We start from the raw sequence: 143,865 nt of genomic DNA, 5'->3' as shown, positions 1-143,865 counted from the left end.
CCTCTTACTGTAATAGTAAAACATACATTATACACAGAAACAGTGGTTCACCTGCTCAGCGATCTCCTGCCGCTTCATCTCCAGCATCTTCTGCTGCTCGTTGGTGTGATCGATGATGTTCTTCCCACCAACCAGCAGCTTGCTCTCCATCGCCTGAAACAATATTAACAACATTTGGGTTAATAATCATGAGAAACACTGTAATGCATTCTGGTAACAGCTACAGTGTTCGCCAAAAGCTGAAGACACAACACAGTCACTCATCATCAGTCACTTTGGCAAAGACGGCACATCAAAAACCTCAAGCTATTAAATTACAAAAGTATTAAAGCACAACTGTCCTTTGCATATTAAAAATATACAATATTTTGATAGAATAGTTTAAGAAATAAGTTGTAATTTTACAAGAAGTTGTAATTTTTCAGAAAAAGTCGTACTATTACAAGAAAAAGTTGCTTAATTCAGCAATTAAAATTTAATAAAACATAAACAAAACCTAAAAGATAAACAACATAAAATTATATAAATATATAAACATAAAATTTCAGCAGCCCTGATGTAGGATGAAGTGTGTGTGTGTGTGTGTGTGTGTAGATACTCTATTGAATTCAATTGGTTTTAAATCATTCTATTCAGTGTTGAAGTAGATAAACTGAATTTTTCTGCTGATTTCTGACATTGTTGATCATTTACATGGTGGCATATGATTCAACTGGACAATAAGAAGACTGCTCAGTCATCAGCCTTTGTATTGATTATTAATTGCTATCTTTGCATTGATCCCTCTCGGAGCAGATCAGACTGGGGCTCAATGGTCTTTAATTGTTATAAACTTCCTAAATTCAGCAAGGATAAGGATTGAGTGTCTTTCCTCTTAACAGTTAAGTCTTTGTGTGTGTGTGTTCTGGGGCTGCAGACTTTGTGCTGATGAGGCAGATGGAGCTGGAAGTGGGCAGCTTAGCAGCGACATGATGACACCGTGCAACAACCAGCTGAGCTCTGCTGAAACTTTGCCGGGTGTCAGACCTCAGACATGAATCACTCTGGAAACTCCGCTGGTTCCATCAGTGCCGGCTGCATTTCCACAAGACAAAAACTTATCAGTGTGAATGTCTCACAAAGCCTGAGACTGAGTCCTAAATACCCCAACACAACTGTACTCCTCCTAAGAAATGCTTGACCTGACACCAGTGATTATGTTACTGGTGAAGAATCCCTTAATCCCTTAAATCCTTTAATTCTATTTTAATTTGATTTAATTAATGAGCCTTAAAACATCAGAGTAAGCCTTTAAGAAACACAGTGTGTAACTTTAAAACACAGACTCTTCCTGAGGTCCTTGAATTTGATGCTAATTTAATAAACTTCATAGAAATTTACAGAAACAATGAAGTCAAATCCTCCTGAGCCCTGTGATTATCTGAGTGCTGTAGTTTACCTCTGATTACCTAAAGCAATGATTAATGGTTTTTAGCTTTGTGAAATCATGTAATATCTGACAAGCTAATTTTTTTAATGTATTATCAGGACGACCAGTCACAACTATCTGCCACAGTCTCTTCTGGATGGTTATCTATCCTGAATTAGTGATGCTGACTTTTATCCAAAAAGGGCTGAATCAAGGACAATTGGACCCCACAGAGGTGAAATACCTGGGTCTCCCCCCCAGTCAGTCAGAACTGAAGAAGCCTCTTGGATGAAATGTCCTCAAATATCTACAACCAAGTCCAGTTGCCTTCGATTCAGCCCTTCTTGGACTGAGATGACTGAGAATCTTCACAATAAAAAAAAAAAATCTAACTTAAATAAACAATGGTTTTAAACTCCAACACATGAAATACAGACACACAGTGCTGCCCATGAACATAAGCGGGATGCAAGAAGCCATCTTGCCAGATGCTGTTCACATGTGGTTAAATTACATTGGTTGGGACCAATCACATCCTGTGAGGGAGGAACTATTGGAGGCTACAGAGAAGAGACTGTTCTGGTATTTCTGCCTCTCATGCACAAAGTTTCCTTCCACAGATGCCAGGAATCATCTACTGACATGCAAACTAGCTTTCAAAGCTCTTAACGCTGTGCGCTGTGTTTCCTCTTCAGCGCTCTCCCATTACGTCAAATGACAGACAGATGGTTCGTCCAATCACCTGCCAAGTATTCTCTGAAAGCACCTGTCTTTTCCCAAACACTCTTCCCAAAGGAGCCTTTTCTGGGTGTTTTGTGCAGCAGATGAAATACAGGCTGTCAGTTTTCCCCACCTGCTTCCCACCTCTGTAAATAACAACAATCAAACAGCAGAGCATGACCACCCACACTGTCCCTCTTTCTCCTCCTGACGAAACACCTCTCTTCTCTCAGCTGTTCTGACCGACCCTGAGCTCTGGATGTCAGAGGGGCTTTACCAGTTTTGACAGACTTTAGCAGGACATGATCACATCCTGCTGCAGTGGGTCATAGTTTCACAGTAGTGTTTAGTGTTTCAGAGAAATGATAAAGCGGACGGACCCATGCACCTTGAATATATGATACAGTAGAAAGAGAAAACAAAACAAATCATGATTTTGGTTAAATTACCTTGTTAACGCAATATATTAGGAACTTCTAAAGGGAATCCCCTTAATTTTGGCACAAATGTCCATTTGGACTCAAGGATGAACTGATTTGATTTTGTTGGTCAAAGGTCAAAGGTCATTGTGAACTCACAAAACACGTTTTCGGCCATAACTCATGAATTCATACGCTAATTATGACACGATTTAAACATGGTGCGTCTGAAGTCACTGTATCGAAAGTTCTGCTGTGAGCATTTAAACATAACGATAACTAGAGTTTTTTGTTTTTAAAGATATTTTTTGGGCATTTTTGCCTTTATTCGACAGGACAGTAGAGAGTGACAGGAAAGGGACAGAGAGAGGGGGAATGACACGCAGGAAAGAGTCGGGCCAGTCGGGAAGTCGAACCGGCGCTCGCCTGCTAAGAGCATCAGCTCATGTGGTACGCGCCCTAACCACTCCGCTATTGGGCCGCCCCCCATAACTATAATTGTACGCCTTCAACAACTCGCCAAGTTGCAGGAAATATGGTCACGATCTCCCCTTCCTGCGTTCAAGCATTAAATAATCTAAGAAGTAAGAGGTAAAAAGCATTTGTCACAGTGAAGTTGACCTTTGACCATTTGGATGTAAAATCAATTTATCATTTTATCCTAATAGATATTTGTGTTAAATTGTGTCATAATGAGCACATGAATTCATGAGTTATTGCCAAAAACCTGTTTTGTGAGGTCACAGTGACCTTTGACCACCAAAACCTAATAAGTTCATCCTTTAGTCCAAGTAAACGTTTGTGCCACATTTGAAGAAATTTCCTCAGGGTGTTACTGAGATATGATACAGAGAGACGGACGACCTGAAAACATAATGTCTCCAGCTCTGGTATAAAAAACAAAATCACAGTATGAAGCATTGTGCAGCCTTTGTGCAGAGTTTCTAGTTATTATTCTACCCTTTAAAATGATTTCATTACACAAGTGTTGACTCTGATGAAGAATCATTATAATTTCATGCCTCTGGTTACAGCATCTCTTGTTACCGTGGAGATTAAAAGCCTCAGGTTGAAGTGATGCAATCTGTCTACTCTGCCTTTATCTGACAACGGATGATCTCTGCCCCGAGGGCAGAAATCTGAAATGACTGTAGAAACACGAGAAGAATGAGAGATGAGAAACAGGAACAGGAGAGAGGTGAAAATGTAAAAAGAAGGAGGAAAAACAGAGAAAAAAGAGGCCTGAGGAGGGCAAGCTGGGGCCACGGCCTTTTTATACTGGCTACATTCCAGGCTCAGGACTTTATACAAAAAGACTGTGTGTGTGTGTGTGTGTGCAGCCTATACATGCACATACCACACTGTCCACTTGATTATATGAACCAACACACACACACACACACTCATGCAGAGAGTACAGTGGAGTCCTTCAGAGAGGATGCATCTGCAGCAGGTCTTTACAGAAAGCCTCTTTGTTTTGAGCTGTCTTTGTGTCCTCTGTGTGTGTGTGTGTGTGTGTGTGTGTGTGTGTGTGTGTGTGTGTGTGTGTGTGTGTGTGTGTGTGTGTGTGTGACTGCCTGGTTTGCTGCCCTTTGTGTTTTGTCATATTCTTTCAGCTTCATTAAAGGGCTGATTCATGTCAGGGTTTTTCTCTCTCATGCAGCCCATGCCTCTTGCCCCTGATAGGCTGGTTGGAGACAGTGGCCAAAAACAGTATGAAAACCTGTGGAATTACCTGATCTTCATCTAAGTCACAAGTATTGATTAACGCAATGTGCTTTAGCTAATAACACACAAACAGATCTAATCTTTCATGTTTTTATCGATCACACCCGTTAAGCGTTCACAGTCTTGGATGAAGAAGTAAGAGGACCCTTGGATTTAATAACTGGTTGAACCTCTCTGTGGTAGATTTAGGGTCATTTTCCTGCTGCATCACTGAACTTCTACTGAGCTTCAGCAGGCGGACAGCCACCCTCACATTATCCTGCAATACACTGTGATAAACTTGATGGCGGCGCAGCCTCAGGTCATGACGTCAAGACACCATGCTCCATGATTTGCACATGGAAGACTAAAGATCAGAGATGTTAACCAGCTCCAATGATTCCTTTAAGCCTTGTGTTGTTACTCTGGGTTTCTTCTTGATTATTCTGATTTGTGCTTTTGGAGTCGTCTCAGCAGGACGCCCACTTCTAGAGAGATTATCCGAAGAACTAAACCGTCTCCACTTGTAGATAATTTGTGCCACTGTGGACTGATGAATATCTAAACTCAGCTTTATGCAAATCAACAATTTTTGATCGTCGGTTTTCTGAGCTCTCTGGTTCACATCAGCTGATCCTTCTTGTGAATAGCAAACTCAAAATGTTTGAGGGTTATTTTATATTTTTCATTCAGTTTGGGCAAGAATAATACAATAATATATGTGTTATTACTTACTATAGATAGTGTTTATTCATTATGGTAACTTTGATGAAGATCTGATCATATTTTAATATATATTTTAATTACTTTTTCTTGCCAACTGTAGATACAAATCCCTTACATACAGACTTTGACTGGTCTGTGACTCACTGGGCTCATGAAACTGTGTCAAAACCTCAATTGCATCAATTCACAAACCGTCTAATTAAAAATGAATAGCAGTTTGTTATATTGAACATGTCCCCTGGTTAGCCTAACAAACAGCTTGCAGGCACTGAGTTCATAAGAAGAAATTAGTGTATTTCTCTTGCATTAAATTTCAGTTTTGCTCCCTGCCTCATACAAAGAACTGCTATGTTTTATTTCCCCCCTGAAACAAGTTCAAGCCAAAGATAAGCTTCAGGCTTAAAGACATGAACTAAGTGGCTGTAAACTTCTTTTGATGAGCATAGCATAGCCTGGCTCTGTCCGAGGCTAACTGCTAAAAACACACCCACCGACACCTCTACATCTCACTGTGTCTTGTTTCTGTGCTCAAACTGAAATATAAAAAAACATCTTATGGTTTTTAGAGGCACTATGTTTTGTGTAACTATTGGCTGTGGTCTTAATGCTAGGCTAGGCTAATTATCTCCTGGCTCAAACTTCGAGTTTAGCCTCAGAGAGGAGTGTGCTATCAATCTTCTCATGTAACTCCCACAAAGAAAATCATGTTTCCCATAGAGCCGAACTTTAAGGAAACTTCAATAATGTAAAACTCATGCTTAACAAAACTAGCTTGACATTTTTAATATATAAATATAACATTATTAACAAAACATACAGTTGTGTGAGTTATACAGTATAATCTGTTTATAATGTAATAATAAAAAACTTTATATTCCTACTCATACATCTGTACCTGTCTATAGCCTATATGTATGTGCACGTACATGTGTGAAGGCAATAAATGAACAAACAATGTTAAAAAATACGGTTAAAAGGGATCTTGCTGCATAGACTACAAACTGAAGTCTCCATTTTAATGTGATGTTTGAGTTGATTATTTAATCTAACGTTGAATTTGCTGCGATCACTGGGTCAGGAGTCTTTGAATCAGGTCTTGGATAATTTAAGAGATAAAAAAGCTTAGGAGAAAAACCAGACTCATATTTTATGTTCAAAAAAATATCCAAAAACTATGAAAGCAGTGAAGATACAAAGCAGGCAAGAGAGGAGGAAGAGGAGGAAGAGGAGGAGGAGGAGGAGGGAGAACGATGACTCAGTGAAGGGTCCAAATGACCTTCAATCACATGAGACACGACTCACTTGTTATTCAAGTCATTAGACACACACACACACACACACACACACACACACACACACACACACACACACACACACACACACACACACAGATAATGTCTGATGCTCTCTAAAGGTCACAGCAAAGTTTAATTTCATTATAAACCGTCCTGTAACCGCAGCTCATTAACTCACAGGCCTGGATCTCTCGCTGTTTTTACTGTAGCTGTAAAGCAGCTTTCATATGTGACTCATTCTGATTGTGAACTACTTTTCACTGACTGACGACACTCATATCTAATCCACAAGAAGAAGAGAAAGACATTTCACTTTTTAGTTTCATTTTAAGAGCTTGACGGGCTACAACAGATTTCTTTATTCTGCTGCAGAACAGTGGAAGTTGTATTTCTGTTGCGCAGGGAGCTCGGACAAAGGACGGAGGCAGAAGTTAGGGGCTCTTCAACCAAAAAGCTACAGCAACAAATAAATAAAACCATGTGACCGTAAATTCCTGCTTTTATATCTATGGATATCAATCACACCTGCAGCGATTAAGCTTTTCAAGAGGTTTATGATAATTAATCTCTGCTGGCTGTTAGATCTTTGTTACTGTTATTGCCTTGTATTCTGTCAACCACATTATCCGGTGTCATCTCACAGACTGTTTATAGCTGTGTAATTTTCACAATTTTCTTATCATATGTGTTGGCATGTGGTGACTACTGGAGTTTTCCACTGCCTTAACTAATGAGCAAAACCAAAATAATTATAGCGGAGTAAAAATGACAATATTTCCCTCTGAACTGTAGAGGGATGGAAATGTAAAGTGGCATGGAAAGGAAACAGTCAAGTGAAGTACAAATACCTTAGATAAATATATTTAGTTACTTTCCACTGGTGCAGCTGTGTGTGTGTGAATAGCTGCTCTTACATATTTATATCATTACACGTGGATAATCATTATAATCTCCTATATGTAATATTATCACTCGTCTAACGACATGCTGTATGTTTTGGTTTTTATATTTTCTGAGCTGTAGAGTCCTGGGGACAACAACTAAAAGGAGAAGAAGAAAACACTGAAGCGTTCATAATTACATTACACTTCTCCTGGAGCTTGTGAGTGCGTGTGTGTGCATGAGTGCCAGCCTGCATATTTGTGCGTGGATGTATAATCTGCGCATAAGTGTGCGCTCAAATTCTTCCGGCTGTGACTGATTCATTTCCTGACGGGAAAGTGGAGAGAATGGGAAGCGCTGCATATTGAGCTGGCTCGTCCGCATCAGCCGGCCAATCACGGTGGGGGCCGGGGCCTGCTGGGAGCGAGCGGGCTATAAATACAATGTGACGACAACAGGTCTCATGTGTGCGGCAGAGAGGCAGAGAGACTGGCTGGGGAAGAGGCTGAAACGCAGCAGAAGAGAGGGAGAAGTAAAGAAGGAAAAGACGAGAGAGACAGAATGAAGGGGAAGAGAGAGCAAAGGTCACGTTATAGCCGAGAATCTGTTTCGCATCAGTCCTGGTCGATGCAGGAGCCACTTAAGGAGCAAAAACCTAAAGGCTAAAATCTCATTACCGTTCACTCACTGTCAGTCATCTCCACACACGAGGGAGATCCAGCGAGTGACGTGCAATCAGCAGATCCCAACCCACAGATAAACCTGGGAAACATCCTTTTATCAGAAACCTAATACGCACAGGACTTTTCTTCCTGTTCATGTATTCAAATGAGCTCATACGTCACAGCAAGTGTCTGAGTGCTGTTTTCCTTCAGCTATAACATCAAACCACATTTTCGTTTGTTATTCTCGGCAATTAATTTACTGAATTAATCAAATGTATTGATAAAGGTTTTATCATCCACTGTTTATTATATGTATGTTGATAGGGACATTTCTGAGATTTATTTGTTGACAGAAAGAACAAACCTCACACAGTCGACTGAGCTGTGAAATGATCTTTTTACAAGACAAGAGGGTAATGATCGTGCTCTGACTGAGGCAATTCAGAGTGATTTACGTAATGCATAAATAATTAATGCATGAAGAAGAGTGTGTGTAACAGGTCTATACTAATAATTAAATCTTGGTACATTCCTCTATTTCTTTTTTCATTTGAGTCAGTAAAGGTCTGAATACAGTAAATTCAATATTTCAACATATTGTGTTTTTGGCATTTTTTCAAGTAATTTACTCCATAAAAAAGAAACGACATAAGATTCAGATTAAAATACAGTTTTTGTGAAGCAAATGTTGTTTATCAGCAGAACAGTGCCACAAGTTTAAAGCACTAGTTCAACACTTTGGGGAAATAAATATGTTCAGTCTATTTGGAGAGAGAGAGATGAGAATATTAACAGCATTAATACTGGTAAATATGAAGCTACAGGCAGCAGCCGGTTAGCTTAGCTTAGCATAAAGACTGGAAATAGGGGGAAACAGCTTATGTTAAATCACAACATGTAGGTTTACACTTGTGTTTTTTCAGATAAAACATGTTAACAGGAGAGCTTTAGAGGTGCGGGTGTCGGGTTTTCAGCATTAATGCTAAGCTAAGCTAACTACTTATCTTAACTCATATTGAATAGACAGAAGAAATATAAATATAAAATATAAAATATCAAACTCCTCCTTTAAGATGAAAAGAAGGATGTTTTGGATGTTTGTTTTTAACTAATTTGATGCACTGAAGTCTTTACACAGCTTGTCTAAAAATAGTTGAATTAATTATTCATGTGTTTTGATAATTGCTTTGTATATTTTATGAGCTACAGTGGTTACATTTGCCAAATATTAAATCTCGTCTGCATCCAAAATATCCAAAACTGCCTCCCGTGCCTTGAAAGATAATCAGAAATTTAACATTTTATGTTTATGTGCAGATGTTTCTTTGACTCTGTTTGTTTGTCTCCTTGTACGGGAGACAGAGGAGTGTGTGTATCGTTTAAGAAATGGCTCTGGCTTCTCCACCGATCCCATGACTTAAAGTACACACACACACACACACACACACACACACACACAGACCTCACGTATACACACAAACACACATTGACACACACACACACACACACACACACACAGAGCTGATTCATCAATATTTCAGTGACGCAGCCCTCGATGATGGAGTGCAGTGAGGAGCTCTTTTCTGTTTATCAGCGTCCTGCGCACACACACACACACACACACACACACACACACACCTAAGAAGGCACAACAGTGGCTTTACATACTAAGGACAGTCGGTAAAGTCAACCTGCTGACGCTGCTCCACTGAGAGATGACACACAGGATCCTAGTTTGGTACGACAACAGCTCAGGGGCTGACAAAACGGCTTAGCAGACAGTCAGAAGATCACACACACACACACACACACACACACACATCTGTCTGCCCCGGAGAACATCTACAGCTCCTGTTGCCTGCCCGGAAGGCGTCCTGCATCTTCAAAGACCCGTCTCACCCCACCCATCACTTGTTTGTGCCTCTACCCTCAGGAAGGTGTTACAGGTCCATCAAAGCACACACCACAAGACTGACGGACAGTTTCTACCAAGGCCATCACCACAGTGAACTCTGCACTGAAGCAACAACCGCCAAAGACAACATATCGTATTTTCTTTAATTATTCTCAGTTTCCTTCGCACATGTAGGTGCATGTCTGTGTATGTGTGTATGTGTGTCTTCTCGGATAGTTCTTTTGCTCTATACACCAGTACAATGACAATAAAGAAATCCTATTCTATTCTATTCTATTCTATTCTATTCTATTCTATTCTACACACAGGCCCTCTCTCTGTCCAGGCTCTTTTCCCCTCTAATTAGACAGGAAAGCAGCTATATAAACAGGAAACAGACATTCTATCCATACAGGCCTGCATGTATGTGTGCATCTATGTGTGTGTGTGTGTGTGTGTGTGTGCTATGCTAGCAATTTTTCCTATGAGGCAGTGGGCATTGTTGTTGACCGTGCACTCTGATTGGCTGAACTTCAGCTGGCAGGATGTAGGAAAAGCCTTAATGCACGGTCAATGTCGATTTCCTCTGATAACAAAAGACAGCGAGGATTAGATCATGCATTAATGGGTCTAGAAACTGTAAGCACACACTGTCTTTCCAATGTTGTTTTTCATCGGAAAGGTTCAACCATCATTCTGCCTCGGGCCCACTGGTCCTCCTCTGTTTGCTGTCGGGGCTGACAATGCAACATCTATTTAAGGCTCCTTACAAAAGAAATCAGAAGATCAAAAGCATCAGAGAGAAAACAGCCCAGTGTTTCCCAACACAGACTTTATCTGGGCAGCTTGCCACAGAGGAGTTTTTTATTCTTAGACTCAGTTTATTGAATTCACACACTTGAGATCTGGTTGGCTCTAATATTATTTTCCTACTCCTATTTATTAACCTTCTTCACTTTGCGAGTATTTGTAGCAACATTTCCAAACACTAACGTTTAATTGAAGATGCATGATGTTGACCTATTTACCAGGGCGCAACTAAAATAGTTATTCTGGGAAATACAGAAAATTCCTAAATTAAGTAGTAGACGAGGCACTGTGGGGTAGGATAACAGAAAATGTTCATAAGGTCCATTTAGTAGCTATTCTGGAGCTTTCAGCCCATGGAGTGATCACAAGGTCAAAAATGATCTCTGAACAACAGCTTTTAGGCCAATATGGATGAGAAGCCCTTGAAGTGCTCACAAACTGGAAATCTGAAATCATGTGATGTGACTGAAAGAGCTACAGAAGATCTACAACATGGACGTTGCAGTGAGGTTTTCCCAAAAGAAGATACAACCTTGATGTGAGTATCAGAGTTAACTCTTATTAAAATAAAATCATGATTTAGCTTTTTAAGTCGTCTTTAAAGACACAGAATAAAATAAATGACACGAACAGAAAGGAAAAAGACATCTCTAATGTGAGAGACAGTAAGAAGAAGGAAGGCAGAACAGTTCTGACCCAGAAAAAAGGATCTAAGAATAGTCCACAGGGTCGGACACAGCAGCCTCCTTATGAGAAGCTGCTGCTCAGCATGAAACTCTCAACAGCACTGATACCTGTTTCATAACAGCACAAAGACTGTAAAAAGATGATAAAGTCAGCAGAACAAGAACTGCAGTGTAAAGGGTAATAACAGACAGAAGCTGCTGCTGAAATGTACTGAAGAAGAAGAATTTTTCCTTATCCGGCTCAGCATTGTGATGATCCCGACCATGTGTCTGCCAATCAGAAACGACAACAGGCACGACAGACTGAGACTGGCACAAATACGCCACATCTGTGCAGCCGAGTTGAACAGCTGCTGTCGGCACATCAGAGCCACCACTTCCTGCAGTTTAACAATGTGTTGTACAAAGTGGAGTGTGTCAGCGTGGATAAGTGTTGACAGGACGAGACACTGACTGACTAAAATATACAGCGGAACGTATTCACACAACATGCTGACTTTATCAAAACATTTTTTAAAAAAGCATGAATTATTCCATCCGACAGTTTTTAGGAATAGTTCTGTTAAACATCTGAGTTGCTGAACACAGTGCACGAAGTTTTTCAGCATTTCAAATATTTCTGCAGCTGAGCTCACTGACAACTGTTTCCTTGGTTGGAAAATCACCCACCATTCAGAGCTGCGAGGCAGGATTAAGAACGGAGACTTCATCGTCCTGTGCCAGAGCCAGCAGAATAGATGCCCCCATTAAAAGTAGCTTTTACGAGTAGTTTTACAACAAGTGCAGAATTCATTTCTCACAGATGTCCTGGTGTCTGTACTCAAGATAACACCGCTGTGCAACCACAAGTGGACTGAGAGTTTCTGTAGTTCCAAAAACACAGACAGAGTGAGACATCTTCTCAGCAGCGGTTTGTGTCACATCAATTTCATGTGTCATCATCAATAATTTAAACTTTAAAGCTTTGAATCACGACCTTCAGTATCTGATAGATCATCACACTGGATTTGGTGTCAGCAGATGTTTTATTAAAGGACTCAGATTGGGAAACTTGATTTGGACACACTTACTCAGAGTATAAATTTAAATTAAATGTACATTCAAATAAAACTTCCCTCAGCCCAGATCCACAAACGCCCAATACATCCTCACTGTGTGAATCCATCCCAACTTTTTCACACATCACAGCGAAAGAGAAATGGTGAAGACAAGAACGTGAGAGGCACACGAGGCCAACACGGCGTCTGACATCATATTTTCCCCTGTAAATTGAAGCTGGTGGCACCTGCAGAGGCTAAATAACAGTTGCACCGACATGGCAGCACAGTCCACAGATGGAGCGCTGCACGTTGGAGGCCACTTATCTACCAGCACCCTGCAGAAACACCAGCTGACCCAACACAGCTCCACAAGGCTGGTTCCTGGTTCCTGGTTCCTGACCTACTTACATTTGTTGTGTGCGTTTGTGTGTGTGGCAGAGAAGAGACAGAGGGAAGAGGAGCAGAGACTCAACTGCTTTTCACTCTGATATTATCTATAATTGGTGATTTTTTTGGAGTGAATTTTTTCTCTCTCTCTCTCTCTCTAATTCTGACTTTGGGCCTGGCAACCTGTCTCTCATTGGTCAGGAGAGCAGAGAGAAAAGTGAAAAAACCTTCAGGCAACATTCTGTGATAGGTGGGTTAATATCAGTGTCAGCCAATCAGAGGAAGGCTAGGCTGGGGTCTCCTAAACTGGAAAGGCTGTTTTAGCCAATCTGTAATTTGTTTTAATCATCAAACACCCTAGCTGTTTATTATTTTTGTCCACATTTAAATTACTGTCATCACCTATTAAACTTTATTCATTTATTTTGCTCATTTTTCTTATATCTTTTTTTAGTTTGTTGTGAATCACTAATTTGATGTAAATGCTCATAATATAATATTTTACAAGCCTCAATAAATGAGAACACATTGCATTTTAGACAACAATGGAGCTCTATGGCCCAGAGGAATAAGCTCTATCAGACAGTATTTAGGATCAAATCATTGATGGTTTTGGGATTTTCATGGAATTTGTTGACAATAAGAAAGATATGGAAAATCAACAGATGCATCCTTTAAATTTTAGGATCTTGGACCAAACAATTTAATCTGTTCCTTGCATGACAAATATCGCTTTAAGGTTACTCAGGTTTCCTTTTAAACCACCAGCGGCAAAGCGATGCATCAAAGGCAGGAAATACTTCATCTCCTTAATCATCGTCCTCCTCGAGGGGGAGGACGAGGAGAAGCAGTTCTGCTGATTCTCTGCAGCGACATCACTCAGCAGCCACCTCAGTCGGCATCAAACACCCAGACCCTCTGAGGGTCTCTGTGGTGTGCGATCACAGGAGATTTCATTCGCTCCAGCACAAAACAGCGTCAGCCCCACGGTGCTCTGGAGGACAACGTGACGGGGAGAAATATGAGGAGCCTCCCCCAGAAATGTACATGAAAGCACTCGGTCTGAAGGGCACGGGATCAGGATGTACATCAGCACGGTCTCATGTGACCTCCCCAGACCTCACACCTTCGCTCACAAAGGAAAAGTACCACAACCTATGAAGCAAAAATGAATGTGCGCTGGCATCGCTCCTAAAACGAGGAGGTGGGCGGCACAAGTGCAGCACAAGCGCTCTGTCTTTTTTGCAAACCTGAGAGATTTTAGACCTTTTGTTCCGAGTGTGTGCTGATGAATGCATTTACTAAAAATATAATAAATATGCCACTCTGAAATGTCTCTTTTGCTGAGGCAAATTAATCCATAAATATGTGTGAGAAATAAGCACTGTTGGCCACATAACCTGCAAGTATAAACTAATTTTGTTATGTATTGGTTAGTAATAAAAATCAAGAAAAAGACACCAAATACAAAAACAGAGATGGACATCTAATCCACAAAAAAAGATTTCACATCCAAATGTATTACACTTCTCTTTTTATTCATTTTTTGGTCAAGTTAAGCACATTTTCCTCTTTTTCTGTTATCAATTTGAAATCTTCTGTTTATTTTTGGAGCATTTAGCTTTAAAACTCTTTTTTAACCTGTTTCCAAGTGTTACTCAATCCATCACAATGATTTGGTTGTATTTTGTTGTCTTAGAAAATTTCATTTCACTTCAATTCAAATGTGATTTTGCAGGTATTTGCTATTTTGTCAGTATCAGAAAAAATAATTCTATTTATATCATGATATTGATCTGGACCGTTTTGCCACTGTAGAAAAACAGATCAATTTGTCCACTTTCCATTCAGCCATAAAACATATTGTGCTTTGAGACATGGGGATAACTGTAATATTTTCCAAACTGTAAAAACTGCGTGTTTTATTACACTATTCCTGCTGCTATCGCTCCCTCCACCTACACAGCTGACTGCATCAACTTCACACCTCTGCTCTGGGAGCTGTAAAAGACACTTGAGGTAGGTCGAGGGAAAAGTGAATAAAACCAAAATTTTACAGCATTTTATTGCTCCGAAAATACACAGAACATCACAAATTAATAACAGAAAGCGAGGATGTTTCCTTTAGGTCTAAACCCTTTACTTGCCATTCTACTGTTCCTATAGAAGTTACACTGAAAGTATTTTTTCCCTCCTCACGTTAGTGCCTCGGGCTGCCTGCTGCAGCTCAGTAAGCTGATCCAGTAGCGTCTCGTGTTGGATGGTCCAGGCAGTATTATAGACTGCAGTCATTCTGCACGGGTGACTTATTGACTAGATATGCCCATGAATCAGAGCAAGTAATTGATGCAGGACTGACTCAGTCTTTGATTGCTGGCTGTGGCTGTTGGTATGTTTGGGAAGGGCAAAAGGGGGGAACTGACATTTTAAGCTACAATGACCACAGTTCCTGTCTGGAAATATGAGACACCCACACAGACTGTGGATTGGACAACAGGCACTGGAACCAGTGGCACCACTGGATCAACACAGTGGAGTTGCACAGAGATCAGTTCACTCTCTAAAAGATAAGAAAATAACCCTGATGAATCACTGTGGTATTCAGGGTTACCTCATGTTGGGTGTGGAGGCTTCACGTGGTGACGGTGGAGAGCTGACTGGAGTGAGAGGAAAGCCAGACTCCAGCTGTGGAGCTTGCAGTGCATGTTTAGCACTTTAAACCCTGCAGGCTTCGTATTTTGAACGGAGAGCCTGTGTTACGAACTCAGGTTGTGGAGTTTCTGACAGACTTGAATGGACACTGACTGTCAGCTGACTAATCGATGAACCCACAGGGGTCTAACCTCTTATTTTGTCAAAAGTGTATTTACAGTTCTTTGGTGACATTCATGTGCATTAAAATCTACTTTTAGAGCTTTTCCCGATTTTACCTAATTTTATTGACTACTTTTGCTTTTATTGACAACTTTTTTTGGTGGTGTTATTGAATTTTACTGATCGCCCTCTTGCTGGTTACACTGCCTTTGGTCTTTCTGCACTGATTCTTAAATACTTTAAGACACTTTAATGTTAATTGTATTTCTGATTGCTTCTCGTAGTTGTTGCCTTATATCACCTGTATGTTTTATTTTGCAGTCTTGTGTAAAGTGGTTTAGAAATTTTCAGTATCGGTTGGGCTTTAACACACACACACACACACACACACACACACACACACACACACACACACACACACACACACACACACACTGAGGTGTAATTAGACATGAAGCTCCCAGGGTTACTTTTCATAATGTCACTTAATAACGGATCATCAGATTATCACACATGATAATCCCATGGACCACATGTCCTTAATCTGACTCCTTCAACTGAGGGTTGTGTGTGTGTGTGTGTGTGTGTGAGAGAGAGAGAGAGAGAGAGAGAGAGAGAGAGAGAGCTTGTAGTGTTGTGCAGATTATTAGATGATATGTTGGTAGATTCAAAGAAAGATCTGACATTATATAAGGTACATCATTTTTTCAGCGGCTTCAATATGTGCAAGGTTCTGCACCTTGCGAGTTGAGGTTAACTGATACCTCAAAATTGTTACGTGCACAAGCTCGTACCTTTGACTTTTTATCAAAGAAGCTGATATTTTCTGCCTCAGCTGTTCATCTTTTGTACTGATGATTAAACTGGGAGAGTTTGATGCTGATCCAAGTCACCTACAGTAGAGTTTTACTCCCAACATGCAACTCTGTTACCCAGGTTATTGTTTTTACTCTTGGTTACGACTGTTTGATGTCGTACTCTCTGAATGATCACTCATTCATATTTTGTCCTTTGTGTATTTTTGTGTAGAATGAATTGAAGAGGAAAGAAAGAAAGAAAGAAAGAAAGAAAGAAAGAAGCTGGGCTCAGGTTTAACCTCTCACCTTGTACTTGGCGGTCAGCTGCTCGGTGGCTTCCTGCTCCTTCCTCAGGTCGCCCATCATCCTCTCCTTCTCTCCCAGCAGCCTCTGCTTCTCCTCAGCCAACAGGAATCGATCTTCTCTGATGGCCTCCTTCTCCCTCTCCAACCGCTGCTCCTCCAGCTTCACGTACTCCTCTGCCTCCTTCTCCACCTCCACCTCCTCCTCGCCCTCCGTCTCTTCATCCCCGTCTCTCTCCCAGCCCTCGCCCTCCACCTGCTCCTTCTTCTGTTTGCTCCTCCACTTCCTGTGGCTGAGCTGGGCCCTGAGGCGAGCGATCTCCCTCTGGAACTCCCGTAGTAGAGCGTCCTTGGGATCCTCGTTGACTTTTGGCTGGTTCTGGATGTTCTTGGCTCGGCTAGCGTACCGGAGGGTGGTGAGGGTCTCTTCGTAGTGCTGGGGAGCTGGGCCTAAGGTGGCCACCATGACTGTCTTTGCATTCCCGCCCAAAGAGTCCTGCAACAGCCGGGTCAGCTTGGAGTCCCGGTACGGCACGTGGCCGCTGCGCCCATCTGCAAGTGCTGAGATCACGTTCCCCAGCGCTGACAGGGAAAGGTTGATCTTGGCGGCTTCTTTGAGGCGCTCTCCCTGGACGCCAGTCTTGGCTTGGCGTTCGCTGCCAGCCAAATCCACCAGGTTGAGGCGTCCAACTCGAATGTGTTTCCTCCCATCTGGTCCCGGCTGGCTGCACTCCACCGTGATCAAGAACAAAGCATGGGACCTGGAAGAGTGTTCATTCATGTCCGTCGCCCCAACCGCCCTCGCCTGGTTGCCCACGTTCATCACCTCCTCGATCTCCTTGATGCTCTTGCAAACACATGATGTCAGATCTCGGACGTACACTCCGGTGTCTGGACTCTCTCTGAGCTCCAAGGCTCTGGCATTGGCGTGGTTGGGATCGAGAAGATCCCGAATCTCCTCCCGATAGATCTCGAGGTAGGACGCCCGCACCAGGTACTGCTTATCAGACTGCGAGCGGGAGATGTGAGTGAAGATGTGGTCAAAAGCGTTGGGAATCACACCCCGTTTCTCTGGGTCCATCCATGCGCCCTGCATGGTGTAAGTCTTTCCGGTTCCGGTTTGACCATAAGCAAATATGGTGCCATTGAACCCAGCCAACACTGAGTCTATCAGAGGCCGCACACTCTCGTCGTACAGGTCTCGCTGTTTGGAGTTTGCATCATAAACTGCATCAAATGTGAATGTTTTCTGGGGCTCGCTGGCTGGTGCCCGGGGGTTTCTGAGGATCACCTGTCCAAGCCTCAGATCCATCTGCACAATGCACCCTGCAGGCCCATTGGACTCCTCTTTCCGGTTCAAAGGGCGGCATCGAACTACCACCTTCACTGACTCACTGCTCTTGTTTTTTGACATGACTGCCCTCTGAGTGTTTTAACAAAATGAATTTATATCACTTTCATCGAAACAGGCTGGAAACCTTAATGAAGCCTTTAATCAGCCTGAATATCCTCCCGTCTGCCTGTGGCCAGTGATTTTCAAATCATTAACATCAAATTCAGTATGGCTTCTCGATCATATCGTAAAGGCAAACAGCTACAGTGCCTAACAACAGAGAATCACATGAGCACCGGTACAAATGCTGAGATGCCACTGTTTCTAAAGGCTTGCTGTCTGTAATATTGGCCTGCGAACAGACGGTCAGCAGATCTTACGCGCTGGATCGACGCTCCATTGCAGTCCCGCTACACGTCCAGAGCCACTCGGTGAAAGAAAACCCCACAAAGCCGGTAATGAAAACATTAATTTATGATAATCAGACACTATACTCATGTCGTCTTGATTTTTAACACCCGGTAGATCCGCTACAGACCGACGCCTGCCCGCATCTCCCCGACCCCCGCACACAGATGCTCCGGACTGGATCTGCGGCTCTCGGTCTGTGCGGAGAGACACAGCTCTCCTCCTGTAGGCAACACACACACACACACACACACACACACACACACAGATATACACACATACATGCACACACAGTCATTCAACCACCACACCCCACATCACTGCGGAGTGGAACAAAGGATCATGGGAAATGGAGTTTTTTTTTCTCCCCGAAGAGTTGATTCTTGTCCAAGGCTGCCTTTCATCACAACATTACTGTCATTATAACATCATTATAACTGTCGATGCTCACACAGTGAATTCATTCATATTAACATATCATTTAAAGTCCCTCTTTTCCACTGAAGTAGCTTCAGGTTTGGAAAGAACTGCAGTTCTTGCTTTCATGGTTGCATCATTCAACCTGAATAAAATACTCAAGATGTTTTGTGTATTTTTTTTTCATGCTGACATATTTGCTATCTATATGTTTGCTATATATATTTATGAAAAGATTTTATTTCAATGTCAAAAACTTCCTACTAAAAATGCAGTTAAAGTGGTTTAATGATTCACTAGATTCCTGAGTGCTATTGTTAATTAATATTTGCACAATGTCTGTCATGGCTTCCACCTATAGGAGGAGAGTTATTGAATCTATCGGACACTGCAATCCACATTTGAGACAGATGAATGGTATCCCTCTTCAGCATCAGTGATAAAGTCTGGCTGGTTTCCCATCACTTCTTTAAGAAGTGTTCTCCCAAAGTGGCACAAATTGAGGACGAGGGGTCCAGTGCAAAATTGATGGTTACAAGACTTATTTAACCATCACACTCAGTCAAATGTGGCACAACAGCACCACCTGGTGAAATAACTGTTGAACATATTGTGACCTGCAGCTGTTCAGTGTCACCACAGGAGGTCAGTTGTGTGCCCTGTGGGAGGTGACACTGTGGGTGGTTCTGAGTGATTCCCTATAAAACCACCAAAATTTCCCTATCACTTCTTTCTGTTTTAAATATGTGACATCCTCAGTGTTGTTTAGTGGATTACTGCTGATGGCCAAAAAGGGGAAAGGCTCAGCCACACGGGGAATTCAACACAACACATCATTCTTCTTATGTGGAACAACTGGTGCACACAAACAGCTTCATAACCTTTAATGTGCCACTTCAACAGTGACTAACTAAATGACATTGTGGGCTTGTGCAGTGCTTGTTGAAGTTACATCTAGCAGAAGTGGAAAATTACCCACATGTGTACTGAAAATCCCCGCAGCTCAAAATGTTGTCACCGTTTTACGGTGCAAAGTTTAGTGTGTGGTATCGTACGGTTTCAAAACAGGATGCCAGGAATGTTTACCTATCAAACCAAAAACATCATTGTGAATGATTGGTCTAAAATAAAAAGCTGAGAAGCTGATGAAAAAAGTTATCTGATCTAGAATATCAAGCATTTAACCATATCTCCCATGTTTTCTACAGTTTTCTCCTCCACCATGATCACTTCGCCAAGTTGTTTTTATTTTATTCTATTTTATTTTTTAATTATTAAGGAGTTATTTATTCATATTAGACCTGTGGTGCTTTCTGTTATACACAACAGGTTATAGTTTTACCTGGAAATGGCCACAAATGTCAAATGTATAAAAAGCTAAAGTATAAGCCTAATATATATATATATATATATATATATATATAAACATTTTTCAAATACCTGAGTTTGGGTAAATAACAGTAATATATAATATAACACTGTATGCTGGGTCAGCGTGATGGTTTGACGGGTGGCCCAGTGTTTCTTTACCTTGGGTCTTAAGTAAACTTAGTCCAGTATTGTATAATGCTACTGTCACCCAATCAATGGGGAATTAACTATCAATTAATCAGCAGCTTGTTTTCTTAATTAATCAATTCTTTGTTTGTGCTATAAAATGCCAGAAAATAGTAAGAAAGGGCCTGTAACTATTTTAAAGGTCACAGGTTGTGATCAAATTCCTTTTATTTTGTAGCCACCGACAGTTCAGAACCTCCAGATATTTTGAGAAGGACAGTTCAAGTTAAACTTGTAAACAGTGGTTCACTTTTCAGAGCATTTTAAGGGCTTCAAATCCATCGTGTCTCAACTAAAAGATAGTAGTTTTTATTTATTGATTAATTTGTTTTTAACATGGACCATATAAACTGAAGCTAATGTGAGTCAAGGACAGAGAAATCAGAAAATCCTCCCAGCTGAGAGGCTGGGGGCAGCTTTGCTTGAAAAAGTACCGAAACAACTAACTGATTGATTGACTTCTTGTTTCATCTCTAGAATAGAATGAAATGTGTTTTAACCGTTGAGGACAGCAGCAGTTTTTCCAGGCTGAACACAAGGTTGGGGCTAGGTTGGTGGCCTAGTGATCAACATGCATACCATATACTGTTGTTCAGCTATCCCCCCTCCCTCTCTCCCCTCATTTCCTGTCACCTCTTAACCATCCACTGTTCTTTAAAACATACCACAACAAAATACCTAAAAACAGCCCGATAAAGTCAACTGGTTTGATTGTCAGAGAGATACACATGAAGGCAGACTTATTCCTTTCAATGTGGATAACTATCACTGCCAGAACAGTGTGGAAATTTGAGTGGTAGTTGCAGGCTGTTTGTGAGAGTGGGACGAACCCTGGGGCCCCATGCAGCAAAATTCAGGAATGCACACTGATCTTGGGAAGATTTCAGTGTAAAGACATGATTTATTAGCGTAACAAAGATGCTTCACTGAGGAGGAGGAGGAGGAGGAGGAGGAGGGATATGATTAGATTATTTGCTAAAATAAAAATTATTAATCACACTTCACTTAGCCAATGGCACCTTAAAGTACCATCCAAAGAAAATCTGTGAACTCCATAAACCTGTTGCCCTGTATCATCCTTTTAACCTCTGTACCATCTGTTTTAGGCTATGCATGGGCTGGTTTGTGTTTAGATGTCTGAATCAGACTTTTTTCTCTTTTTGGTCATGCTACTGGAATGGCTATACGAGTGCTGGTCTGTTGTTTGTTGATCCGGGCCATTGCTTTAACCCTGACTGAAATATAACGGACATTCATAGCCCCCGGAGAACGAATGAGTTCTGTCTGCTGTCCCCTGGGATCTGTATGCACACATGTAATGAGAAACAATCTTTATATGGCCTATTTCTGGTATTCCACTCCGTCTATTCATTTGAACAGTTTTCATATATTTAACAAGACATTTAAATATGTTAACTTGGGGTTCAACTTATGTACACGGTAATCAGCTGATCATTCAAGAAAATAACTGTCAGACCTAAGTCTTAAAACTAGATTTTGACAGAGTTCCCAAAACAGACGAGTCTAGAAGGTGGGGGCATGGAGGACCTGACGTAGCTGATATCGACCTTCAAGCTGGTGCAAATTTTTGACATGTTTGTGATTAATCAGATTATGTAGATCCAAATAATATGGAGTAAATCTGGGACTGTTTCAGCCCCTGGAGGTCTAGACTCCTTGGACAGTTGCCCGGTTGGTAATCCAACCTGCACCAAGGTCAAAAATGTTAGTTTTTGTAATACTTTGGTTTATTTATTTTCCTTTACAATGACCAATACAGCACAGAGCTGCCAAGGGTGGCTGCAGACTCCCAAATCTAAGTCTTCATTCTTTTCCTTGTCTCTGGCTCTTTTCTCTCTCTTGTTCTTTATATCTTTCTTTCTTAGTTTGTTTCAAGTCTGTACTTGGCAGCAGAAAGCAGGGCATACTCAGCATTCCTGAGGAGTGTCTAAGAGTTAAACTGCTCTGACAGGCGGAAGAAGGAAAGAGTAACACACACACACACACACACACACACACACACATACACAAAGCCCAAAGCCAGGTCTACAGTAATGATGTGTACATGCATTTACTCTCTCAGTCATGAAGAAACTGTAGAGGATTCATGTCCCCACAGCTCTCAAAGCAGAGGATGTGGGAAACGCCCGTAACAAGCACAGAAGTACTTATATATGACATCACTTTGCCTGACTCACAGCTGGGATAGTCAACGCGTCAAATGCCAGCTTGCCATGAAAAAGCGAAACACACCCCGGCTATATAAGATCCGCATGAAACTGGCCGCCATATTGGCTCGATGGATACATTTCTTACATTGAAGCATATGGAGATTTGAGCCTTAATGTCTGCGCGACATACGCAGTAGCATTTGCCCTTTCTGTCACTCTAAGACACGCCCACTTACCCCTGGATGTTCGCGAACATAACCAATGACATCCGGGCGCCTCTTGGACTGAAAGCAGCATCGACCAATCAGAGCGGTGAGAGTTGACAGAAGGGGCGGAGGAAGGGGCGTGGTCGTGGGCCCAGGGTGTCGCCGTGGTGGCTCCCATTCGAAGGCGACGGCGGTCGTCTGTATTTCGGTCCTAATCTCTCCAGAGAAAAAGGCGAAATAACTCCGGCACAGACAGCGAATTTGTCACACTTTGACGTTGAGGTTTTTCTTCCAGATTTCTCTCGGTCGAGCTTGTGGCGGAGCTCTGGAATGACGGGTTGTGCCGAGAATTTGAATTAGCTCGCCGTTAGTTTGAAGAAAGAGTGAGTCGGGGTAAAGAGAGAGAGAGAGAGAGAGAGAGAGGAGCCATTTTGTCCCGACTGTGTGGGAGAAAAGAAAGAGTGGAAAAGAGGAATCACACGGGAGGAGATCCTATTTTTGCTTTCTGTCCTCATGCTGTAGGGGGGAAAACAGTCGGGCTCGGGAAATATAACTTCTCGGACACGTCTACGGACACGTTATTTGGGTGGTATTTAGCCAACTAGCTCGCCAAGCTAATCAACAAATCCCAGATTGTTAACTGTTAACAGTCAAGAGGAGCGGGGCGGTTTGTCGGTTTGGCGAAGGAGCTGGCTGTAGACTTCACAAAGGCGTGATAGGTTATTCGTTTTTTGTTTTTGTTTTTTTTTTAATCTATCTATCTGGGTAAACACAAGCTATTTTTCAATGGCGAAGAAGACGTACGACTTGCTGTTCAAGCTGCTTCTGATCGGAGACTCGGGCGTGGGGAAGACCTGTGTGCTGTTCCGCTTCTCCGACGACGCCTTCAACACAACCTTCATCTCCACCATAGGTAAGAGGCTGCGGGAGTTTCTGATTTTGACTGCTTTGACAGCTGGGAGACTGGCTTGACTCTACCCTGCAGCTGGAAATGGTAGGCAGGACATGTTTGGTTAGCCAATGTGCTATCAGCATGCATCGGCTCTCCAGGCCTGCACAGGTTAGCTGGAAAGCTAGTTGTGCAGCTTTACGAGCTCTTGGCTGAACCCTAGTTACCCCTTTTTTTCAAATGACTGGGGCTAATAACAAAACGGGAACCAATAATAAAACAGGAGTGATATTTTCGTTTAGCTTGCCAGCAATGGCACGTATAACTGGTTTAGGAACTAGAGGAATTGCTGTCATGTCAGTTGACCCAGTGTCTGATAAGCTAACTAGGCTAGCAGCAATAGAGGGCCGTGCTGGGGTTAAACCAGCACTGAACTGTCATTTACATGCTAATGTCATCCTATATAACAATATTCATTCGTGCTTTTCTTGTTAGCTTAAAGGTAACAAATCTCTGGATCATGGACATAATGGAAATAAAACTATTACTTATGGATATCTCTCCATATATCTATAACTCCAAATATACACACACATATTATATATATTTGTTACTGCAATATATCAACTGCTAGATTGAGATATATATATATATATATATATATATATATATATATATATATATATATATATATATATATATACACACAGCATCTTCATGTTGTAGCTGAGTCTTATCTAGACCACTGCGTTATATCTTTTTATGGAGGTAATGTTTTGTAGAGCTGTAACACTTAGTTGATTAATGGATTTGTTGTTTGAAAGTAAAATAGTCAGCAACTATTCTGATAACAGTTCTATTGTTGCAGCAACTTCAGAAGCAAAAATGTTGAACGTTTCCTGTTGCCTGTTTCTCAGATGTGATGATTTGCTGCCTTTCTTCATCATAAGTGAAAGTTCAAGAAATATCTTTGAATTTTGAACTGGACAGACAACTTAAACAAATCTTTGATGTCACCTTTACCGTGGGAAGATTGAATAGGTGTTTTTCACTATTATTTATGTCTATTTCATAGACTAAATGGATAGTTGATTAATCCAGAAAGTTACCATTACTTATCGTCTTAATGTGGTGTATCTAAAGTCTGACTATGTGATGTAACTAGTATTAGTAATTAGTTATAGCTGTCAAATGATTGTAGTGGAGTAAGTGCTACAAGATTTTCCCCTGAAATTTAGTGGGATATAAGTATACAGTAACAGAAATCTAACCCGAAAATGCTGAAGTACAAGTGCCTCTGATTTATACTGAAGTGCGCAAGTAATATACTTTCCATGTCTGTTCAGAGGAGAACCATAAACAATTCATCATGGTGGTATCATCGGCTTTTTTTTCCTCTCTGTTTTCTACGCATGCGTTCAACATCATGCTCACATGAGTCAAGTGTCAAGCTATGTCAAACCCCTGCATGGCCCAAGTGAAGGCTCCATTTACTGCTGTTGCTTAAGATCAGTGCTGAGTAATAATGTAACATTAGATGTGTTTTGCTGAACCACATGAAGCTGACTGTTTGCAGTGCGCTGGTATTATAACCTTGATCTCTTGATTGAGCATTACTTTCAAGCCCTGTTTTTTGAAACCTGAGTGTTGACAACTCCTCCTGACTCAATGCCGAAGAACACACAACCATAATGGGCAACAGTGTTCCCAGTGGCATCCAGGCTAGATTAGATTTGTTGAGGTACAGCCATGAACTGTTGATGTGCTGCAAATCTTGCTGTCACATGTATGTATTTATGGATTTGTTTATGGATTTGTCAATGTTTAGGCTTTGCTTTGTCTTGCAATCAGCCTGCGATTTGTGTAATATTACACTCAAGTCGTGTTTCTCAAAATGGACTCGTAGTGTGCGCTGGCAAATAGGAACAAAATCATGGTGATTATATGATTTGTTTGAGGTAAAGCCCCAATATCAGAGCTCTGCCGGTTCAGAGGAAATATGTGTGATGTTGGTGAGATGCCGGGCAGCAGTCCGACAGGTTCTTCAACAAAGACCAGTAGTGACCTTTGCTCCTTGCAGTGTGCGCTCCCTGCCATGTTGGGTAGAAGGTCAAGTATTTCAATGCCTGTGTGCATTTTCAGCTGCAGGTGGTATTTTACCTCACCTAAGGGAAAAAAACTTAATTCAACACCACATCGTTTTTTTTTTCTCTAAAGCAAAATTTTATTTGAAGCTCCAAAAGCACCTGTTTCACTCAAGTTAATGTTGTGGTTTACAGGATGTTAAAAGACTAACTTTGTCAGAGTGTTGCTTGCAGTGTGCTGCTACGAGTCACTACCGTAAACATGCTCCATTATTTCTAATTTATCCTTTGTGACTTTGTGAGTTAGCAGGGCTTTTATGGTGTGATTGTAGTGCTTGAACTGAAACTGTCCACAGCAGTCAATGCTGTCATTTAATTTAGGAAGTGTTCATACCTTTAGTTTGTTTAAAAAGGTGCACGATCTGTGGCACTAAAGAGATATAGACATTAGGGATTGGAAACCAATATAATTTCCCTCATGTCAGTGTGTTCTGTAAAAGATTTAACTTTTTCCTTTTGGGAGCTGTCCCGTAACAAACGACAAAGTAGTTGTCATCCAGTCACAAGCCCCTTTTTCATCGTGTCTTTGTCCTACATCTGGACTCTAAACAGAGCACCATGCAATGTGTTAAGGTGTAAAAAATTAAGAATATACCAGAAATAATCCATTTAAAACGATGTAATCCAGACTTGCAGTTTCTTTTATCGTTATCAAATTAAGTATGCAGATTATACTGAAATTGATTTTTAGATATTGTCCAGCCTGAGCTGACTCACTGCCTGTCAGGAAAGTAAAGACCTTCTTAACAAGCCAGAGCGTTTTCAGAAGTATGCACAGCCTTGTGGTAACATATTCCTCAGTCAGTGATTTTATATGATTGGTGGTTTCATCTCTGTTTTCTGTTATTTTGCTGAAGTATGTGGTTGCCAACGTTTCGGTACACTATGATTATATGATTAGGGAATGCCTCAAAGTAGTATATAAAAATGTTCAAAGCACTGTTAAATTAAGAGAACAGGGTCACAGATTTACAGAATAAGTACCTTTGAGGTTGGAAACCTCTTGTGCAAGAGGGACCTCCAAAACAGCATCTTAAAAAGTTACAGGCACTTACACACAAAAAAACCCAACAGATAAATAACATAATCTAAGAACCCAGGCAAATTGTTTGCCAAGAAATTTATCATAGTCTTGAATTCAGCCAGAGATGTTGAATTCCTCAATTTGTATCATTTTTGTTGACTATTCCAAGAGGCTGTAGCAGAGAACATGAGTTTCTTTTCCATCTTTCTGCACATTATGGACAGACAGCACATATGTCGTGCAATGGGAGAATGATTGCAAGATGTGACAGGACTTGTGGCTTTTAGGAAAGGCCCTACATATAAACCAGGTTCAGACCTTGATGCATACCTAAATCAGAAAGTCTGAATAAAAATAGAATTTTTCCAATCCCGATACAAGTATGGGAAATGCCTCTGATACTGCCTTAAATACCGGATCTGCAATCGGCAAGCATTGCAAGTCTATGCACATATTGTTTTGATAAACTTTACAGTTTTACACCCAGATAAAAAAAGTCAATTTTCCTGAAAATCAGCCATGACAAGTCATCTGCCTGAAGCAAAGATGCAAAACATAACAGCAATTGCCTCTGTAGCAGTCTCCCTTGATGCCTGCACCCAGTTTAAATCCTTCAAGGAAGGTTTGAGTTCAGGCTGGGCTGCAACAGGTCAGTTGAGTTTAATTTAATTTCTTGTCAGTAGTTTGTTCCTATTTCAATTGTATCCTAATTGTCTAATTCTGTAAAACAGCATTGTTCATATTTGCCCTTTACCCATGAGTTTTTTAGTGTTCTCTGCTGTCACTGCGGGGAAAAAAAAATCAATCACCTGCTTAGTGTGGCGTTCATCTTTTCTCCCCATGCCCTCATAAATGCATAATCCAAGTTGGTTTTCAAAATTAAATGCTATTAAATAGGCTTTGTCTCATCATTATCATTAAAAATGAAAATGATGGATGGTAACAGATTATGATGGAATTTTAATGACCATGTCTGTCAAAATGATGGACAATGAGAAAGTCTAACACAACCTCTAATTCATACCAGGTTAGTAGTATACAGCTGTTCAGTTTTAATAACGGATTGGAATTGGATTGGTACTCGGTGACGGCTGATACACAGGTTCAGCTTTCAGTTAGGGGAAAAAATGGGATTGGAACATCTCTAAAAGGAAATGAACTTTGGGAAGAAACAGCAGAGCCAGGACACATGAAGCAGGAGTGTGTTCTTCCTCTGACACAGTATTCATACCTTCAGAGACACAGATGCACAGCTGCTTCTCAAAATACCCCCACTGGAAACCCCCCTCCCCAATCCGTGTCCCAACTTCATTTCCAATCCTCTCCTCTGACTGTCCCTCTCCCTGCACCTCCCCCCTTATAGATTAGAGGTTATGCAGATAAGAGTGCTGAATATGCATAATGCTGCAATCTGAAATCTCTTTCCACAACACATCATGAATTTTGCATGGAAACTGGCAAATAGATTCAGTGGAATTCATACTTATGGAAGGAGTGGGGTTCTGTGGGATTTAAAAGAAAGCCGGCCATAAACCATGTACTTTCTGTTAAGACTTCCAGTTCAGCTTTGGACTGTAATAGAAAGCGTCTTTCCCTTGAGGTGAAGTATGCCCACTTTTCCAGTGACTGGGTCAGTGTCGTGTGATTGCACAATGCTCATATTTTCTTGACAGCTTGTCAGTGCACGTCACCTCATTCACTGTGTTTTTACTCCTCACCAGGAAACGCACCAATATTACGTGATCCCTGCTGAGCTTGATTTTGAGTGCTTAACCTTTTAGTAATTGTTGACGAAGACTCGATTGCTTTTACTTCAGTGTTATCCCCAGTTTCCATGCCTGTATCTCCCGTTGTAGGTTTTTGAGGTTAATGTCAGTGTAGGCAGACTTAGTTGTGTTTATTTGCAAATCATCTATCTCCCCTCCTTTCCCGTTGTCTCTTTTTCTTTCTATCCAACTGTATCTTTGTTTTCCTCCTGCCTCTCTCTGGGGTGTGAATAATATTTAGTTAGTCATACTTTGGCAGCCAGTTCCTTCATTATTCTATGGCCCCAGCCCCACCTAGAGCACAGCTGTTTCTTGGTCTTTTTAACTAACCACAGTTTCTGACCAGAGCAGAACTGACAGCTCAGTATTAAACAGGGAGACACAACTTTTTTGCCAAAAATGAATCACTGCTTTGAACAGGCCTCCACAAGGCCTTTCCAGTTTTGATAAAGATGATAATTTTGTTTATTTCACCAAAAATTGTGAAATTATTTGGCGTTGAAACAATCAGTCAGGAAATTGATTAGACAGAAAATTTATGGACAACATTTTGAAAAAAAGCCCAAATATTCAGTAGTTCTCTTGTAATTAAATTTAATATTTTTTGGTTAAAAGCAATTTGTAAAATGTCACCTTGGAACTTGGAACTCATTCTGGGCGTTTTTTAATTTTTTGCAACATTTTAAGTATTGCAAGCAAATGATTTATCTCTTAATCAAAAAAATCATCTGCAGCTTTATTGATAATCTACTTTAATTTTAGTTTCAGCCCCATGACACTGTCTCAGTCTTCATAATGTTTCTAAATGCTTTAAGGCTGCAACTAACAACGTTTAGAAAAGGGATTCATTTGTTGAAAGAAAGTTAAAGAAAAAAAGCCCATCAAAAGTTTCCAGATACCAAGATGATGTCTTCAGATGTGTTGTTTTGTCCTATAAGAAGTCCATAATGCAAAGATAAGACAAAAGCAGAAAATCTTTACATTTGTGAAGCTGGAACCACCAAAGGTTTTGCATTTTTCCTGTCAATGAATCGATTAATTGACTAGATTCAGTCCTAAATTCTTTCTTCTTTGGTAAGTTATAGTTTTGCCATGACAGAAATCCTAAATTCCCTTGCTCTCAGGTGAGTCAAGATCGCCACCTGAGTAGTTCCTGTTGTGACACTTGAAAAATGCAGATGTGAAGTCGTAGCACTTTAAAAAGTACAGATGTAAAAGGACATAATAAGTAAGATGAAATAGAAAGGACAGGAGGCCAAGAAAAACATGAAGGCAATAAACCTTCTGGATGAAAGGAAACATCAGTACACGTTGTGCTCTGTCTTTGTATCCAAAATAATTAAATCCAAAGTCCAGTGAATACGGAAACTGAAAAATAATCCTCAATAAGTTTCCACTGCTGAACAGTTGGTTATTTGTAAAATTCAAAGGCATTCACACATAAGAAAAAGTGGTGTGCTCTCCCACCACAGTCCCCTCTCACTGCACCAATAAACTCTTCAAGGCTTGAACGTCACATATCACTAATACACTTAAAACATACCGTCATGTTTCTAACCAGCTGTGTTTAAGTACAGGGTTTTACAGTAATGATGTTATTGTTCTCAATTTTCCTGCCTTAACCTGATTTCACTCAGTAACCTGGTTTGTGTGTTAGTGTGTATGTGTGTGTGTGTTTGCACGCTCATGCTCATTGTTAGCCAGCTGCTGATCCCACAGCTGTCTGCTGATAGGCTCAAGGTCTGGGCATGACACTGCAGAATCAGGAAGAGATAATGTTATTGTCTCCCTGATGGAAACAATTGTCACTCACTTTCCACTTCCCTCTCTTCCTAGCTGCCTTTCTTTGGTTGTTTCTCATTCTCTATTGTTGATGTCTCCATTTTTCTGTCACTGGGTTTCTCTTTCTCCATACATCAGTGCTTAAGTGTCTGTTTGTAGGCCTCCATTTATCCATCCACCTCTTTCTCATTGTTGGGGCTGCACATGCTTCCAGTGCATGCCTCTTTTATAATAGATTTGGTGTATGCTGATATGTTTGTTTTCTTCCACAGGAATAGACTTCAAGATCAAAACTGTTGAATTACAAGGAAAGAAGATCAAACTACAGATCTGGTGAGTCAGTGGATTATTATGAGACGTGTCATTTTTGGTTTCTGTCCCCATGTCAAGGCTCTGTATGTATTCGTAACCAAACAGTAGTGTGCATGGCTGAAAACTACTCTAACTTTGGTAAAAATCATCTTTTGTTACAACATAGTGAAACATCTGCTTGACATACCTCCCTCAAGTCCAGAAATATGTCAGAACAGGAAATGGTCAGTGGTGGTCAGTCCGCCAGGAGATGTGCTGCAGAGTTGTTGTGTTACTCCACAACAGTTGATTTTTCTCAACTGAATTGACTTGATTTGTAACATTTTATTTTGCAAAACATAAACATAACCAACATTTTTATCACATTAATATGGAATTTAGGTTAACAGAGATGTAATAAGATTATATGTGGGGCTGCAACTTCTAAATCTAAGGATGTGATGCATTTGTTTGTAGATGATAGTAAACTGAATATTTTTGGGTTAGAGACCTCTGGTCAGGCAAACAAGACACTGGAGGAATTATATTGAGCTGCTGGAAATTCAAACGGGTGTGTTTCACTATTCAATGGACAAAACAATTAATTGATTAATTTAGAGAGTAACTGGCAGATTACTCGATAGTGAAAATAGTTAGTTGCAGCCCTATTAAATGATTGATTATTTGATCTATGTCAGAAAATGTCAATCACAAGTTCCCATAATGTCTTATAATGTCTTGTTTTGTCAGACAGTCCAGAATAAAGGAAAATGAAAATAGGGGAACTGTTCTGCAGGACTTGAGCAGACTTACTTATTAAGAACCATTCAGGACATTATAGTGGTAGTTTGACAAAATGATCTTAACTCAAGGTCCACCAACTTTCTTTTTCCCCGTCTTTATTCATCAAGGCTGTGAGATGAAGTGAAGATCCCAAGTTAAGAATGAGCTCCCGTTAGGTGGTGAGTTCGTAAGTGATTCAAGCTGTAATGTGTGAGTAAATACCCTGAAACACTGAATGAAATTCAGACCTACAGAGCTGAACAGTCATGTTTACAGACGTCTTCTAAAACAACACAAAGTTGTTGGTAAAATGTGACAAGTGAATGTGAATGTATGCAGATTTTCTCAGCCTCCTCTGAGAGTAAACTGAATATCTCTGGGTTTTACAAGTAATTTAAATACAGTATATCAGCTTGAGTTTTAGGAAATTGTGACAGGCGCTTTTCACTGTTTTTGTACAAACCAATAATTAAGAAAAAACTCGACAACGTATGTTTATCTTTCTCTAGCACCAAAAAACAGAGAGGACATAGAAATGTGATAGAGGCATGTTGTTGTTGTGTGGTTATATAAACTCCTACTCATGTCTTGACAGTTAAAAAAAGGCAAGGGTCTATGTTTTGCTTATACTGAAGGCTCTTCTCCGAACATCTCTGTAGCCTTTGTGACTTGTGCATATATTAAATTCTATACAGATGTGTATAACAAAGTGTAGATAATACAATAAAAGCTTTTGCAAGCACATGTGAAACTCATAATGTATGGTCTGCATCCATTTGTGATTTTGATACGATCTGAGACTTGATAACATTTGGCCTGATACTGTCCATTAGGCCTCTGCTGCAGCTGTGTGCATTACACTCTCTGTTCACATCCCATATTCTCCTCTTCCTGTCCAAGCACGTTATGTCTGGATTTAATCTTTGTGTATTGCCTCAGGACGTGGTCACACTCACCAGATCACAGTTGGAGTAAAGTTGTACTTTCATACAGTTCTGTTAGTATTTCAGAGATTGTAGTGAAACAACCTCGATAAACGTAAGTTTGAGTTGCTGATGTGAGGCTGGTGCTCCTGGGCTGCTTCTCCTTTCCTAAATCAGCAGTATGAGATGGATGTTGGCAGGGTTTCCCCAGACAGAAAAATGTCATAGTTGAGGTGCATGCCAGTGCAGACGTGCAAGGGGACATGGTTCGCCTGAGGTGGATTTTAATGTGTGTGCACCAGGTTCAACTTGAATTCAATATCTTAGCCTGCTTCTCAGATGGAGCACAAGTTTTTAAAATATTATAACTTGTATCAGCTTCAGTTACGTGACATTGACACAAGAGCTGAAATGATTAGTTGTCAATCATTTCATTGCATCAGTATCATTGTATCGGTCATTTTTTAAGCAAATATTGTGAAAAGGTGCCAAGTTTGCAGAAGTTTCAGCCAAACTAAATGAGAAGCTAATGAGAAGATTTGCTGCTTTTCTTTGTCATATTATAAACTGAATATTTTGGGGTATTTGGACTTTTGGTCAAAAACAAGACATTTGCAAAGTTGTCATGGGCGGTTTTGACACAATTTGTTTGACATTTTCAAAGACTAAACAATTAATTGATAAATAAAATTAGCATATTGATTCATGATGAAAATAATTGTAAGTTGCAGCCCTAAATGACACGTCTAGCACACCTTGATGGCCTGTGACTCACATAAATGATTTTCTCAGTTAAGAGTGAGCAAAGTAGAGATCTAACAAAATAATGTATCTTAATGCTATGTGATGAATAATAATTAGTCTTATTATGTCTTACATTTCTAACAAAATATATTAAATTTTGTAGCTGATAAGTGTTCTGGATAGCATGGATAGAAATTGAAAAATATCAACATCTATGAAGCAATCCTTGGCTCTGATCAAACGCTGCATGTATTTTATGGCCAATTTGAGCTGTGGAGCAGTGACAAACGTAGTTACTGAACCATTTATTGTTTTGGTTGAGGGCTGGAATTAATACAAGAAAAGAATTAATACCAAATGTTGCCCTCGTGTGTGTGTGTGTGTGTGTGTGTGTGTGTGTGTGTGTGTGTTTAGGGACACAGCGGGCCAGGAGCGGTTCCACACCATCACCACCTCCTACTACAGAGGAGCCATGGGCATCATGCTGGTCTACGACATCACCAACGCCAAGAGCTTCGAAAACATCAGCAAATGGCTGCGCAACATTGACGAGGTAAAAACTAAAGACACACAAAGTCTCCTCAGGCTCACTGACCAATATCAGCATGTGGGTGTATGATGCTTGTTCAAGATCTTGAGGAGATTTTATGAGGCTTTCAGAGAGTTAAGCGTCGGCGCTCCTTTTGTATCTTTTGTTTTTATCTTTTGGCGTAATGACAAAGTGACAAATACTTAAGGGAATGCAGCCAACGTGGCTAACTAGCTAGCTGATCTGTGCGCAGTGAGCTGTGGAGCAGGAGCCTGTGAGTAAATCACATCAGATGAGCCAGATGTCCACATGCACCTGACTCACTGCACCTTTGTACTGTTAACACTGTTTAACTGTTGGATATCAGAACGCTCCCAGCATAATGTAAACAATGATAGTTCTTTAGAAGCTGTATACGGTTAATCAGGGAGATTTTATATCTGCTAATACTGTAACACAATACGGGCTGGGTTGCTGAGAGAGGATTTCATAGGATCTGTGAGGACACTGTTTCCCTTTGCATTTTGTCGTGTTGGATTTAAGGCCATATGAAAAGGTTGTGTAGACTATTGTATGTATCATTTAGTGACATCAGCCTCCAACAGGGCTGATATTTCAGAAACCAATCAGGGCGATTATCAGAGGAGACAAGCTGTCTGTAACATATGGTCAGTTTGTCCTGCTGCTGAGCTCACCCCTGTGAGAGGTAGATGCATCTCTGTGGGTAGTTAGGCCTCTGGCTAAGCTTCCATTTCTCTGTTGCTTTTCTGTGTTGGTGCACCCCCCTTTGTGTTTTAAGCTGTTATCTTATTCCTTATCTTGCTACGTATTATTATTATTATTATTATTATGTAAGTAATCTTCTGGGATCCATTCCAACATACCAGATTAATAACTGTCATAGTTATAATCAATAGTCCCTGTTATCTAGCTTTATCTTTATTCCAGGATGCAACAAAATGCTATAATGTTACAGCACATGCTCAGTGTGAAGGTGTTACCTATTGAGTGAAGCGGATGCGGTGAGACTAAAGTTGTATGGAACGCTTTCTTGTAATTTTTCTCACCCTCACAGTTAAAAGAACTTTGAGTCCGGTTGAGGAAAGGGAAACACTTTGCCTTTCCTGCAAACTAAGAACTCGACCTTGCTCATATTGTGCCTCTGTGTGCCAAAGATTGTGATTGACTCTAGAGACTAGGATGCAGGGATTTCTGCTACTTGGAAAGTACGTTGAATACAGTCTAAATCAGTGGTTCCCAACCTTCTTTTGTAAACCCTTAAATATAAAATATCTACTTGCGACCTGTATTCCAAGTTTGCATATATCTGACTTGTAACACTTTCAACCAAAAATCATTTTAATTTTAAAAATTTGAATTGCTTATTTTAGAGCAGCAACAATTTATCAATTAACCCACTTGTCAATTGACAAAAAATTAATGGCAACTATTATAATGGAATAAACATTTTAAGTTATTTTTGATCCAAAAATGGCAAAAACATTCCCTGGTTTCAGCTTCTCAAATGTGGAAATTTAATAATGCTCTTTCTCATACACAATAGTAAACTGAGCATCTTTGAGTTTTAGACTTGGTCGGATAAAACAAGACATTTTAAGATGTGAGCTTGAACTATGGCAACAGGACTTTCTGTTGAAGGAGACTTTTTCCACTGAAAATTATTTGTTGATCAATTCAGAAAATAATTTGCAGAGTAATTTATGATAAAAATGATCTTAAGTTTTTACAGGCCCAAAGTGGTAGACATATTACAGCTGAAACAATTCATCCGTTGTGAGATTGAATCAGCATTTATTTTAATAATCAGTCTATTACTTATATATATTTTTTTTTTTGCCACAGTTCTGTCAATATTTGTTTTTGTTTCATTGTCAGTTGGCATGATTTATGTTTTTTCTTTTTTACATTTTATAGACCAAATCATTCATCCTGACAATCACTGTTAGATTGATCAGTAACAGAAGCCTTGAGTGGGTCCAGTCCTCTAAGCTGGAAACCAGGAAACCACTGATCTAGATAAATATGTGGGACACAGAGCTGTTGTACCAGACTTACTAACCAGTTCTGCCATTAGACATGTGCAGTAATGTGTAGACACACAGAACGAAATGTAAATACAAAACCTTTTTATTACCTGTGTGTTTCAGGGGGGTTGATTGACTCATGGGATCTAGTCCCAGTGTGAATGAGTCAAAACAAACGTGCCAGTTCCAGTAGGTGTGGGTGAAATCAGCGATGAAGGTTAAATGTATTGTGAAGAAGTAACCTCTGTCTTTATCTTTTTCAGCATGCAAATGAGGATGTTGAGAGGATGCTGCTAGGCAACAAGTGTGACATGGAGGACAAGAGGGTCGTACCAAAAGCCAAGGGGGAGCAGGTGAGATGGTGCAGTCCTATGCGGCAGCTATAAGCAGCCCTTCGTCACCTAGGTCCTGCGTTCTGATTGGCTTATTTGTTGCTGCCGCTTTGCAGCTACATGATCAATTTACAGGCCTTGTTTTTACATGTCATAAATGCTTATGTTCTGTGGGAGTTTCTTGGGACATAAGCCATGTGAACTGTTTAAACAATGAAAAAAATTCCTTAAAGTCTTTTTTTTGATTTCTATAAAAACAAAAGTTGGAAAAATGGTGCACATGTAAATGTTTTATACATTGAATTAGCAAAGCGTCTCTCTAGTGGCTGCTTTAATGTAAAGGTTAGAGGAGAACCACACTTTGTAGACGCTTGGATGGTCTGGCCAGATAAATGTTTGAGCCTCTTTATTGTCTCAACAGGTGCAGTTTCAACACCAGGCTTCTTCTTATAGTATTAGAGAATTTACTCTATATAATGATTCTTCCTGAAATACTTAAATGTAATAAGTCCCAATAAATGTTTGCAAATTAAGATTTAAAAGTAACCTGCTGCAAATGTTTATTTACCTAATGAACTAGACTCTCAAATTATATTTAAATAAATTAACTTAAGTGATTTCAGATGTGCATTATTGCCACTGGCCACATTTAAACTGCAGCTCTGTCTCTAGACTTCGTTACAATTGTGTGATTAATCCTGTTTATTATACTGTGTCAACTATTCTCATAAATCCCTGTATGTTCTTGGGGGTTTGAAGTTGATGCAGCTAGTGCTGTGTAATTATGACTTTAAGGAGGATTTGATTTTCAGGACATACTGTGTATAGGCTTTCTGTTCATTAAAATGATAATAAATACACTGTGTATTCTGTATGAACTAGGCCAGCCTAAGCAGTAACAGCTGTAAAACACCTACGACACAACTGCACTGCTTACACAGCACACTGGTTTGCTTGAGTTCGGACTTTATAAAACCACAACACGTCCATATCACTGAAGAGATATGATTTCCTTTTTATAAACGATCTTGTCAGCATTGCTCACTGCTGTCTTCAAAGTCGTACTGATGAAAGGACTGACATCTGCACCGCTCCAAATATCAAGGCCACCGGTCTTCTTGTTGATGCTGAGTGTAGGCTGTAACCTCCAGTTCAATCTAGTGGGAATTCAGCAGTCTGTGAACAGTGAAATGTGAGAATTAAGTCTCTTGACAAACTGTTGTCGTATTTTGACACCAGGAAAGTACTTAAAACAAAACCTCACTGTACTGTATACAAGAGTGTTGCAATTTTAAATTGGGGCCTGGTAACAAATTCAGAATGACAATGACTTCAATCATGCAAAGTGCTTTTGATTAGGTCTGACAAAAAATGGACATTTGTCAGTATAAATATCCCGGCCTCTACTTGTGATGCTGAGTGTAGGTGTATCACAGCTAATGCCTGCGATGCCGAAGTTGAAGCGACATCTCTCCTTCCATCTCAGAGCGGCGTTCTGTCCCATTAAGGATCTGATATTGCCTCTTTGCATCCATCATTTAATTTACTGCCCACTTGTGGCGGCAGTATGCAGCTGTTGTATCTATAGTTTCTGTCATTTACGTGAGTGTCACTGTGTGCTGTTGTCGAAGGCTGAAGCTCGTGAAACAGAGATGGGGAGCAGCTTTTTTTTTGGATGTTTCTGCATTGAGGATAAACTTGAGATCTTTGACGGGCGACTAGCTGCAGCCTAAGTGTGCTTCTCAAGCTGTCTTTGACTCAGCTTCCACTGTTCTGAGATCAGTTATGATATTGCACACATTAAAGCTAAACCAAGGCATTAGAAAATGACTTGGAACAGTCTTGTCTTGCTTAGTGTTTAGAGGCAGCAGTAGGAAGTAAACAAGCATAGTTAGACAAGTAACGCAGCTCCTTCCTCACTACATAGGCTGCGTGCATAGGAGGTGAGAGAGAGTGGGGAGGCCGGCGACCGGAGCAGAGGGTTAGCTTGTTAGTAATTAGTTAGCGGTGTAGCTATGAACGTAGCAGTTCAATATATGTGCACTTTAGGCTGTTTGTCAGTAAATAAATGCCACAACTCCTCAAGATCGAAGTTCCCGCATTTTCCCTGTCCTTCAGATCTACAGTCCAGACCATGAGCCATGAAGGGTTAAAACACTGAGGCTGGAATATACAGGATTCTACATTGTCATTGTCAGTTAATGTGAAATATGTCGATATATATTTTAGGTATTCGTTCCTCTATACTGCCCGTGTGGCAAGTAATCCTAATACTTGTACAGCCAGGAAGGAGTGTAGAAAGGTGAAGATGCCCAAACAGAGAGCAGCAAGATGAGAGAGACTTTCAGCACAGGAAAGACATGAAGCAAAAGTCATGAGACAGGACAGACCCTGAATTTAAGAGAGATTTGATTCTTCTACCAAATGTTGTAGTCTGGCCCTTTTTGTTGTTGTAGCTGTTTTTGAATAAAGTTGGGGGAAAACAGAACCCACACATTTCCCCTCGCCACCACTGGGTCCACACTCTACTGTAGTTTGGTTAATTATGATGCATAGAAGAGTCATCACTGTGGGCAAAGCTTGTTTATTGTTTTGAACTTTAAAAACATCAGAGCAGTGCAGATGGAGGACGTGAGCTGATGACACACCTCTGCTCTCATATGCTTTTTTTTGTGTTTACATTGTTGTGCTACAATGTGATATGCCTCATATTGTCAGATGGGGAATTTTTGTTCTCCCCTTGCAGAGGCGTGACCGTGGTGATGTCACCTATCTGTTAGCATATAGAGTTGACTCACTTGGTGTAATCTCAGACATGGCTCCGCCCAGTTTGAAATCTGTTCAGCCAGAACAAGTGAAAACAAGAGACCTCTGTCTCAAAGCAAACTAGCAGTGACTAGTCAGTCTGCAGATTTAGCAATAGCAGATACAGATCTGCTTACTCATAACACACACCTTCTGTGTGTTTGAGTTGGTAACACCAGTGATACCTGATCTCTGTTCCACACAGGAGATCAGCCACTTTATTTTTGGACGGGACCTTCTTCAACTGTTTCCACACTCGTCATTCTAACTCGCCCTCCTTTCTTCTCCACAGATTGCGAGGGAGCACGGCATTAGGTTTTTTGAGACGAGCGCTAAGGCCAACATCAACATCGAGAAGGCTTTCCTCACGTTAGCAGAAGACATCCTCAGAAAGGTGTGTGCACTGTGCAACTATAATTTTATGAAGGTGTTCTCTGTTAGTACACATCTCCTTTTCACAGCCAACATACTTTTATCAGATGGGCTGACACTGTATCAGAGCCCAGACTAACTACTGTTATCAGCCTAAAATAATCCTGTGAATTCTCTTCCTGCTGGATGTATGAAGAACAGGACCCATCTTGAATTCTTTTAGTAAATATTTTTTTGTTCAATGTGTGAAGTTGTTATAGTTGAATTTCAAGAACTGGTGCGTCTATTTTTCAAATTTCATGTTAAATGTATCCAGTGATTATTGTGTAAGAGTCAACTTGTATATGTCTGAGAGCTGATACCTCCTCAGACTGTTACCTTTGAACAGTGTTAGACCTCGACCTCTGTACTGTTAATGCCATTTACATTATAAACATTACCATTATTTTTTATTATTGATTAATCTTATTGTTAGTTTCTCCATCAATAAAATGTCACAAAATTGTGCATAATGTTCATCACCTGAAGTCATTCAATTTACTAATACAGAAAACCAGCTAATGTTCATATGTGAGAAGTAGGACTCTGGGTTTTTTTTTTTTTTTAATAAACAATTATCTAAATTGTTGTTATTATTTATATTATATACATGTACTTTTTTTTTTTTCCAGACGCCTGTAAAAGAGCCCAACAGTGAAAACGTCGACATCAGCAGCGGAGGCGGAGTCACAGGCTGGAAGAGCAAGTGCTGCAGTTGAACAACTCCTCTGTTTCACTCACACTAACGCACACAATCACACAAACAGACACACACATATTCTCTCTCTCTCTCTCTCTCTCTCTAACTGCTAACTCTAACTCTCTCGCCCTCTAACCTGTCTCATGAGTTTTTCTTGCACACTGACACTCTGTCTGTCTCTTTATCAGAATAAAACAATAAACCACTTCACTCGTCTAATCCCCCCTCCCTTCCTCTTCCTCCACCACCCCCCACCACCACACCATATCCTTCCATCTAATGATCATTTTTATTTCTGATAAAAACAGAAATCCTGTCACATTTCTTGTCATTTGTTTTAAAGGTTGTAAAAAAAAAAAGAAAGAAAGAAAAAGAAAAAAGTGTGAAAAGACAAGCTCATATTTTTAATATTTCCTTTGCCTGAGCTCACCTGGTTGGACACCCTCTCCCTTCCACCCTAACCCCTTATAACACCCCCCCAACCCACAGCACTCACCGTCAGTCAGAGGAAATAAAAATAAAATCAGACAAAAAAAGACAAACATAGGATTAACATTTTGTACATTTAGTGAGGTTTTCTGTTGTCTAACCGTATTTGGTCATTTACAATTTGTTACCAAGTGACAGAGGCGTGGCCAGCTCCTTTTGTATGTGGGGGTTTATTTTGTCCTGTGCCTTATATGGAAGATGGGGGCGGGGCTGTGTGGTGGGCGGAGCCACATCCACCCAATGAAATTACAGTTTAATATTCTGTCGGTTCAGGCTGTTGTCACGGAGACACCGAACCGAAGCAGAAACGTTTGAATTTCTCCTCCAGCCAAGAGAACGGCATTATACAGTATGTCCTGTTTATTGATGTTTTTGTCTGTATGATTTATTTTACTTTTTTTTTTCCCTATTTGGGTTGAATTTTTTTTTTTTTTCCTGCATGCACATTTCTTTGGGTTGGAAGCGTTTCTGTAACGTTGTGTAACGTTTGCCACTGGGTAACTGTGGGCGGGAGGTACAGAAGTTCTCTTTGGAAATTCAAACAATTTTGCAGATCCATTAAAAATAAGCTTGTTTAAGTTAACTTGTTTGTCCTCAGTGATGTGCAGTCTGCAGTTTCCTGTCTCCACCTGTCTTTGATTGTAAAAACATGAGGGTTACTAGATTTCTTACAGAAGTTTGTGACCTGAAGAGGAGACATAGATGTTGATCTTCCCACTTGATGTGAAAATAAAACCCCAAATTACAGCTTAGTATCAGAAATTCTCTACAGTAGACAACACCCTCTGTCTTTAGACCCTCGGCTGGAATGAGAGAAAACTCCCCAAATAAACCTTTTAATGGAAGTAAAATGGAAGAAACCTGATATTTATGGAATAGAACGTAGTAGAATTACAGAAAGGACACAAAATTATAGTTAGATTGTAAACGTGAAGGTCAGAGTATAACATAAATCTCCAGTGTTTAGTTGAACTTTCAGACGTCTTTCATCAGTATCTCTCTTTGCTCCACATCAGAGCAAATGGAAAAGATGGTGGCAGCACTTTTCCTCCAGGATCATCCTCCTCCTCTGAGTTTTAGAGGATGATGAGTCTGAGAGAGCGTTTGATCACACTTACACTGGCAAATATTTACTTGGTCTCATTTAATTTTTCCACAGCCCATTATTGGATTAAAGAAACACACTTTTTTGGCTCCTGCAGATTTTCAGCTCAAAGTTCATTGTTGTTTTGATATTTGATGTCCAGCAGGATGTTTTTTTTTTTTTTCCAGGGTGTCTGCACATCTTAAAGTCTTCCTCAAAAAGAGGAATGACGAGATGTATTACATTTATAAACTAATAAGGGGGTTGTTTTGGCAGTGGTTTGTGTTGGAGGAGGCTGTTGAATCCTTTTTTTGTGGAGCTTCAGTCAACCATCAGACACTGTCACTGCTGCTGCTTCAGTATTGAGGAGCTTCGTCGTCTCACAGTGGACAAATGTTGATTTTAGCATAAACTTGAGCCAGTTAATCATTTTCACTGATTTCATCCAGTCATTTTATGTTGCTTATTCAGGTCCCAGTTGTGTTTGTTTTAATTAGATATTGTTATAAACTGGGAGTACTGAAAAACATGCTATGTAATAATGCATCATTATCATTTTAATCAGACATGGACAGTTTGAACATGAAACTTCATTCTGTTGTATTAAAATGGTCTTAAAGACAACTTGGATTTAACTTGGTGACCCCTGCAGAAACCCCGTTTTCACAGCACAGTCTGACTCGTCATAGGTGGAAAAGCACAGGTGTAATTAATAAAGTTCATTTGGATGGGCCTGGTTCCATTTAGTTGTCAGAGTAAGTCATTGCTGTGACTCCAGGACCCTGGTACGAGCTCATTCATGTCATTAATTACACCTGTTTCTCCACACTGATGATGGGGCTTTGTGGATTTTGTGGCATCCTGCATGGTGGGCAGCAAAAAACAGACTTTTAAAAAAGTAGTATAGTTTAAAAGTAGTGATGTCATACTTTAAATTCTGTATTAATTTATCATCGGTGGGAAAAAATGTGTCTAGATTAAAAACAGACAATATGTCTAACTGTCTATTAAAACAGTGGTAAACAACACAACAAGAAAACATAGTACTGTCTGGAGAAAAGTCAGCTTGAAATCAAATCCAGCCTCAGGGGAAAACAGTATCTGCTCTTATTGAGCCCGAGTTGTAAATTACAGCTTTGTTTATGTTGTACTACAATAACAGAAAACATTCAAGTGAATTATAGTTGAAAATCCCATAAAGTTTTTATTGTGATGTTTATGGACAATTCAAGCTCTGACTGAATTTACAACAGAAATAAAGACGTTTCTCACGGCTGTAGAAGAAGAAAACAACAGTTCAAATAAAGTCACAGTAAACCCTCTGAAACTGTGGTTGGTACAAAACTCTGAAGTATTAACAACATTAACATTAATTCATACATTCATAGTCTGAGTACTGGTATGTGCAGTGGGGCTTATGGAACTGGGTCACTGGGCCTGTTCACTGGTTCCCATCATGTCTGTGTGGCGCCCTCTGATGGCGGCAGAGCTGAAGATCACTGTCAGGATTTATAGCTCTTCTTCATTTAAACTGTGAGGTGAGACGAGATTTATATCATTCTGAGAGAGGTTAAGGTGGAGGTGGTTTATTGTTCATATTTGAACAAACTGAAGGAAAGTTTCAATCCAGGCCAAAAGTATTTGGACATTTTCTGTCCTCTGAGCCTCAGACTGTGCAGTTATAAATAATAATGTATGTGATATAAAAGTCTCAGCTTTACATAGGTAATAGGTATAGGTAGGTTTATATCAATATAGAAGATTTTTTTAATTAAAAAAAAAAATATATATATATATATTAATAATTCAGACAATGGGAGTCATTAGGTATTTTCTAAATGTTTTGAGTCCTGTTTTTGTTCAATTTCAGCTGATATTTAGTGTTTAATTGTTTTCAAACTAGTAAAGTAATCGATCGAAAGAAAATCCAAATTTTGATGAACAATTAATAAAAGTAAAAATGCCAAAAATTCTCCAGTTTGTGATTTTTCTCTTTACTGCTGGAAGTATTCAGATCTTTTGCTTAAGTAAAAATAAAAATACCATAGTATAAAAACAACTCTCAGTAAAAGTAGCCAATCAAAATGGCCCATGTCACATTAATGTATATTATAATAATGTATTAATCTGACATCACTTTAATGTTGTAGCATGTAAAGGTGGAGATAATTTGAATTACTTTAATATAGTATGTGGAAGTTTTATCTGTAGAAATGCATTATGGTTATAACTAGAGTATTTACTGCTGTTATCATATAAAGCAGTGGATTAAAAAGTAGAATATTTACCTTTGAAATGAGGTGAGGTACAAATACCTCACAGTTGTAGTTATGTACAGTACTTGAGTAAATGTACTCAGTTACTTCCCGCCACTGGTGTTAGACTGTTGACTGGACAAAATAGAAAATATAAAGTCGACATCTTGGGCTTTAGTAAATTGACGGGCATTTTTCAGTATCTTCTGACATCTTATAGATCACACTGTCAAACCATTGCTTAGCTGTAGTCTGTAGTCTAGCAGTGTGTTACTGCTTCATAATACTAATAACAATATGACACAACTGGTGTGGATGTAAAACATGTTTTGTTCTTTACATTCTTTATTTATCACCCTCTTCCCTGTTCCCAAACCTCCCAGAGCAAATAATGTACACAAAAATAAAATTCTCTCACTTACAATGAAAACACAAAACCAGTGCAGAATGCCAGTGGTCACCATTAAGTCCATAATAACTCATAATAACTACATTCAGAGATCTTTTCCTAAACACAAAGAAAAGTACAGCGGGTTACAAAATCATCATCGTGATATGTTTTGGAGAGCCGTCCTCTCCATCCATCCAGTTTTAATGAAAAACTGAGCGCTTGACAGTCGGCTGTAGTGTTTCTCACAGACAGGAAACGTGAACAATACTTTGTAGAGTACAACAGAATGAAGTGATCAGGTGCCTAAAAGCAAGGCATTTCTGGTTGATACCGTAGTGTCACATTAAAAATTAATTTAATGGTCTTGTGATCGTTATTTTCTAAATGTGGGTTATTGTCAAAAAGTCAAAACCCACCTATTTAGTGCTTTGGTTGAGAGACAAAAAGTGTGAACAGCAATGAAAGAAAAAAAAAGATAATAAATCTATTTAGAGTTGTGTGAATTAGTGATTTTGGGTGTTTGAGAGACAGAAATACACAACGTAATGAGAGAAGGCAGCAGCGGTGGACACTGACGAGGGCCTGCCCTAAGAAGAAAAAAAAAAAATCAGCTGAGAGGGAGGAGAAAAATATTTACATCAACTGTGTACAACTTAATTTATAAATACATTTTAGGTATAAATTAGAAAAATAAAACAAAAACCTACTGTAGTTCAATCACACTACTGCTACTCTCATTTTAAAATGCCAGTCTGATTATTAACCCTCTTTATATTTGGTGAAAGGTAACAAAAAAAAAAAAAAGATCAAAAAGGCACAGCAATGAATAATTAGAGCAATGTATCCCTGCAAATTTCTATCAACACTAAATCCCCCATTGCAACAGACATTAAAATATAAATTAAGACAATTTTTTTTTCTTTTAACCAATAAATGTAATTCAACAAGAATTCCCACACTCAAACAGCTTCTACACTAGTAATACCAGTTACAACTTTCTTAAATAAATTAAGGCTTTAAGGGGGTTTGCCTGAAGTCGTCAAACAGAGCACCCTGTTTTTGTTTTTGTTTTTCTACTTTCGGTTCCTTTGAAGGTTTTCGGGCAGCACACATCACACAGTGTACCTCTCACAAGGAACAGTTCAACATTTAGGAACACACTTATTCCCTTTATCGCCAAAGGTCAGATGAGAAGATTGACACCAGTCTTGTCCTGAGGTTGCAACTCTGAGACTCCAGGAAGACACTGCTCCCCCCTGGTGCACAAGCCTGATGATGTACCGAAAATAAAACGGTTATTGCTCTAAATTAATAATAATGACCTCTTTGAGTATTAAACTGTACCGTTTTGTGTGCAGGCCTGTTGTTGCAGTGATATGAGGATCTAAAACTTGTTCACACAGACAGAAACGTGGGGCTTTGTGCTTTCAGATGGAGCAGTCTGAGCTGACTGACTGTTCAGCTGGATGGCATCAGAAACCCCCCCTCCTCGTCAGTATTCAGGCAAGAGTTGCAACGATTAGTCGATTGACAGAAAACTGACTATTTCTGTTGTTTTTAAAAGGTAAAACTCTTGGTTCAACCTTCTCAAACATGAGGATTTGATGCCTTTCTTTGTTGTGAGAGCAAACCGACTCTTTGGGGGTTTGGACTGTTTGTCAGACAAAACAAGACATCTGAATACATCATCGCACCATGGCGATAATTATAACTGCTGTTCAATTATTTATTTATTTTTTTACTAATTTGTAACATCATATAGACGAAACAACTGGTTGATAAGAAAAATGATCCCTTTCTTTAAGCCTTAGCTACACTGTGTTAATTAGCATGAGTTTTAAATGTGCTGGTAGGCAGATTGTTTGACCTTTGTCACAGAGCCAGGCAAGTGTTCCCTGTTTAGTCTTTATGCTAAGCTAACCGGCTGCTAGCTGTAGCCTCATGTTTACCATACAAGCATGGGAGACTTTGGATCTTCTCATTTAACTCTTAGCAAGAAAGCAAACTGGCGTGTTTTCCGAAACATCAAACCATTCCTTTAACTTGTAGTGTTGATGTGATCTAGTGCTGCAGATTTCTCACTCATCCTACAAACATACTTTCCTATGTTTAAGGTTTTAGATGCTGTACCGTTACAACCCCCTTCACACACACAAACACCCTCCACAAACTCGTTATGTACAAGCTGCTCAGCCGGCCTCAGGCGCTACACGTAGACCAGGTCTCGGCCCTGTGTCACGGAGCTACCGGCCGCCTCCTGCACCGGCCCCTCTGAGTCCGCCTCGTCCTCGTTGTAGCCCTCGTACTCGATGGGTTTGGGGCAGCTGTACGGGTGGCCGTTGTCGTCAAAGAAGCGGCGGAAGGTGAACTCGTAGAAGGCGTGCTCTGGGTGTTTGCCGTTGCGGAACCAGCCGTTGAGCGTGTCGTTGAGGTTGTCCTCGCCGTTGCTGTCGCTGCTCCACAGCTTGTCCGGGTCCACGGGGTCGAAGTTGGAGGTGTCTGTGGAGTGGGCGATGGTGGGGATGTAGGGTGCCACCTGCTGCCTCAGGTCGCTGGAGAAGTCGATTGTCTTGAAGAAAGGATGAGCTTTGATTTCGTCCGCACCGTTCTTCCCGAGGCGGTCCTCGGGGCCTCGGCACAGTTTAACTATGAGATCTGACGCCTCCGGACTGAGCTTGGCTGGCGGGGGAATGTGCAGCGTGCTCTTCCAGTTTATCACCTGGTTTCAACAGAGAGACGACATTAGGAAAAACAATGAACTCATGCAGATTCATAACATTTCACAGCACGTGCCAAACATACCTTCAGCTGTGTCTCCAGGGGAGTAGTTGCTAAGAAGGGAGGCTGCCCAACAACCATTTCATACAGGATGACGCCGACACTCCACCAATCACAGAGCTGGGTGTATCCTGAGAACATCACAGACATTTTTACATCAATCATCTGCAGCATCATCATCTCTTCATCTCAGGAGGGTTTGAAGTTTCATTGCTGTCATTAGGAAGCCTCATTTAGTTTGCAATTCAGTGCTTAATTACAAAATCTCCATACAGCTGAAATAATACACCATCATCAGACAGAAATTAATCTGTAATTAATCCATTAGATCATTTGTTGATCATTTGTCTTTTTTTTTAAACACAAAAATCCCAAATATTTGCTGATTTCTGCTTCTTAATTGTGAGCATTTGCTGCTTTTCTTTGTCATATTTGATAAGAAAGTGAATTTCTTCAGGTTTTGACTGATGGATCATCTAAACAATTAATTTAGACAAAACAAGCCCTAAAGGAATTTCTTTTTTTCTTTTATTTCTCTGTACCTGTGCCTAAGCACCTTGAGCTTTAAGAGACTGTTGGTGTCCCACAGAAATCACTTGTCTTACGTCTCCTTATATAAAATTGTTTCATTGACTTCCACAGTGAGATATACTGATTATAAATACAGGACTCTGTATCAGCGGATACCTTAAGATAAAGTATAAGAAATGGTATCAGAAGAATAAAAGATGCACTAGTGCATCCCTGGTTTTTCCACCAATTTTCTAATATTAAAAAATAATCAATCAATTAACAATTCAGGTATTTTATCTGTAACATTTACCTACCTTACCATTTGTCTCGTCACATTTGTTCTACTTGTTACTTGTGTTCTGTTAGACACATTTCCACTCTGGTGGACAATACATTTCTATTCTATTCAAATCTGTCCTCCATAATCATTATTTGCGGCAGGCAGTTCACATTACAGTCCACAATTATACTTTGGTGACAGTTACTTGTACCTTTTGGCTTTCAATATAAATGCTACTTAATATAAAACACACAGATCCTATGAATGAAAACGACGACAGACAGAACATGAGCGAGAACATGATGGTTGAGTTTGCACAATGAAAGTTACTAAGGCAAAAACATCACAAAAGGTTTTGTGAAAGCCGTCCTTCACTGGACCAGCTCCTACCTCCACAGTCTACAGTCTCTGCTTCACTGTACCTGTTCGGAGCAGCACTTCTGGTGCTATGTAGTTGGGCGTCCCGACCAGAGAATGAGCCAGACAGCGCTGGTGCTGCCGGGCCTTCCTCCTCTCCAGAGGCTTCAGACGGTCTGTGCAGCGGCAGTTAGCTGGGTCTTCCCATTCCTTACTGAAGTCCATGCTGTCCTGCCTCACATGGTCCCCTGGAGACAGATCACAAAGTCCAACACTCATTACTTTGCTCATTATACTGATCAGCTGTGGCTTTCTAACAGGCGCCTGAATGAAAATAGCAGGTGTGTAGTTTAACCGTTTTTGTGCTCACCTTGTATTTGGCATTTTCGTGATTTCCAAAATATCAGCAGCGCATTATTTCTCACTGTGTCTGAGCTGTTCCAACAATTTGGATTTTTTAAAAGCCAATTGTTATTTTTGGACTGAAGCTGCCAACAGTCAAATATCTAGTTGTTTTCTTTCAGAATGTTAAGCAGCAGAGAAATGTATTCTTGGCAGCTCCAAATTAGATTACTGTTCATCTTCTGCTGGAAACTTTATAACTATCACACAATGTACTGGAGTAAATTATCATAATGTAAACTACCTGCTTACTAACAGTGTATTTGCACAGTTTGACTGATGCCTCTATCAATTTAGAAAACACTTTGACACAACACTATTACACTGTTACTGCTTTAATACATTGGCGCCGGCATCGTGCCCTCCACTTCTTTTATTAGGACAATTTCAGAGAATCTGAGTGTTAACAATGACACAACTAATCCAGTGAAACAATTACTTGATCAACAAAATTAAATCAGCAATAATTTTGATAAACGGTGGATAAATCAGTGGTTCCAGCCACTCAGATGTGAATATGTGTTGGTTTTTTATAAAAATAAATCTTTGGCTCTTAAATTGTTGAGGACTTGAACTATGAAAAATGTGATGGGCATTTTTTAAAAAACAATTTTCTGATATTTGATACACCTGATTCTGAAAACGAATGTTTGTTGCTGCCATGTTGTGACTGTTTGTGACCTTTTTAAATCTTCTGGATATTAACATAGCTCTCCGTTTACCATGGGAGCCATAATAGTAGAAGTCATGTTTAGTTTATCATTGTAAACCAAGCTTATCTGAGGATTTATGATGTGTACTGTAAATTACTCTGTGAAATCAACATTATAGATGAAGTGATACTAACCACTCTGGTAATACTTGGAGTCATGCGTCCAGCGGAAGCCAGTACAAAGGCCAAAGTCGGTCAGCTTTATGTGTCCGTCTCTGTCTATGAGGATGTTATCAGGCTTGATGTCGCGGTGGATGAAGCCCATCTTGTGGACGCTCTCCACGGCGCAGGTGAGCTCTGCGATGTAAAACTGAGCCAACTCCTCTTTGAAGATGCCGAGCCGGATGAGAAGGCTCATCATGTCCCCTCCAGGGATGTACTCCATCACGAAGTACAAGTTGTCCTTGTCTTGGAAAGAGTAGTAGAGACGGACCACCCACTCGTTGTCCGCCTCAGCCAGGATGTCCCTCTCAGCCTTGACGTGGGCCACCTGGTTCCTCAGCAGCACGTCCTTCTTCCGGAGCGTTTTCATGGCGTACAGCGCTCCAGTGTCCTCTTTTCTGGCCAAACACACCTCGCCAAAAGCGCCAATGCCGAGGGTCTTGATTCGTTTGAACATGGATTTGTCCATCTTGGCTCGCTTTAGGCGGATGTAGTTGGACTCCTTCTGGCAGAGCATCATACGCATCTGCTCCTGGGCCTCGGAAGACAGACCCACCTGAGCACAGGACACAGTCATGTGATGTAAAACCAGATATTATCTTAAAATATATATATAAAAAAAAGCACACAAACATATATACTCTTGGTTATACGTGAACTAGCATTAAGGGTATCAACACAGAAAAAACAATGCAATAAAATGATGCAAAAATATTATTTCAACATGTTATCATTATCACTTTAGTCCAAAACAAAAAATGCACAAGCAGTGACATTATCAGTGAGATGAAGGTCATGGAGTGGCATGCATTTCCTTCTGCCACAGGGGCAACATGCTTTCACCAGATGTAGTGCATTTAAAATACAAAGAGCAGTTTCTGAACAAGCGCTTACTTGAACAACTGATGTGTGTGTGGACTATTCTGTGTCACAGGACAGCAGAGATACCTTTACCTTTTTAGATCAGCTGTTAGTGACAGCGAGGAGAGAAAGGAAGAGAAAGAACAGCTAAGAAAAAATAGAATAATATGATAAAGACATCTCAGAGACAGATAATACAGTGACGACGAGATAGTTAAGGAGGAAAAAAGGTCGGAAAATAGCAAGAAGTCAAGAAGATTCATCTTTAACTGATTAAATAAGAAAATCCTTTCACCGATGTTGTAACTGTTTCTCACCCTTTGCATCTCACTTTCCAGCTGCTTCCTCCTCCTGATCCGCTGCTGATGGTTCTTTAGGATGTTCTCCACATGTTGCTCCATGAAGAACTTGAAGGCCTGAGGGGAGTACAGTGCGACTCTGCCGGACTCTCCCCTCCGCTCCTCATCTTTCTTGTTACGGCGGACAGGAACAGGCGATGTTGTGATCTGTTTTTTCTCCTTCTCTGTCGCTGAGGTGCTTTTGGGGTTTTCTGCCATCTTGTCTCTGGGGTTGTCACCGCTGCTGCCCTCCTCCTCGGCGGGCTCATCCCTGCCACAGAGGATTTTATTGGCACTCGGATCGTATGCTGGGGGACAGGGTGCAGCCGTCTGCTGGAGGAGGTGCTTAGGGTAGGGTGGAGGGGGACCCTGGTAGCTGGGTACCTCTGCTACTACAGGGATCTGGGGAACAGGAGCTGAGGGTTCTGGGTAGGAAGGTGCAGCAGGGGGGGGCGGAACCTGCTGCATCCACGGAGGGTGCGTGGGCGCAACGGCAGTGTGTAACTCAGGTTTGTGAACACGCATGCTTTTGACTGGCTGCAGGATGGGAGCTTGGGTGATGGCAGTGACTGTGGTGGCCGAGGGCTGGGAGCTGGCTGGGTGGGCCACTCTGCCATTCATCTGGTGGTTGTTGAAGGAGTTAGAGCGGACTGGTATGTTGTGCTGCCATGAGGGGGACAGATCCTGGTTGCTGCTGTTGCCAGAGGAAGACTGTGGCTGGTTAGGGGCCAGAGGCGACTGGGACCAGGACTGAGGAGGACCTATGTTGCACATGTCGAGGTTGTGACTGTTCCGGTTGGGAACCATCAATGACTGAGGGATGTTTCCACCGTTGACGTAAGAGGGAGAGGATGCAGGTCCTCCTGCCTGCATCTGCTGATCAGTGGGACTGTGCCGGCTGCTCTGGTTAACTGGGTATGGGGGCGGAGGTTGTCGGCTGCCCCCCGCCATGTAGTCTGGCTGAGGGGAGCCATTCTGAGACCAGCCAGAGGGGAAGGTGAACTTACTCCCTCCAGAGTTTTGCATTATAATGGGCTGGTGGCCCACAGACACTGGGCTGATCCCACGCTGATTCTGAGGTGCTGCAGCTGGGTACCCATCAGGCCAGGCCCCCTGGGGTACCGGAGAGATGCGAGGCACGAGGTAATCCATGTTACCAGAGTAGCGCTTAGTTGATGGGTTGCTGTCCCAGGACGTTGCAGGAGGCATGGCAACGCGGTTTGGTGGAGGTGTCACACTGCGCACCTGAGGTGGCAGTGGAGGGTTGACTCTCTGGCTGTTAGCAGGGTGACCCTGTGGGAAGGCAGGAGGTGGGCCGGGGCTGTCAGAGCGATACATTATTCCATCTACCATGATAGGACCATGTCGAGGCGCCAGAGACTCCTTAGAGCCTTTCCAGCTTGGCCTCCTCAGCACAGACTGTTGCATATGAGAAGCACCTACAAACACAAAAATCAGTGGAAAACAGTCAATGTAAAGTAAGAGGCTGAGTTTATTCAGGAGAAGGGAAGCAAAAGTAAAAAGAATTCCAAACACTTGACCAAACTAAAACTATGTTTGATAATAGGCAATAACAATTTAAATCGCCTATGATTTGTTCTGTAAAAAGGTTCATACCAAAATAACTTCAATCAAACCACAAGTTGTTATTTGTAAAAGTGTGGGATTGACAAAGAGTGTTGTCAAAACATGAACACACAAACTATTTGTATGTTGACAACCATTATAGTTGTTATATACAACAATGAATGCCCCTCCTGGAACGTATTCTTACTGATCATAAAATCATAAACCTAATATCCAGACAACTTCTTTCACTAAGTGATGCAGTGACTCATACTCTCTTTCTCAGCACGTATTGTCATTTCTTAAAGCAAATCCTTCAAACAATGTCAGGCTGAACGAACACGCCTGGATGGAAGATAAAAGAGAAGAATCAGCGGTTAATCCCAGGGGATTGTTTACGTACCTGGAGCTTTCAGGCCTGTAGTGTTGGGGTTGGCAACAGCCATCTGTTCCCTCATCGACTCCTGGTAGGTCAACTTACCCATGTAGTCTATAGCCACCCCCACATTGCGACTGTTGCTTGGCTGAAGGGCAAAAAAACCAAAAAGAAAACATTTTATTGTTAAAGCAATCAATGTGCAACGAAATACAAACAAGCTGTAAAAAAATACTGATATAGGGTTCATTAATTTGCAAGCAAGTCAAGTTCACATATCTTTGTTTGCTTTAAAAAATATGTAAATACAGTATAGCTACAACTATTAACATTAACTATCATATTATTTACATTACTTTAATATGCACATCATTTTCTTGAATAATCGATTTATCAAAAATGTCATAAAATGGTGAAAAATCTATCACAGTTTCCTTGATCCCAAGATGTCAACTTTAAAGTCTTAAAGTCTAAACCTGTGTATTCATTTTCTGAATCAGGCTTTATCTGTTACAACAGATCACTATTGCACTGCATACCATATAATACCTGGCCTGCATGTGCTGGTGCACTCAAAACAAGATGCAACTGCCAACTGAGAAACCACTTTGTATTCACAACTGTACAAGCTTGTCATTCCGCTTTTCATACTTGTCATTTTTCAGATAATTCTCTCTTAAACAAAGTGCACCAAGGGATAATTCTGTTGCAGAGTTATGTGTAAAATGAGATTCTTCCACAATCCTTCACAACAACCTGTCTTGGTAACAAATAAAACACAGAAACACTCATCTCACCTCCTCGAACCCTGCACATGGGGGTTCCAGCAACATGTGTTTGTTTAACTCTGAGCCTGAAGTGTTTGGCTCGTTGGCAAAAGGCATCAGGGATTTCCGGATCTCTTGTAAGGCCTTATGGTAGGGGTTTTTGGGGTTGCTGCAGCGTCCTTGCTGCCTTGGATCCTCAGGATGCATTTTTCCAACTCCACCTATGTCCACTTTAGGTGGGTCAGAAGGTTTGGACAGGTTGCGCAGGCTGTTCCTTATTTCCTGCAGCATTTGCTGGCTGTTGCCGCTGTAGTTGCTAGCAGGGAACGTTTTCGGCCTCATCTGTCTGTATCCTTCGGGTTTCTCTCCTCTCCTCATGTAAGAGCATGTATGATGACGATGAAGGGGATGAAGAGGCTGTCACTCAGTCCAGGGTTGCAGCAGAGGGTAGAAAAGTCTGACTTCACATCTGCATGCTGCTGGAAAGGAATGTTCAAAACAAATCTGTGATGAGCAAACATGCAGAGCACATGTCAAGTTACCTAACAGGTTGGGCAAATATGATGCTGAGAGTACTAATTAACCGATACTAACAGATAAACATCAGATATATAGAGATATTATTATTGATCAAGCTGTCATATTGGAGAGTTGATAGAGTGAGCAAAACAAATATCTGAAGTAACAACTACTGAGCCAATAAAAGGCAATAATAAGGGCAATAAGAATCAGACGAAGACTGAAATAAGCAACGATATCAATGAACAAAATAATGACCATTGACAAGCAGACATGGTAAACTAATAATAATAACCGGAAAGCAATATAATATTAACCGTTAGCTGAAAAAAGAAGATTTTACCGGTTCACTTTAATAGTCCACTCAGTGTACAGACTCAAAGGTGGAGAAACCTGCCACCAAAATGAAAATTAAACCCTCACAAACCGAGACCCCGTCCACTCGTTAGCGTCGTTAGCACTGCCCGCTAACAGAGCGCTATATCAACGCTAATCCTTCTGCGTCGAGGATGCTAACATTCAGCGCTAAAGCTGTTTACCAAAGTCACCTAAATATCTCCAGCACTTAGAGACCAAATGAGCTCAAAGGTGTAGTTATCTGAATTTCAATTTGCATAAAATCAAACGGCGCAGCAGTGCCTCCGCGGCCCTGTGTGTTAAAGGCATCCATTTGCTGCTTGCTAGGCTAATTTCAACAACAGGTTGAGAATTAGCTTGCTAGCTTGTTAGCTGTGTTTGACAACTGACCAGTGTCTGTAGCCGCCGCTTCCCTCGACACTTGTCCTATTTGGATGACAAACGACGTTTCCTCGACCTTTCTCGGCGACAAGGACGCGATTTTGACTTAAAATGTCCTTGTTGTGTCGAGCTGGTTGGTTCCTAGTCGTGTTGAATTCCTGGGATGTCTGAATGACAAGTAAAACAGCCGCAAACTAAACTCAAAAACAACACAGCAGACTTCCGGTGACTGTAGATTTCACAATAAAATACGAGGATAGTTTTGAAAAAGGTAAAGAAACGGTTTAAATTCAAATTGTGTTAATCACAAATAATCAAATCTGTTTGTTTTTTTGTGTTAAATTTCAATTGAAATCATAACCCCAAACAAACTTTGTGCCAATTAACGAGGCTGCCGTTTACCATGTTATAATACAACTTTAATCTTAAACGAAAGGCCGGAAACGCAACTGCAGGAATTATAAGTGAGGCTTTGGGAAACTTCACACAAGTTCCCCGGATGCAACCCCTGCTCGTTCACTTCACCCCTAAACCCTCTAGTCACCTGTACCAGTGAACACCACTGGTCTGCACTGGTAAAGGGGATTTTGTGTTTTAGATACAGCAGCAGGGGTAATTTAAACTACATGTGTAAATATAGAAGTAGAACTACAATATGCACTGGTGGGGGTGCTAAAAAAAAAAGTGGTCAGCCATAAATTTCTGCATTAACAAAAGAGTCAGTGAACTCTGGAAATTTCTGTCAGGGCTTTTTATTTATTTCAAAACTGTTTTAAATGACATCCATACAAAAGGTACTGCTGAATTCAAATATTCTGTTTGGAATGATTTGCCTTGAGCCATGATGATCCATCAATGCAACTGCAAAATGTGTTTGAAACGTTTAACATAGAATAATACACAGGCCAAAATGTCACAAGCACACTTTTGAACATACAGTATTTGCGGCTCCCTGTATGACCAAAGCAGACGGTGAAACCTCTGTCGTGACTGAAACTTACAACTCTTTTTAAACTGGAACTTGTCTGTTGACAAAAATAGCTTCTCCATCAGTCCCACAGACAAGACATTGTCCGAGTACGTCCAAGCTGTTGACCGACAGCGTCTGGCTGGGAAGCATGTGAGTCGTCTCCAGACGGCCTTTACTGGAGTCTCCGCTCAGCCAGGCGCTGATGAGTGACTGGTTCCCTCCAGCCGGAGCCATTGCACTGCGAGAGATCATGCTGTTGTTCCTGCCACCTGGGAATACGATGGTAAAAGGCGTTACGATTATGATTTGAGATTATAATGATTACTGTAGTTTTATTATGTTGATGCACAGCTTCCTTATCATGTTGATATGCCAGCTTTTTAGCTTTTGACTATCTGTATCACAGCGTGTACCTGACTCAGTGTTTTTTGTGGTTGCTCTGACAACCAAAAAGATAACGGCTGGGGTTGTGTGACTAATACATGAAGTATATAAAGACACTATGATTAAGATGGATGCAAAAGTTTCTAACATATGAATAAGCTGTCATTTATAATTGTGGCGACAGCTCAATCATATGATGTGCTGATAAAATCTGGTAACTGGTTTAGATTTTAAGAGACTAGAGGTCAAGGGTGACAAAAACAAAAATGGACATACTCAAATAAGAACCATGAAATTGTACTTAGGTACAGCACTAGAGTAAATAACTACATGTGTTACTCAGTTTATTTACTTGGTAACCATCCAGATATGTTTATTGTAGTTTTGTTAATTTTAAATAAAACAGAATAATCTCAGGCATACTCTGACTTTAATCACCACCACTGCACACATCATTATCCTTTCACGGCAGAAGAAATGCACACATGAATCTTTTTTGTTTTACTCTCTAATACTTGCATTACATAGCAGGTGAATATTGTAAATGTATAATGGTAAAATCTTTGGTAAATACTTTGTCATCTCTCTGCTGGCTAAAAAAAATATAGGAGACTTGTAATATTTTGACTTGCCTTGTAGGAAGGAGGGCATGTCTGAATGTGAGGATGTCTCCCAGTGCAGCAGCGAGCCGTCCTCTGAGCATGTGAACAGATGGTCTGGGTTGGTTGGGTGGAAGTGAACCTCCCACACTAGGCAGAAAACCAAAGAAAAACTTTTAGAAAACAAAGTTGAGAAATATAAACCCTTTCATATCTAACCTCTTCAAATTTAAATCTGGTAAATTCAATCATCTGCCTAATATAAAATCTTACTTTCAGCAGAGTGTGCCTCCATGAGGGAGAAGGGAGTGCTGCCTTGTCTCACATCCCAGACACAGAGCATGCCGTCCTGGCCTCCTGTGGCCACAATGTGCTGCTGGTTGGGATGTCTGTCCACACAGTGCAGAGGAACTCTGTCCCCTGACCTGAGAGGAAAACAGCTTGTTAGATTTGCTTATAAATCAAAATTACGCAGGTATAAAAACACTCAAAGGAAAGAACAGAATGGAAGAATCATCAATTTTATTTTCTTTTAACTGAAGAGATCTTACAGGGAGAGAATCTGGGACGGCGAGCTACTCTGTTGTCTGAAATCCCACAGCTTAAGTTGTCCAATAGAGTTCACTGTCAAAATCTCTGTTGTCCTCAGGTAAGTCACAGCGTGAATCGTGCTGCTGTCAGCATTCTCTGGAAATAAGAGACCGGTAAAACATGTTTGCCTCATTATTCAAGTCATTCAAACAAATTGTAATTCTGTGTGTTTTTTAATGTGACATGCATCTTAATCTCACCTATGACTCGAGTCACTCCTTCGTGGTCGGCCCTGAAGACGATGATCTTGCCATCTTCACCAACCGTAACAATCTCTGGACTGCTGCACACAACTCCAGTACAGGGGGCGTTGTCACAGGGGTAACGATGTGCTCTTGCCCAGTGCTGAGAAACTGATATCGTCTGCAGTCAAGTGGGAGAAGACAAAGGAACTTAGATGATTTATCAAACCAGTTTGTCCAAAACTCACATCCTTGAACTTCAACATATTTGAGCAGCCATTTCCAGGTGTGTTGCTGTTGTTGTAGTAAAAGTCCCTTGTTACATAAGGGTTTGTGGTTATAAATAAAACACCTTGTGGACATGATGCAATTTGCAGTTATTTATAAAAATCATACACCGCTTTAAAATTAAGACTAACAACTTCAGAATTGCAAGACGAGAGTTGGACCACTTGTTTTCTTTTGTCAAAAAGTGGACTGAGATCCAGGTGAATTGTTGCTCTATGTTGTGTTGCCACACTTTCTTGTGTTGCACATGTAATGTATGCAAGGTGTTTTTATTTTGTCCACTTAGTTTTGTTTGATGAAATTAGCTTACAGTTTGCAGAATGGTGTCAGGAATGCCATGACATCTTCCACTAAGAGCACCAAGAGGAAGCATAAGATATTACATTACTGTCCAGGGTCTGCTGGGAATAGCTGCTGCCTCCGTGTGTCCACATGTAAGAAGAAGGATGGTTATGGACTGGCTCCAGCATACACTTTGTGTGAGAGTATAATGTCTACCTGACTGTTTTGGTGGTGGCGGTAGATGGTGACTGCTCCAGTTGAAGATGCTGTTACGATTCTGTCTTGGTCAATAAACTGTAAAATATTAAAGAACCAAAATGAAATGAGCCATGGCGCTTTAAGTACATTATAATAATATAATACAAAAAAGTTGAACTTATTCATCACAGGGACACATATTTATTTGTATGTCAAGATGTTGTGTATGTTTTTTGCAAGATATCCTGGTTCACAAATGTAAAGTACTGTGCAATTAAGATTTTCTACACATATTGTACTTCATAATAAAGTTGTTTTGTTTCTTTCCACAAGACCAAGTTTAATGATTTGCTAGCAACAGGTCACAATAAACAGCAGAAATATCAAAAAATATTTATAACTTTGACTTGGTCATATGGGGTCCCTTTGATTATTTACATTATATTAGGAGACTTACCTGAAGGTCTAGAACATCTCCATCATGCTTGTGTTCACATAATAGCTGTGGATCTCCCTCAAATCCATCTTCCATGCCAGAGCCTCCATGATTCCCAATGGACCAGAAGGAAATCTTGTTGTCCTGCAGCAGACACACATTGGGGTTGATTTAATCCAGTTGTTACATTGACCCAATATCACTATTGTCATCAGTGGTGAAAAGTAATTCGGTATTTTCAAGTGTTTCTTTAAACACAGCTGATGGATGATGAACAATATGAAAGATTAAAATAAAAAAATAAAAAAAACAGCGCCTATTTTCCCCAGATATTTGTTTGCTTCAGGGATTGTGTGATTTCAAATTAACTTTAATTAGTTAGTACTTCTTCCACCATTGTCTGCCAATTGGCTACTTTCTCTAAATGAATTTACCAGCACTGGCTAATCCAATCTAGCTAGTAACTAACAGGTTTAGTTTAATGTTAGAGAGCCGTGGAACATATTTAACATTTGTTCATGCACAGGGTGAATGCCGAAAGGACACTTTACGATTAATAACATGTCTGAAGTCGCGATCTGACAATTACAAAATTAATAATCACGCTAAATCGCGAAATGACATAAAACTGTGGATATTTATTTATTAAGTCTGGCATAAATGTTAAGTGTCAACTTGCCAACCTCGTTGTCCCATGAGCCAGTCGCAAAGACTTCTGGTTGCTGAAGGGAAGAATACGACACTGGTTTCCATCTCGTTTTGCTTATTTTCTGGGACACATATTTAGCATTTATACCCTCCATTGAACCAGAAACAGTCTATCACACTTTAGATTAAAAAACGTTAGCCGGTGTTAGCTTAGCATTCATGAGCAAAACCGAACTGTACGCGCCTGCTACTGTGTACGTAACTACGGTGGCGCAGTGGGGTCAAACAACCAAATAAAGCGTCCGTCCTTCTTCTGGGTGTTTTTCTGGCGGTTGGTGAATAATGAAATGGTGCATTGCTGCTACCACCTGGTATGAACCGCGGACTGGGACTAATACTAAAGTATTTACCCACATTTCTCGGTGCTGACTTCGCTTTTTCAAAAGTCTTCATGCAGCCATTGCAGCTCAGCACCTCTCACTTCCAAAATACCTTAATGCAAGAAAAACAATTGATAATCCATACAACAAAAAGAAGGGCACTAACTTAATGCATGGATTGTGCAAATGATCAGAAATGCTGCAATATACTTCAATTATTTTTGCCATTTTAAAAATTCATTTCACTGATTTCTCAATGTTAAGTTCAAATAACAAATGTACAAATAACAATGTTTAGGGAGATACACATGGATATATGGTCGATGTGGTCAAAGCAATGAAAACTGATCACGTATTTCAGTCACACAGTTCTGTTGAGATGGCAGTGTGAAGGATTTTTAAATAAATTGGTATCAATACTGAGAAATGTGTAACGTTGGAGGACAGATAAGAGTCGATCCTTAGGTGTGTATGAGTTGTTGCGGTTGCATTAGTGGGATGTGATATTAAATGCTGTTTCTCTCTCCAAAGACAAGTGAATTTTTTGTGTTACCACTTGTAAAAAACAAAACAAAACAAAAAAACAAGTTTCCACGCCACCTGGCGGCCAAACTCTATGTTACTGCGGCAAATCTCATTGACTGAGTGAGGAATGTGGCTTTTTCCTGCACAATCAACCTTAGCTGAGCCATATATGTGAACTGATTTATTTATTATCCTGTAAAATGCCTGTAATGAGTGCGTTATGAAGGCCGCCCCGCAGTGAGGCAGCGGGATGTCCGGTGACGTGCCCGCCGCTCCGTCCGCTCTGGAGGTTGTCAGCTTCGTCGGCAGAACAGTCGGCGCAGGCGCGGCACTGACAGCTGCTGTCTACTTACTCCGCAAAGTCTGCTTAATAATGGCCTGGAAATCTGGAGGAGCCAGCCACGCAGAGCTCGTCAACAACCTCCGCAGTGAGTCCACATGTTTTCCAAAGCGGCGACACCGGCGCCCTCACGGACAGCTCGCAAGGAAACGGTTTGGTTTGCGGAGCCGAGGCAGGAGCGGTAGCTAGCTAGCTAGCTAGCTGGTTGCTAAGCTATGTGATATGTTGTTGTTGACCTAGCGTTACCTCTCTCCACCCCTTTGCCAAAACCACGTTTACGCCGTGGAGCAGATGCATGCCTCCGTCGCTGCAGAAATAACTACTAATAGAGACACACATTACGCTTTTATCTTGTGTGTGTGGTCTTAGACTATGTGTGCAGCTTTACTTCTGTGTTACGGTTAGCTTAGCCTCTTAGCTCTATGTGCGTCATTTGGGACGTTGAAGCTAGCGTTAGCCGCGCTGCTAGGTGCCCTGCCCACATTCATTGATGTCTCTCTTTGCACCATTCACCTTACTTTTCCCTGAATGACACTGACAGATGAAGATGTGAGGCTACGCTCTGCACCGCTTTTTTTTGTTTGTTTTTAGTGGATGACTCAGAATAAGAATTTGCTGTGTCACAGCGGCCGGCAGTTGTTTATTCAGGCGATAGTGAGCGCACAGAAAGGGCAGTGACTCATTGTGGCACTCTGCTAGACGGCTGTTATCTGGTCCTTTATGATCGATGCCACAAATGCCCCATGGTTTGTACCGAAATCAGATGGTACTTCATTGTGTGGTAAAATAGGCAAAGCCAAATACACAACCACTCTTCAGACATGCAAGGTTTCTCACTTGCACATGGGAAAATGATATTCAGTGTGACGATGCCTGCAGACTTGAGTATTTGAGTACACTTTCAATATAAAGTATCTACCAGGGCTATTTATATTCTGTGCTGTCCAGCACATCGTTTCAGCAGACAGTTGAGTTGCAATCATTTTGGTTTGAGAACAGTGTCCAGTCTTGCTCTATTTGCTTTTAAACAAAAACACATCTTAACTTGCATTCTCATCTATATTTATCTTCCTGTTCTGTTTTTCTTGCACAGGGAAACAAAAAAAAAAACAAAAAAAAAAAAAAAAAAGAAGAAAAGATCAAAGTAAGGACGTTAAAGCCAGCTCAAGTAGTGCTGGATAACAAAATGCTGGAAATGAGTAAAAACAAGTAAAAATCAGTATTTCACTGTGGGGTTATTCGTCAAATTCAGGGGCATTTTGCCAATAATGCAAATCTGTCACTGGCATAGCTTCAAGAATATGTTTTCAAGTTAAATCTTCTCTTACTTGTGGTGTAGGTGCTAATAAAATTCAAATATACTTATTTTAATGGTTTTGTTTTAAGTGGTCATTATATTGATTTTGTGCTCCTCCTGACTGAATGCTTTGCTGGACCCTGACCCATTTAGATACATGAATGTCTTGAATTTAACCCTGAGTTTGCATAAGCTGGATTTAAGCAGGTCACACACAGGATGCATGCTAATTCACCACTTTGTCATTGTCTCTGTCCTCCTGACCAGACCTCAGAACCGGCCTTTTCAGGCAGCAGTAGTTCACCCAGTTGCATTTGTTGTAAACCTCAGTTGCCTCATGAATTTTTAAAGCTCAGCACCCAGTTATGTGTCGGGGGAAAATTAAATGTGCATTCAAATTCTATACCAAGTGGGTTTATAGACTAGAAACAGATTATAGTTGGTTTGCTTTTCTCAGTTCTTTTCAAAGACAATTTTGAATTCTGAGAATAATTTTGGATAGAAGAAAACAGCTTGAAATCTGCCAGTACAGGTTATTTTAATTTCAGAAATCACTAGTAGGTGTCCATCTGGCAGCTTGTATGGTTTATTTGTAATGTATCCTAAAGCGGTGCATAGCTCTGAGGGTGAGGGGAGTCGGTAATGAGAGCAGTGCCGGCTGTTGTTGGCTTTTCCTGCCTTTGGCACCAGCTGCCACAGGAACCTGTTAGAAAGGATTATTCTGAAGACACTAATACTTCTTTGGGGAGCTTTTTTAATTTCTTCCATGACTTGTCGATAAGCTTTAGCACTTTGGCTGTAGCTTACATTTGTCTGGCTTTCTGTAGAATTGTTCATGCCGGTAACGCACAACTGGTTGTATGCTGCAGTCTACATTTCAACCTGCATACATTTTCACATTTTACCCCCCTCTTTATCTCAGTGTTTTCTACTAATTACTCCCTGCATACACTATAGATTCAGATATATAGATTTATACTGTCAAATTGTCTCTTTATGCACCATTACCATTGGTAATAAAATAGCAAAAAAAACCCCTCCATCAGGGTGTATAGAATTTTATATTGTGTAGTCGATATAGGTAATTGTCTGGAAAAATGGTTTAGATATGGGTATAATGAGTAAAATAACCAGATGGGAATGTTACAGTTCCAGGTACATATCACACAGTGATGCAGAAATAATAATAAAGACACTAAAATTTTGACGTACAAGCAGTCCCGTGCATTGATTTGGTAAATTGCCTAAGGGACAGGTACCAACTCTGATGGTTGACAGAGTCTCATGGTATGTGCTGTATTGCTCATCCCAAACATGCCATCAATTGTAGTAATTGTTTGTGTAATGCCTAACATAACCAAATTTACTCTGTTCTGTCCCATATCTTATTTTATATTTTGTCTCTGTTTGCTTCTGCTGCAAGATTTATGTAATACATGTCCTCCTGGTGTTTGTACTTGTTTCCATAATAAAAAGTGACACAAACTCTTTTGCATCTACAGAAAATGGCATTATTAAATCCGACAAGGTCTATGAAGTCATGCTGGCCACAGACCGAGCCCATTTCTCTAGGTGTAATCCGTACATGGACTCGCCGCAGTCAATAGGTACGTCTGCTCATGTAATCAGTCTGAAATCTGAATACAGTCTGACATCTGAGGCATCAACTAACCAAATTTATACCTTTCTTTTAACCACAAGGCTATCAAGCAACCATCAGCGCCCCACACATGGTATGACTTTAAAGACTCTCAGACACTTCTGCACCCTGTGAATCACATTTTTTTTTTTTTGAAAAGCTTGCTCCCATTCAATCATTCAGTAGATGATAAAGAGATGCAGTCAGGGAAATGGGCCACATTATCTTCCATCTTTTATTCCAAATATAACCTGATCACTTGTTTTTAGTGGTTTACAGTGACAGCTAACCAAATCTAAGCAGATTTATGGATTTGTATTGATTGCTGCCATGTTAGCTTTGTCAAACCTTCCTGATACGTGCCTGTCAGAAGTGTGAGCAAACTGAAAGATGCTTAGAACTCATAACTTTGTGATGCTAACGAGCAGTGATGTTTGTCAGCTAGCTTTAGCCCCTGTATGACCTGAGTGGGCCGTTCCTTGTCATAGTCAGAGTTTGATGCAATATGAATGCTGAGTGATGGGTTGTAATGCAGTTTCCTTATTGAACCCCCCCCCAAACACCAGCACGCCTATGCCCTGGAGCTTCTACATGACCAGCTGTATGAGGGGGCCAAAGCCCTGGACGTGGGCTCCGGCAGTGGAATCCTGTCCGTCTGCTTCGCACGAATGGTGAGCCACATACATGACGGGTAAACGCATACAACTTCTGATTCATTAACACCGATGGCTTTTGATTAGCTCTGCCAACCAGCTGCCATAAAATGTGTCTAATGCTGTGAAATTTGCCATCCCTCCCTCCCACGTTTTACAGGTAGGTCCTAAAGGGAAAGTTATAGGAATTGATCACATCAAAGAGCTGGTAGATGATTCTATTAACAATGTGAAGAAAGATGACCCCAGTTTGATAACATCGGGCCGAGTCAAGCTAATAGGTAAGATGTCATGGATGAAAGATTACAGGCATTTAGTGCATTCTTTGTTCTGGTGTCAAACATTTTTAGAGATTGTTTGAAATTGCAGCTGACTGTTTTAAAGCCAGGGACAGTGTGATGCCTGTTAGACCTTTCTGTCCTCTCAGTGAAGAGCCAAACATACAGTAGCTCAGTAGAGAGAATAGTGCAGTGCTAAATAATTGAGCAGTAAGTACTGACTTTCACCTGGTCTGTGGGGGGGGTGGCAGCGCTGAAACAACCAGGCTATTAATAAAAATAGTCACGAAAGAGACACTTTTGTTTTGTTTTACAGCTTTTACAACTGTGGTTGACACATTCTCAGTGTGGGTGGACAAAAACAGCTGTTAAGTTGATCTGTTTTTTGTTTGGTATCTCACTTTTAATTTTAATCAAGAAAAAAGAAAAATATAGTTTTTAATCATTGATGGAGTAAAATTACCAAACATTTTCTGTGTAGTGCTACATATGCTGTATGTAATTTGAAGTGTATGTTGGTTTAAAAAATACACTTAAATTACTCCCAACAGTACAACAGAAGACCGATTAACACAACATAAAAGGATTTTCTGCAGACTGAAAAGGTGTAGGCTGAGGCTTCAGCTTAGTGCGCCTACCTTTGTACAATACACAACCTGTTAGATGTCAGAAAGTAGCATCAGAGGACGAGTTGCTGTTTTTTTGTTTTGTTTTGCAGATGTCAGACTAAGTAAGATATTTAAGGTATTGTTTCTGTGCTTAATCTGTGATAAGAAACTAGATACAAACCTCAAAATATTGTCACATAATTAGCCATCTGTATCCAGTCTGTTTGGGCTCTGTGATGAGTATTTGTCTTTATTTTTATCTTTTAAATAATTAGTTGAGAACAGAATTAATAGATTCATCAGAGAAGCATCACAGCCATGTTTCAATGTTTAACTGACAACTTGATGAGCACATCCATCCATGTGTTGTTTTCTGGCAGGCTGTAAGTGATATCTCGTGTGTTTCAGTGGGAGACGGGCGAATGGGTCATGCGGAGGAGGCGCCTTATGATGCCATCCATGTTGGAGCAGCAGCACCCACTGTCCCCCAAGCCGTGAGTCTCTCTGAACACTTTTAAAGCTGATGGCTGAGGTCACATTGTTCCAATTCACTTCAAAGCAAGAAATTAAAAAGCATGACTTTGGGCAACACGAGAGTTAAACTAGCTTGAAATAGCAGCGCTGGAATGTGTCTCTCAGCCGTCCTTTGTGTCTCCGTGCTCCTGACCCATTACCTTCACCTCGTTTCTCTCCCAGCTCCTGGACCAGTTGAAGCCCGGGGGCCGGCTGATTCTCCCCGTCGGCCCGGCGGGAGGAAACCAGATGCTGGAGCAATACGACAAGATGGAGGACGGCAGCACCAAAATGAAGCCCTTGATGGGGGTGATTTATGTGCCTTTAACAGACAGAGACAAGCAGTGGTCCAGGTGGAAGTGACTTCCTTCTCCCTTCTCCTCCCCCTCTCTCCTTCTCACAGTGGCAAAGGTGAAATGGTTTGGCTTGGAGCAGGCAATGGATCACAAGGGGCTGCACTTTGCTGCTTGTTGACATTTTTTGCTTCTTCCACACCATACCAACTGGCTGCACGTTTCCCTCATCTTTTTTTAACACCATAGTCCTAATTTGGTGCCTGACTAATGAAATTTTAGGTCTTTTTGGAACCAAACACAAAACAATTAAACGGAAATAGCAGCAGTGTGGCAGCATATGCTTGTTTTTCAGAGCATGGCTACTTAATTTGAATGATCATAAAACATTAAACCCTAATTGCCTGACTATTCTCTTTGATCTTCTACTCTGTGAGATGTAGAAAAGAAAAAGTTTGATTTTACTGTGATGACAGATCCTTATATTTTGCATGTGATTCTAACTCTTTGTGTTTGCATGACAGGAGGATGGTTGTGTTTCTTGTGCACTGCTTCTCTTTTCCTCTTCTCTAAAATTGGATTTGTGTTTCTCGCAGGGATGAACTTTGAAGAGGAAGACCGTCCATAATCCACCTTTCAGTTTGAACCTGGAGAAAACTTGGATGGGGTCGAAACAGCCCTTGACATTTTGTTCAAAGCGTAACAAAACATGCTCTTTTTGTTTAAGTCTAACGATGGACTAGAGTATCACACTGATGACAGCCCAGAATGGCTGGGAAGAAAGACTGCTTGAAGCTCAGCACAGAAATATCTGGAGAGGGCGTTTTGTTTTTCTTTTCAGGCCTGCATCTTTTTGGTTATGTGTTCTTTTTAACTGCTGGATTTTAGGTTTGTTTTTTTGTTTTTGTTTTTTTTTGTTTGTTTTTTTTTCCTTTTGTTGTTTCATCATTTGAATTGCAATCAGCCATTTTTACATTATTACATTTCAGCAACATCAACGCTGAATGTGAGGAACACCGGACAAGGACGAGGAAGGCCTTTTAGATAATTCACCTAGCTAGTGTGTGTGTGTGGGTCATCTAACTGTAGACGTCACTGCTAACATGAGCTTTCTTCCCCTGCCAGCAGTATTAGGAATCACACACTCACACACACACAGGCAACACAATGGCTGATGTAACGCACACATCCTGTTTGGTGTGCAGCACTCTTTAGGTCATTCTGCACATAGAATAAGCAGCGCATTGGATCATACTCAACATAACTCCAAAGAGCGCGGAGAACTAATAACACCGACACATGTGCACATGCAGGGCTGTGCTTTCCACTTGGTGATGTGTTGCTTTCTGCCGCTGGTTTTTTCCATTAACAATTTGTGCAGGCTCTTCTGGTGACTGATGCTCAATGGGATAGTCACTGCTTTGCCAAAATAAACTCCAACAATTAAAAGCAAATGAATGTCTGTTTTCTTGAAAAAAAAACAAAAAAACAACAAAAAATCTAATGAAATCAAAAAAAGCACATTTTATTTTGGGTTATGGATGATATTTGGCTTTCACAGTTTATGGAATGGCATATGAAAATAAAGAGATGCTTATGTTTTTGTCTGCCTTTTGTTATTGAATCCTGTATGTGCAGGCTGCAACCTCAAGTTAGGATTAGTCCTAATCGCAGCAGCCCAGGGTTCCAATCTGACCCGTGGCCCTTTGCTGCACATCATCCTCTCTCCCTCCCTGTCTCTCTTGCATTTTTGTAAATCATTTGTCAAGAGATCACACCAGTATTTTGTGATATATAATAAACTTTAATATCTCACGTGAAAGACAGCACTTAAAGAGAATACATCTGCGTAAATACAGTTTCACACTCCACAAATGTTTGCATGAGAAAGAAAGATATGCAACACAATCAGGCAGGAAAGGGATTCGATGGACTGAATCTACTATGGCTTTATTATTCTGGGATAATTACAGAATAACTTTCACAACAGGCACTCAAAAGTATTAACTTGTGTTTTCAGTTCAGCTTTGCTCAGGTAAAATCATCAGCACAAGTATGATACATCAGCGCCATCCAGTGGCAGAAATATGACTTACTGTTATGCAGCACTAGTCAGGAAAATGAATGAAAATAAATAGCAAAGTAACCAATTTGTGGGATAAAAATAATTTAAACAAAAGGGACAAACGAGCCTCTCAGATGTATCCCACAAGTCATCGGGGAATACAGACAGCAGTGTATCAGCATTGAAGTAAGAATGATGATATTTCGTCAAGGATTCACAATCAGACAACATAAGCATGAACTCATGAATATCTGACTATATCTCATTGGTTCTGATGACAGCGTCTATCAGCAGCAGATTTATCAGTCAGAGGGGTTCAGTGTGGGGGTGTTAAGAAATGTTCATGACAGCAGAGAGATGGGATGTTTCCAGCCTGAAGTGAGGACAAATTAGAGACGAGATGCAAAGTGCAAATTTGAGAAGTCCTGGCTCGGGCTCGGATGATGACACCCTCGGCGAGTCTCTTTGTCAGACGTCTGCGTTTTTTTATATTTGCTGCTCCTGACTGTTTGGCTACAGGTACATGCCGTTAATGAGGTAATCTGACTCCTCTGTGGTGAGGGGTCGGGCTTTCTTCAGCTTGTGACGAACAAGTCTGAGACGACAGCTGATCATGAGCAGCAGCAGAGCGGTGATGATTAGTCCCAGAGCCAGAGGAAGGATTGCACCTGGAGGAGGAGGAAGCAGAGGCCGAAACAGACAGTTGGAGCAGAAGATTACACATAAACCATAAAAAGAACAAGAGCTGGGCAGAGACAGACGCTGGATTTTACCTGACTCTGGGACTGGATGTCCTCCCATTACTGGAAACGGTTTTGAGACGGGGACGTCGCTCTCTGCGTGGCTCTGGGAGACTTTCGGGGCAGCTGTAACAAAAATACAAGTACACCTTGGTTTATAAAGCAGTCAACTGTTACCACTAAGTTTATGATATGATATTGGAGCTTTTTTATCCCCATTAAAAAAAATTACCTATCTCTGTTTGTCTAGTGATGGGAGGAGCCACGGTTGCCGGTTTGAAAGCTGGACCTAAAAGATGTTTTCATTATTTGTATAATTTATAGTAGTTTTGTGTTACAGTTAAAAAAAAATATGGTAAAACAAAAGGACAAGAAAAGAAAGAAATTCTCACTTTTTTGTATGCATTCACTGACACAGTCTGATTCCTGGAGGAAGTTGTTATGGTTGCCCTGGCAGCCACCGTACAGAAAGTGTTTACATTCTCCTGCGTTTTGGTCATAGTACCAGCGTGGGAAGGTGCCTTTACAGGGTCCTACGACTGGAGCTGCAGCACACGGATCTACAGGAACAGAGACAAAGATTTACCTTCACCTTGTTTTTCATTTGACATCATGGAGTCAGTCTGGGATCACATGGAGAGACAGAGCACACTGAGTCAGACCAAATCCACAGAAGAACTGTGGCAAGTTCTATCAAACAACGTACCTGCCCACTAGCTTGAAAAGCTGTGTGCAGGAGAACTGGTGCTGTTTTAAAGGTCACAGCTAATATTGATTTGATTTAGGTTTTTCTGTTTACTGTACTTTGTATGAAGTTAACTGTTATATATATATATATAATATTTATTATTGTTGAAAATATCGTCACTTTACTTTCAGTGCATAAAACATTTGCACAGAACTGTATGTATATTTTTTAAATTATTTGAGCTTTCCCTTTCCACATATAAGCACTTTGGAATGAGGATCACTGATTAGTTGACACCACAAATGTTTTTCTAAAACAATTTTGGTAACTTATTAGTATTTTAAGTCATTTATCAAGCAAAAATGTGATGATTGACTGGTTTTCTATGTTTGATATTACTGAAAATCTAAAAATGCTTGGTTGTTGGGCTGCTGGTTGGAAAAAGCACGCAATACGAAGGTGTCATCTTAGGCAGGCTTAACAGATTAATCAGTGATAAAAATAATTATTAGTTTGTGTGACAGAGCATTGCCTACATTACCCACAATCTACAGAATGCACCTACACAAAAATGTACAAAGTATTTCTGGTGCTATTCCCTTTGACCTCTCCTCTCTCGGCTATACAATGAGGTCTCATCTAAGTTTGCGAGGCATGTGAACATGGCACTGAGCTTCTGTGAAATGAAGAAAAGCCTCCTGAGAATACACCTCACCCGTGCAGTACCTATGGTAAAACAGCAATGGGGGAAGAAGCCCCTTTGGTCAATGTCGGCCTGATTCAGGGATCAGATGGCGGAGGGGACAGTGGTGCTTTGTTCCTGCACTCAGAGAGTATGCAGCACAGACCTGTTTTCCCAGGGAATGCAGAGTGGCCCCATGGCTTTGCCAGCATTTTCAGCTCAGCGCTATGACTCAGTGGCTGCCTACAGCGGCTCCATCTGCTTCTTTGTCCACACACGCACTAAAACCATCTCTGGCTCTTTACAAAGGGATACTGCACTAATGACACAGCAATGGAGGATTGTATTGTTAGGCTCATTTGAACAGGTGCAGCTAAAGTGAAAGAAATGCTGGTAGGCTCCCATCCAGCCATGTATCACCACTCTGCTGTCTTTTCTGTTATCATGCAGCACAACATTTTCGGGTATCTTCTTGTGTTTGAATAAAATGTGTGAATAAAGTGTTCAAACATGAACATAAACACCTACCTTCACTGACAGAAGCCTTCTGTTGACTGGAACTTTGTTGAGGAGCAGTCCTGTCCTGAGGTGGTACGATGCTCTCTATGGTCTTCCTCATGGAGCCATCCTCAGCATCCTGTGTCTGGGCCCCAGGCCGATGAGAGCTGGGTAGGTCCACAGGGTGGGTCACTGACTTCCTGCTGCTGTCGACTACAGAAATCACAGATAATCAAATGAATGGTGGGGAGGTCTGTATGTTTTTGTGCATTTTTCTTCTTTCTATCCGATGAAGCACTTTTCTTTTGACTGATTCTGATTATACCAGAGATTACAGAAGACTGTGCTTCCACCATCACAAAAAAAACATGCATTTCTGAATAGGAAATGTTTCTTACAGTTGGGGCAGAAGTCTTCATCAGAGCGGTCCGGACAGTGCTGCTTCCCATCACAGGCGTAGGTGATGTCGATACAGCAACCGTCATCACACTTGAACTGGTAGTTTGAGCAGTGCCCTGTGCACACTGTGGGCACAGAGAAGTATGACCACACATCCAGCAACAGTTTGCACTGTTACCACAAAAACCCAGCTTCAGAACACCTTCATTTGGACTTAAATCTGAACCTTGAATCTAAGGGAGAGTCAGTGCCTCACAAAGGAGCTGAAAACAAAACACAAACCAAAGATCCATGTTTTGGTGAGTACATCACCTTCTGCTTGGTGTTTTGGTGCCAGCACAGTGACGGAGACGTTGTCGGAGCTCTTCTGGCCTGTTGTGTCTGTGACTGTCATCTGGAAGGTGTACACACCCTCCTGGAGACCACTAATCTTCAGTAGCCCTGGATGGGTCGCCTTCAACACACATACAAGAAAAGTCTAAGGATCAGATTTGAATAAACTGTTTCAGTACAGACTTTGTTCATTTTGCCCTTTTTTAAGTCCCTACTAGTATTCAGTCATGCAGATGCTGTAGTTTGAAGGTTTTAAATTTTATTAATGGTTCTCAATGCATTAAAAAATAACTTTTGAGGATACCCTGGGGTTAGGGCGCTGACCATCCCTGGACACATTTTTTGCATGTCATTCACCAGATCCAGATTCCTCCATTTTCTGTTATCTTTTCATTGTCTGATTAATAAAGGCTTAAAATGCACAATGAACATAGAATAAATATAAAACAACTAAAAAACTACACTCAAAATACAGATGAAATGCTCAATTTTATCAAGCTAATACCAGAAAAATCTAAATGCTTCATTATATTGATGCAATAATGATATCTACATCTAATAATAGATGTAATAATAGATTATCTAGTAATAAAACCGTCCTGATGACTGATTTACGACATTGTCCACATTTACATAGTACACATTGTGGTGTTAAAGGCATATTTACAGTGGTATAAATAGTATGGCAGTCTCAAGTCTCTGACAGCAGACACATTTGACAGTATACATTGTCATATCACCCAGCCCTATTCTCAGGACTGAACAGCAACATATCTTTCCAAACAATGCCTCAGTTACTCAGAATAATCCACAGGCCTTACTGTGAAGTGTTTTCACTGGGAAGTATTTTCTGCTGAAGGTAGGAAGTAGTGAAAACTGACCTTATATGACAGTGTGAGTATTTATATAAAAAGCAGGACATGCTGTGTTTGCAGTTTCTCATGTTGCCTCTGCAGCTGTGAATAGAGGGCAGGCTCCAACAGTGCTGCTGTCGTTAAGGCAGGTTTGGACATAATAAACCCTTATCTGTTGATACAGCAAGGTATGATGGAGCTCTGGACACAAGCTGCTCTATTGACTTAACTAATGCAAACACGAATGTAATTTGACTCTGAGGCCTTTAAGTTTTCATACTGCGAATGCAAATGTTAAAATTATCTGAACCCAGAAGGAGACAAGACCAAAGCCTTGAGAAATCCACTGTCACTGTCAGAGTTAAAGGTTTTCTTTCTCACATGGAGCACCCAAATTAAACTGCATATGCCACAAGATGGCTTGGCTATTAGTATTACCTGAATATAAAACTAAATGACGTAAACACTGACCTTCATGTTGATGGCTGTGTCCCCTTTAACAAGAGTCCATTCATAGTGGCTGATCCCATGGTCGTCCACACTGTCCCGGCCATCCAGGACGGCCCAGTCTGTGGGCAGCTGGATCACCACATCCTGCCCAGCGTCACTGCGAGGAGGCTCATCCACCTCTGCAGACAGGAAACCCTTGGTTATATGGGATATGTGTTCTATACGCTTACTTTAATATTAATCAGACTGATTTTTTGTCACTTTGCATATTATTTTTGTTTTATTCGACGGTGGGTTAAGACATAAAATTGTCAGAATTAAAGTAAGATGATTTTAAAAAGAGATGTCTTTACATTTTATTAAAAGATTGTTCCTATTTAGGGCATCAGTGATTAATTTGCTGATTATTTTCTTGATTAATTGTTTAGTCTATATATCATTGCCAGAAATAATGAAAAAAAGCCTAAAATTTCCTAGAGCCAAAGGCAGGATCTTCTGATGTGTTGTTTTGTCTGACTAACAATCCAAACCCCAAACACATTCACTTTAGAATGATAATTTGATTATCAAAACAGTTGGTCGTAAATTTCCTGTCAAATCAACTAATCAATTAATCGCCTCACTGTTTCAGCTTTGTACTTTTATGTAATATATTTTGTAATTGCACTAGAATGTCCACTTTGCCTGCTTGGATGGAAATGAGTAGTAAAATAAATACAAAACACCTGCTGCTGGTCTCAGCGCCCTGATCTAATGTTGCAAGACCAGAACCTAAAAGGCAAATCATTAACCCATGCTGCCTGCTTTATCAAGATAAGTAGCAGTTTCTAGTGACTAAACCTAACGTAATGACCTCCATGCAGATGCTAGAATGTTGATGTAAAACTTAATATGTTGTCTTAAAAAAATCTTACGGAACAATCCAACAATTTTACTGCAGAAATTAAAACGAGACTGCAGCCTCAGGAGGCTGCCACACTTATAATGGGCAAAAGAACTGGTAATGCAGTTTTCCTAAGGAAGCCTTATGGGACCTTAGATTATACCCCATCCTGCTCATTTCTGTTATTGCATAAACCTCTCCTATATGGCCTTGCACAGTAAATAAAGGTACATCAGTCATCACCTTTTCATTGCTTATTTGTTTACTGTACAACAAGAGTAGCATGCTAATGAATAATTAAGTAACATTTCCAGTAACCATCATGAGTCACTACAAATCCCTGTTGTGCTTGTTCACCTTTATCCATTTTCCATCACAAACAAATGTCAAATAATTTTTAGTTAGGCGAAAAGAAAAAAAATACTGAAACCTTTATGTAACATTTGAAAATTCTCCTTCCTTAGTTGTATTTTAATTTGATCAGTATAGGTTCAGCTTTAATGAATTTAACCACTAGGTAAAATGATACCTGTTACAAGGATGTGTTGCTAAACCCTTAGGCCTGCGAACTGTACCAGCATCCCCTACCTTGTGCATCATCCCCATCGGGAAGCCCTTCCCCGGGCCTCCCGGCTGAAGCGCTGGATGAAACAGGGAGGTGTCCCTGCGTCGTGTTGGGAGTCCGGCTGTATGTGGTGAAGCCTTGCTGCGGAGCGAAGGAGCAGACATTTTTATTCCTGTAAGTGCAGTTGAACAGGTAGCAGTTGAGGCTGTCCCCGGGCTGCCTCAGGTCCTCCTGGACCAGCGCCACGGTGCAGTGAGGCTGGGAGCAGCAGGCGTGCAGGCACTCCTTCCAGGTGTACACCCTCTCCGGAGCCAGCAGGAAGGTGGCCCCCTGCTCCACGGAGGCCCTGGCCCGGATGATGCGCTCCCCGACGGCGTCGAAGTCGCCCACACACGAGTCAATCACATCGCCTGTCCTGTACGCCTGGTCCTGCTGGAGCTGCTTGTGGAACTCCTCCAGGAGCTCCTCCACCCCTGATATTTTAGATTTCAGGTCCGATATCGGAGAGGACCGAGCGTCGGTACGTCCAACCAACAACAACAACAACAACAACAACGACGACGACGACAACAACAGCCGCAGAGCCCGGGCGAGCAGCGGCCGAGGATGCTGAAGCAGAGCCATGTTGTTCACGCAGCTAAACGGCGCCTCCCTCTGCCTCCGGCCGGTCTCCGACGCATGGAGGGTGCTCAGCAGTAAAAAAAAAGGTCTTTCTACATGAAAAATACTAACGTAAAACACAATATTTCACAGATTAATCGCTTCCAGGTCCCGGGCGAAGGGCTAACCGTTAGTCCTGCGACGATGCTAAGTCGTGTCGTTGTCATGGTGAGGGAGCGACCGCGAGTCCAGGACGTTAGAGCTCTGTGGCTCTGACGTCACCGATATGACTAAATATGGCAGGCAGGAAGCAGCGCACCTGTACCTTATGAAGCTGCACATTGTATCTCGACAAATGTGATTTCTGTACAAAGTATGAATTCACATTTACAACAGTACTCTGTATAATTAAAGTAAGAACCAGAAAGCATCACAGACTATTAACATCACTCGGTACATTACTGAATTTAGAAATGACATTTTATCTGTTTAACTTATTATAATAAGAATTGTGTGCACACAGGTTCATTCAGCTCTGATTGGAGTTGTCATGTCACCCTTATAACGTGTGAACACACCTGTAGCTTTGTTTATCTCTCCTACCTGCTGGTGTTTGCTTGCCTTAAGGGCCCATTATAGCCTGCAGTTGTTTGAACAGCACCATGTAGTTACACAAGAAACATTTTCATCACTATAACTGAACAAAACCTCTTTCATATAGTTTTTGTTCAGTTTACTTTAAGTATTTGTGTTTTTTTTTATTGTCCTGTAGTATTTTCCAGGCACTTTATACTTACACTAAGGTGTAATTATGCATGTTGACCCCCTGTACCTGTCTTCTACCCTTTTGTTTCTATGTAAAGCTTCTTTAATTGCATCAGTTTTAGACTGTAAACGCTACTAGTATGAAATAAGTATCGCCGGTTGTGTGTTAGACTTTTATGTAAGCATTACTGAAAAACTGCAATATTTCTTTCACAGTTTCAAGATGAAAAGTTTTATTTAACAATGACACAAAAATCTTGAATCATTTTGATATGAAACAAAATGGACACACTGCTCATGATTAGTTTCCCCCTAGTTCTGATATTATGTTTAAAAAAAAAAAAAAGTCAAGGCTCTTCCATGTGAAATTTGTTTGCATTTCATATTTCATTATGACATACATGTGATTGATATCTACACAAGCAAGATAAACACAATTTTGCCAGTGTACAACAACAAAAACAGAGCAAATGATCCAATGTAATATTTAATTACTAAGTATGATCTCCTATGATTTGTGATACGAGAAGATACAATAATATCCAATTTATTTTTCACGTGTTCATTATAGACTCGCTCCAGTCCACATGGAGATTTAACAATGTTTATCAATATATTTTTAAAGTACATAAATGTTGTTCACATATAATTTTATAACACAATATTTACATTTTTCTGAAAAATAAAAATGTAGATTCCTATTATAAAAGGAAATGTGAAAAAAAACATCCACAATTTAAATAACTCTCAGTACAGATTAAAAAAAAAAAAAAAAAAGGCGGGCATGCACTGACATCCTTCAGATTACCATAACAATTAAATTAAAAATCCATTTAAATAAAGTAGTGACAAGATGCCTATGATAAAAATATTAGTACAGATGAATTTGAATGTAGTATTTTGTATCTCAGGCTTGTATTAGAAAAAGGTCAGTCTCCAGCTTTGTAAACGTGCCATCTTGTAAAGACAGGAGAAAAATGTTGAGACAGTTTTCAAAGTTTGAATGATAGATTTTCCCACAAATTGTCATATTTAAACGCACCTGTAACAAAAAAGTGGCGTCATGTCCATCAGATATAACAAAACTAGTGGAACCTCTTAGTTATTGTTGCTTTCAAAATGACCCCATATCCAAAATTCTTGTTTCAAAATTATAAAACACTACAAGAACACCGGTCAGGGAGTTTTATTGTACAAATGGAAAGCTGCTCTGCACACAAGGTGAACACAGGTTCTTCTCCTAAAAGTCTTGCTCTTATAAATACTGAGGTAAGGAGGAGAATACTGAGTTTTTTGGGACAAAGGTCCTGGCTTCTCTGAGTGGTTGTCGCCACTTAAGGCCTCAGGTTGGCTTCTGCCTGTAGTCTGTGATGGCCTTCCATAGTTTACACAGGATCCCACCTCTGTAGGACAAGAAACGACAAAAACACTGTTAGGTTACAACATACAACACAATACAACACGTTACAGATTTTCTAAGACGTCCTGAGAGTCAGTCAGCGCCTGGTTTGAGACAATGAGCTTCCTGGCAACTGTAGCTAACTATAGTAACAATGCTTGGTATACAGTAGGTCTCCCTTTTAGTCTCACTTGTTATACTGTAAATGTGATCTATCCCCATGTATTTTTTAATGCTGGGGGATGCCAAAGGTAGAAGTAAACAAATCCTGCACAAACAGTAATGGCTAAGAGTTTGTATCAAAAATCTTTTTTTGACATGTTCCACTATTATGTGAACATGACATAATATGAGCTGATAACATGCCATAAATTGGAGAAATTTAAAAAGTATTAACAGTCAGCTAATAAACAAGTTTACAGATGTGATCAGCTTGATCAATTGACTACAGATCCCTAAATCTTGGGCTGTGAGAACTACATTCAGAACCAAATTGTCACCTGTGAAAACACTTTCTGGGCTTGTGAGCACAGTTTCACGCATTTGTGCATTTTTGTCACTAAATACATACAGAAGTGAATCATCTTAAAAGCACAAAACAACTGATGTACTACCTCAGTCTTAAACTCTTCAGATCGTCTCTTGTTATATCATGGAGGATGTCGTTCAACGTATACTCCTCATCCAGTATCTACGGAAACAGTGTGGATGAAATGAGGGAAACTGTGAAGCTTACTTTGAAATCAAACTGCATGTAACCAAATAAATATTACAAACATACATATATCTCTTGTACATTAACAAAAAATTGGTAAATAACAAATGAGACACATGACAACAACTGTCAAAATGACTGAATTAGATTCCAATAAAGCATAAAGGAGATGTGCATGTTGCTGTCCATGAGCATGTTCTTACAATTGATGGGGCAATCAATATGAGCACATACTGTAAAAGCAGGGACTTACTTTTTCTATGGAGTCCTGGTCAGCACCATAAAGCCTCAACCAGCTGGTGAGCTCTGAGTCTTCATGTCTGTCTGGAGTCTGACTCGTCTGTCCCTCCGGAGATGATGTGGGGACGTCTGCCGGAGAAAATAGTGAACGGACTCCTTCAGCACACTGAGCTCATTCAGCTGATATTTGCATGAGGAAAAACTCCAAGTGCTGCAAATTATCTATTTATTCAGTTCATGGCTACCTTATACAAGTCTAATCAGAAAAAATGACCTCCTTGCACATGTCATAGTGATTCATGTATATTCTAAAATTTACATTTCATTATTCTGCTTTGATAATACTTTTATTTTGCTATGCCATGCAAGTTAAGGTAGTGGTGACTATGTAAAGCCTGACCAGTATAGTATGTAATAGTAAAAAAAATAAAAAAAAACTATACATACATATATACATATATAAAGAGTAAAATACACACTATATGTTGCCCTTATTAATATTTTTAAACAACTTCCAGCAATAAAGAATAAAATAGGTTATTGTCCAATATTAAATTTAGGCCTTCCTCTACATTTAAAACATTTGAGTGATCATAACAAAACAACAATAATTATAAAAGAAATCATAAATTAATCAAAATTGGTAGGTTGTATTTTTGCATATATTTGTGTGTAGTTTAACATATTTTGTTTAAGTTGTGGATTTATTTATAATTTATAACAATATAATTTTCAGTCAGGTTTACTGTTCAAAATGTACTGTGATGTAAAATACTCTGCACTGTATATAATGTTTATCACATCTTTTTACTGACTGAATGTAAAGAATTCCCACCAAAAAGGCTCATGTAAAAAATCAATATGAGATGATACAATGTTACTGTTGATATAATTCTCAAATATTGATATTGGGCTCCAATATCCATCCGGGCCACACAAACATTAAAAACGGTTGCACAAATAAAGATCTTTTGAATGGTGCTGTTCTAAGGGTTTGTCCCTTTAGAAAGGCTGCTGTCATTTCTTCAATATAACCATCAGGAAGTCAGGATGCATTTGATAAAAAAAAGCTTTGTTCATGTGCATCGTTCTACAACAACTTATGAATTATTATAACGTATGAATTACTTAGTGAGCTGAGAGGAAAAAAGTCTGATGCAACCTTAGTGAATGTTGAATATTGAATATCGAATATCTGTGCTTCCATGCATTCTGCAGTAGCTGCTGTAGAGGTGGAGCTAGTATAACCTACAGTCAGTGTAAAAACGAAATCAAAGTGCCGACCTGCGGGCTCAGATCGCAGCCTCAGTAGTCTGATCTCCTGCTCTCTCTCCTCCAGCACTTGTTGCAGGATGGCCTGATACTCTCTCTCCTTCTCCAGCAGCTCTTCCAGCAGCCTGGAGTCAAACACAGCAGGAGTCTTTATCACAGATTATTACCAGAAATGAATAAATAACAACACGTCTAATGGTTTATGTATCTATTCGCAGCAGACGTGCATGTCTACCTGTTGGTCTCCAGCTTCATCCTGCCCAGCTCCATGCTCACAGAGCGCTGTGCATTATGAGACTCGTGTGAGACGGTGGAGCTGAGCGTGCTGACTCCCGATGTGGCCACGGTGTCGTCGTGGGCGGCGACGGGAGGCGCTCGGCTCTGGTGGGTGGAGTTTCCCTCCGCCTCAGTGTCGTCGTCAACGTCCTCCTGATCGGCCGGGTCACTTTCTGAGGCCAGACTGAAGTGAGGCCTCAGCTCTGAACACAGACACGAGACAACATGATGATGATCAATAGGATGGATATAATGCACTTTGATTGATTATGTATTTAGCATTGTATTTATTTATTTATTATGTGGCTACTCTGGTTCTATGGAAAGTATCATTGCTGCATTAAGATCTGATTCCATAGTAAGTGCAATTCTATGTTGATAGTAGTATTAGAACTTAAAAGATTACAGTTAATCAACTGATCAACGGACAATTTTGACCAATTTTGATCATTCATTTACTGTTGGTTGGTTCCAGCTTCTCAAATGTGAGGATTTTCTGCTTTTCTTTGTTTTATATTCTTTTAAAATGCATATCTTTGGGGTTGCGACCCTTCATTGAATAAAACAAGCAATTAAAATATGGCTCCTGGGCTTTGGGTGCTTGTATTTCACTATTATCTGATATATTATTGATCAACTGGTAAAACAGTCAACATGGGTAATATCATGGGTATTGGTGAACAGCTTTGATTGATCATCTAAATACTTTCCAGAGGCAATTCAGAGAAAATTCTGGCATTTTCTTTCTGGCATGAAAATGTCAAATAGCAATACAGTTATTTAAAAATTTATCACAGCTTCTGGTTAAAAAGTTATAATTACAGTGAAGAAGTTATTTTTACATGTGACAACATCTATGCTGGAATGTGGTTTTCAGATATAAAATCATGATTGTGAAACTAAAGATTAGGCTGGTAGCCTTTGATCATGGGGCGTTGTTGACCTTTATGCTAAGCTACATTATAAAAAGCCATGTTCCAAAACAAAAACCGTTTCTTTTCCCAGGGACATAACTTTGATTAAATCTAGCAGAGTTGCTCTGTGGTCTTAGGAGGCAGTGTTTGGTTTAATTCTCTGGTTACAGCTTTACGACTGACAAACCTTAATCATCATATCATCATATGTGTATATATATATATATACATACATATATATACACACACTTTTTATTACCAGTTTCCTTCACCAAACTGACAGACTCAGGGTTAATAACATATAATTTGTGCTTTATATCTTCAGTAAGTTCTCTGTGTCTCACTTTTGAGATAACACTTGTATCCTACTCTCACTAAACGCTGTGTTTGCTCATGTGTTAGTTGATATTTATGTCTTTGTTGTCATTACTTTACATTCCCTTGTCTCCTGAAGCTCTGCCCTTTTACCAAAAAGCTCAGGTTACACTGGTTTCCAGGACAAACTATCACCACAGCTCCTGCATTTATCAGAGAGCCAGTGCTGCACTGAGGGACTGATGACAGTAACTCATTTAGAGGCGCTCTGGCTCGAGACGCTGGTGATGATACCTGGCACCAGGATTGTGATGGCGGTCTGCACAGCTTTGCGGATGATGTTGTCCAGAGCGAACATCCAGTGGGGCTTGATGTTGTGGTTTCGCAGCACTTTGTTTACCTGGAAATGTGAAAGTGATGCTGTATTTTAACACTGAATACATTTGAAATTCTTGGTATATTTTTAAATTCATATTCCATATATTTGAAATTATGTTTATTTTACAGCTTTGACTGTTATTATTTCCTGAATTTTTAAATATATTTTATCATTTTTTTCTTTATCTTATTGTCCTCTGCTAAAATATTATCATTAAAGCACTACACTACTGTGTGTTTGCTGACATTTTAAGATAGTTCAGTCACTTATTGGACCTTGGACTTTGAAATGAATTTCTCCCTCCCCTTCTCTACATTGTTTGCACTGATGACCAACAGGAGGCATCAGAGCTTCATCTTCTGGCAGGATTACGCAACAGCCCCCTTCCTAATGCAAAAACAACCACTTGCTCTAGTGTAATTTCATCTGCACAACTGCATCTCAGAGGGGGAAGAGCAGACCAGCCTTTTCACACACTGTGCAATTACTCCTGACAGACCCCCCCCCCCCCTTTCACTAAAGCACTTAAAGGTTACAAGTATTTCACAGTTAGCTGTCAGATCTCTGTGCAGGAGGAGCAGCATCATGGCAGCACTGCTGCTGTGTGCAGTTCATGTAAAGTGACAACAATTATCCTGAAGTGTTCAGAGCCCTTGGTTTGTGCAGAGGCTAGGAGCACCTCTGCCTACAAACGGGGGGGGTGGATAATAGACGGGAAAGTACATGTTGCAGGCGGAGGAGAGGAGAAGATAAGCAGCCTGTGAGGAGAATCTCAGCAAATACAGCCTCAAAGTAACAGTTTGGCTTTAGTCACTGCTGCAATTTTAAATATGATCCTCTGATAAAGAGATGCAGGAAGCAGAGAGATGTAGCGTGAGTATTTGGGGTTTGAGTTGTTAAAGCGTGATTGATATTATTTCGTTCAATAATTCATGAACACAGTGGGATGAGATGTGAGATGAAATGTATTTTCGGCGATAAATTCCTCGAGCACTTACAGCATCCTGGAAGCCGAACAGCACGACCTGCAGCTGACTGATGGCGCCGCTGTCAAAGTCCAGCTCCAGCTTGAGCTGAGACAGCGTGTTGGCGATGATCTTCCTGTCGGCCATGCGCACAAAGTCACCCAGACTGACCACGAGGGTGGAGATGTGCTGAGGCTTCAGTTTCATTCCCTCAGAGCCCTGCGAGGCGAGGCGGGGATGAGGACAGATGAGGTATACAGGAGGGGTTTTTATTATTTGACACTGCACTGAATTTCTTGATTTATTTGTCTGACTTTAATAACCGACCTGCATGAGGGCCTCCATCAGGTTGGCCACCACCTTGTCCCGGTCCTCTGTCAGGATGTGGTGCAGGGTGGCTCGCCTCTCGCTGTCCTTCCGCAGCATAAAGAAGCCTGAATCCTTCTCATCGGGAGACGGAGGGGCGCTGTGGTCCTCGAAGTTCTCCACAGGAATGCTGAGCACAAAAGAAAACAATACTTTCTGGATTCAGGTCCTGCAGACTACGACAGGATATTGTTTTCATTTTCCACCTGTAATGTTGCTCCTACAGGATAGTTTCCAAACAAACATGAATGCAAAGCTCAGAATATGACTTTGCTTTGACAACATTAATTTGTGTGCATCAAAACGTGCTACATGCTTCAAAAACTTTTATAGATCCAAACATGATTTTCCATCCTTTGCAATTCAGTGTTTCTTCAATTATTTTTCTGCCAATTTTAAACAAATAAAAAGAAGAAAAATGTGTATGGCAAACACACTGCCATCTCTCAACTAAACTCTGTGAGGAAAAAGTTATGACTTTATATATTTATACATAATTCAACTTATTTTTAAATAGTTTTAATCGTGTAACCATTTCTGTTTTGTATTTCTATTGCGTTTTTCTGTTGTGTGTGTTTCTGTTTCACTGCTGCACAACCAACCGGGGACAAATGGAGTCAATCATTGATGAAAACAGCTTGTTTTTGTTGACAGCTGACACCAGTTTTTCTATTCTATTGAACATTTTCTTAAAGCACTCCCTTAAATTACATGTATCCAGTGTTCAAAAAGCCTCTGGAGAAACATTTACACCAGTGACAACAATAAAATCTGTGTGGTTGCAAGATGATTAACAGGGAGGAAACCAGAAAAAACATATTTCTGCAAAACAATGTTATAGCTTACTTATTTATTTGGACTTTCCTCGTATTTTATTCTTGTTAATTACTGCTAATTTGACTTCTATTCAAAAACATAAGGGAAAAATAACTCTTTGGTTGAACTGGTCATAAATAGGAAACATGCAATAATAGATACTCCTTTGTTTTAATGGGTCACAAGCTAGAAATGTTGGGAACCATCGATTTACACCTTCCTGGGACACTTAAACACTATTTGCATTGGAGTCCATCAGCGTGTTATCATCAGTTCTGCAGCCATATCCTAACCAACGAAATGACCATGTCAGATTTTTAATAAAAGGCAGCTCTGACCTCATTCACTTGACTTATAAAAAATGAAATGTCTGGGATCCACTTGCTCTACCTGAGGAAGAGCGACCTGGGCCCCTTGACATCCCTCTCGCTGTAGCACTTGACGCTGGGCTTGAAGATGAAGGGGTTGGTGTTGAGGTCGTTGTCAGGGGAGACGGAGCCGTATTCACTGCTGCTGCTGGTGTCCTCTACCACCACCGGCACCGGCAGGGAGATGCTGCGGAGGTACTCTGAGGGACACAGCAAATGCAAGATGAAATAAAAACCTTACTGGTACTTCATGTATCGTTTGTACACTAATAATCTGATGTATTCATCATCTTTGTTGCACAGAGAGAGACTGTTTTTTGTAGCAGCTAACGAAGAGAACCAAAGCTTTTAAGATGGTGAAAGCCTGATTCTAATGCCTCAAATTGACGCTACTTCATCATTATGTTTAGCTCTGTCTCATGCATTTTGAGGAAATGACATAATCCCTGTTTCATATCGAAATAGATTATAAAGACATTCAAGAATTTGGAAAGAGGTCATGTTGTGCAACATTCTTGGAAAGGGCAGAGTGGTGTGAGGGAGGTAACTGCTGGTAGAAGAATAATGAAACCTGTTCTCGATACTCTTAAGCAAAGCAGGAAGACGTTTCTTGGAACTGCTTCTAGTTTATGTGTGGGAGAATAAAAAAAGAGTGAAACAACTCACCTGACCCTGGTGACAGAGCTGTAGAAGAAAAAACATAAAAAGTTAATCAAGGATAAAACAACAACTGTTGTTACTAGAGCTTCAGAGAAGCCTGAGAGAGGAGATGTAAAACTACACTGAGATGGTTTTGGTTTTTAAAACCACAAATATATGTTGTAACGGAAATGAACGCTTCTAATAAAACACAGAGAGAGTGTGAAACATGGGACCTTTAAGGGTGCGTTCAAGTTGCAGATTAACACTTTGTTCATAAGGAGCAGGTGGAAATTATTAGCAGACATCTAAGGACACTCACAACACAGCAAAAGTGCATTACATTTTAGTGGTTATGGGGGAGAGCTGTTTCACATTTTTCATGCTATGCAATTTTAAATAGTTGATATTTTTATCATGAAGCTTATCTGTGACTTTGTGGAAGTTATTGGACATCTCAGCTGCTGAACCGAACTACACTCCACCTGTGAAGCTGCTCTTGCTCTTCTTCTTGCGGCTGGTGACTGTGAGGAACTCGTCGGTGAGCAGGTCGAGGGCAGTGGCGCGGCGGTCCGGGTCGGGCTCAAAGCAGCGCAGGATGAAGGCTTTGGCCTCCAGCGACATGGACTCTGGGATCTCTGGATGGATCTTAAACATGCCCACCTGCGGACAAAGCACACATGGTCGGTCCAGACCCCTTATTTCAGACATGTAAAAGCACACGGCTTCTGTGACCTCTCTGAGATCTCCTGCTCTTAGGGTAAATTATTTGGTCAACTACAAGGAGACAGCTTAGGCATAAAGTGAATGTTTACCCTGGGGAATTATGAGACTGTGCCTCAGGCTTGACTTTAGCTCGGGTAATGAGCCGAGAGAAATAACGCTCAAAGTTCAAGCGTGAGACTCTCATGACGAAAAGAACGCTCGAAATTCCTGTCATTGCTGATAAGGAATGTTGACTTAAGATTAGCAGGGAGATGCCCCTCCCTTGAGACATTCCACAGGGATGAGTGAAGAGTATATCAGGACTACTTGAGAAAAGTCTACACACCTTGCAAAGTGCAGACACAACGGGAGATCCTTTTTAAGATGAAGGTGATCTGATTGCATTTATATTTGTGAGCAGATCTCAGTTTCGGCTTTTAAGTTTTGTTTATATTCGGCGCAGGACCGCCTGTTTGCATTCACAGCCCTTTAATTAAATTATACTATATGGAAAATTCCATGATTCGGGGTAATAAAGCCTTTCAGACAACCCTTGAACATATTTACTGCCCTTAATGAGCTACATATGGCTGAGAAGAATATTTCATTGGTGTGCAGCACTTTACATTTCCATCCAAAGCAAACACACTTCAAACAAAATCACATACACACAGAGACTGGGGGAAAAAAGGGAGGTTGTGAGGGTTCGTCTCAACGAGCTACACGTGTTTGTTTGTGTTCAAACAAATGCTTGTGCACAGAGTTTCTACTGGGCTCGATCACGTTACAACACGCAGGTGGTAACACAATGCAGGTGCGTAACAGCTGACTGAATGAAAAGGGGAACTGATAAGTGCAGACACCAGAGTTGCTGATTATTTCATCTGATTGTGTCTCTCTCATAAGGTCGCCTGAGGGAAAGTGGCTGTTTAAAGACAGAGAGTCAGCATAAGGCAACAGATTCACTGATGTAAATAGATTTTAAACGTCCAGGCTTGTAGGAAAAGCCTTGTACAACACACATCTGTACATCTGCTCTCTGTACTTTCAATGTGCCAGTCGAAGTGTGGGTCAGTTTGTGGGTAAATAAATTACAAATAAATACAGAATGAAAATAAATAAATAAATAAATAAATGAATAGTCGCCAAACATGGTTTCTTGCCAGGAGCAGGTGGAGGTGATTGTTGCATCGTTTTCTTCGTATAACAAAAGGTTATAATCTGGTCACTGAGCAGCGCTACATCTTCAGGCCAGATTGGAGGATCCAGTGAGTCGCTATCAGAAAGTGATGAGACGAGCCAGGCTAGCTGGTTAGCATGCTAACTTCAGTAGAAGAAAAGTAGTGATAGAAACAATAGTTAACACTGGTGTCGGTTTCAGCTCTTAGTGAGTAAAAGAATGAAGTTTGATGCTGAACTCATAGCGTTTCTTTTAGACTGGTGACGCTGGCTATGTAGCAATAGCAAAACTTACAAATAGCTTCTTTAGCATAGCAATATTAGTGATACTCAACCTAGTGATAGCTGAAACAGATTGAGGAGGTGTAAACCACTTCTGATTAAATTTACATACTTAGGTCATGCTATATAGCATGTTATATGATATCAACTGAACCTTCTGACAGCTAATCAGGAGGTTAATTTGCTAATTAAATGTGTAACTTTATACAGTATATTTTATTGTAATTCTCTTGTTAATTTATACAGAAAAATAAAAGACCACATAATATATTCACAACTAATGTGAAAGAGTTGGAAAGGGTTTTCCTATATTTGCTTGACCTTAAATAATTCTTCAGTTTACATTAAGAATATCTTCTTAAATAATTTACTAATTTACAAGTTCACATAATAAAAACTGTGATATATTATCAGATACTGTAGAACACTGTGTATATCAGGGGAGCAATTATCATCTCTCAAACATGAAAATTGACCACATCCTCACTTCTGTTGAAATGGCAGAGCCGCAGCTGTTCGTCGGCATGGGTGACCAACAATCTCTTCAGAAACAGCTGTTCACCATCCTCCTACAGCCTGGTTGCTAAAAATAAGTTATCCAGTGGGATAATGGGAAATGTAACCGCTGGTGTCTCTCACCTTGAACATGGCGGCCTGTGGTTCTCCCAGTTCATAGAAAGGTGGTTTCCCAGTTGCCATTTCTATGATGGTGCAGCCAAGAGACCAGATGTCTGCTGGTTTACCGTATCCCCGAGGACCCTTGTCTATAATTTCAGGAGCCATGTACTGTAGTGTGCCTGACAAACAACACATAAAACATATAAAATACTTAGACAGACAAAATTAGCATTTAAATAAAATATTTCTCTCTGTCATGTGGTGTGTGCTTTGCAGGCTTTCAGCAGGGGGTGTTAAATATACTTTCATTTATTAAATATTAATGGCTTTAGATTTCTAAAGGATTGTCATTGAAGGAATAAGTTGGGATATAATCTTATTTGCATTAATTTCATTCTTAAACTGTGGATTTGTGACATTTAAACAAACCCAGAGCTCTTTCTGCTAAGCTAAGCTAACTGGCTGCCGAACTTCACTTGACAACAGTATCGATCTTCTGTGTGGTTTTTTTTTCTTAGGTTGTCTGATATGATTTATCTAATCTAATTCTGATCTTGCTGCTGCCTTTCTTGGCCACAAACTCTAGAAAAAGACCGTATCATTTCTTTGATCAGAAAGACAAACACACAAGCCTAATTAGAAAATGAATGATTAAATAAGTAAATTATTGACTGTACTGAGTATCAAAAATGTGCAGGAAAAGCTCATCATTAACTTATCTTAATGACATTCAGTCACTGAGTCAACAGTAGACGCAAAATTGTTGCATTCATGCTTCAGGAGAAATAGATTTTCTTCTGCTCTTTGTGCATTTTGTGGTCAACTGTCTCCACATGTAAGGCTAAGGATGCAACAGGAATTGCAGATCAACTTTTAGCTCATGTATTACATGAAAGTGACGTCAGCAGTGTGCAAAAGATGATGTAAAAGCCAAAAATAGCCTTCATTAGACCTGATTATACGTTACCTGTGGCCTGAGGTTGTGACACAGTTCTTTCAAACAACCAATCTGGTTACAAAAGCTTTAACAGGGCTTATGGCCTTGTGTGTGCAACAGTAAAGGGCCTTTCTCTCTGTGCTGTCACATAATCACAGCTCAGAGTAACATTTTCAGCTTCCATTGAAAGGACTCTTTTGTTCTAATAATAACCTGCTGCCTGTGTATTTGCTGCTTTTAGAGGCTGGTGTACTGAGCTAAAAACAGACAGGGACACATTTATAGCAGGCCTGGGCTATAAAAAGGAGTAGCCCAGTTTCCTGAAAGAGCTCCACCATTCAGGGTAAGTCCCTGTCTGCTCCAATCACCTGCCAGATGAGCTACTGCAAGAGGTCAAACTCAGCTGTGATTGGCTGCCGTGGTGGTGGCATCATGGGGGCACAAACCTGCCCGAGCTGACCGCGGACTGATGCCAGACCTGCCGAGCCAGACGTCTCGGAATAGCAACAGTCAGCTGTTCTTAGTGATTTCACCTACAGGAGCTAAATGAGAGTGGGTCACTGCTCTGAAATGGTGACAGCCAGAGAGAAGAGTTACCTGTGTGGGGTTTCCTCACTGCTCAGCATCGTTCACGGCCTCTACTGAACAAAGTTTAGCCCCTTGCTCTTCTGTTTAGCATTTAGCAGCTGTTATTTTTTTTTGTGCAGTGGGGAAAATGAAGTAATTTTGGTCTGTCAGTCAGCGGGTCAGGGCGTACCTGTGAAGGTCTCAGTGCAGGGGTTGATCCCAGCCAACCTCTTGGATGTGCCAAAATCTGAAATCTTCAGGACGCCGCTGTAGGTGTTGATGAGAACATTATCACCCTGCAGATTGAAAAGACAGTCCGTGAGAACAGACCCCACCCATTCAGCCGCTTAAATTCCAAGACCGTGACGGTATTGAGATCATGTGAGGTGCTTGCACGTCCTTAAGAGTGACAAACAGCAGGTTACAGCAACATTATGTCTGTGGGAGGAGGAGGAGGAGGAGGAGGATGGCCTCCCAGCCAAAACAAGGTGATTAACATTTATGTGCTGCTAATGACGCTTATATGACTGCGCTGTTAAATCAGGTGGATGCTTGGTGAAGACGCTGCTCGCCCTAATGACCGTCTGTGATGGAGGCGTTATCAGCGTTTGTTTGTCATGGCTGAGATAAAACGGGGGAGGGGATCTGATGTAAGAAAAAAGCAAGTCAGGTTTGCTGTTGTAGCCAAAGAGCTATAAAGAAAATGCTAAAACGCAGCGAGCAGCTGGGACGCTCCTGGAATGTGTTCACACCAAATCCAATTTACGCTGCACAGAGAGCCACAGGGAAGCAGTGAAAACAAACAGTGAATGAGAAGCTTCTGGGTTGAACTTTTTTTCTTGTTTCCATACAAGAAAAAAAAAAAGTCACAGACATGTGTGAGCGTCTGTGTCAGCTTGTTTTGGTGGAGCTTATTAATATCTTTGTGTGGGTGGATGTATTTGTTCTTATGTTAATCTTAATGTCTTATAATGTCTTAAATAAACCCGCCTTGCCTTGCATTTTCTTCTTATATTTTATTTATTCTTCTGTACATGTTTTGTGTTGTGTATGCATTTGAAATGAAAGGAAATGTCTGTTGCATTAGTCCTACATACATCATCACTGGAGCAGTTTCAGTACAGAGCTCCGTGTTTGTTTAATTGTTCCTCAAACAAAGCTCTGCAAGGAAACACTGCCCAGAGAAACACCACAAAGGAACTCTGCACTAAAAATACTTTAACTTTGAAAGATCCCTTCTTGGCACTGGATTTTGTCCACCATCCCTTACTGTACATTGTGTCTTATAATGGCCAGTATGAACAGGAGGAACGGTTACAGCAAGCAGAACCTGTTTCACTGCACACACAGGTACCAGTGTATTGTTTTAAGACAGACTTGAAAATATGTGAACCGATCCCTTCAAGCCGATAAAGGTTTCTTGTAATGAAATCAGCTTTGCATAAAGTTCCTTTGCATAATAAACTGTCCTAGCTGCAGTGCAGTCTGCTCCTCTCATGCTTTTCTTCAGTGTTTCTCTGATTATGTTTTTGCAGTGAACCTCCCAGAGATCACCTGTCGCTCTGGCCACTGGCCAGCACTGACGTCTTTTGTGTTGATGAAGCTGGAGTTTCTGCAGGTGGTTGCTCCGCTGCAGCTCTCACTATATGTGCTTACTTATTATAACAAAATGCAAGTCTCCTGTGCAGCAGTGTTTTTTTTTCCCTTGGAAAGACTGCTGCACAAGAGTGGCTGTGACAGTGAGTGCAAACAGTTTCATGAAGAAGCAAGCTCCTAAATGCAGCTTGGTTCAATATCCTTGTAGAATATAAACCAGTGATAATAAAGATGATTCTCAGATGGTTCTCTGCAAAGAAAATTAAAGGAATATTAACAGCACAATAACTTCTGTTTCGGTACCTTTATGTCTCTGTGTGCTATCTGGTTGTCGTGCAGGTATTTGAGCCCCTCCAGGATCTGTCGTGTGTAGAAGCCGATGGTGGGCTCGTTGTTTTTCAGAGGACCCCACTTAGACCTCAGCAGTGCCGACAGACTCCCTGCACACAATGACAATTAAATTAAGTTGCAGGTATTTTTATTTGCTTCATTTCCTCTTCAGGAGCATGAACTCTAATAACAGGCGTGTCTCACCTCCAGGGACCTGCTCCATGAAGATCTTGATGAAACCGTTCTCGCTGATGGAGCCGAGGTACTGGACAATGTTCTTGTGCTTTAAGTGTTTGTGAAGAGCGATCTCCTCGTGGAGCGGCTGAGAGTACCTGCGTTAAAGAAACCAGACGTCAAATGTTACAGAATGAAGCACTGCAGATGTAGAGGAGGCTTTAAAAGTACCAGTGTCGGGCATCATGCTTATACAATAATAAAAGAGGTTACAATAAAGTACTGACAACTAGTGAAAACTAAAGAAGAGAAAGATTTTTGTCTCTATCTCCCTTTTGTGGGTTTTCACTTGGTCCATACTTCAGCAAATTACAAATTCCCAAATGCGAGGTGATTTAAACGTCTCACTTTGTCCAAACAACAGTTTAAACTAAAGACATCAAGCTCAGTTTATTATTATTATAAAACCTATAAAATATTACAATTGCCTGTCAGCAGTGAACTTAGCCACTATTCTCATTATTGTTTCAGCTCAAAATAATAATAATAATAATAATGGGGATTATAGAGATGCTATTATAACTCCCTGTGTCCTTTCCTCAGTGACATCCTGGAATCAGGACAGATATATATGACAACTGACAACAAGAGCCAAGAGCCAAAGACCAAAGGAAAAAATCACTGAGGCTGCATATAAAAGCTGCCTGCCAGCATTTTCTCTTCACATTCAGCTCCCTGCATGAATCTGTCTCTCTCTCTCTCTCTCTCTCTCTCTCTCTCTGTGTCTCTCTGTCTTGAGATTTCAATCCTCTTCTGAATTATTTACCCAAATTCTCCACATTCTTGGCAGCTGAGCGCCCCGCTGACTCGCTGATGTGATTAGTGGAACAAAGCGTGGCAGTGGACTCATCTAGCCTGTGAGAGAGCCTGGCGATCTGAGATGAGTAGGCAGAACCACGAGGAGACAGGCATTTCGAGCAGAGACAGCGGAGGGAATAAAAGGCGGAGGGGTGGGAGTTGGCCCACGCAGCTCTCCCTAACCAGTCACTCAAGTGGATACCAGCCCACTGGAAACCAGAAACCACCAGGGACGCTGCTGACGAGCGCTTCAGCCTCTCCATCGGAGGAAAGCGGCACTTTTCCTAATGATGCTCAACACTGGTGCATAACAAGATGAGGCATTAGCAGCTCAGACACCTGTTTACATCCAGGCTCTAATTTAATCTGTGCACAGGATGATAAACACAAGATTTGCAGGGAGGGGGGCTAAAGATGTAAAAATACGCCCTGAGGGGGGCTTCACATCAAAAGAGCCAATCCCCTCAAGAACATGAATGTGCTCAGTAGAGTCCATGGAAATCTGCATATTGATTACAAAATATCTTGTATGCAGATATGACATTTTGCTCTGATGTTGGCACTGTGACAAAGGTCAGAGGGTCACCAAAGATACTATGATTCACCCTCTGGGACCATGAATATTTACAGAGAACTTAAAGGTCCCCGTGGAGTCTTTTTTTGATAGTTGACAGTTTGGAGAGAGACGGCTGAGGGAAGAGTGTGATATGCAACAAGTATGATGAGCCCCTGAACCGCTGGGCCCTCAGTGGTTCCTCGTAGTGTTTGTGATAAACATGAGCTTCTGGATGCACCTGCAGGCACCCAAGCATGTAGGTGGTGCAATGCACGTTTCTGCTGCTGCTCTCACGCTGGAGGTGATGTCTGTTGAAATGCTGTGAAACCTCTGTTTTCTCACCTGCTGTCTCTTTCTGGTATTTCTTTGATGGCCAGTCGGACTTGGTTGCTGAGGTCTCGGCCCGCGTACACCACTCCAAACGTGCCTTTTCCCAGAACCACCCTCTCTCCGTGCTCGTCGTACTCATAGTCGTACTGTGGAGCAAGGACAACAAGCATTACACATCATTTTTATAGTTTATTAGAGTAAAGTACAGTAGATTTAATGTTACACTCACTGTAGAGTCCTGATATATTCTGTGCTTGTAGTATTGTAGTATTTGATGAATCCCATTCTCTGAAATACTTACTGTAAACCATTAATTAACTGCATTTGGCTACTATAACTGAAACTAATCTGAGTTGCTGCATTTTTCCTGAAGAAACAAAATGTTGATACACCAACATTTACACTATAAAGCTGCAGAGACTTGTCACATAAATAAAAAAATAAAAAAAATCTAATAAAAATAAAAAATAAATTAAAAGACACAGGTATGTGTCTGTTTCTTGTAGCTGTGCTATATTATTTTTTAGCATTGTTCTCTTTTTATTAAAACGCTTTCCTGACATATGTTGGACAAATCCAAAAAACAAAATCATCTGATTTTGATAATTAACTTTAGATTTCTTTTTGTAATCACATTACTTTAAACCCTGTTACATCGATTCCTCTGTGAGAAAGGCACAGTCAATGCTCTTTTCCTCTGTGAAACATGTGATTAATGTTTACAGGAAACACGCTGAGGAAGACTCTGGTTTCAGGTTGACAGCTCGACTAACTGACAGTGAATCCAGGCCGATCACTCGTGTGCTGCACTGAACACAGATATAAAATCTCCTCTGAGAGAAACCTGTTAGACAGTTGATATGTGCCATGCTGAGTCAAAGAGGGTGCGGCTGCGTTTTGGGTAATTAGCTTATCTTTTCCCTGGGCTCTGCAGGGAGAAACAGGTGAATGCAGCAGCAGGTGTCTGCTCTGTAGCGTCACAGCACACAAAGCACACGAGAGCAAAAAACTCAGGCCTTATTCCAGCTGGTTCCTGCTCATTTCTCTGGGTTTGCAGCTGAGATTCATTTCACACATTCTAATGCAAATTGCGAGACGCTGGATTAGAAAAGTGAAATGGAAAACCTGAGTTCATACATGATTAAAACAGATTTATATTCTAAAAAGCGAAGCGACGGAGATACACAGTTGATTCTTTTGAGAGAGGCACAAATACAGTCAAATATCCGGCACTAAATAAGAACTTGTTAATTACCTGTTGAAAGATTTTATTCTTTCTCTACTTCAACTTTTGATGGATATCATATTTCCTGTGACATTTAAGTGCATGAGAAAAATATATACACCACAGAAACCCAACAGGATGTCACAAAAAAATGTGGGGAAACAAAAGGGTAAACTGTTGTTGTTGTGCATGCATTAAATAAAGTTGCACGAGTAAGTTGCACGGCTGAAAAGTTATGTATTTTGCTAAATCTGTGCTGCAGGAACAGAAAATGATATTTTCATCATGTTGTTTAAAGTTATAATGTAAGGATTCCTGTATCTAAACAGAATCTGATATTATCTTTATATGAGATCTCACTTAAAGACTTTATTAGGTAAAATATATAGACATCAAACTAGTGGAACTGTGAGTTCAGTCAGAAGTACAGCAAGAGCTCTGGCTCTGGAGCAGGTTGACACTGATTCAAAAATGCAAAAAAAAAAAAAAATTCAATTTTAAGGCTGCAACTCAAACTTTTCAGGAATAGGTTTAATATAACTACATACACTGAGCAGCTGTACAAATAAAACCTCTCACCTCTAAGGCGTCACTGTCACAGTCTCCCTCCTCTGGACCTTTCCAGGTCTCCTCTGTTATGCTGTTGACCAGATCGCAGAATCTGCCAAATGAAACTCTGGGTTAGTCTCATGTTCAGTACAAACTGCCCAGATCACGAACAGCATGAAGACATTTTCTCTTGTTTTGGCTCTGAAATTTCAAATCATGTTTGTCGGTGTGTTCATAATTGGTAAACATAGCAGTGAGATTATGGGGTTACTGTGGTCAGATATGGATGTAAACAACCTCAAAATGAAGCAGAACAAACAAATTAAACCTTGTAGTCATTGTTTGTTTTCAGAGCCGACACGCTGGGGAGGAACCAACACAGCAAAAAAAACATGTCACTGTCCTAAATACTTAAAGACTGCAACGTATTTACATAAAGGCATTTTACTGATTCACTCCCACTCAGGGTGAATTACAATGAGTTAAGTCTAAATTTGAGATTGCCAACATTTCATTTTAGATCCTAACTAGTCATTTTGCAAACCATGTAACTGTGCTTTAGAAATCTCTGTATTTTTGCTTTCTGTTGAAGGCATCCACTGGTTTCCATTCATTTCTGCTGTAATTGTTGTACTAATGGAAACCAATGGCTGGAAAACTACATAAAAAACCTAAAACTATACAGCCTGCATGTAAAAATGTCATTTATAAAAGCTTTGCACTTTTATTTGCCTGGGTTTATCTAATTGTAATGCTGAAATGTTCCAGTTTTTCCCACATGAAACAATTTTATTTTGAAAAGGTGCCGCATAACTATAGGTTATTCTATTGTTATTATATTATTAATGCATCCAGTCCAAGAGCCTTGACATCAACCTTATTCTAGCATATTTCTCTGTTTCTCATAAAGAAATGATGCAAATCTTACATCAGGGACATTTGACGCACAGAGTTGTTGGCTGAGCTCCATTAATTACATACTGTGACTGTGTGTCTTTATTTAGCTGCTGGTCTCATCCTGAAGGGTTACAGTATGTTTACATGTGCACCTCCCACACATATACATACATACAATGACCTTTACTACTCCCACTGTGCACAAGCTGTGAATTAGGCGCCTCGTCATGCTGTCACACAAGGCGCACCTGCAGGTGTTTGATGACACACACGTGTGCCTGTGCATGCACACACGCCACTCACGCACAAACACAAACACAAACACAATCAGACTGTGTGTCTTCCTCTTTCTACCACCTTCCTTCCTTCCTTCCTTCCCTCCTTCTCACCCCTCCAATCCCACCGTCGCTCCTCTTTCTTCTTCGTTGAAAAGGAAAGCAGCATCATAACAACAGCAGGCATGACTCACTGACTCTCACACTCCGGATAATGGCACTGGAAGCGCTCGGGAGCCTCTGATGTGAGAGTCACAAGTCTGAACACTCAGCCAGCAGCTAGTGAGGACTGTCGTGGTGACGGGGAGGTGCAACATTTCCCACCTGAGCGCTGAGCTGACAGGAGGGCCTGAACTGCTGTAGAGATGGGTACAACTTTGGAAGAGATGATCTCACCGCAGTGGGAAAGAGCTTATGGTCTTTCTTGGCTAACGTGTCTTTCGGATCAAAATCCATCTGATGTTGGATCAATGACGGCTACATTTTAATGAATAAAACCTGAGCTGGTTGTCCATTAATCACTGGCTGGTGTTGATCTCTTGTCTTTAGTAATAATGAAGTTATAATATTATAATATTAGTAACCCATTAATAAAGGTTTAAAATGTTGTTAATAACTGCAGCCTTTCTTATCAATAGTTTATATGTGACCTTTAAAGCTTAAGTCAATTATTTATCATTTACTAAATTTATCATAAAATTTATTATTAGGAAGTGACACCCACAGTAATATCTGACTCACAATAACACAACTGGAAGTCTTAAAGGTCCCATATTGTATAAAGTGAGATTTTTTTGTTTGAGATTGATTATAAAGCAGGTCTAGGTTCTATATTAATACTGTGAAAGTATCAAAGTGCTCAGTCCACAGAGAAATGCACACAGCCTGTATTCAGAAACTGAGCCTCAAAACAAGCCATGAGGTTTTCTGTAACTTTGTGATGTCACAACAAAGCAGTCACCGCTCTCATCCCTGCCCGAAGCCCCGCCCACCCGGACCCACAATTCAACGGTGCAGGATTTGGTTTCTCCGAGTGTTTACCTGAAATGTGATATATATTTTTTTGATCACTCAGAAAACAGTCAGCCAATCAGAAGAGAGGAGCCACCTCGGAGCCTCTCTTTTGATTGGCCCAATGACCTGTTGTTACTAGACCTCCATAGAGAAGCCTGAGGCAGGAGATGTAAAACCACACTGAGATGGTTTTTGTTACTTAAAACAACAAATATATATCTTCTTATGAATATCAATACTCCAAATAAAACCCTTACGATTTATAAAATATGGGACCTTTAATCTTTTTCTGTTTATGTGAATGGGTAGAAAATTGGTGTTGGAGTTAATGTTTAACATAATAACATAATAACCCTTCTCATGTAATATATTTATGAACAATTTTTCCTGTTAAAGTAATCATTCTTACATTTCTGGGTTTGAGAACAGTTAATAAAATCTAGATTTTTATTATTTCTATTTTTTTGTTTTTTCCTCAAATATCTCAAGAGGCATCGGATGGATAGCCGTAACATTTGGTACAGACGTTCACGTCCCCTCCAGGATGAGTTGTAACAACTTGATGATTCCTTGATTTTTCATGTAGTACAACCAGGAGGTCAAACAGTGAGTAGAGTCTCACAGAGCCTGCTAGCACTGCTGCACACTCTTTAGATTTCTGGCTCATAAAAACCAGATTATATCCTTTCTAAAGTCACAGTAAAATGACATGAAGTAATTTCTTTGTCACATTAAGTAAAGATTTATAGTGTTATAATGATGCAGATGCAGAGAGACTGAGAACAGACTGACCGACCTTTTACAGTGCATCTCTGTGCAGAAATAGATCTGGAAGTCTTCTGCATTGTGGAGGACGTAGAGGAAGGCACTGCGCTCGTCGAACTTGGAGATGCTGAGGAAAAACAGTCCACAGTTAGTCGAACAATAGCCCCATGAGAGCAAATATGACTCAGAGGATGAATGAAGCCTTTCACCAGACTCGTGACATCAGCATCAAATCTCTGGGATGAAATGAAAGACTGTTTGTCACTGCATGTGGACAGCCACTCCATCAAAACACAGAGTGAAGGATGCATACACAGATGTAACAACAATACATCCTGCTGGTATATACACTGTGTGTGAGTATGATGCTGCAGCACCAGAGTTTGTTTCTAGGCAGAATTCCGCATCTGGAACAAACATAAATGTTGTTTTGCAAATTGACAAATTAAATGATGCTAAATTTCTGCACAAAAGATGCACAGCTTCCATTCAACAACTAAACAGAAACTTTTTATCCTCTGGGATGAGCGCTTGCTGAATTCTGCCGAGGCCAGAGTGGCCGAGCCAGACAACGGAGTGCCTGTATGTGTGGTCGTATTGTTGCTGGAAGAGCTGCAATTGTGTCCCACTGACTGTCTGCAGGCTGAGTGGGCACAGAGAATGAGTCGTTCCCTAGCAACATGTGAGCACAGCCCTCCACTTTTCCCTCCGATCTGACACTGAATTCCTTTGAGGGCCGTGGAAAAGCAGGCGCAGAGGAAGACATCATGAAAACTCTGTATGGCAGAGTGTCTGTGATATAAATGGAGCTGGTACAGCATGGAGCTGTGATAGGGATGTACAATACATACCTGCACGCTCTGTTATGCTGCTGCACGTCATATATGTGGAATCAAATGATTTTTCTGCATGACTGTGACTCTTTTTCAAACAGCTTTAGTAGCGAATCCACATGTTTGCATGGCTCATAAATTCTATATATTATCAAATATTAGATGCTGACTGGAAAAATCATTAGTTTTGCTTCTCTAGAATTCAATTACTTGTACTGTATGTGCATCTAAACTTGATGCTGTTTATACTCTTTCGAGAGAATTTTTCTTGTCCTGTTTCTCTTGTCTGTGTCGCACTTGGCCGACTCCTTTGTAAATACTTTTTAATTAAGTTTTGTCAGCTTTGTATGCACAGGAGCTGCTGTTGCACATTAGCATGCAACTGATGCAGGCTAATATAAATGCAATATTAATGACAATTCATTAGGCAGTGACAGTCTGCTATCTGAGCATAATAAGAGTTGAAAACTAGCTATAAACATGGTTGATGAGCTTGTTTTTAATAGAGCTGTGACATTTAACTTGATGGCACAAATTATTTTGAACATTTTCCCCAGATTCTGTTTATTTTTCCTGTCTTTTATCTTGTTTTTGCACTTTTTTATTCTTGTGAAACACTCGATAGTTTCACCTCTTCCTGCCTCTAAAAAAGCTTTCAAATGAAACAACCTCATTTTCTTCCAACCCACCATCTCCCATGATAAATCTAAACCAATCACCCTCATGGAGGCAGGTGTGAGGTCGTTGTCACATCCCTCAGCTTTAATATGAGCACGCCATTAAAGGCAGCAGACACTGACCTGACACCTCGTACTGATGTGGCGCTGAAGTTCCACTCATGAATCCCTTTGTGCTGCAGGACAGATCGAAACAAATAACATCATTACAGCTTCTGAGAGACAGTAAATCAATGTGCCTGCTGTGTAACACGCTCTGCTGACTGACAACAGCAGACTAGTAGAGTAGCATAATCCAAAACTGACCTTAAAGTAGCAAAAATACATTAGTGGTTTTCATTATATTGATTGTAACACATGCATTTAAGGAAGATCTGAGGTCAGTGTTGCTGAGGTTGCAGGTTTACTGGGTGAGCAAACACTTGTATTCATGTGCTGCACTGCAGGTGAGCCATCATGTGCCATAATATGAGAAAATTATCAATAAGTCAGATGTAAAAAAACCAAAAACTTCATGACAGGAAACAAGAGTGCATTATCACATCACAGTATCCAACCACAGATAACCAAACAGGAAAACTGAAAATCATCATCACCATCCTCATCATCATTATCCGTCTGCTAACAAATGTGACGAGTATCTTTAGTCTAATCATCACTTTGTTCGGATAATGTATCACTGCATCACTGTTGTTGCTGTGGTTACTCTCAGGATCAAACTAGTAGACACTTAGATTGTGGTGCACCAAAGTACGCTTTTTGCACAATGTATGAATTTAAGCCAGACAATCTGTAACAAGAATATTCTGTAGCTATATGATGATTTTTTTTGCTTTAAATAATCTTCAACCGTCACCTCCTATTAAAAGATATGAACAAACTTTACATGTTTCAAGCATGTTTTACCAACAAAACTTACTCACAGTCTTACGAGCCTTAACTGCAAGGCTGCAACTTAACTACAAGGCTCAACTTCCACCACAAGCATCATTATCTTTTTATGCTGAGGGAACTGAAAGCAATTAAGGATTTTGGCGTCCATATTGTCATGTTTTAAACCACAACTTCACCAATTTTTCATCGTCTCCACTTCCACTATTTCTGCTGACAGTGTAATACTGGAGCTGACTGCATATTAAGCCATACAACACTAATCCAGACACTAAAAGACAGACGGATGGATGTTTTTCTAGCTGCTGCATGTTACCGATGTCTTACACCATATTTCATTTAAGATAGGACAGGAGCTTTTATTGCAGCGGGACACTCACCTTGTCATCAGGAGCAACATGCCAGATAGACACTGTGTTGTCATCCACGTCTTTGTTTATGGACAAATATGAAGGCTGGTACACTTTGGTGGGCTCCAGTATCAGCACCTAGAGAAGAAATGTTCACATTTATATTTATTTAACAAATTAATGTTTGCTGCAGGAGCTTCTTCTTTCTTTTTTTTTTTTTTTTTGCCTTCCACATATTGAAACCTGAGAGCCGCCCAGTAAATCTCAGCCAATGTTTGGCCCTGGTTCCTTGGCCGGTGTCACTTACAGGAAATCGGACAGAGGACACATCCTTCTTGGTTGCCTCCACCAGAAAGTCCATCCAGAAATCCACCAGCTCCTGTTTGGGGGCCGGCTGCTCCACACCAGGCTTATTGAAGTGCTGATATATCAAGATGGTCTCCACCAGCGAGCGCAGATACCTGAAATCAGCAAGAGACATTAAAAAAAAAAAAAGAAAATGAATCCAGTGTTCTTGGACAGTCAGAAGCCAAATCATTTTGTGGTTACATTTTACCAAATGTAACCACATCAGCTAAAATGTAACCACATCAGGTCCAAATTCATCCTGTCTCTCATCAGAAAAATCTCATCTCTGATGATGCAAACAAACTGGCAGATAATGTGTGTATCTATTATACAGTTTTACTCCCGTGAACATGGATCAAGAAGAAGATCACAAAAACAAACGACACCATATGATTGTGTTTCCGTGCTGATTAATGTTTGTCTTTGTGACATTAATGGAAACTTAAAGAGTTTTCGCTGCGCTAACACAAATAAAGAACAGCAGGGTCTTTATGCACTGCAGGAAAGGAGCTGCAGACAGTTTACTGTACTACTCCTCAGTCTCATAAAATCCTGTGAAATGAATTTAGCCTCTTAAATTATGCCTTGAAGACAATTGAGCTATAAAAGGATTATGTGAGAGTACCGTGGATTAGATAAGCTTTTCATATGTTAAATTAAAGAATAATTTTGGGCCTTATTTTGCCATCAACACACATCAATAATTCTTCACTTGCGAGTTAAAGTATTGGTTTAGAAAACTTAGTTTATTTAAAGTTAAAGGTCCAGTATTATATAAAGTGAGATTTCCAATTTTGTTTTTTTTTTTTTATTATAAAGCAGGTCTAGGTTCTGTGAGAATATAAAAGTGCTCAGTCCACAGAGAAATGCACAGAGCCCTTATTCCGAAACTGAGCCTCTTAACTAGCCGTCAGGACTTCTGTAACTTTGTGATGTCATAACAAAGCAGTTACCACCCCCAGCTATGCAACAAGCCCAGCCCACCTGGACCCACCATCCAACCTTGCAGTCAGCCAATTGGCTCACCGTCCAGTTCTTGCTAGACCTTCAGAGCCTGAGAGAGGAGATGTAAATCTACACTGAGATGGTTTTTGGTTCTTAAAACCACAAATATATCTTCTTATGGATATCAACACTTCAAATAAAACACTGGAAAAGTGTAAAACATGGGACTTTGTCCAGTTTTTGTCCACAGTTAAATAACAAGAAATTTCATTCAAACAAAAAAGAAAAAAACCTCTTCTCATGCTAGTAATCTTGTTGATGTCATTAAAGCTAACGTTAAATGTATTAGCCTATCCACTACCTGTCCTTTCCAACATTTTAATGTGAAAATCCAGCCTGTTTCTAGCTGCGTTTCCTGTTGAAGAAAAACATTTCTTCCACTTTCTTCTTCCGCGGAGCAAATTAATTGCATCGTAACACATGTTCAACTCTTCACAAAATGTTGCGACACCGGGCTGTCAGAGCCATCAAATCCCTGCAAAGAGAGAGGTGCTGCTCAAATGAGCAAAGTGGTATTTTCTGTTCTCCTCGGGAAATACACCAAATGCTTGCACAATGGCCACAGATGGCCACCGTGGTTTCAAGAGAAAGCAGAGCACACTTCAGATCGCAATGACACAGGCACAGTTGGTGATGGATGTGGTCTGAAATGTGTTTTTCGGCAAGCTAATCTGACAACGGCTTAACTGTCTGCTCACCAGATGGGGGCTTTGAGTTTGAAGAGTTTTTCGGAGGCCTGGATGACCCGGGTGTTGTCGCAGGCCAGGATGCTGGCGCCCAGGAAGAAGCCCACATCCCAGTAGCTCTGCAGCTTGTCCAGGCTTCCTTTTTTACCCAGCAGGCTGCTCAGCTTCACTCCTGGAAAACAAGATGACAGATATGAAAGTATTCTTTATAAAGGAGGATAATTATTTTATTGTGCTTCCCCTTGATAAGATAAGATAAGATAGTGAAGGAAAGACTGTAGCTAGGAGGGGCAAAGAAATGTCCATACTCACCTTGGATATGTCACAACATACAGAATAGAGCTCAGGCTTTGTAATTTGTCATCGTATTTAGTAAGAGATGTTGTCATTATATTCTTGGGTTCTGCTAAACGAAGCTGCCACAACATGTCATACACAGCCTGCTGCACAAGCCAACCATTTGTAGGGGCAGGTGGAGGTCACTGGGATAAGTATATGGGTAAGCAGGGTCTGGAGGGATGGAGGGTGGGGCTAATTTAGGGAGCTGCAGGCTGATTCCCAGGACTGCTTGCTCTGTTTCCCACATTCCTGAGCTCCTCTGAGCCTCGGATTTGAGGACAAAAGCAAAAGATTGGGAACAAAGGCTTTCTTGCTTGCAACACAGGAGAAATTGTTGACATACATTATCTGATTATTTTTTATTAAAGCAGCTATAATTGATATTTTCATAACACAGTGGATTAAACAACTATGTCTAATGTGAAAGGGTACACTTGTAAAGATAAACCCACCGAGAATTACCCAACTCTGCAGCTTCCCTCAACTCTAAGGAGCTTTAAAACTTGTTTCAGCTCATTGTTTTGGTTTTCCAGCCAGTAACTTCATTGTTTTGGTTCATTCTTTCATTATTCGCTTCATAGTGCTGTATTTGGCTGCAGGAGGCCCATGTTTTCAACGGCTGAACACAGACACGGTTAGCAGCTAGCCTGCCAACACAATGGAAACAGTTGCTGCTGCTTGAAACGGAGGGGTGATGAGAACACAAATTGCAGCTCGTAAAAAACAAAACAATAAGCTGAAAGAAACTAAAAAGCCCTGGAAAATTTAGGGGAACTGCAGAGTCAAGATATGTGGCTTTGTCACGATGAGTGAAACCTCTCAAATTACATATAGAATTTTTTTACCATTGTGATTATAAAAATATTCATTAGTGCAGCTTTAATCTGATTTCCATGTGTAGCTGCAAATCATAGAATAAAAGCTTCCCTTTTGTAAACTAGTTGAAATCTCGCCATGGGTGGATACGACGGATCATGAAGAAGTAGAGTTCAACTGCTGATTGGTCAGACAGAAGTCTCAATGCAGCTAGAATCCCCACCCTGGGTTGTATGACTCCACCACCCAGCAAAGTTGCAGGAAATATGGTCACAATCTCCCCTTCCTGAGTTACAGCAGTGAATAACGGCCAGAAGTGTTGTTGCAGAAGATTATGATGTCACAGTGAACCTTCGACCTTTTGGATATAAAATGTCATCACTTCATTTTATCCTTAAAAACGCTTGAGTTTAATTTTGTCATACTTAGTGTGTGAATTAGTGAGTTATGGCCAAAAATTAGTTTTGTGAGGGCACATTGACCTTGACCTTTGACCTTTGAACAACAAACTCAGCTCATCTTTGAGTCCAAATGAATGTTTGTGCCAAATTTGAAGAAGTTTGGACAGACAACCCGAAAACATAACGCCTCCGGCCCTGGCTGTCGCTGGCGTGGAGGCGTAATAAAATGAAAAGCAGCATATTTAGGTCAAAGACGCATTAATATCTAAAGTCTAGCATCCACTCACCCACTTTGCGAAGCTCGAAAGACGTGTCAAACTGGTGTCCGGCTGCCAGGAGTAGAACAGCATAGTTGATACCAGAGTGTAGTGTTGGCTCTGACTCAAACCCCTTTTTAAACCTGAGAAGAGAACAAAAATAATAATAATCGACTCCAATAAACACTGTTCTTCCAAGAAATGCGTCACTCCAAATCCCAAGCATCCCCGAGATAACGCATGGCTTCACAGGTCCTCCCCCGACTTCATGAGACACGTCAAGTTAGAAAAAAAAACAATTACAGCCATATTGAGTTGGGGCCACAGAACAGCAAACAGCAACTGTGGGTCCCCTCGCAAAACAAGAAATTTCATTTATTTAATGAGCAATCTGTTCTGCTGAGGGAAGGGGTGTGAGTGTTATTAGGAGCCTCTGCCAAGTTGTGACATGGAGCTGAAAATAACAGCCAGATGGGAGCTCGATTATCTAAGCAGCATATTCAATCAACAAAGATATGAGATCTTAAAAGCAATTTCCAGAAACAGGAAATCAGCAGCCCTGAGTTATTATTAAGTCAACTTCTGTCAGCTACCGTTAGCCTCCCTGTGCTCACATCTCAAGCACACTCATAAGGAGGTGGAGAAGAAGCTACGACTGAGTGAGAACAGCCTGAGTTCCTGGATTCAAGATTCAGCGACGAGCCGGAAACCCTCCCCATGCATCTCGCTCTGCACTGACTCATTAGCATCAAGCAGATCCTGCAGGTTTTTCCCTAATTCATGCTGTAAACATCCAGCTCACATCCCAAAGGTCTCCACGGGATTTAGACGTGGACTGGACTTAAAATCACCATCCATTAAATATCATTAGCGCCTTAAGGGATCTTCCATAGACAATAAATGTGTAACAGCTGAACAACTTGTTGATCACTTTTTGTGTTTAGATTATACAGCCAGATTCATCCACACAGCGTTAAAGACCGGAATACATTTTTTAAAACTCATAGGAGGAAGAACAGAGCAGACTCGAGTCATCCTCTCACATGTGTTCTGGTCTTGGTCTTAATAAACAATGTTGTGGCACCTAATAATTGATGGAGGTTTTTGAAGCTCAGATGCTGCAACATCTTGAGGTATGACACAATATCCCATGAGAGGTTTCCTAATGAATAAAGTCAGACTAAAGTATGTTCAACATGGTTTTAGTTACTTTTCGTCTCTCAAAATCACACGCAGTCGATTGAGAACACAGACGAGAGGTTGGGTTACAACATCTGTAACACTACTAGAAAGTAGGTTAACTTTATCGATCTGAAAAAGCCGACAGCGTTCTGGTCACAATCTGTGGTTGAGGGAAGTGATGCAGCATCTTTGACAGAGGAGCTCAGGCCTGTGAAACAGACACTGCAATGATCATCAGCTATAAACACAACAGACTGTAGCAACTATCCTGATCTCTGAAGCAACTTTTTCTTTCCTTTTTCTTTACCTTTCTTTAGTCATTATGTCGTCCTGCTGTTCTCCTGGCTGTGTTTGATTTTATGTGACACTTTAATGTTCAAAAACCAATAAACTGAGTTAAGATTTGAGTATGAAACAACACTTAAATGCTTATTTCCAATTGCTAAGGCGTCAGAACTGCACCAGCGTAGGCAATAAGCAGATGTGCATCGGCAAGAGAATAGTTTCTAACATTCAACTACACTTTACTTTAAGAGTGAAGGGATTAATGGTATAAAAAGAGGGAAAAGCTACCCCCATACTAATATTTACTTATGCAGTGTCATTCAAATGAGGATTGATTGGCAGACCCAAAAATACGCCCCTATCACCACTTCCTCTTCCCACCAGCAGCCTGCACTGCTGCAAACATGCAGAACTGATGCCTGCCAGCCGTTCACATTTCACATCACAAACACTTACCACCGCTATTGTCACTTTAACCCTTCAATCATCTCGGTATTGTGAGTGTTTGTGTTTGTTCTTGGCCGATAGAACAGGAACCTCTTCACGCTGTTCTCGTGCTTCTGGTAAACACGCTGTACGTGCTGAGATGCCTGTAATGGGCTGTCATTTGCAGACTTGCGGCACACCTCTCTCCTTGAATGAGACTTTCAGCCTTCAATACTAACAAAGAGTTGTTACCTTCATGATTAAGAAGTCCTTCATTCATAGCACCAATGGTAAACTCTTAATACTGTGGTGCAACGATCCAGTGAGTCATCCTCAAGCCAGCTATCGTACATCTTGCCTTTCGAAAACATTTCTTCCAACAATATTTACATGTGACTAAGTGTCTGGAGGAGCCACCTGTTTGCCTGAATAGAAATGTCACACACACACACACACACACACACACACACACACACACACACACACACACACACACAGGCATCCTGCCCGGCTCTCTCACCAGAGAGTGCCGTTGTCTCTGCTCTGTGTGTCAGTGAAGTGAGACTCCAGGAACATGTCCTTGTAGATCCGTCCCACCAGGCAGTAGATGTCTGAGGCTACCTGCTCCTCGTCCTTCACCAGGGGCAGCATGATGTCCAGGGCTTTCTGTCTGTCACCTGGCACGTTCCTCCTGTGCTCACACACACACACACACACAGAGTAAATTAGTTGTATGGTCTTCTGGGGCTCTGGAGGGAGCTGCTACAACAATATTAAATTGCATTGTGGGAAATGTAGGATTGGGTTTTTGCAGCTTCACCTACACTTAGGAGTCAAAATATTTTGGCCTCTGCTACACTGACTTCCTTTTTTCTCTTGCAGCTGTACTCTCAAATCTCTACGAGCTGGAATTAGCTGCATTTATACTGAAATTCTGAAATTTCCACAAAAAAAAAAAGATATGAATGAGAATAAAAATGCCTCATTGCCTAATTCAAAAAAGAAAATGAATTACATTTTAAACAGATGGTTTGAATCTTTCACAGCCCATTTAACAGACTAACATTTGTCATGGAAACGCTCCACTGTTTTCTCTTTTTGGATAATTACATAAACTGTAGGAGTTTCCTTTAGATTCCAGATCATGAAGGAGGTAACAGGTGGCACGCCTTCGCTTATTTAACAACAGTGGGAGTTATAAAACAATATAAAGTGAAACCGTAAACCTCTGCTCCTCCCAAGCACTTGATATACCTCCGTCTTTGTCAAACATTTGCTCGTAGTTGAGAGCTGGATTTGATTTTATGCATTCGAGAACAGTGAATGCATAATAATGACAAAACCTGTATATAAGATAAATAATCCCCAGCAAACTCTATGTGTGTGTTTGCTGTGTGCAGCTAGGAAACTGCTGCATGGCTATTGTTGTGGAACATGATATCTGCCACAGAAGACTCCATTAGCAGCCTGAATTACTGAGGTTGCTGGGTTCATTTAAAAAAAGACGCCACCTTTGTTTGGCGAGGTGAGGCTGCGACTGGGCATCATTCAGGCACAGAAGCTTATAACAAACCAAAGAGGAAATAATTGAGGCTCTATAATAAGGAGCCCATTCAGAAATAACAAAGGGAGAAGAAGGACTCTTGTGTCAGGAAATGAACTGCAACCTCTTGAGGCCTTAATTAGTTAAATTACACAAATGTCTCTTGATGAAAGCTTTTACATTTCCTGCTGTGACCCCAGTGTCCAGGGAGGACAGGTTTAATGCTGCTGCTGCAACATCAGAAAATACATAATAGAAATTATGTACAACTGGTTTGATGACATCTTGATAAATCTATCAGAAGTAAACTGACTGTCAGTGTCTCCCACATGTTATTAGATACAGTATGATCTCAGTCATCAGTTTATTAGGGAACACTTTACTAAGTCTAATACAATAAATTCTGCCTTAATGAAGGTTGTAATTTTCAATTTAAACTGGAGCGGGTGAGACGTGCTGCTGTTGACTTGCACTGTGTTAGACTGAGGTGTTTCTAACCCATTCATATCAGAGACGTGGTGACTATCACTCATGACATCTAATCACATATTCAACCAAGCAAACAGCACACAACCCAGTCCAGACACTGTAACTCGTCATACTGGAAAACATATCAAATATCATCCATTAATGTGTCTTTAAAGAAAGTCTGAGTTTAAAAATGTCCTTAATTGAGAGAGTTACCATGGAAATCTAAAACATAACACCTGACGCAAGCAGGAGCCAAAGGTGTGTTGACTTGGGGAGACAAAGACGTGGAGATGTCAACGCCTGGTGCTGGTAGTTACAATTTAAACGAGATGAAGCAAACACAGCGACAGCCCTCAAGCAGCTGTAGTAAATATGATAAGAGCAAAGGAGGACGGCTGCGTCGCCTAACATTAACAAAGTCGCAATTCTAACTTAAACATTCATCTTTCCCTTAACAGAATCAAGCTGTTTCGGGGCCCAATCCTTAACCACAGCACTGTCACATGATAAAACATCTGTTTTTTCAACACTGATTGGTCACCTGGTGTTTCGCCTCCTCCCAAGGGTCTCAAGCTTGAACACTGCAAAGGGCAGCGCTGTATTTCAGTACGACAACAATTCAAAACCAAATCTCCTCACCTATATCGCCATAACATGAACCATAACAAAACAAACTCCCTCCGATGGATGGTGCGACTCTCCTTCCCCCTCCCCCAAGCACCTAGAAAAAGTACTAATAATAATATTATATATGTATATATGAGGGCTTTTTTCTTTTTCTTCTTCTTTTCTCTCTATTTCTCTCTCCCTCTCAATAAGTCAAAATATAAATCTATACAATAACAATAAGCTGTCAGTCATTTCGTCCCACTTTAGCAATGTTTGCTGTCATGTTATGTAATGTTGTATCACTGTCGTTGTCTCTGTCTTGCTTCATCATATAAAAAAAAAAAAAAAAAAAAAAAAAAAAAAAAAAAATTGTGACGTCAAATCAGAAAACACTTCTGTGTGTCATTCTGCAGGTTGTGATTTGTTTTGTGTGTTTTGCTGTTTAATTTAGGCGACATGCTACACAAATGTTGCACCTAGTGACAACTACAGACAGCCTAATATAATCAATGGAAAATCCAAAGCAGACATTACCACAGCATTGTTTAATTCACAGGTCATCTCCACTGCAATGAGATGAATCAAAAATCAAACAAGAGCCACCTGAAATGCATGATGTGCCCTCATTTATGGCCATTATATATCGATCATTAGTCACCACAGTCTGTTAATCAGTAAGGTTAGAGACCATTAATTAAGCTTTTCTCTCATTTTGTCAACATACTTGTCCTTACATAACAATATGGACGTTTAATATCAAGAAACTAAAAGCCTCAGGAAAAATCTGCTTCCTCATTATTATGCTAATTTATGCAGCAGAGTGTTTACTCCTTTGAGGGAATTTAAGTTCTGAGGTATGAAATTTCAATCAGGCCGAGTTCTCGAGTCGCTGAATGTGTCAGGACACAGACTTCAGAGAGAAATGAGTGGTGTTATCTGTGAAGTTACGTCTCACACAGACACAATGTGTGAAAGAGAAAAAAAGAAAATCCTGATAGACATAAAGTGGCTTCTCTCCAGAGCGTGAAGGTTAAATAAAACATATGAGCTGCCAGCTATTACCATGGAGACCGTCCAGAGGGAAGAGCGCTCAGGGAGACATGACCTGCTCTCTCCTCTACGCATCTCTCTGCATTTCTCTCTCTCTTCCCTCCAGAGGGTGGATGGGTATTTGAATGGAGGAGATTATTCCACGGCTCGGTCAGACTCCGAGCAGCGTGCAACGCTCACGTGGCTGACGCTGCCCTGCGGCTGAAGCCAATTAGTCAACAGTCACTTCAAGATTCATTTAGAGGCAGAGCACCTACTTCAGCTCAGTCATTAAGTGTTTATCAAAGCTGAATATTGATAATCGGAGGCAGAACGCAGCCAAGATAAAGATTGATACAGCTCCACTACTTTAAGGATTCATTCAGTATAACACTTAGAATAAAGCTCTTATTATTGCAGGTTAGGCTTTTTGTTGACGGCAGCATTGAACAGTAATTTTGTATTCGAGCTGCATTAAATGTAATTATTTTACCGGTTAAGAGGATTTCTATCAAAACACACCTTGAATTTAGGTTAGAGTCTCCTCACAGACAACTAGTGTCAATAACACAGTAGAATACACACGTCATCAAAAAAACGGCCTCCTAATTAATCATAAAGGTGGATTGTTTAAAAATACTAACTTATAAAAGTATAATTCATTGTCCAAATCCAGAGGTGGAAAGTAACTTTATACTTCGACTCCACTATATTTTGGAGGACAATATTGCAGTTTCTTATTCTACTACATGTATCTTACAACTTTAAATGCAGCAGATAAAAATATAAATAAATAATAAATATAAATATAATTGACTAATAAATTATGATATAATATTATAGATTAAACTACCCAGCAACAACAAAGTGATGCTGACAATCCAATGATATAATACATGCTCTGAAATGGGCCACACTGTATAATGAGTACTTCTACTTTTGGTACTTTGAGTATATTTTGATGCTAATATTTGTATTGAATTCAACTGACATTTTAAAAGCAGGATTTATTTTTTACACTGTGATCTTGTTACTTTTACCGAAGTATAAAATCTACTTTTCCCATCACTCCTTTTTCAGTCTTTTTCCTCACACACACAACAGGAGCAACATAAAAACACCTGATAACACAGTTACACCTACATGACAATCTGACCTAGAGCAGCTTTGTTGAATAGATTAGCTGATATAAAAGACATCCTACAGCTGTTTGTCTCTACTCGTGACGTCCTGCTCTAAACCTGAGGGAAGCATCTCAGCTCCACGGCAGAGGGAGACTCTCCTGTTATTAGCACTTATTGCATGAATCTGTCTCACAAAATGTCTTGTGCTGCCTCGAGGAGAAAAAAAAAAAGGCTCGATATCACATCCTGTTAATGGGCCAGACAGTGCCAGCGAACACACGGGCATCTTGGCACCCTCCAGAAACATTTTTCCAGTCGCTGCCAAATTAAAGAACAGCACTCTTTATTGCTATTTGAGGCGGCGACACCTCGAAAAACCGCAGGAAGTTTACAAGAAAAGGAGCTGGTGAGAAACAGGCAGTCAAAACCTCCTGTTTTATGCTTCTGCCTTTTTCCTGAGCAGATTTACTGCACACATGAGACTAATAATATCACTGCTGCTTGGGAACCTGAGTTTGCTGTTTCTTAAAAAAAAAAAAATTAAACTGCCGTACTTCAAACTCCCACCTAATCTGAAAACAAAAATTTTAGGATTCACTACAGCTGCTATCAGATGTTCAGTGCTGCCTTTAAAAGCAGATAACCAGTGGTTTACCTTAGAACCACACTGTCCCTGCTTTTATTTTAATTCAGGACCTTCGTATCTAAAATCAAACAGCAAACTACTAAAGCTAATATCTAATGAAAGTAATTATTATTATATATGTACAAATATTACATACATAAGCAATAACAGCCAGCAGGTTGTCCTGATCCATGGAGGTGAGGGATAAGCTGAATTTCCTCCACTGAGTTAATTATTTTGTGTATCATTGTGTATCATATATAGGTTCAAATCATTTTCCATCTGTTCAAAGTTTGTTTTTAATCAGTAATTTCTGTGTAAGTAATTATTTGATACCATAGCATCAAGTCTCAATAAGTATTGCTGCCATGGTTATTTACAGTTTAAAGTACGTTGCATACTGTTGACCGATCTCTGCTTTGGTCTATGAGCCAAATGAAAAGGAGTAGAGATAAATAGACTGCACTTATATTGAGCTTTTCTAGTTTTATCAACCACTCAAAGAGCTTTATACCACAAGCCGCATTCACCCGTACACATGAACAGATTTATTCAGTGCTTCTACCACACACACTCATACACTAATAGAACAGCCGTCAGAGGCCATTTGCAGTTCAGTAACTTGCCCAGGGATCCTTTGCCATGGGGACTGGAGGAGCCAAGGATCGGACCACCGAGCGTCTGATTAGCTTCTGATTAGCTCTCATCCTCCTGAGCCACAGCCGCCCCATCAATACATCACACAGCTCAACACCCAGATACTCAAAACCCAGCACAGCACCCAGTTTAACTGAATTCATTTTTAACCACGTGTAGAATTTGATGAAAAAATTAATAAATAAAGTCTAAATATAAAAAAAATATCTATCACGCAAAGTAATCAGGTCTGTATAAAAGCATAAAAACGACCTATGAAGGATTGAAAAGTCGGGTAAAGAAAATTCACCTGCTTTCAGGTCCTTTCAATTTATTGATGTCTAATAAACTGTTTTTCCTTCTTTGATTTAGCTCTGTTGTCAGTAGGTAACACCACATCATTCACGTGTTAAGAGACACAGTAAAATTTGATCACAGACACAAATTAAAACCTCCTAGTTAATGTGTTAAACTGTGTTTAACTGTGTGTGTGTGTGTGTGTGTGTGCAAGTTGGCCTGTAGTTGGTAAAGTGTCACTGGTTGTTGTCGTTGTGTTGTGGATGTTGCCGTGCTCGCCAACTCACCGATTCAGTGCAAAGGCGTAGTGGAACTTCACATGAGGATGAGCCATGGGGTCAAAGGTCGGAAGCTTCTCCAGGGTCTCCACCAGCTTCACGATGGACTCATAATCCTAGACGATCAGTAAGGAACAAACTGATGAGCCCCTGTCGCACTTTTCACCCTGCATCATCTCTAAGCATCATGGGACCCAGTGACCTCCAAACCTGCGCCCCAACTCTTCAAGGTACTGAGCTGCTCTGAGGCCGGAGGCAGCGTTTCTCATGTCCTTTTATTCATTCAGTCTGACACTCAACTGTCTGCTTGACATCAAAAGCACTTCAATAATTGAATGGTCCCTTCATCACATTTTTGTAGCTCCAACTTGCCTACATAGTCACTATACCCAAAGCATTTTGAATAATTCAGCAAGTCCTCAATGCTTGTTGTTCTGATGAATGATTTATGAGGCTGTGACTGCTGCCATTGGTGAGTGGGAGGATCTGGACAGTGAGTGCCATCACAATGCGAAGACTAAAGAGCGGAGAGAGAGAGCGGCAGATTTAAGACGGGCAAACCAAAAGCTTTGCCTGGAGCTCTCTACAGGCGGTGTGAGAAGATGACACATGGCGGAGTGATGCTGAGGCAGTGACCTCTGCCAAGGTCAGGGACATCAGCACGCACACTTAAGAACAGCATCAGTAGTTGGGTAAATGTCTGATATACCCTCATAGTTAATGCTGGAAACTTGTTGGGATGTTCTGCTGAAAGTCCCTGCATGTCCGTCTCCGAGGAGTCGTGTTCTCGTAAAGTATTTTAAAATCATTTTAAATTTTAAAGCCGTTTTCCTCACAGAGTCTGATAAGAGCTCTGTGACATTAAAGAGGCTTTTGTGTAGTTGGAATGATTAGACAATTGATCAATTAATTGTCAGAAAATGAATTGGCAGCTATTTTGATAAAAGATTAATTTATTAAAAATCTTTCGAGTAAAAACACCAAACATTGACTGTCATCAATGGCAGGATTGCTCTTAGTTCCAGTTTTTTATTATTGCAAACTTGAATATTTTTGGATATTGGACAGTTGGTTAAAGATATTAAAGGTGCTATAAGTAAGTTTTCTCCGCTGGCAAACACGGTTTCTTGCTGGAAGTGGGTGGCGGTAATGGTTGCTTGCCAAGAGCTTAAGTCATCGTTGCATTAACAAGAAAAGAGGTTAGGATACATCCTATGATCAACACCATTTCTTCATCCTCAGATGGGAGGAAGACTCACTATCGCAAAGTAGTATTGTGACACAGGACGATTTGAGGCTGGCTGGTTAGCATGCTAACTTAAGTAGAAGGAGGTTACAGAAATAGAAGGAAAACGAGTTAGAACTGACGTTGGTTTCCATCATTGGAGACAGCTCTTGGCAAGCAAAGAAAGTTTGATGCTAAACTCACTATGTGTTCTCTATACTTGTAAGTAAACAACTGTTAATGCATCAACGTACATGTAGTACCTTTAATGATGATTATGTGGAGTGATGAATTTTTTGACATTTGATTGCCCACAAAATTAACTATTAAACTGTTATTTCTCTTTCTTCCTTCCATTGGAGACTCTGATAAAGCACTTGAAAAGGTTTCTCTCAGTGTTTTACATGTTTTCCTCTGCTCTATTTGTCAGGTTTTACACTTGCAACCTTTTGATTATAAGCTTTCTCCAACCTCCAGTTGCAGCTGAACCTTATAATTACACAGTAAACCAGGAGGACACACAAAGAACAGCAATCACTGCAAATGGAGTTTAACCCCTCTGTTTCTGGCAAAAGCAGAAATTGATTTCCAAAATGCTTCAGTAAAACAAGCCAACATTATCACTTTCATCTAACCAGTAACTAACAACTCCATAAGGATCTTATTAGTTTAATTACTCCAAGCCGGCGCACCTACTGTAATTTGACAAATGACTAAAACATGCTGACGTTCAGAGAGGCTACTCTCAGAGGCCGTACCTGGATGTCCCTGTACGTCAGCAGCAGGTTGATGACGATGTCGACTGAGAGGCACTCCACGTTGTCCAGCCGCTGCTGTATTCGGCTCAGCTCGGCCGCCAGCTCCATGCCAGTGTACAGCTCACGAGCTTTCCGGATCTCGTTCAGAATCGTCTCACGGAAATACTGGCTGCAGGACAAGACGCGCAGGTTAGAAGTATATGACACAGCAACACATCTGCGTAAAATATACCTCAGCTTCTATTATGTCATGATCCGGCTTCGTTCTGTGCCAGCTTTCTCTGCCATAAACAACATCCAATAAAAATCCAATTAACACCAGACTAATCTAATTATTTTAGGTGTCTCCTGGAGGTGCGATTCAAACATGACTGAAGTTTCACTGCTACTTTTACTTTACTGTTACATAATCACAAAACGTCGGATTGTTCTCCAGTGAAACATGAGATGTTTTCCATTTCTTAAATGATTTCTTAATGAGAAACATTTCATGAATGTTGTTTCGTATTTCCAGTAATGTAAGGAAATTGAAATGATAATCACAGTAAAAATAAATATTTCCGTTTTTTTATTATATAAATTACTACTGTGACAGACAGATGCAGGACCTAATTAAACTGCAGATAATGTCACTCTCTTTACTGATATCCTCTATAATGTATCCATAGCACTGATATTTATTGAAAGCTGGCACTGAAGACTGAAATCTGGTTGGATAGTTGCTGATTCAAATAATATTTTTTGCAAATTTTACTTATTCTTGTTCAATGATTACTAAAACTGTATGCTCACTCCCCAGTTGCTTCTCTACTGAACTTAGTGTATCCTTGAAGAGAGTGACAGGGTTAAAGACTACATTTCAAATCACAACTCAGTACAAACTCTATTCCTATAATAAATCTGTTCCATGTGAGACTGATGACTAATATTAAATTAGCTTGAAATTAGACCTACATGGAAGAAGGCAACACTGGCACTGACTGATTTATTTAAAAGTCAGCCCAATGCAGTACAATCCACACAGGAAAAAAACACTGTAAGTCCACAGCACAGGTCTCTGAGCCATAAGACGTCATACATTTCATATGGAGCTGGTTGGTTATAAATAGGTATGATAAACAGCAGTCATGCTCCTTCACACAATGTACAGTGTTTATTCAGGTCAGATTCCAGCGATGGCTGAGCTTGAAACTCTCTGCTGTGTTCACTGGTTGTAACTTCATAGATGCTGGTTTCCAGGAGACAAACACTTCCTCAGAGTGCATTTTTTTCTCTTTTCTGCCTGTAAAACCTGAGTCACTATTCCTGGAGCTGAGCTTCAACTATCTGGCAGCTGCATTGCCTGTTGGCAGGAAAGTCTAAAATATTACCCCAGCAACTGAGGCGGTGTAAATGTTTTTTTTATTTAAAAAAAAAAAAAAAAAAAAAGCAAATCACTACGCAATCACCACGCATGTCAAAGTTGAGGGATGCACCACATAAAAATAATTACAGCAAGTAAAAATAGGACGAGTGGGACAGTAAAACAAAGGCTGCTGACAAACCGTTACAGTGCTGCTCAAACATTAACACCTATAAGCAACATTTTTCTCTACCGGAGCGTGGCTTCTTCCTCATCTGTAAAGTACCTAATTTGTCAACCTCACCTTAGTTTGCATCTACACAATACAACAACCACTTCAACATCGTTTCCCCGCATAACTCTGCTGAAAACTGCATACGAGGAAACATTTTGGGCATTTCACTTGTGCAATGTGGCACAAGTGAAATGTGGTTAGCAGTAATGTTACGTTGTTCTCAGAGGAACTTCTCCTTTGAAGAAATAGCTTTAAGTAAGTTTATCTCTTTTGCTTCCTCATCCTCAAACCCATTGCTTTGCTCTCAGTATTAAAGTGTTTCCTTCCACAATTTCTAGTACAGGAAAATTCATCATCATTAATATTTTCACAATTGAAGGGAAATAACCATCAAACTCTTTTCAGCCCTACAATGACAAAATGCAGCAACAACGTGCAAAATATACTAAATACAAATCTTTTAGCATCGCTTTTACCATACAAGAGACTGATACGGCACAGAAATGTATAATTTCCTTAGAAACAGCATAACTTAAAGCTAAATCTAAATTTACTTGCTCATTTTTCACCAGTGTGAAAAAAGATTGAAAAAAAAAATACAATTTGATGAAAAACTTAATTAAGTGTGATATTCCACATCACTGAATGAGGCAGTAGCTGGCTAAATTCAATCACAATAGAAAAAATAAACCCTGCTAACGGAAACTAACGTTAGCTTACTAGAGTCAAAATAATGTTAACTGCTTTCCAGGCTTTTGACAAATTAGTTGATATGGTTAAACTACACACTTAGTACATATTAAATTGCACATATTTTTTTCTTGATATAAACATACTATAATATCAATATCATAAAGACAGATAATAGCAAAAGTGAGATACATGTGTAGTATCTGCATTTTTTGTAGGTTCTTAGCATAACGGGGCATAAAATTAGGCTCGACCAACCTTCTGTTACAAGAAAGCTTAAAAATTTTAAATGATAACTAATGTGCAGTCCACCCATTCTTCCCCCCTTACTGTACTCACTGGGAGTTGGCCTGTGACACTTTGAGCAGCTGGATGAAGCGGTCCAGCAGCGGCATGCAGATGGGCCCCAGCAGCATCTCGAAGCTGGGCTGCATCAGCTCGGTCAGGCCCTTCATCAGGCTGCTCTCACAGCAGTACACCTTGTTGTGGGGCGTCACCATGTACGGGATAAAGGTGTAGTTGGCTGAGCATGTCTGTTGATGCAGGAGACACATTTTTGGAAAAACAAATATCAGTGCATTACAACATCACAGGATTATTTTTTTTCTATGACACTGTGGGTTTGGTGTGAAAAACGCACTAATAGCGTTTTAGTGAAACGTGGGTGAATCATTTGAGAATTTGATGAAAAGTAAAAGGAATGAAAAAGGAAACCAAATTATGTTGTCTTGAATTTTCAGTTACAAAATATAACTTGACTGAACAAACTCACTGCGAGGCCCATTTAGCAGTCTAGTCTTGGAGCTTTCAATAGTATCACATGATCTTCCTCAACAGATGGGAGTTTGTCTTGTAGTCACAAGATTGTAGATGTTTGAGTACTTGACAAACTTTTCATCCCTCTGCTGGCTTAAAAGTTAGAAGTAAAAGTTGTGCCTGATCTATTTTTCTTCTTTTCTTGAACTTCATCTACTGAAGAAGGCCTTGTACCATGATCAAAAGCTCCAGAACACATGGTAAAAGGGCCTTGAGGTGAAAATAGACTTTTTTCAAGGGCAAGAAAAAACTTAACAGTGGGACAGTGTAAATTTTAACAGCAGTTTGCTCCCTCTGTATCCACTTGGTTTATATTATTGTTGCATTTTATATACATTATTTATTAATAATTTAAAAGGTATAATGTCATGTAAACACTCCTTACAGTAAAGGGTGTGTACACATCTTCATTTAACAGTTACCATATCTAAATTACATAACAGACAGAAACCTGTACAGCTGAAGTTCATAGACACTGTATAGTTAAACATTACACTGTATGTGGAGGAAGCAGATTGCCGGGGGCAGGTCAGAGCTGTTTGGGTAATGACACAGGGCCTCGGCTCCGATCTGTCTCCACAGACAATAGCTTTTGTGTGCCGTTGTCTTTAGTGAACCAGTCTACACAGGCAGCAGCTGGGGTGGAGTGATCTGCATCAGTGGTGACACCTGCATTAGGAGGTGCTTTCTGACAGCAACAAACACTTAGAGCAGCGCACTTACAAATTCCACTTGTTCATGCAGCCTGGCGCTCATGTAAATTGAGCTAAAGCAGAGGTCACGCTGCTCACCTGGTGCAGAGCTCTACCCTGTTATTCATCTGCTGCAGCTGTGGCATTCAGGAGTAATTTTTTCATGTCTGTTTCAGTTTCAGCTGCAGTTGCAACAAAAGTGCTTATCTGTCTTTCCTAAGATCTAATTCCAGTCATGTGTGTTTTGTCTGGAGGTAGGTTTCTGTATCTGTGTTTGTTTTATCTCCACATTTATTCTCCGGCAGCGGTCGTGATGCTCCTGCTGAAGTCTCCTGCCACTGCAGAATAAACAAAGAGGAAGCACGTGCATGTGGTGTTTACAGACACCGCAGAGAGAGAAGAGACACAGGCAGGAAAACCTCTGTTCACATCCTAGAGTAGCAGCCGAGGTCCTTTCAAGGAGAGCTATTCCCAGAATGTCAGATGTGCACCCAAACGCAGCATGAGAGCTTCTGAAGGCGATTGAGCTGCCATCCAGCTGCATCCTGACGGCTTTAATATTCTACCATGGTTTCAGCTTTTCACCAGCCTCTTTTAGAAAAACACACTGCTGCTGCTGCTGCTGCTGCTGCTCTCACTGCCAGTCTAAAAAAAGGAACTGAAAGGAAAGTGCACTGTTGAAGCAATGAACGCCAGAACTACTTCCTCCTGTGCAGCAGCAGTTCGTGACATCACCGTTCGCTGCAGCGGCATGCCTTTCAAAAATAAACCTGTGACCGCTGTTTCTATTAGGTGTAACCAGCCAGGTTGCAAAATCCTGACACTATATTTAGCTCCCCTGTATGTGTGTGTGTGTCATGCCGTCTTGGCAATCACATGACGGGTTTTGTTTTCACAGGCTGATGCATATTTCAGAGCGGCTGCGGGTCATTCGACGCTAACCTCCGCTGGTCTGCTCGCAGGTAACAGGTTTCTGAGCTGTGGGCGAAACACGTGTGACAGCGCCGGCTCACGGGGAATCTGGTGAATGTGAGTGAGGGTGAGTCAGTTATTCAGCGAGTGAGTCATCTGGTTGGTTAGCCTTGCCGATGGTCCATCTGTCCATTTGGAGTTGCAGCAGGATTGTATTGAAGCCGCGTGCCTACTCGTTCACCTTCACACGGGCACACAGAGCTCACTACTACTCAATGTACTTCATTTATATGACTGTTCCAGCAGCCATAAGGCCACAGAGGTAGTCATGACTAACATGATCTCTCCTGCCTGCAGGCCTGAAGCTTTGAGAGTCCGTACCTGTGGGCTGCAGCTGCTGCAGATTTGAAGTCAGTGGGGAGCTGCAGTGAGTGAATTTACACCAACACAGGAATGAATGTTCGAGCAATTACAGGGATTTGATATACACCAACAGAGGCTAATTACCTAGATTTCCTCTATCATGGTGGGTAGTTAAATGCACTTCGTTAAAATCAATTAGCAACACATGTTTTTGGAACAGGAGAGAATAATGGAGTACATTTGCACCTGCAGTTTTTTTTATTTGTCCCTCATTATCATAATTTAGCAACTGAAACTACAGCTGTCAGGCTTTAGATTTCTACTTCTCTTTTGAGGAAGTAAAAAATGAACAATAAGCAGCCAATCAGAGCCAGGTTAGAGAGAAATAACAGCCTGGTCTTACATTTGCCTGATCATAATCAATGGACACAAATTAGACCATGGACCCCCATCTCAAGATTTTTGCTTTTAAATGTTTTATTACAGAAAAAAAATAGTCATAGATTCTGTCACTGTCCTAATTATGGACGGAATTAGAGAGAAAATAAATGATTCCCCTTTTTGCTGGGGACCCCTGGGGGTCCCGGACCCCACTTTGAGAACCACTGCTGTATAACTAACCACTTATAAAGGAACAATGCTGCTTCTTTCCTTCTGTCTCGCCCACATGTATCATGAAGGTGAGGATGATGACGTTTTGCCTGGGATATGCAGCTTCAGCCTCAGTCTTGTAGCACGAGATAAACTGTAGCAGTTAAGTGTGTATTTGGGTTAATTATAAAGCCTTTAAGCCGAGGGACGACAGCGGCCTGAGGTGTCAGGCTTTGGTTTGTGGTTTGCAGGTCACCACAGAGGAGGTCGGCTGCTGGCTGCAAGCTTCCTTGTGACTTTTGCTTTTTTCATGATTGAATGCACGAATATGATTAGAATAGAGCTGAACGATTCATATTGAGATTATTTTGACAGATATTGGGATTGTGATATGAGTCATGATTACATAATGAGAATGATATTTTTTGCATTTCACTTTCATGGAAAAGAAATAATGATGATGTCATTTTTGCAGGGGTCTGTGCCAAACAAGCATGTTTTTGCAGCTCCTGCGATTTGGATATTGCACTTGGCCATATTGTAATTTTGATAATATTTCCATTAATTGCTCAGCCCTAGTTTAGAAAAATGATATTTTGAGTGTATTTTGAGCTGTGAAAGTTCACTGCTTCACTGCTGGCTGGCACTGAATCAGAATGAAGGTGATTAAAACTGAGACATTATAAACATTTTGTTAATTACAGAGCACGCAAGGAAAAAAAAAAACACACGATTACATCAAAGGGATGGTGAAACTTTGCAGATATTGCTCTTGAAGTACACTTAGAACCAGCACAGAGGGTTAGCGAGGAGCACATGCACCAGTGCAGAGGGCAGCTGAGGGCCTCGACACAAGCAGGAAAGAGCGAGAACAAAGACAGCGAGTGCACATGAGGGAGCTCAGAGAGCTCACACTCTCATGCTGTGAGTGATAATCAGCTCTTCTCACACGGTACGAGCCAGTGTCAGAGATCAGTACATTTCATGCAGCACAGGTACCACCTCTTTCCACTCTGAAAAGCCACTTAAGAGAGTTAAGCCTTTCATCTGACTCCTGAACATGGACTCCTGGACTACAATCAGCCTGCTCCTGCTTTAATCACACTTTGCTCTGCTCTGTGCCGAGTTCGTCGACTGATCATTTACTGGACTTTGACAGGCGGACGACTGTTAAAGGTATTTATCAAGGGAAGATGCAAAACATTTGTTACTTACAGCTACTCAACTGAGATAATTTTCTGCTTTTTTCTGTTTAATATCACTGTAAATTGAATTATTTTGAGTTTTTGACTGTTGGTTGGTAAAAAGACAAGAAATGAAAAAATCTTCCCACTGATGTAGCAACAGTTGGGAGACACACTGTGATCTTGTGCTGTAACAAGGCTCAGGGGTGATTTATAAAGGCAACACTACAGGATTTGTCCTCTACATCTTGCACTAAGCACATATGCTAAATGTACACATAGTATTTTATTATTAGGAACTAGAGTAGGATGTGACTCAGTGAAGAACAGGATTTCCTTCACTTTAAGTCAGCACCTCATTTGAATGCTGCAGCTTTTGCAAGTCAAATTTTCACGATGCTTCTGCCTTTTTATGCAGATTGTGGTGCCCATGCAGTGACTCATGAACCAGCTGTCATCTGAGAAAAAAACACCCTGAAACTGGGAGAGAAGATGTTTCTTTTTTTTTCTTTTTTTTCTTTTAAAAAATTTTTCATTTCTGCAAAACCGAGCATTTGTCACAGTGTTGACACAAAAGTGGGCTGCGGAGGAGAAAACCTTTACAACACAGAGAGGAAAAGAAGCATAAGGTGTTAGACACTCTGCTCCCTGCATGTTGTAAAGAAGCATATTCTTTGCAGCACATAATGTGTGTGATGTGTGAGCAATGGGTGAGTAATGTGTGAAAGTCAGAGGCGAGAGGAGAAAAAAAAAAAAAAAAAAAAAATCTTTGTGTACTTACAGTGTTCTTCTGGCAAATTATCTCCTGAAAGAGGAGAAGAGAAAAATGCATTTAGAGATTCAGTAAGAACATTTCCTCCTAACGGCAGTTCTGTTTTGGACACTGTGTTACTGAATAAAACAAAACCTACCAGTTCCACTAAAATCCAATACATCACACCTGAGACGGTAACATTTTATCTAGGTGACACTGGCTTTTTCAGAGTTTTGCTGGTTGACTAATATCTAGTGAATGTTTCTGCTGATAAGCTCTGCTGCTGTAAGAATACATTATGTTCAAACAGTTGCTGCAAGTAAACAGTAAAAATACACCAGAACTAGAGGAGCACTCACAGAGAACAGACCTCCATTAAGGCCAGCATACACCAGACTTCAGAGAAAAAAATTCAAATTCACAGTAAATGATCCAGATCTGCCCTGAAATGTTATGGTTTATCCCATAAAACGTTGGATCAGAGTAATTACAGTGATGTAAGCAATGAAAGTTTCAAAATATTCAAAAGGTTTTGCAAAGATTTTACCAGGAAGGAAATGCTTACAACATATTTGTTAGGCCTTAAAGGTTTGTTTTCAATTTAAAAAAAGTGCATCTTTACCTATGCAAGTTGAGCATTAAACTGTGTTGCAAGTTTAGGACAGAGGTTATTGCTCTGTATAGTCTGTAATAACGCAGCTAAAAAAATAGAGCAATGATTTCACTGACAAAGTGATGTTTGACTCAGGAGCTTCTACAAGCGAGAGAAATGATTAGTGTTTAGTGTATTGTGAATAAGGTATAATAAATAATAAAAAAAATACTATTGGTCTTTGTTTATCTCTGGAAACAAATCGTCAAGTCAATGGCACAAAAACTGTTTAACAGCCTGTGTGGTTAATACAACATAAGGCCACAGAATGCTTCAAAACTGGTGCTTACTGGGTCACCTAACACTGTCGGATGTGAAAAAGAAAACTTAACAATCACACACTTCATGCATCAATTGGCCACGTGTGAGGAGGTGTGAAAAGGAGCAGGGTGGTACAAACTGGCACGTTTGAAGCACGCTGGGGCCTTAGCATTGAACATAGTGTTGAACAAAGTCAGATATTCTACCAATGAAAGTTTTAACATGAACCAACCATCCAGACTCTACACAATTTCCTGTTTCTATTTCTGATAGTATCAGCTGCAAGTTTCAGCTTGGACCACATACAAATATCTTTTAACCAGAGGCACGTAGAGACTGAGATGCCAGTTCTTTCATCACCCATTAGATCATCTGGCTGTGCTATTAATGAGAGCAGGCAAATTCACTTTTTTAAATTACATTACGCAAAGCATTACTATATCTTCCCATCACTGAGGAAGACAAGGGTGTTTAGACTGAGTTTCTCATTGTCAGAGTCTTTTCCTCATGTGTTTCAAAACTGAGTCAAAACAAGAAACCCTGAGCACACCAGAATTTCAAACTGTAGGATGAAGAAATCATAAACTTCCAACCTCCAGTTCCTCTGCAAACACATTGTACTTGTGTGTACAGAGAGACTATTTTATTCATAAGAAAAAAAAAATCTGCAGTGAAAAGAAGCATGACCAGCATGGGTACAGGGAGTACAGGGAGTACACAAAGGCCTCTGTAGGGTCTTGGTATTTTTCTAAAAGGAGCTCCAGTATTTGAAGAGAAGCCCTGACATTAAACCAGCATGGCCTGATAGAAATCAGAGGGGAAAAACCACCAGAGAGAGGAGGTTGGTTGAGAAGCAGTGAGCCCACTGCACAGCCAGACGGGTGGGCACCACGGCAGACCACAGGAAGAGAAAACGCCTATTAGGTACCACTTTGCATCAGAGCAGAATTGAATGCCATGTTAAGCAATTACGTTGCATAAATAATAGAGCTTAGATTAAGGTGCATGAGCTTTTTATGTCATGTTTATCTTGACTCTGCAGACAAAAACCTCTCCTGACAGGCTGTGCTCTGCTATATAAGCTGACTATACAGTGTGGTCGCTGGCTGAGGATCCCTGTCGCCTTTAGACTCCCTTCACTACACAAACTACCTAAAATAAAGGCTGCAGTGTTCCTGTGCTACGAGATGCCTACAGCAGGAGGTTTTTCAGCGTGTTCAGACCGTGTGAACTACGTCTTGTCTGCTACACGGGAGCTATAAGACTCACACTGTTGTCATATGCTGACACAGCCAAAACACCTTCCAGCCCATTAAAGCAACAATCTGGCATTTTAACATGAACACAGATTTGTTGCTCTCCATTGCAGATTCCTGTAACAGAGTCGTGAATCAACATATAACAAATGCAAGCATGGAGAAATGTTGGGAATTACGTAACAACTTTAAAACCTTGGTAGTTACTTGTAGTTACGGGGGTTTCCCCCAGGAAGCTGATTTGCAGAAAACACTTACATGCTTCTTTAGCTGGTCGGTGACAGCCTAAACACACACAAGTATGTGGCATGTGTGGCGTGAAGTAGCACCTCTGTTCTTTTTTCCTTGAGAGTTTTATTTCGTAAGAGATTGTTTTATTTTTATGATGTCAGCAGAGGAAGTTTTCAGGCCAAACACATCTGAGAGCACGAGTACTGATTTTCATTATAGTTTAACACCTCCACCAAGAACACACAAAAAATGTGTTTGTTTAAAAATGAAAATTTAATCTGTCCTTTCTGTCAGTGACCAGTGGTCCTAAAAAATAAATAAATCTTTGCTTCACGCCTGGAATAAGATCCACCTGTTCCTTATCTCTCAAGTTGAATGAAATTGATTTTTTTTTTTAAGTTCACAAACAAATCAGAACCTTGGTGACGGCGATTAAAACATACCACCTTTAAAGTAATCAAAAAATTTAAAAAACAATACATGAAAATGAAAAAAGAAGAGAACATCATAGTACTGGATGCACTGACTGGCAGGTGAGCAGAAAATAAAAATACAATTTTAAACAGCGGTTGATCACTAATTGAAAACCCAAACAAAATTGTCTTTATCCAATAAACTCTATTTTACCTTGGAGACCCAATTTGTTTTGCTCATTCGCAACTAAATGGGGCCACTGTTGATTTCCCATCTCCCGGCGTTTCATAAATGCGATTCCTTCCATCAAATTACTGATGCATTTATGTGCCGCTGCCACCAAATTACACCTCTGTCAATCCCATGTCCCCCATGCCTGCTCCTAAATAAAGCCTCTAATCACAGCCCTTGTGAACCAGACTGATTGTTTGATGTATTGTGGGTTAAAAGCGATGAGGGCGGCAGGGTCGACCTGGTTCCTGTTTGGTAATGACGGCTTACCTGCAGGGACTGGAGGGAGTCGGAGTTAGTGTCGCAGTACAGGATGATGTTGTTGGCCATGCTGAAGCTCTCTCTGACTCCCAGGTGGTAGAAGAGCGAGGGCTGGCGGAAGGCGTCCGTCATCTCCACCACAGCAAGGTCTGATGGTGAGAGGAAAACATCTGTACCAACATCTCTCATCTAAAAACCAATAATCAACTCAATGAATGCAACAATAAGAGCAGATCTCTGTATGAAATTCATGCAAATGTCAACAGCGCCGTTGGTAAATTAAGAGGTGCTTTTAGCCACTGTGTCGAAATCCTCGAAGGTTAAGTGTTTTTTTTTTTTTTTTAAATAAACAAGTGATGTGACATTGTTACAAATGTGCTTCATATGATTGTAAACTGAAAACTAATTATGTTTTATCAACCGCTGGTTCGATAATAAACACAACCTGACACATTCACATTTCTAATGAATCATCAATTGACTAATTAACAGTAAAATGTTTCACTAATTGCAAATGTTAAATGCAACGTGAATCAAATGTGTGAAACATAATGTAAAACCTGCATCAAATCAAATGGTGGAAGCCTCTATCTGTCGATATGCGGTTTTCATTAAAGCCAACATCGACTGGTCTTTATTGTTCAGGGACAGAGAGAGAGAGAGAGAGAGAGAGAGAGAGAGAGAGAGACACAGCTCTGAGGTCAAAGGTTAATGGACACATACAAAACCACATCATGCGTTTGTCACTACTACAAACTGTATGTTGTTAACAGTGCAGCGTTCATTGCAGCCTGTTATCAGCTATAGGTTCTCATGTCAGAGGGGCAATTCTGAAGCACACTTTTGAAAAACAGAATTACTCCGTCGATGGTGGTGGTTCCACCTCCACCTTTTTCAACACCGTCAGCGCATACAAACAGTCAATACCACGCTGACTCCAGCTGGACGCAGCCATACGATCAGGATCAATAGGTTAACAGGAGTAAATATTTCCAAGTGTCACTCAAGCCAGCAGGGACTACGGCTTCTGGTGAAGGGGCGGAGAGTTCCCAGCCTTGAGTCCAGCAAAACAGATGGATGTGTTACCACAGAGCTGAACCATACTCACACCATGAAAACAGCCAAAAATCCCTCAAATCTTGTGTTTAGAGGGTGTTATGATGGGTGCGTGGTGTTAAACACGCTTGTAGAAGAAGCGTGACAGTGTTATGGAGACCCTCAGAAAAGGTGGAGCTGTGCACGCCGTCCCCGAGGCCACCTCGGGCCGCTGATAACAACAAAAACAAATCAACCCAGGGGCTGCTCTCCAGTAATGACAGAGCAGCAGACAGTGCCACAGAGATAACACCACACCCTGTGTGTTTCATCTGTTTCCAACTATCCACCTCTCTGTGTCAACAAACACGTCACGTGGAGCTCAAGAGCAGAGAATCGCTGAATCTTTTTCCTCTTATGCCTTGTTTCAAACTACAGCCCATCAGAGCTGGTGGAGAAAAAGCATCAAAACACTCAGTCATCTCAATAAACTGGGGCCAAGTAAAGACCTGTTCACACTGTGAATCACTCAGATGATGGGTTGCTCCACTTTGACCAATTGCAGGTAGTGGAATAGTCTCTGATTGTCCCTGTGAAGTGGTCTGGGTTAGTTTTACAGGGCTGAACATCATCATTAAAGCTTCTAAGTTTTTCTACTTATTTTTGAGAAGCAATACATGTATAGTTCAAGTCAAGTACAGTTTATTTATGTAGCCCAAAGTGCTTTTCAATCTTTACAACATATGATACCCTCTACTTGACAAAAAAAAGATACTACTTAGGACTGTGGCCTTTTGACCAGAATGAAGTCACAAAAACGAGGACTCGAGGCTACAGTTGGATTTCACAGCCCTGAGAAAAGACTTGACAGAAAAAATATTGAATTTGAGTTTTGACCATGGTAAAAGACAGTGTCAGACAACAATATACCATGAATATCTAATTATCTAATTTATCACCTCCACCAGTGTTTTCACCTGCATTTGTTTATTTGTCAGCAAGATTACGCAAAAAGTACTGAACCGATTTGCATCAAACTCAGTGGAGGGAGGGGGCATGAGTAAGGAGAGGACCCACTAAATTTTGGGGCAAATCTGGATCACTTAATATAAATCTGATTTTTTTTTTACTCTTAAGTCTGGTGTATGTTGTTGACATTGTCCTTGTCTGTCTGCTCTGTCTGAGGGGCCCTTCTAGTTTCATGTATTTGTTACCATGCAGTGAAGACACTTGGTCTCAGCTTTACAAAAACACTATTAGAGGAAAATGTGCAGTGCTCAAAGGCCTTCTGGTTCACATCTTCACATGCAGTTTGAATACTAAGATGTTTTTAGCTATTTTAGCTCTATGGAGCATTTTAGCATCTTTTAGCTGATTGTTTTGGTTGCTAGGCTGCACCTGTAATGTTTAGGTTCATGCTCACAGCTCTCATAAGCCTTGTTTTCCAGATGTAGGAGACATCTACAGTTGAGATCACTCTAATTAACAGCTCTATAATGTGATAATATGTCAGTCTTGTGTTTACAGCTTGTTATCTTCCACCCAAGTGGCCTGAAAACCAGTTAGATGAGAATAAATCACTCTGAGCAACCATGTGTAGACTCCCAATTTGAATGCACAGTTAACACCAAGCAGTCAGTTAAATCAGTGGCTCGGTGGCTGCGTGCCAACACAACACAACACTGCAGGGAAAGGCCTATCAAAGGCAGGCTGATTGTAGTAGTGGAGAGCTTTTGTCAGTGATGAGGGGCTATGCAGCTCTCCTCACTCCTGATCAGCACATGCAAATTCAACCAGGAAGCAGGTACTTGTTGCTGGCCTCAGAGATTCTCATCATCAGCCTCCTTCCTCTACACAAGCTCTGGAAAACAGCCTCACATTTTCATTACGGACAGGATATAAGGGATTTGAAGCACGGCAGCTCTGTGCGGTGATGTGGAAGATCAAGAGGGTTGTGTTCTCCGGATGAGCAGCCATCATCTTCACGTCAGGATGCCTGCTCTCTGATTGAGTGCAAGTTAGGTTTCACTTTCTGACGTCTAAGGCGCAGAGGGAAAGTACACCTTAATCCTCACTTGGACTGACCTCTGCTTAACAACCACTTGCTACTTCCACATCTGTGACGCATTTCTATCAGTGATATCATCAAAACCAGTGAATCAGTGAATGTTATTACACATCCAAACTGAGACTGACTGGCTTGTACAGGAAAAAAAGAAAGGATGCCAGGTATATCTTATCAGACTTAAATGAAAGTGAACAAGAGAAACGCTTTGTACATCATCTTAATCTCACTACAAACCTTCAAAGTCCTGAGCAAACACAAAGTAAAAGGCTATTTCCCTTCCTCAGTGCTCTTACTTTATGCACACAAGGTGCAACTGAATGTCAACATCCAGACAGCACTGGTGGTCTAATGAATAAAAGATCAGCTGGTCTCATTTCTCTGGCAGGAGACCCATCAATATTACATCTGAACAAAATTTTAATACAAACGGGCCATTAAAAAAGCAACTGTGTAATATGGAGCTGTATTTTCAGGCAAAAGTAAAAGGGCAGCTGTGTTTTCCAAGTGCAGCTATGACTTGGGTGGGGTAATTTTGCATTGCTCTGCTAGGAAACCTCACCTGCTTCGCATGAATGGAAGGAAAGCGTTTGCTGTTCGTCACAGGGCAGGGTTAATACGGGTGTTACATACAGTACACAGCCCACAGTGTGCACATATTAAAAAAATTAAAAAAATTGGCAACACACAAGTGAGACTTGTTAGAGTTGAGAGGAGCAATCAGTTCTCATAAGTGCTTTGCGCTCACAACAAAGCCCCAGAGAGCTGACAACACTTGACTAGCGGCGTGTGATGTCGTCAGCGTGGCGTGTGTATTTCAGTCTTGATGCACACGTGTTGAGCAATAATGAAGAACAACACATTGCAGACTGCAGCCACGCCCACCGTCATCCTTCATTTCCTTGCTGAAAGAAGCTGTTGTTTTTAATCTGTGCCCAAAATAAGGAGCTAAATCTATTGTTTCTCCTCAGAGGACAAACGCCACGTGCAGCTTTTCATGTTGCTAATTGACTGCAATCTAACGTGTAAGTTCCTGTAAAAAACGATGTGGATTTAGCAGTTTTATTTTTAATGGCATGCCTTTAAAGGCGCTATCTGTAAGTTTTCTCTGCCGCTGAACGGCTAGCTGGTTAGCATGCTAACTTCAGTATAAGAAAAGAATTTCCTGTTGTTAGGATATTAATCATACTGTAGATGGATAAAGGGCCCCCGGTCATAAACATGCAAAAGCCCCCCCCCCCCCCTTCTAGAAACCAAGGCAAGACCCCCAGACTCAAAGAGACACAAAACGACAACAAACAACTTGAATGTATTTTGTGTCGTTGTGGTCGTTTTTGCATCTCATAGTGGACTTTTTGTATTTGTATTTTGTATTTTGTCTTTGCAGCATCAGTGTTGTGTCTCTTTGGTTATTTCGTGTTTGTTTTCAGTTGGTTCTGTATCTTTGTGGTCTGTTTGCATCTCAGTCTGCTCTTTTGGTGTCTTTTTGTGGTTGTTTTACATCTTGCAATGCTGCAGTTGCAGTTGATGTATATTTTTTCTTGTGCAGTCATTTTGCCTCTCTTTTTAGTTAGGTTCCATTTCTTTCCAGTTCTTCTGTGTCTCTTTCTGGGTATTTTATCTGTTTGTGTTAATTTTGTGTTTATTTCTTGTTGGTTCACATCCCTTTGTAGTTGGCCTGCATCCCTTTTTAGTCATTTTGCTGCTCTCTATAGTAAATTTGAGTCTCTATTCAGCTGTTTTGAGTCATTTTGCATCTCTTTGTTGTTCTTTTGCATCTATTTGTGGTCATTTGATTGGCTCTTCAACAAGTAATGTTAACAGTCACTTCAAACAGAAGCTGCGTCTGACCCATGTGCCCAGTAGGCTCGTTCAGTAATCCCCCCAGGATATTATTACTGAAGTAGCTTTCATATAGAATTTGTTTGCTCTTCTGTAGAAGCAAATGATCTATGTTTAACAGGAAGTATAGCAGTTGTTTTATTATCTGAACTGAATGTGTTATACGTTCACTAGCTTTACTTCCTCTTTTCGTTCTGGACTTTTCCCTGAAGTGTTAACTGAATGTTTTGATACTTTCATTTTCATGCACAAATCGACCCCTATGGACAGAAGTTTATCGAGGTGCTGCCAAGTAACTTACAATGTTAGAGTGCGTTGCTGAAACCATTGGCTAACATAGGGTCATGTTGTTTTAATGTGTTTCACAAGCAAGGAGAGCATTTATACAAGAGAGATTCTGTTTGACATTTGCTGCAGGGAAGTTACGCTGTTATCTTGCAATAAAGTTCTGAAACACAGCGCTGGGAAGTGTTGTTCTTCTCCACTGAACACACAACTACATTTGCAAGGCCTTTGTAGGTTTGCCAGTAGCTTCATGACATTAAGGACAATAACCTTGAATTCATGCAGACAAACAGCACAGGGGTAGGAAACATCACACACACACAGTGTCATTTAACAGCAGAGCATCTGATTGTCTCTGGAGAGCATTCAGATGTCGTGATTCGCTTACCAGTGCAACAGCAGAGCTCGGTGCATGCCAATGTAACAGTAACACCTGCCAACATAGTGTTGACAGAAGGCTGCGTAAAGCCAGAGAGGGAGAAACTGGAGTCACCCAGACACAGGCTCTGCCATCTGATCACATGCGCTCACTTTATCTGTTGTTGTTCACCTCAAATCGGCAGCAACGCAAGTGTGTCTACAGCAGGGAGAGATAAGACAAAACATGCATAGCGATGCCCCGATTATCCTGCTACACCTCCTACAGCAGGACCTGCCACTGTTGACCAAAACTACATTGATTCCCTCGCCTACTGCTCAAAGCAGAGGAGGGAAAATAATTCAATATTCTCTTACACTGTTTGGTTTTCGGCAGCGCTCGGCCTGCTGCTGCAGGTTCTTCAGGCCCAGCGGTGCCTCTGGAGGGGGAAGAGAGGGAGGGAGGGAGGGAGGGAGGCGGAGGGTGATGGGCAGCTCGGAGAGTGGAGAGCCACATGAATTTACTGAGGATGGTTCTGGTGTCTGTTGGCTCGTCTTTATAGATCCTTCTCAGCCCTCTACCCCCCGCTGTGCCTCCACTAGAAACACTTGCTGTTTTTGGAGCTAGTGGGGGTGGGGGTGGGGAGGGGGATCTAAATGGCACTGGAGACTGTTCAAGTTGGTATAGATTATTTCAGCAACTCAAAGTCTCTTTCTCTCCCGAGCCAAAGGGAAAGCACACATGTGGACACAAAGAAATCTATTTTAATGAGTGGAGGCTGTTGAGAAATGTAAACAGTGGCTCCCAGCAGCTCTCAGCTAACAACACTGAGGCTGTGTGCACCTTCTACGTTACACAGCCCTTAAGCTATATACAGGAAAGAGCAAAACTATTTTTCCACTGTAGTGGATGTTTGTTTGTGACTAAACCTGCAGCTAAGAATTATTTTCATTTGGAGTTTTAAGAATGGACACATATCTGCCATTAAATACTCAAAGTTCCCTAGATTTGCTTTCCAGGTGCTTCTTCATCTTCAGCTTAAGTGGAGCAAATTCCATTTGCCGAGGAGGGCTGTAAGATATGGTTGACAGCTCCAGAAAAAAAAGCTAGCAAGTGAACCTTGAGTATGGAAAATTGTATTATATGAGCTGTAAATTCTTCCTCTGAATAATCGATTGATCTTTTTTGTTTTAATGGAATGTGAGAGTATAAAAAAATGCCCCTCAAAAGAAAATACCTTGTTTTGTGTGACCAACAGATCAAAACCCAAAGATATTAAACTCACAATGTTACAAAGAGAGATTTTTTTTTAAAGGATAAGTTGAAGACAAAATATTTGCCATTTTTCCTTGACTGATTTATGAATGAATCACCATAATTATTACAGATAGAACATGTTAAACTAAGACTGACTGAATGAAATAACATCTACATGTATAGCAAGTATTACCAATGGCTTTCGTCCCTGTAACTTGTAAAGATGTTGCATAAATATATTTTCAAAAACAAAAATAGCATTATCAGAAAAACTCAAAATTTCCAAATACGTACTTCTGCCCTGGAAACTATCCTCCAGGCATAATTGTCATATCTTGTTTAACTTTTCCAATAATTTCTTGATTATTTTTCCTCTACAATTTTCCAGTTCCAGTACACTTCCATTCTCACAGTGCAATGCCATATTTTACATAATCAGCTTCGACCAGTAGTTCAAGAGAGGGACAAAATGTTTACATGTGCCGGTATGTGCCCTCACTTTGGCCCAGCAGCACTTCATATTCATGAAATTGTCATTGCATGAATGCTAAAAGCACTGCAATTACATTAGCAGCAGTGTTTCCACTGGTCACTGTGGGGCCAGCTGTGAAGGCCTGGAGTTTAATTGTGATTGCCCTCTGTTTGACTCTGAGTATGTAGGAACAGGACAGGTACAGTAGGTAAATAAAGCACTCGTCATAGTCATTTACATATCAACTCCGCATAAGATGCTGTAACCATGGAGACCCAGTGAGGAAACTGCTGTAAAACATACAAGTCAAACCATCAGCATGTAGAATTTTTTACCCTTATCTGTAATGGTGAAGGAGGGGGGAGGCACGTGTTAGTGGAGCAGAGCGCAGTGGGAGGATTTCCCTGGAGCTCGGCCCACACCAAAGACACAAGGAGACAGTGGAAAGACTGTCTCCGAGAGCCACTGGAAACCATTTCCCACACTCAAGAAGTCGTCTTTTTCCTCCCCCTTCAAAAAACATAACCTTCGAGAGCATAGTGTCCAGAATTTCTGCCAAATTTCCAGGAACAGCAGATGATAGTTGTTGTGTTCCTGCAATTTGTGGCAGCTGCATGATGATTACCTCTTGTGCTACTTGTGCTATAGAAGATGTTTCAATGGCGAGGGTCTGTGTAATGAACTGTCAGTTCTGTCATCTTCCCATGTCCACGAGGGTCTGCGTGGAGCCTAAAATTTAGGCATTTACCCATTACTGTATAACCAGTGTACTCTGTGTGTGACATAGACGTGGACCACATCCTCCCCTTATCATGTTACCCATATCCTCATCAGTTCCAAGTGCTGGTAGCGCATGAGATAAAAACAAAACAACCCATTGAAGGAGCTATTTGTAAGTTTTGCTATTGCTGCATAGCCAGCGTTAGCGTTAACAGCTGTTTACTCACCAGTCTAGAAGAAACAATGTGAGTTCAGCATCAAACGTAATTCCTTTACTCACCAGGGGCTGTTTCCAGTGGTGGAAAGCAAAGCAAATGTTAACTCTTGTGTTTCTATCACTTCTTCTCTCCAACTGAAGTTAGCATGTTAAGCTGGTTAGCCGCTACCGTCTGATCACTTTCTGATAGTGACTCACGGTGCCCTCCAGTCTTCCCAGGCGATGTAGTACTGCTCAGACGACCTATCATAACCTCTTGTCATGTAAACGCAACAATGATTTTTGCAAACTTTTCTCAGATGAATTATCTCATCGACTTGTCCTGGAAATGTCAAGGTTGTCGAAACTAGTGATGCAACAGCTGCAGGTAAAAACAAGGCGGTGCATGCTTGTCCCTTCATTACTGATGAGGGATGACATCTTTATTGTTGCCTTTTTGTTTTTTTTAATTTGCTTTCTGACCAGGTGCCAACTGCTTCTTCACCACACTTCCAGTAAACAGAGAAAACGGTGGCCAACAAATACAGACCACAAAAAATGCCCTCAGGGGGCCTTGGAACAAAACAAACAGCTGGAGGCACACGTGACAACTGACTTCTGACTTTCTCTATGTGGTCAAACATCTATAATGAATTCCAAATCAGGTTCAGCTACGCATGAGCCCAAAAAGCCTCACCAAGTATAAACAGCCAACAGAAGCATTCTCCCAAAAATACAACCATGGGAATGGAAGAAGAAAACACCATAGAAGTCTTTCAACTGAGCATTTCTGTCTACAAATATAGCCATTTTCCCAGAGGATAATATGGGAAATACTAGACAATGGTTATTCAGTATATTTGGATGCCCTGCCCAGCACAGAGATTAATGCTCCCTTTATTTTTAGACAAAAGTGTGCTTGAAAGAAACGGCCCTGAAAAACACCATGATGCAGGAAATGAGACCTGGCTGCCAGTCGTACCGCTCTCCTGGCAGACTGGTCCTTTTTACCTCTGCTCCACTTTGTTGTCTTTTCACACACTGAGAGATTTTACAAACTGCAGTGCCATGGCCCCGAGGGGAAAAATAGCTGAGAACAGAATGTGAATTCAACCCGTGCTACTGGGCTGGTTGCCCCGACTTGCCCACTTGATTTACGTCCTGCTCGCTTTTTCAGTGAAACTGAATTCACTGAAACACAAGGAATTTGTTTTCATTCCAAGTAAACAATGCTTCAGCCTTATCTCAATTACTTCATATGATAGGACTGAGCAAGTGCTGCCCTTGTTTGCAAACTACTTCATTGAAATAAGGCTGTACTAGGAATTAGTGTAAAATAACACCTGAACACACCAAGAAGTGGAATAGATCAGCATTTTCTATCTGAAACAGCATAAACATCTCACACCAGTGTGGTTGACAAAAATCTCTTTAAAGGATTTCTTGGTATTTTTGAGCCAATTGCAAAATAACCAGAATTCACATTATATGTTAGAAAGTTGGGTGAATGTTAAACGTGGTGCGTGGCAGCCTACAGCAGACCAGCAGCCATCTTTTTAGAACAACACACTCTCTATAACTTGTAGTGTACATTGTAAAATGAAACTGTTTCTCTGTTGCCGTCATAAAAAGGATTTTTCACTTTCCCATAAGCACCCATGCAAACACACAGTTTGCACTTGACTCTGTGACCTTTGTGGTGTACATGCAGACTCAAAACACAGAAACAAGCCAGACAAGAGGTGTATGTTGCATGTGAGAAGAGCAGATGTAAAGACACCTCTGTGAACTGGTGCCTGTTACACTCTTATTAGACACGAAGTCCATGTAAACGCAAAGAATGTTTGAGTGATGTGTTTTATATGTATGTAGGAGGAGAAGCCACGGTGTAGTAACAGTTTTTCTACCTCAGAAGGAGTTGTGACTTTACAGAAGCCAACTGGTAAAGAAATTGGTATCCCTCCTTCTCCTACTACAATTTTTATGACTGGACTAAAATGCATTATGTATTGACAGTAATCCTGCAGATCTTTGTGGCGAGAAAAGCCATTCACTACTTCCTGCTGCCTTGCCATGGTACTAAAATTGATATGAGTCAGTTCCCCTCTTACTCCCCACTGGTTTCTAAAGACGCTGGCTACCCACTCCTGCTGCCTTTTACCTCAAATGAACCCCTGATAAGACCTGAAAGGGAGCTTTGATACACCGCCTCTCCACCTCCTGTCATTTTTCTGAGGAGCACTTAAGAGATTTAGCCTGGGGTTTATCCAGGAGTATAGTGCACTTACAACATGTTCTGTGTATATATGAAAAATACCCTTTTAACAGACTGTTTGATATTGAAATACTGCATCTGGAGACATTGAGGATTACTGTTATTAGTCTACAGAACATGCAAATATGTCAAAACAAAAAAAAACCTGGAGTGATTACAATAAGCTGATGTGCTTCACTGCTGGCTGAATTTCCATTGTAACATGGATTTCACAATAATAATGAATGAAGAAGAACCGATTCTCAGCTTCCGATTTTGTGTCTACACTATACTTCCTGTTGAGACATATCAGCGTGCAACATCATGAAAAAAAAAAAAATCTTTTCCTTACCAACATGCACTTGAGATTCTGTCAGCAGCTACCTCTCCCGCTGAGGTGAAGTCACTCTTCCCCAGACGCCAGAGAGTGGCCTGTGGGCTAATTCCTTCTGACCTTGTGCTCTCTAACCTCTGAGGAGCAGCCAGGCATGCAGAGTAAACAGGAGGGAGGATAAACAACTTAGCAGAGGGCCAGCTGATGGGATTTCAGAGCAGCGTGGCCTCTCTGTCGGGAAGCTGAGTCTACAGTCTTATGCTAGTGAATCCCAAGACGCTCTCAACAAGAAGCAGTCAGCTGAGGCCCGGCGCTGTTGACACTGGACATGTTAGGACCTCGCCCACAGTGCAAGGACTGCATCTCTGACTACAAAGCAGCAACTAATGCAAATTTAACATACAGAACCTGGTGGAAAATTAAATGTTTCTGTAAAATTCACAATATTTAATATATCTATATTAATATTTCTGCAAGACTTAACTCAGGTAAGTCCATTCAGCTCAAGGCATTTTTAACACTAAGATCTGCCTGGTGACGGCCCAGTAACACCAGCATTTAAAACAACTAAACACATTTATTTGAATAGAGCCACCATGGAATCCATGGGAAAAAAAAAAATCCTTGTGATTTTTTTTTTTTTTTTTGCATCAAGTTCATCTTAGCTGATTTCTGACACATGCATTTTTCAACATTCACCAATAACAAGTCGCCCGACAATTCCCACTTTTGAGGGACAGAGATGGAGAAAAATGGAGGAAGCTACTGTGTCTCATTAGCTGTGTTGCTCCATCCACTCTTTATTTTATTCAACCCTCCTCCTCAAACACTAATTCCAGCCTCACAAATTTGAGGATTTGTGCCTGTTTTATGTGTAAATTGAATATCTTAGATTTTGATGCGTCGGTCAGACAAAATAAAGCAATTTTAAAATATCATCTTGTGCTGTGAGAACCTGACACTTAGAAAAATGAAGATAACCATTAGTTTCAGACATGTTAGGCACCACAACAGTTATGCTCAGCAGCCAAGGCTTTGTCTCCTCTAGTCAGTTCTGGGATTGGAGCATGTTCAAATTTACCTCTATAATGATAGAAATGTACAGTTTGAAAGGCAGTGTAGACACTTTAGTAACTTTTCTTTGGATTAAGTGGCCAAGATGCTTTCAAAATCTCTCTGGCTTGTGAATAGAAAGATTTCAGCAGTGTGCTCCTCTCAGCCTCGGCCTCAATATTACAACAAAGTAAAAAACACAAGTGGACAGCTTGAAAACAATTTGTGAGTTGTGTCAGTGCTGCTGGCAGAGCGCTGAGTGGTGGACTCCAGCTCTCAGCACAAAACAAGAGGTAAGCAAACACTCACACGGAGGCAGAGCTGCTCTCAGGGCGCTCATGAATTGTTCAGAAACCCATTGTGCTCCTTGCAAATGACACAGTAACACAACATAATGATCAGCTGGAGAGATAAAGCTCTGCATACCACAGGCGTGACCCAACACCCAACCCACTGAGACAGGTGGAACGGCACAAGTCTGAACAATTTAACCCTGAGAAATACCTATATATATATAGGTATATATAGGAGCTGCATTTTTTACACTGCAAGTTTTCAGCCACTGCAGAAACTCCATCCATCTGTCTTATCGCAAATTTCTTTTATATCTGAATTAAAATCTGTTTTATTTCAAAGACGAGAAACAAGTGATTAGCATCAGCATGTCAATATGCATCAGTATGATTTGCCCTTGTGTTATCACTTCTTAATTCACTCTGAAATTAACTTTCTGTTCAGCAGAGAGGTCATATTGACCCCGACTGATATCTGTGTCCACTGCAAGGAGCAGTTAGACCGAAGTAATCATTGATGCAATCATTCGAAACAATTTTCCCTTGAGTGGTTCATTGTTGATGAGAGCTACAATTCATCGAGCCATCAATCGAACCCTCTTAGCTTCGTTCCCGTGATCCTCCATCAAGGTGACCAAGGGAGAAACAGCTGAAAGCACTGAATCCTCCTGACTCTGCGTCTCAAGTACAAGATGGGCTGCGGGAAAATCAGCTTCTAACACTGAGAGGAAGAACTGCAAAAACCCCTCTGAACAAATGCCTTCAGTCCACTGTGTGGCTCTGATTTAAGAGCTGTTATTGAAGTCAGTCAATTTCTAACAGCCTCAGCTGGCTACAAATACACATACAGTCTATGATACATCCGCATTTGTTTGGAGACCTTATCTTCATTAGATTACATCCCTGTCAATAGTCTCACCCACAGAGATTATCGATTGGTTTGGTTGTCTCTCCAAAATGTGAGCTGGGATTCACAATCCACGATTATTAGGCCCCTTTCAACAGAAGCATGCTGACCCCATTGAAACACATGCACTTTGACCTTTGCCTCTGAATGAGTGTGCAGACGTCAACAAACTCCGGGATTGTACAGTTTAGCCTACATAAATTATAGTAACGATTCACACTGATGGAGGAGTGAACCCGCAGCCATGACAGATGGTTTTTAGTTTATTGATCTTTGCTTCTGCTTTTTTTTTTTTTTTTTTTTTTTTATGACCTAGAAAAAAAATCTGGTTCCACTGGAAGCAACCACTCACTGCAGGCACAATGAATTATTAGCAGGTGGATTAAGTGTGGTTATTTGCCTCACTGATTATCACCGTCTGACTTTGTTCGTGCAGGTATACCAGATATATAAATTCAGATGCAGGGAAGCTTGTTTTATGCTTTATTGCTTTTTCAGTGCGGTGCAAACGAATGACTTGAGTTAATGTTATATTTATTTTAAATATGTATTTTAAACACATTCTTCAGACAGTCATCACTCACTGAGACATGACTCAAACTCATACAAGAGCCAGACTGTGAGCAAGATTGTATTGTGTTGTCTGTGAGTTGCCTTCAAGGTCACTATTGTTGCAGTGTACAGTGGCTATTTGTAAGTTTTATCTGCTGCTGAACATAGTTTCTTGCTGGAAGCTGTTGGTGGTGACTGTCGCTCGACAAGAGCTTCGGCCATCATTGCGTTTACAAGAATAATGCGTCCTCTGAGCAGCGCTACGTCTTCAGGGCAGATTGGAGGCTACAGTGAGTCGCTATCGGAAAGGGACTAGACGGACCGGGGCTAGCTGGTTAGCATGCTAACTTCAGTAGAAGAAAAGACGTGATAGAGACAAGAGATTACACTGGCGTTGGTTTCCACTGCTGGAGACAACTTAGTGAGAAAAGAAATGAAGTTTGATGCTGAACTCACAAAGTTTCATCTAGACTGATATGTAAACAGCTGCTAATGCTAAGGTTAGCATGTAGCAATAGCAAAACTTACAAATAGCTGCTTTAACACTTTTAAGTAGCACAGAAACTTTTAATAATTAATTGATTAGTCAATCAGAGGAAAATGATTTGCTAACTCTCTGGATAATTTAATAATTCACTTGTCATTTAGAAAGCGTAAAGATTCAAAGTTGACAAATGTGAGGATTCGCTGTGTCTGACACTGAATATCTGTTGCAAAAAGAAGTTCATCCACTCCATTTTCTCACATCACTGCTGACTGGTGTCAGTCAATAATGTCAGTGTGACTAAGACACGGCTGATCAATATGTCTGTCAGCAATCAGATCTGAGGTCTGACTGCATGAACAGAGTCTGTGATCAAAACAAAAACCTCTAATGAAAAAAAATGGCCGGTCACTACTGTTGGCAAATGCCTGCATCTACATTTTTCCCTAACATATCCTGTGTATCATGGCCCGAAGCCTTGACAATCGGCCTCTGCCATCTCTCAACCAAATGCTGTCTTTGTCCACAGTGTCGCGTGAGGCCGACTTTTAAGGAAAGATAGCAGCAGCGTCTCGCTGTATTTGAATCTGGCAAATCATCTTTCCACATAACCAGACATGCACTCAGCTCTCAGTCCAGCTCTGAGCTCATTGTTTAAAGGTTTTTGTTGTCTGGCCTTCATATCTGCTACACACAGTTGTGCAGGAAGAGGATGAAGTAGTTTGTGTTTGAACAGATACAACAGCATGTTTCTGGGAAAATTCCTCCCCAGCCTCCCATGTGGATTATGAGTAAATTCCACAGTGGTTCAGAGGAAGACGACCAAATGGAAAAAAAAGAGAACTTGACGAGTTTGTACAACTAATAATGTAATGTTATGACAAGCAACAAGCCTGTCGTGTGTTGAACAGACACTATACAACTGTCTGGGTCTTACTATGACGGCATTTTATGGTTTGATGTGGGTAAAATAAAAACTTTTTGTTGTTATTGCACAGAATTTTAGGATTTGACATTACTTCAGCTCTGTTCTGATGGTATTAAAATGTGGTTTCGGATATATTTTCAGGTAAGGCTTACAAATGACGAACACCTTTTTGTCAGCATCAGCAGAAAGCCTGAACAAAGACATGATTAGTTTCTTAAAGCGCCTCTCATCATGTGCTGCTGCTATCTCTGGGCCTCAGCAAGGTAATGGTCTGCTTATTGCAAAGTCAAGTGTTCCTCCACAGTGAGCACATGCTGGTTTTCAAGTGACGGGCATCTAAGCGTCTGTGTTAAAACTGGGCTAACTGAAGATGTCTAGGGAACATGTACTTTCCAATAAGTTACTCTTTGTATAGGATTTATAGATTGTAGATGCTTTATAGATCAGTTATAAGCCATTAATAAGAACAGCTTTTGTGGTGTCAGGTTGTGGCCGGTGTTTGTCGTCCTCCTTAACCAAGTTTGCTCTGTCTCTTAGGCTCTTTAGTTCATCATGAAGACAATTACAGACTCTTTGACCTTTGACCTTCTGTAAAAGAGCTGCAGGTCATCTAGACCAAAATGTATTTCATATGTCTTTAATCTCAGAATTGATGGGTATTATAATTTCCAAATGACTTATTACATTTATGAGCCTTGATTTTTATTATCGTCACTTTTTAATGACTTGACTAATGACTGTTCAAACCTGGCAACCCCAGAGTTGCACGTGAAGCATTAGTTTATTATATGTTAGCCTTGTTGAATGAGCCACTGATTACAGCTTATAAACTCTTTATAAAGGGTGGCTTATTAGAGTAGTGGTGCCAAAATACCTATTGTCTCAACAGGATTTCAGTGGCTGTATTTGAATGTGAAGCACAGATAAATGTTGAAGTATGAGTCATTTAAAAGCTGTTCAAACAATAGTTATTCTTAACTCTGACTTTTCTTTCCAACCAGTTCAAATCTGGCTCCAGCCTGCATGCTGACGTCTTCCTTGTCAAAGTTATTTCTTCTGCTATCCTGTATGCTGTACTCCCTTTGATGCCTTTAGACGACAAACTAGACCACAAGGTTTCGTGTTTTCATTCATGCTTGTCCTTCAGATGAAATCTCTTCTCAGCTAAGTTGTTATGGTTTTCATCACTGTGCTAATAAAGTGACAAGAACTGGTTGTATCTAGACGAGGTGTGAGATGCTGTAAAGAGCTTGATACAGTGGCTTCATCAGAGTTTGATGAAAACCCTGCTGCATCCTTGACACTTGCACTTTGGTATTTTGCTGAGGTGTTGCTTGTTCGCAGTAGCAGTCACAGGCATCTGCACTGTCTGCTGAACAAACCCTGATACCAAATATCTGAGTTCAATGCAAACACTGGCTGTTTTTTCTGGCTCCTTACTGCACTGGCCGGCTCTGTACATTACAGCTGCTTTTTATTTGACCACAGCCCCTGAAAGGTCTGCTTTCCAAAGAGTTTTTTTTTTTTTCAATGCTTATTATGCAACTGAACAGAGGATTAGGAGCCAAGCACTTCACATACAGTATGAATAAAAGCAGGGAAAGTGCTTTCAGACAGGGGGTTGAAGTTTGGTTCTCTGCTCGTAGATTCCAGTGGAAAGTCTAGCCTCATGGCTCAACCCATGACACCCCTGCACAACACTGGAGGCACACAATGGAAGGGGGAAACTATGTGTGTGGGGAAAATATAACAATCACCCCCATATTTGTGGAGCAAATTAAACAACCCCCAAAATTATACTTTTTTTTTTTTGGCTTGGTGAATCCCAACTTTGTCCAACACAACGTGGAAATAACGATGATGTGATGGCTGCAGGCTCAAGCCCTGACATGCAGAGTGATGTCAGGTCGTGTTTATGGTGCACGGAGCAACCTGTCCTGCAGGCAAACAGTTTCCAGGAACACAGGTAATGCAGCAGAGCAGTGACCTTTGACCTCTGAAACTAGTTTGGAAGAGAGGTAAGCATCCCTGTGCCCAGCTATCATGAAGTAATGCACTTCAGGGATGACTGGTTCTCACTGAGGACAATTGATCTTCCAGTTTAATCATTATAATGGAGAGTGAAGATTAGGTTAAATCCCATGAAATGCATTTAGAGGACTGATCTAAAAACCTCCAGTAGGACCAAGATTTACTACATTAAGAATCAGTTAAAATATTTACACCTGTCAGTCTTGTAGTCCTGGAGAGGCAGGCTGTGTGTGGGGTGGGGTGGGGTGGGGGGGGGGACTCACCTGCGTTGTAGAAGCTGTCTAGCACCGTTGTCTCCCCGAAGTCCAGTTTACTGAAGTTCACGGTCTCCAGCTTGCTGCCCACCGTGTCGCAGGCGTCCTTCAGGCACTGCAGGGCCATGCTCTCCGCGTTGTTCTGCTGGCTCGCCTCCCCGTTCACCACATAGGCCACCGTCACCGGCCTGCTTTTGCACGACTTCCCGGTGGACAGCAGCCCTCCGCCGTCCATAGGGCAGCCTCCGGCGGTGGGGCTGAGCCCCCCGCTGCTGATCACCGAGTCATGCCAGAAACTCCCGGCTGCGGGGACCCCGGAGGCGCCGCCACCTCCACCTCCCCCACCGCTACTGCTGGTGGTGCTTTCACCGCGGAGGCTCTCTATGCCGGGACAAGCACCAAAGCAAGGCACCGGTAAGGATATCCCGTCCTGGTCTTGACTCATCTTGATTCAGGAGTCACTCACTGTGTTAAAGTGTGGATCGTGATGAGCGACTCCTCCACCAGTCCTCCATGGAGAGGCAGCGTTACGCGCGGCGGGTTCCCATGGAGCCCCTGCGCAGGCACGACGTGCAACCTTGCTCCGTTTCAACACAGGTAACCAGTCTGTTAGAGGCAGGGGTGCAGCTCCACATCATGCTGCATGTTTGCTGTCGATTGCACGTTTACAACAACAACAAAACAAAAACAAAAACAGTCCGATACAGCAGATGCACGGCGCAGATTCTCAGGAGTCACGACGCGGTTCCCAGGGGAGAAACAAGAAGAGGAAAAGCCACCAAATCCGCGCATTCCTTCTCAGCTCTCACAACAAATCCACACACTTCCCAAAGTTGTGCAACACCGCCGGTGTGTGCGCAGCAACGCCCACAGGAACCACCGAGGTCACACCGAGTCGAAGTTGGGCGCAGCGAAAAGTCCCGCAGCTGCGCAGCGGTCGGACATGTCTCTGCGGGGACAGTGGACTGCGCGCACGTCGAGGCTGCTCTCATGTGCGGGCGGACCCTGCCCAGTTTCCACTGTTATCTTCCAGTCCACACCACGCACTGGGCGGGGAGACAACAGTGGGAGTCTGGCTGGCTGGGCGGAGACACAGTGACCATATCTGGAGCTGTGTATTTCAGAAAGAAAAAAAAAGGAGCAGTTCACCGAAAACATCACGAACAAAAAGCTCATTCAGCAGAATTTCATTTACAGCGACGACTGTGCAACCGATTGCTCAAAAGACTGCAAATGATTAGGTCACTAATTAATCAGCTGATGTGAGAAACACGTCGCCAGAAAATGAAAGAAATGAAAAATTTCAGTCCAGAAAAAAAAAAAAAGAAAAATCATGATGTTGTAAACTAACTGCGCATAAATCTTGTATTTGTGGATTACAAAGTACATTTGATTTAATCATAAATATGAAGTTGTGGAGTCAGGTCAGATCTAGGGTTCACTTCAATTCACAACTGACTCAGTTCATGAAGAAGCTGTTGACTCTGTATGAAGAAGCCGGTGGTTTAATCCTTTGCTGTCATGAGGAGGACATCTTGTGGTTAGGGCTTGATATTACAGCTCAGTGCGTGAGGAGGAAGTACAGATCATAGTCCCAGTGTGAGTGCCACATATTGATACACTCAGAGGAATAAAACTATCTTTATTCTCTATGAGCAAACATCACATTTGAACCATACAGCAGATATTCATGGCTTCCTCTCTCAGGACTGGTGAATTGAATCAACATGCATTTAATTAAAAAGATGAAAGATGTAACAAAAAAAAAAAAAAAAAAATCACATGTTCTCACCTTTCTTCCATGGAATAAATTAAAAATAAATACATACAATAAACACCTCTTACACTTCTGCTTTTTTGTCAGTGTGCAGGTACGCCTCTAAAACTTAAGAGTCCAAACTATTTTACAAGTGTCTGTCCTAACTTCAGGTGGGACTGAGCCTGTGTTACCAAGGCAATGACGACTTATTACCCTCATTGTTGCCAGTTAATTAGGAACACCAAGGTCAAAGTGATACAGTC

The 143,865-nt window shown here is 40.8% G+C and overlaps 7 protein-coding genes across 10 annotated transcripts in view; 2 read left to right on the top strand and 5 right to left on the bottom strand.

Annotated features, from left to right (window-relative positions):
* The window catches only part of LOC139612208 (kinesin-like protein KIF3C), a 30,976-nt gene extending 11,416 nt beyond the window's left edge, over positions 1–19,560 (bottom strand). The window contains exons 1-2 of the mRNA XM_071467531.1: positions 16,557–19,560; positions 52–153 (exon numbers count right to left, since the gene is read on the bottom strand). Coding sequence (XP_071323632.1) covers positions 52–153; positions 16,557–17,966 — 1,512 coding nt within the window. The 5' untranslated portion in view covers positions 17,967–19,560. The remainder of the gene's footprint in view (positions 1–51; positions 154–16,556) is intronic.
* Positions 19,561–22,802: 3,242 nt separating this feature from the next.
* On the top strand, positions 22,803–40,884 carry rab10 (RAB10, member RAS oncogene family). The gene is made up of 6 exons (XM_071467536.1): positions 22,803–23,557; positions 30,522–30,582; positions 33,405–33,543; positions 35,828–35,917; positions 38,994–39,095; positions 39,745–40,884. Exons 1-6 carry the CDS (start codon positions 23,431–23,433, stop codon positions 39,829–39,831), a joined length of 606 nt encoding a protein of 201 aa, XP_071323637.1. The 5' UTR covers positions 22,803–23,430; the 3' UTR covers positions 39,832–40,884.
* A 2,910-nt stretch (positions 40,885–43,794) lies between these two features.
* lats1 (large tumor suppressor kinase 1) lies at positions 43,795–54,625 on the bottom strand. Of its 3 annotated transcripts, none has more exons than XM_071467529.1 (8): positions 54,410–54,622; positions 53,174–53,622; positions 52,404–52,524; positions 50,414–51,873; positions 49,209–49,791; positions 48,025–48,207; positions 46,834–46,940; positions 43,795–46,750 (listed from the first exon to the last, which is right to left on the bottom strand). In XM_071467529.1, exons 2-8 carry the CDS (start codon positions 53,519–53,521, stop codon positions 46,238–46,240), a joined length of 3,315 nt encoding a protein of 1,104 aa, XP_071323630.1. In that variant the 5' UTR covers positions 53,522–53,622; positions 54,410–54,622; the 3' UTR covers positions 43,795–46,237. The 3 variants fall into 3 exon arrangements, with proteins under 3 accessions (XP_071323630.1, XP_071323629.1, XP_071323631.1); XM_071467528.1 differs by having other exon boundaries at positions 53,174–53,619; positions 54,410–54,621; XM_071467530.1 differs by lacking the exons at positions 43,795–46,750; positions 46,834–46,940; positions 48,025–48,207; positions 49,209–49,791 and adding an exon at positions 50,139–50,202 and having other exon boundaries at positions 53,174–53,619; positions 54,410–54,625.
* Positions 54,626–55,136: 511 nt separating this feature from the next.
* nup43 (nucleoporin 43) lies at positions 55,137–59,260 on the bottom strand. The gene is made up of 8 exons (XM_071468022.1): positions 59,014–59,260; positions 58,352–58,474; positions 57,913–57,990; positions 57,145–57,307; positions 56,905–57,040; positions 56,627–56,778; positions 56,387–56,503; positions 55,137–55,639 (listed from the first exon to the last, which is right to left on the bottom strand). Exons 1-8 carry the CDS (start codon positions 59,131–59,133, stop codon positions 55,410–55,412), a joined length of 1,119 nt encoding a protein of 372 aa, XP_071324123.1. The 5' UTR covers positions 59,134–59,260; the 3' UTR covers positions 55,137–55,409.
* Positions 59,261–59,958: 698 nt separating this feature from the next.
* Positions 59,959–67,107, top strand: pcmt (protein-L-isoaspartate (D-aspartate) O-methyltransferase). 2 transcript variants are annotated; one of them, XM_071468024.1, is made up of 8 exons: positions 59,959–60,311; positions 63,023–63,127; positions 63,222–63,253; positions 63,726–63,830; positions 63,973–64,093; positions 65,107–65,192; positions 65,395–65,564; positions 66,101–67,107. In XM_071468024.1, exons 1-8 carry the CDS (start codon positions 60,134–60,136, stop codon positions 66,111–66,113), a joined length of 810 nt encoding a protein of 269 aa, XP_071324125.1. In that variant the 5' UTR covers positions 59,959–60,133; the 3' UTR covers positions 66,114–67,107. The 2 variants fall into 2 exon arrangements, with proteins under 2 accessions (XP_071324125.1, XP_071324126.1); XM_071468025.1 differs by having other exon boundaries at positions 60,152–60,311; positions 65,395–65,622.
* Positions 66,394–74,505, bottom strand: lrp11 (low density lipoprotein receptor-related protein 11). The gene is made up of 9 exons (XM_071468021.1): positions 73,685–74,505; positions 72,235–72,392; positions 70,889–71,030; positions 70,576–70,701; positions 70,208–70,390; positions 68,702–68,869; positions 68,542–68,598; positions 68,343–68,435; positions 66,394–68,237 (listed from the first exon to the last, which is right to left on the bottom strand). The coding sequence occupies exons 1-9, from the start codon at positions 74,283–74,285 to the stop codon at positions 68,083–68,085; spliced, it is 1,683 nt and encodes a 560-aa protein (XP_071324122.1). The 5' UTR covers positions 74,286–74,505; the 3' UTR covers positions 66,394–68,082.
* Positions 74,506–75,242: 737 nt separating this feature from the next.
* Positions 75,243–142,897, bottom strand: map3k5 (mitogen-activated protein kinase kinase kinase 5). Its single transcript, XM_071468020.1, has 30 exons — positions 141,853–142,897; positions 124,533–124,672; positions 121,245–121,268; positions 116,245–116,438; positions 113,639–113,807; positions 111,665–111,771; positions 105,564–105,734; positions 103,181–103,293; positions 101,350–101,509; positions 99,606–99,759; positions 99,329–99,436; positions 98,181–98,233; positions 96,579–96,674; positions 93,627–93,708; positions 91,835–91,968; positions 90,109–90,236; positions 89,878–90,014; positions 88,169–88,274; positions 86,496–86,653; positions 84,176–84,353; positions 83,718–83,735; positions 83,074–83,251; positions 81,829–81,997; positions 81,535–81,720; positions 80,452–80,557; positions 78,888–79,131; positions 78,665–78,777; positions 77,394–77,509; positions 77,040–77,116; positions 75,243–76,429 (listed from the first exon to the last, which is right to left on the bottom strand). The coding sequence occupies exons 1-30, from the start codon at positions 142,286–142,288 to the stop codon at positions 76,369–76,371; spliced, it is 4,116 nt and encodes a 1,371-aa protein (XP_071324121.1). The 5' UTR covers positions 142,289–142,897; the 3' UTR covers positions 75,243–76,368.
* Positions 142,898–143,865: the final 968 nt, after the last annotated feature.

This window comes from Trachinotus anak, unplaced genomic scaffold (genome assembly GCF_046630095.1).
Source record: "Trachinotus anak isolate AG129_WGS33_773 ecotype Australia unplaced genomic scaffold, CSIRO_AGI_Tana_v1 ptg000031l, whole genome shotgun sequence".
Taxonomy (NCBI): domain Eukaryota; kingdom Metazoa; phylum Chordata; class Actinopteri; order Carangiformes; family Carangidae; genus Trachinotus; species Trachinotus anak.
This window is presented reverse-complemented; position numbering and strand designations above follow the sequence as displayed.

Excerpts from the sequence above, each read along its gene's own strand:
- rab10 (XM_071467536.1), top strand. The coding sequence starts at position 23,431 with ATGGCGAAGAAGACGTACGACTTGCTGTTCAAGCTGCTTCTGATCGGA. Across the intron at positions 33,544-35,827 it reads GGCTGCGCAACATTGACGAG|CATGCAAATGAGGATGTTGA; the intron begins GTAAAAACTAAA and ends TATCTTTTTCAG. Across the intron at positions 35,918-38,993 it reads CAAAAGCCAAGGGGGAGCAG|ATTGCGAGGGAGCACGGCAT; the intron begins GTGAGATGGTGC and ends TCTTCTCCACAG.
- lats1 (XM_071467529.1), bottom strand. The coding sequence starts at position 53,521 with ATGAGGAGAGGAGAGAAACCCGAAGGATACAGACAGATGAGGCCGAAA. Across the intron at positions 46,941-48,024 it reads AGAAGTGCTGCTCCGAACAG|GATACACCCAGCTCTGTGAT; the intron begins GTACAGTGAAGC and ends TGATGTTCTCAG. Across the intron at positions 46,751-46,833 it reads CCCTGGAGACACAGCTGAAG|GTGATAAACTGGAAGAGCAC; the intron begins GTATGTTTGGCA and ends TGTTGAAACCAG.
- nup43 (XM_071468022.1), bottom strand. The coding sequence starts at position 59,133 with ATGGAGGGTATAAATGCTAAATATGTGTCCCAGAAAATAAGCAAAACG. Across the intron at positions 58,475-59,013 it reads CTGGCTCATGGGACAACGAG|GACAACAAGATTTCCTTCTG; the intron begins GTTGGCAAGTTG and ends TGTCTGCTGCAG. Across the intron at positions 57,308-57,912 it reads GCCACCACCAAAACAGTCAG|ACGATATCAGTTTCTCAGCA; the intron begins GTAGACATTATA and ends ACTTGACTGCAG.
- pcmt (XM_071468024.1), top strand. The coding sequence starts at position 60,134 with ATGTCCGGTGACGTGCCCGCCGCTCCGTCCGCTCTGGAGGTTGTCAGC. Across the intron at positions 63,128-63,221 it reads GGACTCGCCGCAGTCAATAG|GCTATCAAGCAACCATCAGC; the intron begins GTACGTCTGCTC and ends TTTAACCACAAG. Across the intron at positions 63,254-63,725 it reads CCATCAGCGCCCCACACATG|CACGCCTATGCCCTGGAGCT; the intron begins GTATGACTTTAA and ends CCCAAACACCAG.
- lrp11 (XM_071468021.1), bottom strand. The coding sequence starts at position 74,285 with ATGGCTCTGCTTCAGCATCCTCGGCCGCTGCTCGCCCGGGCTCTGCGG. Across the intron at positions 70,702-70,888 it reads ACCAAAACACCAAGCAGAAG|TGTGCACAGGGCACTGCTCA; the intron begins GTGATGTACTCA and ends CTGTGCCCACAG. Across the intron at positions 68,238-68,342 it reads ACATCCAGTCCCAGAGTCAG|GTGCAATCCTTCCTCTGGCT; the intron begins GTAAAATCCAGC and ends CTCCTCCTCCAG.
- map3k5 (XM_071468020.1), bottom strand. The coding sequence starts at position 142,288 with ATGAGTCAAGACCAGGACGGGATATCCTTACCGGTGCCTTGCTTTGGT. Across the intron at positions 93,709-96,578 it reads ACAGAGATGCACTGTAAAAG|ATTCTGCGATCTGGTCAACA; the intron begins GTCGGTCAGTCT and ends TTCATTTGGCAG. Across the intron at positions 81,721-81,828 it reads TGATGGAGGCCCTCATGCAG|GGCTCTGAGGGAATGAAACT; the intron begins GTCGGTTATTAA and ends CTCGCCTCGCAG.